This window comes from Peromyscus maniculatus, chromosome 5 (genome assembly GCF_049852395.1).
Source record: "Peromyscus maniculatus bairdii isolate BWxNUB_F1_BW_parent chromosome 5, HU_Pman_BW_mat_3.1, whole genome shotgun sequence".
Classification (NCBI taxonomy): domain Eukaryota; kingdom Metazoa; phylum Chordata; class Mammalia; order Rodentia; family Cricetidae; genus Peromyscus; species Peromyscus maniculatus.
In genome coordinates, this window is record NC_134856.1 from 6,854,964 (window position 1) to 6,999,142 (window position 144,179).

Genomic DNA, 144,179 nt, shown 5'->3' on the forward strand with positions numbered 1-144,179 from the left:
AGATGCCCCAGACATCTGATGAGCATTTTTGTCCTGTAGTTACCCAAGAAACAACTTTGGAGACATGTACTTGTAATTGAGTAAGTAAAAGAGATGAATCTATTTATCTAAATACTTGAAAGAATCATAAAAATCCACAATGCCCAATGGAGACCTTTAGAAATAATGAGATATTTTAACTTGGGAATTGCTAATAAGTCAATATAAAGTACATGAAACTTTCCTAGGTCATACTCTAGCAGGCAGGATAAAATTTGTCATTTATGACAAACCTAAAAAAAATTAAAAAGTATATCCCAGAATAAACCCAATGAGGGATGCACAAGTTCTTTCTGGAAAAAAGTGTAAAACTTTAATGAGGGATGTAAAAGAAGACAAGTAAATGGGTATCTATTTCTAGTTCGTGAATAAGAAAATGCCAGGTAGTTAAAAATGACAATTCTACAAGTCACACCATTTTTAATCTCTAAAAAAATCCTTGGAGGTTGTCATTGCTATTGTTTAGTGTGTGTTCATGTATACAAATTTATAAAGTTAAAAAGACAGAGAAAACTGAATAAAATAACATAAAATCTAAATGCTGGATTGCCAGTTATCAAAGTATGTAGCAAAAAAAAAAATTACAGATGAAATAGCATCCAGAATCTGAAAATAATATAGAGATGGTAATTGATTTTTTTAAAAATCATGAATATTTATCTTTAGCATATTGCAAAATAGCATTGAAAATCAGTGATGAAAATATGGATTATTAAAATAATTGTCATTATTTTAAACTAAAAATAATATCTTGCTTATTGTTATATATTAAAATACATTTCAAATAGTCTAAATATTTTAAATGGTAAAAGTAAAATTAAAGAAAATCTTTTCATAGTAAGCAAATACTTAACTGATACTCAGTTTAACCATAATTTTCGTGGAAAAGTCAGTAATTTATTCTGCCTTATACATTTCAATGTATCAAGAACTAAATAAGAAGAAGCAGAACTCAATTAAACTGAAATTTAAAATTTAGTAAATAGTAACCAAGCAAATGATACACATATGATGCATTATTATGAAGGTATAATTCTATTTAACAAAGCAGCTATAATTCTGTAGTTTAAAATGTAGAAAACTACACATGAAGATTGTAAGGTTTGCGTGTTCCTTTCTCAAATGTTTTAAAATTTGCAGCCAAGATAGGTTCTCGGGCTTTAAGAATCTACAGATTAGAGTAATATAAAACAATTGTAACCATACATTTGGTGGCAGAGGCCAACACAGATTTCTAAAATCTTTCAGTCTGGAAATTTGAAATGGGTTTCATGGGATAGTATTCAGGTGTCAGTGTAGTGGGTAGCCATTCCAGATTTGATCTGGAAGTTCCAACCCCCACTGAGGCTCAGTAACTGTTACGCCTACATGGCGGGGCCAAGAGAGGACCCTGAAGATCCGAGATCCAGATGGGCCAGGTCTCTTGGTTCCTGGACCCAGGACGCTGGAGGTAGACCAAGCAGAGTTCTCCAGAGAACACCACCGGACTGCGTTACACCTTTCCCAGACCCTGCAACCTATCCCTTCTCTTGTAAGTTACCCCACAAAATAAACCTTCCTTTTAACTACGTTGAATGGCCTTAATAATTTTCCCAATATCTGGCACCCAATGTAGGGCATGAACCCACGACCCTGAGATTACAGAGTCCCATGCTCTACTGACTGAGCTAGCCAGGCATCTATATCTCTATCAATCTGGAAAAGTTGTGGTTCTAATTCAATTATAAACCAAGCTGGCTTTGTAGATGGAATTGGCTCACTCCTTTTCTAAACCCAAGCATAGTGCTAAAAGAAAAGGTTGAGAGATTCTTCAGTCCCATATCAGAAGAGCCCTCAGTGTGGGTCAGAAGGAAACCAATAAAAAGGGACCATTGTCTTCAATATTCTAATTCTCTCTATGCTTACCCTTGATTTCTCAGAATCCTTTTTTAGATGTCATGTCATCTTTAAATCCAAACTTTCCATTTTGATAAAAAATAAGTTTTTCCAATAGCAATCTCTGAAGTCTCCAGAAGGATGATGGGGCCCCAACAATAACTCGACCCAATCCAGAATGATGCCATGGTAATCATCATCATACTTCACTTCTTGCCAGAATTTCAGACAATCTTACCCATTACTCTGAGACTTGCGGCAGAATCTACAATTAGTCTAACTGAGATTTAGCTATCTGAGCTTTCTTACAGTATCCAACAGAGATACTATCACCCCCTAGACAGCAGGAAGCAATTCTAAGAAAACAACACCCCTTCTCCCTAAGGTTTCATATTTCTCAGGGTTATGGATAATGGTTACAGGGTTGGGGGTTGAAGAAAATATTAGATTCAGTACTCTCCTTAAGAAAAGAAAAAGTATCTCAAAAAAAAAAGGGAAAAGAAGAAATGGAATGGATAGGTGTGGTAGTATTGTGTTCACCAAAATATTGTGTACTCTAATAAATTTATCTGGGGTCAGAGAACAGACAGCCACTAGATACAAAGGCTAGAAAATGGTGGCACTCACACCTTTAATCCTAGCATTCCAGAGATAGAAATCCCTCTGGATCTCTGTGAGTTCAAGGCCACATTGGAAATAGCCAAGCATGGTGACACACGCCTTTAATCCCAGAAAGCCAGCCTTTAATCCCAGGGAGTGGTGGTAGAAAGCAAAAAGATATATAAGGCGTGAGGACTAGAAACTAGAAGCATTCGGCTGGTTAAGCTTTCAGGCTTTGGAGCAAAACAGTTCAGCTGAGATTCATTCTGGATGAGGACACAGAGGCTTCCAGTCTGAGGAAACAGGACCAGCTGAGGAAATGGCAAGGTGAGATAGCTGTGGCTTGTTCTGTCTCTCTGATCTACCGGCATGGACCCCAATAACTCGCCTCGGGTTTGATTTTATTAATAAGAACTTTTAAGAATCCTGCTACAGATAGGTATAAGATATTATGGTAGATTATTGTATATACTAGTAAACAAATTTAGTAAAATAGCAGCCTTAGATAATTTGCACTGTTATGGATTCTTATATGTTGATAAAATGTAAACTACTTTTATATTCTTGTTTAAGATAATTTGTATATTGATACAAATACAGAACTATATTTGTTATAATGTATATATATTTCTACTCTTATTTGAAATATTTGTATATTGATACAAATGTAAATTTATATCTGTCATACTGTATGTATGTTCTACTTCTGTTTGGGATATTCTGTATATTGATATATATTTAAGATTATTGTCATATTGCATATTGCACTATACATTCCTACCTCCATTATAAATATCCTGTGTATTGTCACAATTTTGAAGACATCGTCTTTTATCATACATTTGCTTATAGACTGTTTACCTTGTTTACAGGAAGCTTTAGTCCTTAGGTTATTAAGGTAGATAAGACTTATAGATTTATAGTCACCTATGTTTGTCATCTATATAGTTAGGTTAGTTAGCTTATCCAGATTCACAGTTAACATAGGTCGGATGGACAAGTAATCTTCAAACACTTCATGGACCTAGAGAATATGGCATTTAAATTACTTAGAATTCTGTTGATGTGAGACACAATTGCTCCTGGCAGCACCAATTTGATCCTGAGAGAATGTTGGGCTTCTAAGACATTTCCATTTGGAAGTTTGTCTTCTTGGCACAAAATGGCCTATTGGGCAAAGAACTGCCCTTGCCTCAACTGCTGACATTATGGATGGTATCCTTCTGGACAAGCAGGACACAAGGAAAAGTGACTTCTGAACTCTGCCAAGACAGGGTAAGATGGCCTTTCAGAATTCCTGCTTCTGAAAATGGTCTGTCACATACTCTAGGCCTGTAGCCAATTTGAATGCAACAACAATGCTGAGAAACATTAGGTGACTGACCAGGCTGTCAGCTGTCTCTGTCTACTCTTGCAAGATTCCCTAAAGTTGCTTGCATCCATCTTCCATTTCTCAGGTACCATTATATTCCTTCTCAGGTCTTTGATGGGATTGAAGACTAGCAGTTATAATTACAACTTAGTATATATATAATATCTTAGAACATATGAAGTATTAGATTCAGGTTCTTTAGGATAGGACACCTTTGGAATTATCTTTGTAACATGTATTTACCTATGCTCTAGACTTCTCTGGATTTTAGTATGTGTTTCTTGTTTGATATTGTTCGCATTGGTTGTAGTTCCATCTTATCTAGGTCATTATCCCTTATTATTCCTGGATAATATTTGATAACCATTCCTTTGCATGTAGTCTTTTATTAGGTTAGAACCTTCTTATTTAGACAAAAGGGGGAGATGTAGTGGGTAGCCATTCCAGCTTTGATCTGGAAGTTCCAACCCCCATTGAGGCTTTGGTAACTGTCACACCTACAAGGCAGGGCCAAGACAGGACCCTGAAGACCCAACATCCAGATGGGCCAGGTCTCTTGGTTCCTGGACCCAGGACGCTGGAGGTAGACCAAGCAGAGTTCTCCAGAGAACACCACCAGACTGTGCTACACCTTTCCCAGACCCTGCAAACTATCCCTTCACTTGTAAGTTACCCTACAAAATAAACTTCCCTTTTAACTATGTGGAGTGGCCTTAATAATTTCATCAATATGTCAGAGAAATGATTCTTTATGTAAATTCTAAAAAATAGTTCATCTCTTGCCCCTTTTCAGGGAGCAGAGGTCACCTTCTTTCTTTGGTCATGTGAACACAAAGGAAGTGGTCAAGGACTGTAACAACCAATCTGTATATCTCTCATTCTAACTTCTCTTCTTGAAGCTTTTTCCATTTTAAATGACCTTGTAATTACACTGAAATCTTTCTGGTAGTCTAGGGAAATCGTGCCATATCCAGACTTTTACTCTGATACATCTGTAAGACTGTTCTTGTTACATAAGATAATACCAATAAGAAGTCCAAGGATTAGGTTATGAACATCTTTGGAGGGGTTAAGTTTTTCTCTTACCATTTCCTGTATGTCTAGGATATCTTTATCCCCCCCCCATCTCATCTGTGTGTGCACGCATGTGTGGTGTGTGTTTCAATCTTTTACTGTCCCCAAAGAACACAGAGCTTTTTAGTTCTATAACCCATAAAAACAAATTCAAATGATTGTGTTTTTTAAAAAAAAAACACATACATTGAACTTGCAGAGTTTATCATTCTTATTATTGCCCATTCTGGTAACATATTTTATTCCTGTTAACAGGCAACTTCAACAATCCACTGTTTAACTTGTTCATGTGAAATAAAGGAATCTAAACTATAAAGACTCTTAGATTTCAGCTAAGGGCCGGAAACTTGAACCAGGACTCTCTGGCTTTATCAGCTTGTTCTGACTGGAATGGCAGTGTAGGCAGAAAAGAGAGGTAATGTTCTCTACCCAGACACTAAAGGCACATTTAAAGTTGTATTCAATCCTGCTGGGTGTTATGTGGAATGCTTTCTCTGCGATTTCTATGTTCACTTGCATTGTGGATAATTAAAACCCACATATAATATGAAATTCATTTACTCAGATGGTACTTACATAACATCTACTTTATATTAGATATAGTGTGAGGAGATAGCTTCTACAACAGAAGCAACATGAATGGGAAAATGTATAGTGATAAAAGATCAATTCTGAGATCAAATAGGAATATTTTGTTTCTCCAAGGAGCTTGAACTGGGTAGAGAAAATCATAGTCAGACTTCCGTTGGACCACAAGTTACCAAATAATGACTGTGAGACTTAATTATTAAAGCTTGGCCTTGTCTTAGCGTTGTTCCAACTAACTCTTATAGCTTAAATTAACCTGTTTGTATTAGTCTAGGTTCTACCATGTGGCTCATTACCTCTCTTGAGTTAAGTACATCCAACTTCCTCTGTGTCTGGCTGGCAAATCCCCTGCACCCCAGATTTCTCTTAGAGTTCCTGTCTCTCTCTCTCTTTCTGGAAGTCCCACTTATCCTCTCCTGCCTAGATATTGGTCATTCAGCTCTTTATTAAACCAATCAGAGGATTTTTTAGGCAGGGGAGGTAAAAGAGAGATACATCTTCATGCAATGCTATCAAATATCCTGCAACAGGAAATAAAATGAAGAGAAAATTTTTTATTTGGCTCCATAAACACAATCATTATGGTATGAAGCTTCTATCACTTTCCTAGGCCCCATTCAACATGATTAATATTTTTTAGGTTCCTTAATAGCATTGGTCTTAGCAGTCTATTTAGCATATTCACATATATTGTAAGATATACCCGTAATAGGAAGTATAAACTCCATTATTCATCATCATTTTTCCCTCCAACACTGTTTTTTTTCTTGGACTTGTAATTTTACTGAATTATACTATTGTCATTCTTCCTACATAGATGAAGTTAATCTTCATTCTTAACCCCCCTATCTATCCTCTCAACCAGCCAAGGTATGGCTGAGAAAAATGGGTCAGACTCATATTTAAATAATTCTAAAATGTATTAATGATGGGATCTCTTTTACTTTCTCTTGTTTCTCTTTCTCTCCCTCTCTCTCTCATCTATCTCTATCTCTATCACTCTGTGTGTGCTTCTCTCTCTCTCTCTCTCTCTCTCTCTCTCTCTCTCTCTCTCTCTCTGTGTGTGTGTGTGTGTGTGTGTGTGTGTGTAGCATAGGCAACGTAGAGATATCACAAAAAATAATACAATGTCTATCTCAGGGCTCTTTACCACCACAAGCATAAAAATTGTGCCCTAATAGAGTTCCATAAGTGGTAGCTTTGATTGAGTATATAAACATTTTAGGTGCTCTGACAGGTAGGTATCCATGATGTTAAATAGCCTGACTTCACTGTCCCATTGAAGAGCATTAGGTACATTCAATCAGAAGCCGAGTCATTTGTCTGATCTGTATAGATCCATCTCCCATGTAAATGTGCAGGTAGAGAAGGGAGAAGAGTGGTTATTAGAATGTCAAGTGAGAACACAGAGTCAAGCACATTTACTTTGCCACCAACTCTTGTCAATGTCTGTCTTCCAAATTCCTGTTGTCTCCCAGTGTTTCCACCTTGACACTTTCATGACTATTGTAATGTAACTTTTATTTTTTCTAAAGTTGTCACTAAATGGTTACCTCTTACATTAGAATGAACTTTTCAAAATGCATGCATAATCCCACCCCTTCTGCTATATAAAAGACATCAGTGTTTTCCTGTTTTCAGTGGTATAAATATCAGAATCCTTAACATGCCCCATCCTTGGTAGAATCTTTTGTTTTCTCATCCTACCTAAAACTACTCATTGCCCTTCAGTTTATCAGTCAGTCCTCTTAGAACTTTAGAAATTCACCACGAGCCCTCATTTTGTTCATAAGAAAGTTTCTTTCTTCTTTATTTTAACACTTGTATCTGGGAAGAAAAATAAGTCAGTGATAATATCTCCCATGACCTCTATTCTAATAACCCTCTCAACAGGTCTCACTGCTCCCAAAGGTGAAAACCTTCACAGAGATGTCTTAACTACATCCTGTTTTACAAACAGGAATGAGCATGTCTAAAGTGAAAACAAACCACGAGGAAAAGGAAGTTTGCCTGAGTTATTGACAAATGGTCAGGAAGACCATGAGGAGGTTTTAGTGTTAGATGAGTATAGAAAAGTAGTCAGAAGTCCACAAAAGCCTGATTGGGATACAAACCTGGTCAAGTGTATGGTTACTGGAGAGATGGAATACTTTGTAGAGCTTTTGTGTCAAAGAAATAAATACCTACGTGGTATTAATTTTTTAAGGTTTTGTTTCCTTGTGACTTGTTCTAGATGTTTATTGTCTTATAAGTGAATGATGATGAGGAGAAGGATGGAGATATGATTTGAAGACTGCGATTAGGACTTGAATAACCTGCTGTCAAACTTTCTTCAAAGTTCAACTGAAAAGCTAATGTCAATTCTTTTTCCAAATGTCCCATTTTAATTGCTTTCTTGAATCCTTCAGATAAAAAGGATTTCCATTTCTACTTTAGGCAACAGATTTATGGATATAATGAATAATTTTACCTTTCCAAATTTTACACAGCTGAATATAAGCAGAAATTGAGTATTATAAAAAAAAAATCAACTATCTAAATCTAGTATAAAGTTCTTCAGTAATTAAAAAATCAGTGACAGTTTTCTTATAGTACAGATATGTTTTTCAATATGGTAGATGTGATTAAGAACCTGGAACTTATGCAGGGACACTCGGCTCAGTCTGGGAGGAAGGGACTGGACCTCCCTGGACTGAGTCTACCAGGTTGATCGCAGTCCTTGGGGGAGGACTTGTCCTGGAGGAGGTGGGAATGGAGGGTGGGCTGGGGGTAAGGGGAGGGGGTGGGAGGGGAGAGAATAGGGGAACCCATGACTGATATGTAGAACTGAATGATATTGTAAAATAAAAATATATATATATATAAGAAAAAAATAAAATAAAATAAAATAAATAAAAAATTTAAAAAAAAAGAACTAGAAGTCAGTGTAAGCCTTCCACAGATAAAAGAAAAATGGTCTAAACTATGAAAACAGGCAAAGTACTGTGATACTGACAGACATTTCCATGTGTCTTTTGTTTTACCATTCTTCTGAAAAATAACTTGAAATTATTTTAGTAATGATAAAAATACACATGGTGAGGGAAAATCCTTATCATCAATGTTCTGGTTCTAACAAGCAAAATAGGAAAATATTAAATATTTGATAGCAATCGATTGATTAGCTGAAATACATGCAATCACCTGATAAAATTGTAAGAGACTTATGAAAGTATTTAAAAGTCTGTTTTTATAATTTTATACTTTTAAGATACTTAAATGAGGTTAACATTTGTTATATAGTGACAAAAACTATATATTAATAGTAAATATAGCAAGACTTCACATGCATCCCCACAAGTGGTACAGAATATGTCTAAGTAAATAATATATGCATAGGCATGTCTAGCTTCATTTGAGCATGTAGCTATAAATATACTTTGTCAATGACCTTATCAACAACTTAGAAAGATGATTATTTACATTTCATCTTTATAAAATGAATGATGTGTAATAAATATGACCTTATAAGCAACTTAGAATGGAAGATATAGAAACTGCTGTAGATATTGCTCTATATAAATAAAACACTGATGGCCAGTGACCAGACGGGAAGTATAGGTGGGACAAGGAGAGAGGAGAATTGGGGAAACAGAAAAAAGGAGGGAGAGACACTGCAGCCACCGCCAGGACAAGCAGCATGTAAAGACGCCGGTAAGCCACAAGCAATGTGGCAAGGTATAGATTTATAAAATTTGGTTAATTTAAGATATAAGAACAGTTAGCAAGAAGCCTGCCATGGCCATACAGTTTATAATATAAGCGTCTGAATGATTATTTTATAAATGGATTGTGAGACTGCAGGCCTTGGTGGAACCTAGAGAGAAGCCCTCCAGCAACAAGAAACTGTTTTTAAAAGTTATGCATTTTATTTCATTAGAAATATCATTGATTCCCCACTGATAAATGTTTTGAAATATCCTTATTATCTGCATGGGATGCTAAATATATTTTCATATTATAATATATCCTGGTTATTTGTTTTGAGTTTAATTTGAAATTACACTTATATACTTTCTGCATATGTGTGTTGTTTAGAGAATAACTTGTAATGACTACTTCTCTACTATCAACCATGTGGGATCTCGGGATCAAAGTTAGGTCATTAGGTTTGGGGCCAAGTACATTTATCTCCAGAGTCATCTTGTTTTTGATAAAGTCATAATGGTTAATATATTAGTGATTTTAAAGGTGAGAACTGATAGGACATTTTGTAATTTTTAAAATAATAAATATATTATTTTCATTTAAAAAATTATTATTTAAATAATATTTTCAGTTCTTTCAAAGTGTATAGCATAATTCCTTTTTTTTAATGTTTCAGAGTTGGCACAAATACTTTTGAGAGTACAAGAATTTTTGAAAAGTTGAATTGTATGAAATGTTTCTAATGAATGACAGTATTTTTATTCCATTGGAGAATTCTTGAAGATAAAAGGCACCATTTTGCCATCAGAACTGTTATTGTCTACAAAGACTGTATTGTGGAAATGGATTAAAAAATTCTTTGATATATCTTTTCATATGTATACTTAAGAGAAAAAGACTGCACGTATTGGAAGTCTATTGCAGCTACAGTACTGACATCTCATAAAAAAGGGTAATCAGAAAGATCTAAGTTAGAGTATTCAACTTCATGTTCACTATGACAACAGAGGACAATGTCCCTTTCTACTTTTTAAATATTTTTCAGTTATACCATACTTTAAAAAAAAAAATTCATGCCTAGTCATGTGCTGTATTTTATGGTGGTGGAATAAAGGGTTAAATATGAACTGTGTTCATGGAGGTCTAAGAAAGGGGGTGGGAGAAGTTGAATAAATGCTTACTGTGCTTGCTTTTTTAACTTTCACTAGTACAGAGCTGCCACAAGATTCCTCTAACAATCTTACCACTCTCACCATGAGAGGAACTGCTCTATAAGTCAAGGGACTTGAAAGAGTTAGCTCTCTCTGTTTCTCTATCTGTCTGTCTGTGTGTTATCTCTGTCTCTCACACGTATCTGTATTTGATATGACTCTGTTTAACTAATATGCATGTATGAATTTTCGGTGTACTTTATTGACAGAAGGACAAAGATTTCAAATAATTGAAGTTGTTTTGGAAAGTACTAACCAGGTTCTAGCTGTTTACAACTTGATTATAATATCTGAGGATGAGCTCTTCTTTCATCCCATTACTCCTCATGAACTGCAAATGGTGCAAATCTTTCTGTTTCCTCATTGCAAAACTCAATTATCCTGTTTAAAATTTAGGAAATGTCATGTTTATGTTAATGTCAAGGGTATGTCTTTTCCAGATGCAAAATAATAATAGTTCTTAACTCTTTGACATATTAAAAACACATCACAGTGCCATTTTCTTTGTTGAAAAGTGAATTATCTATGTATCAAATGCCAAGGGATTCTTTAATATTATTATACTATTATTTTGGCTCTTCCTGGTAAAACAGCTGTGGATGGGAGTAGCAATAAAGGATATAAATATTTGCAAATCTGAAATGATTATATGGAGCCAGAAATGTATGTACACTGACTTTATAAATAAACATAAATCAAAAATTTGTAAGGCAAGAATAATGTTACTGTAATTGTTTCACTGTATCTTGGGATTCTATTTTTAGTTACAGTCCTGGAAGCCACAAAAGGTTGTACATAAAGTAGTAAGACAGTTAACACTAATTGGTTCTACCACAAATAAACAATTTCTGGCAGTAGGGCCTGTTGGCTATGGGTTATGCTTCAGTCATTTTTTATTCTTTCAGTACAATGCTAGGAACTCAATCTTGATACTTTCACATCATAGGTGATCCCTCTGTTCCTGAGCTATATCCATAGTTCTTAAATGGTTTTTAGGGTATACCAATAGATTATTTCTCCTGCATTCATCTGTTTATGGTTGTGTATGATAGTTATTTAGGAAACAGCCACACTGAACTGGATGTTTGAGTAAAGACAAGGCCAACACTCAGCACAGGTTATAGCCAAGAAACATTCTGAGAATCCAAACAAGAGCCTAATATATATATATATATATATATATATATATATATATATATATATATATATATATTTACATTCCAGATGTATTCCTGAATTAAAAACAATAAATGTGTATTCTAACTTAGAAAATTAGAACTCTAACTTTACAAGTGAAGAAATAAAATCATTTAAAAATTGTTCCTCAAAGCCACATAATAACTGTGCAAAAGAATATTCCAAGGGAGATAGTTAATGTTTGAAACAAAAGCTATTTGCTTCTGTATAGTATGTTGTCTTGTTATGGCAATCATTCTAGAGTTATAGTTTCCACTACATGGCTCTAAGACTTACACAGTTGTTATTTGTGGCTAATAGCTAGGTTCTAGTCCCTCCTATTACTACATATAACATAATAGGAAATGTGTTTGAAAATAATGTTTTTAGAAATTGGCTATACCATTACTAAACAAAAAGGTTTATGATAGGTATATAATATTTTCTCTAAGGACCCTTTTCAAAATGATCAAATATTCTGTTGTAATTTCAGAAAGAGGTAGAAATCCAGAACAATTCTCCTTTATCCAGACTCTGAATATTGACTCCATTTTTATTCTTTGCCTTATATTGGAATATAATACATCTGAAGTCTTAATGATATATCTTGCCAAGATGACAAAAGAAAACTTAATAGTCTATGTCTTTATAGAATAATTTCATTCATTTTCTTAATTTAAAATTTTGGTATGATATATTAAATCATGTTTTCTCCCTCCAAACTTTTCTCAGGTCCTCAGCACTTTCTTACCCATCCATATTCCTATTCTCTCTATTTCTCAAAAACAATAACAACAAAAATAAAACACCAGCAAGGCAAATAGAGTTGAAGCAAAACAAAAATCTCACAAAACAAACAAAAAAATCATGGAATTTCTTGTGTATTAGCCTACTACTCTAGGCTGTGTGGTTGCCGTGGTATGTGATTGATATACCCAGTAACACTCCATTGTGAGGAGAATTAATTTCCGTTCCAAGTAGGTATCAATTGCAAATTTTAGTGTCTTGGTTAGTGGATGAATTTTGCATTCAATTCCCCTCCTCAGTTCTGGGTTTTGTCTGATCTGAACCTGTGCAGGCTTTTGTCTATCAGTCATGTTGCTCATGCTTTTTTGTTTCCTGTTTCTGTACAATATATTTTGATATGTATTTCATTTTCTCCAATTCCTCCCAGAAAGGATTCTGTTTATAATTTAAAATTCCATTATTTCATTCACAGATACAAACTCATTTAACATATCATCAGATTGCTATATTCTTAGTTTATAAATAGCATTATCAAGCCGGGCAGTGGTGGCGCACGCCTTTAATCCCAGCACTCAGGAGGCAGAGCCAGGCGGATCTCTGTGAGTTCGAGGCCAGCCTGGGCTACCAAGTGAGTTCCAGGAAAGGCGCAAAGCTACACAGAGAAACCCTGTCTCGAAAAACCAAAAAATAAATAAATAAATAAATAAATAAATAAATAGCATTATCATATTGTTGAATACAGTTCTCATACATTAAAAACTCAAAATATGCAAGGAACTAGACTAAATGACATGTATCCTTTTATATAATTGCCTCAATACAGCAAGTGAGAAAAATTTATTTCAGGGACAAAAAGCCAATAGAAACCAATATACACTACACAGAATGTTACAGATAATATGAAAACTTTCTAAAAAAATGTGTTGACTTTTTTTACATTAATAAATGCAGCCAAGATATTCAATAACATGTCACTGTCAAGTAGTTTTAATAGCAGCAACTAATAAGAGTGACGTTATTCTGAGTAAGTTTGAAATAGGCAAATTCTTGTGGCAAACCTAGTTTAGGCCTGTGTAAACATTCTCATTCACAAATGGCTATCTCTAAGACTTCAAATGAAATGATAATTAAATATTAAGTAATTCTCCCAATTGCTTTGTGTGGATCTTGGATAATGTTATCTCATATGGGCTAGGGACTTTAAATGCTACTTCTCCAGATTTGGTTTGCAAGTCTTTGACACTAATTCTTTCTTCTGATTCACCATGTGTTGTTCAAATCTTAGGTGGTCTATTAACAAAAAACCCAGAGCCAGATATCAGGGTAAAAGCTGAAAGATCAGAGAAGCAGAGAAGCAGCCACTAGTTCTTACCTCCATGAAATCTTCAGCCTAAAGAGAATGAGTTCATGTTTCCCCATCCCTTATATACCTTCCTCTGCCCAGACATCACTTCCTGGGATTAAAGGCATGTATGCTTCCCAGTACTGGGATTAAAGGTGTGTGCCACCACTTCCTGACTCTGTTTCTAGTGTGGCCTTGAACTCACAGAGGTCCAGACATATCTCTGCCTCCAAAGTGATAGGATTAAGGGTATGTGCCACCAATGCCTGACTGCTATGTCTATTCTAGTGGCTGGCTCTGTCCTCTGATCCTCAGGGAAGTTTATTAGGGTACACAATATATCACCACAACCATAATCTTTTGTTGAAGTCTTGCTTATGTCTTTCATTAATTTCCTCCTCTGTCCTAGCCATAACTTGCCCAACCTGATCCCTCATGTTTTCATTCTCCCACTCCATCCGCCACCCCCAGGTTACTCAGGAGATCAGGAGATCTGTTTCCCCTTCCCAGGTGGTTTCAGAGAAACCTGGTGCTAGGGAAACTCCCAGGAATCCACAAGGATGACCCCAGCTCAGACTCATAGCAATAGTGGAGAAGGTACCTGAACTGAAGGTACTTTTTCCTATAATCAGATCAGCAACTACCCTAATGGTCATCAGAGAGCCTTCATCCAGTAACTGATAGAATCAGATACAGAGATCTACAGCAAACAACTGGGTCAAGCTCCTGGAGTCCAGTTCAAGAGAGGGAGGAGGGAGTCTATGAGGGGGGGGGCGTGTCCAGTACATGAAAGCAGAACCCATAAAGACAGCTGACCTGAGCTAGAGGAGCTCAGAGACTCTAGACTGACAGCTAAGAAGCCTACATGGGACAGACCTAGGCTCTCTGCTTGTGTGTGAAAGTCCTATATCTTGGTCTGTTTGTGAGGCTCCTAGCAGTGGAATCAAGACCTGTCCCTGGTGCTTGAGCTGGCTTTTGGGAACCTACTCCCCATGCTTGTTTCAGCCTTGATGCACAGGAGCTTAGTCTTGCCTCAACTTGCTATGCCATGTGATGTTGACTCCCATGGCACCCCGTTGCTTCTGAATGGAGAGAGATTGAATACAAAGGGGGTGTAGGGTAAGTGGGAGGTGAGAGGTAACTCCAGGAGTGGAAGGAGGGGAAAATGTGGTAAGTAGGTAAAGTAAATGAAAGAAATTACTTTCAAAACACCTAAAAATGCAAAAGAAGAAAAAGAAAATGAAGTCTTGCTTATGTTTTCCTTACAGTACCTTGAACTTTTTCCCCTTTTGATTTTAACTTTAAATTTCTTATAATACTCATTTTGCCCTTACTTTATTTTCAGCTGCTTTGACCCTACCACAATCTCTATTATCTTTTATACATCAAAAAGGAAAAGTATAAATTCATATGTTGTATTCATCTCTCTCTCTCTCTCTCTCTCTCTCTCTCTCTCTCTCTATCTATCTATCTATCTATCTATCTCTCTAAGTGTGTGTGTGTGTGTGTGTGTGTGTGTGTGTGTGTGTGTGTGTGTGTGTGTGCATATATTCTGTAGGAAGAAGAAAAACAATGCTGAAGTCTTTCTGGTCCATTCAGCTGTCTATATGCATTTCTTCTGTAATGATAATCTTCACCTAATATCAAACACTTATGAAGTACAACCTTAAATTACAACAGTTCAAGTCATCAAGAGATCATCTCTATCAACAGTAGAATTTACTGAATTAAATATGAACCAATAGCCTTGACTCTTTTAATATATGGCATATCTCCATTCCTTTTTTTCCTTAATAATTTATATTTTTCAAGATCTGCTTTTAATTCACAAAATCCTGCTCAATTATTTGTATAGTCAACTATATTACTACAGTAATACAGGCTATATTATTATAGCTCTACTAACAATAGGAACCTACTTTAATGCAGTCTAATTCTTGCTAACTGAAGATTAATTTGGAAAGTTTCGCCACTATTTTACCAACACACACATGCAGAGAGAGATAGAGAGAAAGAGAGAGAGAGAGAGAGAGAGAGAGAGAGAGAGAGAGAGAGAGAGAGAGGAGAGACTACATATGCATGCAAAAAATGTCATATCTGGCACAAGTTCTCAATGGACATCAATTAAACTAGTGTGTTTATTATTAAATATCAAAAGAGAAATCTTTTACAAATAAGGTAAATATAAAAATTTAGAAATAAGTCCTCAAGGTAATTTTTTATTGACTTACTACTCTAAGTATTAACAAAAATTAAATTCTAGAACATTAAGAGAAGGGAAAAAACTAAATTGAACTGCAGGTAATAAACTGACCACAATGAATCCCATATACATATATGGGTTCTCAATAATGTTAGCTAACATGACTATAGTCAATATGATCTAAAAATATATTTAGTGTAATATATTATACTAATAATATAATAATAAAATAATAATAATATATAATTACAATATATAGTGTAAAAATATATAAGTGTAAGTTCAATTAAAAATATTTGTTGCTGGAATCTAATTGTAGCATGAATCTCTAATTGGTCTTACAAACAAAATTAAACCCAAAGCCAGTTATTGGGGTGAATGCTGGAAGATCAGAGAAACAGAACAAGCCACAGCCAACTTTACCTCACCAGTTCCTCAGCTGATTTTGTTTCCTCAGACTGGAAGCCTCTGTGTCCTCATCCGAATGGGTCTCAGTTGAACTGCTGCTCAAAAGCCTAAAAGCTTAACCAGGCTAAAAGCTTCCAGTTCCTGGTCCTCATGCCTTATATACCTTTCTGCTATCTACCATCACTTCCTGGGATTAAAGGCTCACTTCCTGAGATTAAAGGCATGAATCACCATGCCTTCAGTTTCCAGTGTGGCTTTAAACTCACAGAAATCCGGATGGATCTCTGCCTCCCAAGTGATAGGATTAAAGGCATGTGTGCCACCATTTTCTGGCCTCTATATCTAGTGGCTGTTCTGTTCTCTGACACCAGATGAGTTTATTAGGGTGCACAATATTTTGGGGAACATAATACTACCACATTTCCCTTTTTTGTCTAAAATTTTAAAAAAGTTTATAACTAATACAAGAAAAACTATATCCAATAAGTATATACAATATATACAGTCAAGAATTACATTAACAATGTCTAGTCCATTAACATTTGACATATTCAAACAAAAACTCCATTATATATATATAAACAATGTCCAGTCCAGTAATATTTGATATATTCAGACAAAAATTTCATTACTTATCCTATTCAAAACAAGTAGTTCCTTTTTAAAAGTAGGTTCAATAATTGACCTTTTTATCTTATCATATCCATATTCTCTTTTTTTTCATAATAGATTCAATAGTATTTTGTCATTTTTATATCTTCCCCCTTTTCTTTTTAGAGCAGATTCAATGATCTACCCATTTATCCTATTATTTATTTATCTTTTTTCTCAGAGTAGATTCAATGATCTATCTCATATCTATATTCTCTTTTTTCTTTTTCTTTTTTTTAAACAAAACTCTGAATCTAATCTCCTTGTTCAGCTTTTTCCTGATCATTAACAATTAACAACTTGTAACCAACCATCATAAACAATGACAATATCTATAACTTATTAAACAACAAAAACCTCCCATCCCACATCTTGGGAATGTGGGCATTGTTTTCTTAAAATAACTTCCTGATTTCTGGGGGTGAAGACATCTTTAGGGAATCCTAAAAAGAAAATTTTGGGGTTAATTGTCAAGTCTTGTATCATTTGTCCAATCTCTGCATAATGAGAAAGTGAAGGGCTTATCACAAGTCCTTGCTTGAGTTGTATGTGAATCTGAATCATCTCAGCTAGCCATCTTGAAATTGTCCTGAGCAGTTTGTAGCCCAAAGTCGATCTTTTGGTGGTGTTAATCAGCTTAATGGCTTTACCATAGTCCATGTAGAATCATTGTTGTGGGGTCCCATCATTCTTTTGAAGATTTCAAAGTTGCTGTTAGGTATAGTCATGGTTCTCTGCAGATTTTTTTTGAGGGGGCGCCTCCTCTGTGGTTTGGAGCAATCACAGTCTGATAAATGTCTGTCTCTTGGAACTATGAATTTTCTTCCCTAGAAGAGAAAAATCTTCATAGCAATTTCTCCCCACCATTTGTCTTGCCAATCTTTTCCAAACTGACCTTTGCCAATGCTTTCTTGTAACATGATGGTCCAGGCAATTCTTCTCTGAACAATCAGCAGTAAACTCTTCTTCCCAGGTAACAGCATTACCGCAGTCACCAACACAATGAGAAGGATGCAGTAACTGGGAGCAGCAGCCACTGTCTCCATGGTCCCACCACTGTTTGTGGCTCAGTCCCAGCTGAAGCTTCTCCTTAACAAGCCTCCTAGGCTGGCCTCAAACTCGGGATCCTCCTGCTTCTGCCTCCTTCAGTAAATCCAACCATGTACCACCAAAACCAGTAATGTGTAGCTGGGGTCTGAGCTGGGGCCTGCAAGGCCACAGGCAAGTAGCTTTTTCTTGAATTCATACCACAAACGTTGGGCACCAAATGTAGATGTAACAGTCTTATTAAATAAGAAACACAGAGCCAAATGCAGAGTTTTTTAAAAGCCCAAGTGGTCAGAGTAGAACTAAGTGCTGATACTAAAAACTCTTTCTTATCCTTTGCTGCCGCTGTTGTCCCTCCCCTCAGAAAGAGACCTACTTCCTGTGTATCTGTCTTTTTATTGACTTTCTGTTCTGCCTTCTCATTGGTTGTATACCCGACCTCATGACCTCCTCATCACTGCCTGTCTATACAGACTTCCAGGTCTTCTATGTTTGGTATTGAGATTAAAGGCATGTGTCTCCATGCTGGCTATATCCTTGAACACACAGAGATCTGCCTGTCATGTGAATGGGATTAAAGTTGTGTGCCACCACCACCTAGCTTCTGTTATGGCTTGCTATTAGCTCTGACCCCCAGGCAACTTTATTAATTAATATAGAAATAAAATCACATTTCAGTACAAGTAAAATGCCACCATACCTAATGGTTTCCTCAGGGGCACAGGTGAGAAGGTGCAGCTTCAATAGCACAGACACCAGGAATCAGTTGAAGGCAAACAACCTTGTTTATTTAATAATAGGGAAGGTCTTGTATACCCTTCTCCCAGAACAAAGTCTGCTTTGCAATCTGGGGGCATTGCATGGTTGTCCCTCATTGGCTGATCACAATCAGGAACTCTGACAGTGACCAGGAACTCTGACAACAGAGTCCAGGTTGGCTCAGAAGGAAGTACTAAGTTATGTGCATGCCTTGGCAACTGGTCTGAGCCAATTTCCTCAACCTTATGGGCCTTTCCTACTACATATCCACTCTTTTATTTTATTATGTGGGCACTCAGCAAGATTTGGAGTTTTTGCTCTAGCCTTGTTGACCCTACCTCAGGGGGGCTCAGCAAGTGGACTGTGCCTGTCTTAGGTTGGCTTCTCAAACAAGCTTTTACCTGTCATTGACTATCAGCCCTCAAAGAGTGTCCACCCCTGGGGAGTCACCCTTGGTGGGGAGGGTCAAACAGTAGCCTTTTTAATTTCAGAAAGCCAGGCATGCATACCCTCCTGTGGAGGGTAATAAGTTGGATATCTAAGAGCCATTAACACCGGTAGAGTCACCTTAGTGGCTACCCGTATTTGCCAGATGTGCTTTGAGAGACACTTAAAAAGGAGAAAGATTAAAGGCACCACCCTGCCAATAAGTGAAAATCCAGGAGGAATTTTTATCTTTTTATATCATTCCAAACTTTTCAAAAAATAAAGAGTTAAAGGCCATAACCTCTGCTCTTGTCTGATTTAATTGGAAAATTTTGTGTGTTAGCTGTAATGGATAATATAGAAACTTAGCTGACTATGGGCTCTTAATATATTTAGGTAGCTCCCAGCCTGCTAAACTAATATTCCTCATGTTAAAAGACATCATACAAAATGAGGAAAAGTGAGGATCCACAAGTCTTCAGCCTTTAGAGGGGCAATGAGAACAATAAAGACTTATATATATATAACCCATCCTGGGTAATTTCTTCCTTGGTGGAAGCAGGATGATCTGTGGCCAAGTACACATCTCTTTCTGGAACCCATATTGACATAGTGGCACTCTGAGGAAAAACACAAGCATTCTCTCTCCTATGGGTTAGCAGGGGGGCTAGTGGCTGCCCTTGGAGGGAGATAAGATATCTCCATCTCACCAGAGGCAATGGTGTGTTTTTGGCAGAGACTCCCAGTGCTTGTAGGCCAGGCTGAGATCCTTGGAGGGCCTTGAGGGCCAGGTCCAAGAGCTATTAAAAATAGGCATTCAAGTCAATCTGTGCTTGGTGCACAGAATGGACATATTCCCCTTACGCTGTGAGCATATCAGAAGTCACTGGGACATTAAGTAAGATGTTGGTTTGGGCCTGGGATTCTGCCTGATCATCATAGGCCAATCTCCAACTGAGAAAGACTGCAGGCTCCAACACAGCTTTAAGAATGTGGTACCAACTGAAATAAGTTTGTAACTGCATGGACCATTGAGCAAGGACCTGCTGAAATTAACGGGGAAATCTAGGCCTGACTCATTGGCTGACTTCCATTTGAGGGAGGGATCAGCTATGGGGGTGGGAATCCAGGGCTGGGCATCAACATTTGGGCCAAAATTGGCTGAGAAGGCTTCTATAGCCCTACAGACTGGTAATGGCACAGGCTATGAAGGTTATAAGATGCCTGGCACTGTGGAAGAGTAGCCACCTCCTGAGGCAGTCAGCTACTGGAGTAGATGATCCCAAATATTGCAGCAGAAGTATAGCTGCCCATGATGGTGATGGAGCAGAGGGAACAATGCATGGTTTAATGAAAGCTACACTGTCCTTTACAGATATCACAGGGCCCAAACTGACAGCTATGTTCTCCTTGACAGATTTTGCAGGGTCCAAACTGATAGTTACATTCTCCTTGGCAGACTTTGCGGGGCTCAAACTGACAGGTGCCTTCTCCTCGACAGATTTCACAGGGCCCAAACTGTCTGTCTCCTCCTCATCAGATATCATAGAGATATCCAATATGGGAGTGGTGGGGGTGGTGAAAAGGTTAGCTATCTTTTAGAGGGAAACAACAAGCAAACAACAGTCAGAAGGAAGATGACAGTCAACAGTGGTGGAAAGTTTTATTGGACCCTTATGCCTTGTGCTTAATGGGAGGCTTCTGTGTTTTTTTTAGGCCATGGTTGTATGCTCACATGCTGTCTCCAGATGAGGGACAGCGTTCAGGAGCCAAGCCTTGGTTACACCTTCTAGGGAGTCAACCCTTTTGTGGAGGGACCGGGAGAACTGAAACAGAAAAAAAAAAAGTGCCTTCCTAATGGGATGGGCAGACAACACAAAAGAAGGTAAGAAATGGGGGTCCTAATACTTACCTGCTAAAGGGATCAAAAGGACACAACACTGAGGGGTCTTCTCACTAAAACACACCATTTTGGGGGTGCTGTCAAATTCCAGGGGTGAAGGGAGGGATAAAATCAGAACCTATGCTAGGAAAGAGAAAGTAACAGAAGCCCCATGTTCAGGTACCAGATGTTGCTGGTTCCTAAAGGTTCTCTTGGGGTAGGGGGTGAGAAGCTGCTGTGTCAATTTCACAGACACAGGGAGTCAGTTGAAGGCAAACAACAAACTCATTTATTTAATAATGGGGAAGGTTTTATATAACCTCCTCCGAGCACCTGTAGAAAGACAGGCCCATAGGGTTGAGGAAATTGGCTCAAACCAGTTGCCAAGGCATGCACATAATGTACTTCCTTATGAGCCAACCTGGAGTCTGACTATGGGCCTAGCAACAGGTGCTATCAGAATTCTTGGTCACTGTCAGAATTCCTGATCATGCCCAGCCAATGAGGGGCAACCACACAATGCCATCAGAATGCAACACAGACTGGGTGCTGGGTGGAGGGTATATAAGGACTTCTCCATTATTAAATTAAATAAACAAGTTTGTTGTTTGCCTTCAACTGACTCCTGGTGTCTGTGTTGATGCTGTCCCTTCTCACTCCCTCCTCCGAGGGAGCCATTAGGATCCAGCAATGAATGATTAATGATTTGGCAAATGTACTGCAATAAAAAACAAATTTGACAAAACAAACAAAGGAACCAAGTAATATAATGGTTAAACATATGCACATATGTTCACATTTACCCATACATTGTATACATGTCATAAATTTATATGCCTGTATTCATATGAAATAAATTAAAAATGTTCTCAGTAGAAAATTATATTTGTGTTTATCTACAGGTTGAACAAACTTTACAATGTTGATATGTTATTATTTTTTTTCTTAGAAATAAGCAAGTTCTTTGCAAAATGAAAATACAGAATTATTGTGATAGAATTTTAAGATGATTCTGAAAAATTCACCTCTTCACAGTACTGCTTTGTTTAATTTCAACCCCTTAAATATGTCTGGACCATGAAGATTATGGACTTTTTATACTGTGTCTATGATATTATGTGTCAAAAAAGAGATTTTTACAGAGGTAGTCAAGACCTATCACTGAACAGCAAGATAATTGAAAGATACTTTATACTGGGTTTGCCTGACCTTGTTTGTGGTATCTTATCTGTGGGCCCCGATAAATTTTATCTGAGTATCAGAGGGAAAAGCCAGCCACTATAGTAAACACAGATGTCAGATGATGGTAGCACACTCCTTTAATCCTATCACTAGGAAGGCAGAGATTTGTCTGGATCTCTGTGAGTTCAAGGCCACACTGGGAACAGAGCCAGGCATGGTGGTAGATACCTTTAATCCCAGCATTAACCATAAAGGTCTGGAGGTTTGTACAGACAGACAGGAAGTGACAGAGCTGTGCAGGAAGAAGAAGTGATGCCGATGGGTAGAGAGAGGAAATGAGATAGCAGAAAAGAAAGGCATATAGGTGTGGATATACAGGAAATAGCTTTCTTTGGCAGAGGACCTCCAAGTGGTAAGAACTTGTCTAGCTTCTTTCTGCTTTTCTGATCTCTCAGGTTTTACTGATCTCCAATCCCTTCCATTTAACCCCCTAACTAGATCTTATCCCAATTTAGTTTCCTTTTAATTGTTGCTTTGTGTGTGTGTGTGTGTGTGTGTGTGTGTGTGTGTGTGTGTGTGAAAGAGAGAGAGAGAGAGAGAGAGAGAGAGAGAGAAAGAGAGAGAGAGAGAGAATTCCTAAATATAAAAATTAGAATGTGTTCAGTCCTTGTAGTGTTATTTGAAAGTATTTCAATGTATGCATTATGGTGCTCACTGTTTACTACTGAATAACCAATTGCTGTGTTCTTCCCCATAGAGCACTTTTTCTGTTGCTTTTAGCATTCCCTAGTCACTGGTCATTTTTTGTCTTGATTTGAACTCTCATGATCTTTCCCCCTCCATGCTATCATGTCTATTGATATCATCCTTTTTGGGTTTTGTTCTGCACATATGTTGGTAAGACTCCACATAATTTCTAGGAGACCCAATCTAATAATAAGCGACTCAGTTTCTTGACTCTTATGGTCATTCTGTCCCCTCTTTTGCAATGATCCTTAACCAGAGGTACAATAGTTGTTTGTAGATATTATTTGGAACTGAGCCTCACAACTCTGCATTCTGATGGTTGGTGATTTTCTGTAATGGCCTCCATATGTTGCAAAAAGTTTCCTTGATGAAGGATGAGAACAATATCAATAGGTATAAGAAGAGATAATTACAGTGTAGTTAAGGATTATGCTGGCTTAATAGTGGCAGTTTTTGTTTCTCCTCAAAGATCTGTGACTTCATTAGCATCAGGTAGCTGATTAGATTCTAGCACTAGCTATAATTTTCCTCTTCTTTATCCAGTCCAAAATACAATTAGTGAACTACTTGTTACTTCCAAAGTATGCAGTATACTTTTGTATCTTTAATGTTATCATGCTATGCTAGTTGTTTAGGAACCATTTCATTCTTTGAAAGATATTAATAAGAATATAAAAATGGAAATTACAGGATAGAATGGATATCTTTGAAATGAAAATATTAGCAGATTTGTAACAGGTATGGTACTTTATATAAAATGCATCACTGTTGTTGAGTGCCAGAGAACATAAACTTTATGTGTATGTTGCTACTTATCCCTTTGCCCCTTCGATCCCAGTGGAAAAGGATTAGAGTGAGCTGGCTGCACTAGAAATAATCAGCATAATCCATAACTACATTACACACACATTCACATTCACACACACACACACACACACACACACACACACACATGCATGCATGTATATATTTACATACACGCACACACATATATATATATATATATTTATTTATACATATGGAATGTATAGCTTAGTAGAGTAGCATTTGTAGTTTCTCTTCCAAGATCCATGACTCCAACTTCATTATTCTCTGCTATCTGGCTAGATCTCTATTACTAGGCATGATTTTCCTCTTGTTGAGTTAATATATATATATATATATATATATATATATATATATGCGTGTGTGTGTGTGTGTGTGTGTGTATCACAAATTATTGAAAAAAGAGGCCATGAATTTTTAAAAAAGCAAACAGGGGTATGTGGGAAGGCTTAAAGAGAGGAAAGGAAAGTAGAAAATGATGTAATTTTAGTATAATCTCAAAAATAAGAAATAATATAAATGAGTATGTCAAATACATTTAAATAATGTATGTAAGTTTTCAAATTCCGGGCATAATAAGTGTCTTCATTTGCTCCCAAAAGTATTCACTAATTTCCACGAGAATTCAATAAGATAGACTAGACAACACAGACATTTGGATTAGAAAGACATCTGATTTAGTTTAGTTGTGAAGCAAATTAATAAGCCTTCTTAAAAGACTGGATAGTGAATATTATCAGCTTTATTTCTGGAAAACATGGCATGTATTATAACTATTCAATCTGCCACTATAGCAAAAGCAACTATAGATAATACATAACTTAATGAGCAAGACTGTGTTACAATAAAGCCTTATTTATGGACATGAAAAAAGGTCTAGAAATTTGAAAGAACTTAGCTAAAGTGACACATGTAAAAGCATATGTGGCCAGCTCCGTGCTTACAGACTTCTTTCCCTTTTTCTCCATTTAAATTGCTTTTTCTTTTTTTTTACATACATTTTTAGGATTCTGAGATGCTTTCATATTCAAAAGGTTTCCTTATAAAATATCTGCACTAATAGAATCTGTAATGAATACTTTATAATTGAATGTTTAATACATTATTTACATGATGACATACCTTTAATCTAAAAAGTCATATATTGCCATACATGTCATTGTCTATATAATCTAATTCTATAGATTATCTTCAATTAAACTGTCTCCTTTCATTATACCTGTTCTTCAGCTGAGATAAGTAAGCTGGCATGCCAATATCCTGCACTTTGTTTGTAGTTTTAAAGCTACCACATATGTTTTGGTAAGTTTGTTCAATCTTTGTGCTTTTCAAATTCAATTAAATTGAATGCTTTGTCTACTTTGATAAAGACAAGTGCAGAAAGCTAATGCTTTATGGAAAAAAGTTACAAGGACAAAATATCTTTTAACAGAGACAGAAAAACATACCCTTATTTAACAATCAATTGAGTTTTAAGAATACTCTATCAATTACATAGAAACTATTACTTTAAATTATGTCTTGCTTCAAATGTTCCCATTTTAGTATGAGAGAAACATATTTGACTTAAATATTTAAGAACACATTTTCTGTAAAAGCATGTTAATGCTCAGTAATTCTAGAAGTGCCTTTAGCTGTGTAACTATATAATAGATTTCATTTGCATTCATAAGAGTGATAAACTAAAGTATGACTTTCACTGATTTGTATTCAGTATCCTTGGTGCAAACATCTTCTTGGAAGATATATTTTCAAATTCCCTGTTTTTCTCCAACCAACAGAGGAAGGTCTGCTTGACACTTGTTTGACTAATATTTCAAGGCAATAAATATGTATTAAATCTGTATTACAGGTCAAACATTCTGAAACACATCACAGACTAGCTTATGACTGCTCATAATGCCGAGGGAATTCATAGCTGGGGAGGGACAACAGTTTCTTGAATTGCTAGAGTACAAGGGAGACTAAAATATATATTATTATAAAATAGAGAAATCAGTGGATTGCTATTACAGGCAATAGTAAAGGTTGTAACTGGTATGTGCAGTAAAAATTAAGTTGGAAGGTGATAGCATGGCCTTTCAAGTCAGAGAGAGGGCTTGGGTGAATGAAGCATAGTGACAAAGTTCATGGAACTGAATAATACTGTGATTTGAATAGAGCATAGATATAGGTGTGGTAGATGATGAAAGTGGACAGAGAAGGCAGGGCTTAGTGCATTTCAGCCATCAGCCCATAAATGGCTTTTGTATTTTTCAAACTTTCTGTCATCCTACTATGCTACATTTAGTATTAGAAGTTGATGACTGTTCTATATCATTTCTGAATCATTATTAATTGGAATAAAAAGTACCATTGTATATATAGAGAGAAAACGAGCAGTGCTAAATGAATAGAACAGAAATGGGCTTGCTAACAAGCAAACATTCAATTCAAATAGAATCAACAGGATATATTTTACTTTTTTGTTATTCACTTCATGGTGTGTGGAGGATTTCTATATGCACAGTGACCCCCCTTTGAAACTCAGAGGAAAATTTTGAATTAGATTCTGTCCTCCCATCATGTGTGTTCTGGGGGTCAATTCAACTATTCAGTATTTGTCACAGATGCCTTTACCACTTAGCCATCTTGCCAATAACCAGGAACTACAAATTTCATTGATTTTTACTCATCATATATTCTGATCTTGTCCATGGATGATACAAAGAACTAAGAATTTTGTAGTTATTATATATTTTGAATATTTAAATCACATAGTTTAATCTGTTCAGTGTTTTCAACTGTGTCTTATAACTCTTCATTTCACATGATAAACTCTCAACTTTCAAGTGATTTTGTGATTGTGTTACTTTATTTTTCACTCTTGTTTTTCTTGCATGAGCATTGTTTTCTCTGAACCAGATTTTTTACGTCAAATTGCCAGCTATCTTGAAAGCAGTAACTATTTTGAATGCACAAAATAATAGAATAGAGAAATGTGTCCATCTGATGCAGCTTTGTGCACATTTGTAAGCATGTGAGTATGCACACACATACATTTATATACACATTAGACAATACTTTAAGACTAATGATGATTTATTTTGGGAGAAAGTAAACAATAATAACAAATTACTGAAATTCATATTGTGGTATTGTATTCCCCCAAAATTGTGCATGCTAATAAACTTATCTGGGGTCAAAGACAGAGCAGCCACAATATTAAACATAAAGGATAGGCAGTGGTAGCACACGCCTTAAATCCTAGCATTCCAGAGGCAGAAATCCATGTGTTCATGGATATAGCCATGCATGGTGACTCATCATGCCTTTAATCCCAGAAAGCAAGCCTTTAATCTCAGGGAGTGATGGTAGAAAGCAAAAAGGTATGTATATAAGGCGTGAGGATCAGAAACTAGAAGCATTTGGCTGGTTAAGCTTTTAGATGGTTATGCTTCAGGCTTTCGAGCAGCAGTTCAGCTGAGAGCCATTGGGATGAGGACACAGAAGAATCCAGTCTGAGGAAACAAGACCAGCTGAGAAGTTGGCCAAGTGAGGTTAGCTGTGGCTTGTTCTGTCTCTCTGACCATGCAGCATTTCACCCCAATAACTGGCCCCAGGTTTGATTTTATTAATAAGAACATTTAAGATGCCTGCTACATTCATATGGATGACTACTAGAAACAATTATCTTTTTATGCTGTCAGTCACCAATTTAGTCAGTACCTAAATAGGCAGCAGATTTAACTGAGGATTTTTTTTTTCTGATGACTGATTTTTATCATTTTTGGTTCTCTCTGTTAATTTAGGTAGTAAAACTCAGAAAAAAATACTGATGTGACTTAAGGTATGTCATTTCGCCAGTCTGTGAATCACTTGCCTTGTCTATGAAATAAAGAAAATAGAAATGACTATATCCAAATCCCCCAATATCTCTTTTAAACTCCACTTCCTCTATAATTACCAGTATGATTTTATTTTATATTTTTTTTCCAAAATAGAACATTGTAAAATCTTTCTTCCTAGTGTTGCATTTGGATTTGATCCTTTAATCAGGAGCCATATTTATTCCCTAAATTAGTTCTCAAAGGTCAACAATCCATCAATTATCTACTGCTTTCCTGTGTTAATTGGTAGTATATGTTTGAAAAGGCTTTAAACATCAATGTTTGCATTCTGACTCTGAAATCTAAAAGTCTCCAGGAGGAAAAGGATGTAATTTTGGAAGATATAATGGGTTCAATTTCTAATGCTGAATGCATATATTTAATTGCCTTGATAACTCTGGCTTTTCCATGAAGCAATGTACATTATATATCACTATCTGCTTATTTGAAAAGAAAAATCAGATGTCTGAATACTTCAATAGACACTTTAAGACATGACTGAGAGCTCTCAGAAATACTAAGGATGATACCACTCAGCAAAGATTTATAGAAAAGAAGACATAGTTTGAAAATTTTACAAAACTCCTAAATATAATGCTATATTTGGTTCCTGTTTTAAATATATTGAGTCAGCAAATATGAATGTCAATAAGGGAAAGACTGTACATTGTGATATCTATTTTAAAAATCTGGTTTAATTATCATAAAAAAATCTGTGCGATGACCTTCCCAGCCCCAATTCATGAGTGAAAATTTGAGAGTGAAAATATTTGAGTTATTTGCTCTTAACTTTAAAGATAATTAGTGCAAGAGGCAGGTGTTGAATTTGATGCTTTACCATATCAAACTCATACTTCTATTTTTCAGCGAATGAAGCTGGACGGTGGCAAGCTAAGGCTGGAGGTGACAAAACTTAGCCCATCACCTCACTCACCATTTCCATCTCTGATTATGCTCTGATCTACAACAGCCACACTTGTGATGTCTAGAATGCTAAATTTTATATTACCTCTGATGTTCCCAACTTAATAATTTAGGGCAACCAACTTACACCAGTTTGCTTGGGATTTTTCTGACTTTGGATGGGAGATTCCAAGTGTATCCCTTGTGTACAATTCCTGCCTTCCAAGTGTACCCTAGTCAGAAGCAGGAAAATGTTTCTTCCTGAGGACAATGTAGATTCTAAAACTAAAGCATACTATTGGTTGTATGATTAGAAAACATGTTTTATCAATCTAAGTAACCCAATTTGGGGCAATATTAGAGAATTAAGCGTGGGAAAGTTGTTTGTCTTTGTAATCTCTTACATTGAATGGCATTGGCTGCTGAAAATACTGCCACATGAAATGACTTAGCCAGCTGGACGGGCTGGGTTCTATACTTAAGGATGCTGAATACTAGTTCCCTCAATAGATGTTAAGTAGTATTATTTTAGTGAATTGGAGTCTGCTATCTAGTTATTCCATTTGTTTTCCCTAACTCACAATAAGTATTTGAAGACTTAAGGAGAAATCCAGGATTTCCTTTTTCCATGTGTAAAAATGGGGGGAAATTGTGTTTCCAAGACATCCAAAGAGACAAATATATTCTTACTGTTTATTTTCAGTTCCTTTTTCCAATTCAGTATTTGCTTTTTAAAAAAAAAATCTGTAATAAGATGAACAGGAGAATAATGAGAACACAACTGCTTTTACCTTGAGAAATGCTTAAGGGAAAACAATTCTAACACTGAAATTGGAAATTGTAGTTCATTAAATAATTTTGTCCTGGTTGAAATCATCAGTAGTGGAACACTCCAAAACCAGATAACTGTCATTGAACAAGCATAATGTGCCATGCCTAACTCTGAAAGATAAATTTGTTGAGAGCAAACCTTCTGAATTTCTATAATGAAATTATTTGAATTAAGTTCTACAGAAGTACACTCCTCAAAATATGTTATTAAAGTAACACATAGCCTTTGAATAATATCTAAGTTAAGATTAGGATCAAAATGCTCAGTCTATAAATTACTTCATGCTCGTCAAGTGAGGTTTGCTTACTTACAGAGACATCTGAGTTTCTTCCTGCAAGAGTAATTATTTAGACATTTGATATTTTTCTTCAAGATGGGACACTGACTGGGATTGGAAAGATGAAAAGTACATGAACTAGGAAGTAAACCCATGTAATGGATGACAATATTTGAAAAATACCATTCATTGTTGTATTAAACAGCCTTAATAATTAGATGTTATAACCTTAAATTTGTATTTCATACTGACTTTCTTATTGAATTTTAAACAATTTCCTTTACTGTCCTGAGTTTTAAAGATAAGAATTAGACAACATTCAACTTTGTCACTTCTTCAATATGTGATTTCATAAAGCTGAGAGATGAAGAGCCTGCATTCATTAACGGCAAAAATCCTGAATTAATTGTCTTGTATTATTTTGTAAGCAATGCATAATGGGCTAATTGTTAATATGCATTTTGAAAATTTTGAACTATTCATAGTAAATATTTTTTACAAATGATATTTTTGTTTAATTTGAAGTTTTTCTTTTTTAAAACTCATTTGCCTTTATCACATTTATTCAGGAAGCCAATGTTCTAATTACCTGACTATGAAGAAGCCTCTTAATGTATGCAGTCTTTGGTCTGAAATGAAAATAATTTTGAGAATGGGAGGATTAGAGAGGTAATGGTATGACAAAGACTCTTACTTTGTGGATGGACTGATCCATGATAGAGTCGTAATGTGAAAACATTTTTGGGAGGTAGAAGAGATATTCAGATGTACGGTCAAATTAGAGGAAGCAGGCCACTGGGGAAATGTTCTCAGTGGCTGTCTCACATGCAAAAACCCTCCAAGCTCTTCTTGCAGAGATGTTCTACTCTGAACAGCACAGAAACATTAGGGATATCTGGCCCTGGGCCGAAAACTGTGAATTAAATTCTTTCTTTTAAATGATTCACAGGCAAACACCTGACCAGCTCTTCAGTTGAAAATCATGAGGATTTCACAGTGAAACCCATTACTTGGCACAATTAATACATACTTTAAAACAAACAAACAAAAACAGAGATGATATATTTAGACATAGAGTTGGGATTTCTGACAGTAGTAGAAAAGTAAACCAGGTTTCTCTGGTATTCACTTTACTGATCTGTATTAACATGAGTTCTGGAAAAAATACACGACTAAGCATAGAATGGGCTCTTTCCTAACAAACTGTTGAAGCATTATATTGTCATTGGGAATAAAACAACAGCTGTTTCACTACAAACAGCACCATTTGGTAGACTTCTATGAACATTAAACAAAGAATAACCCATTTGATTTCTTCATATTTCCAGACAAGTTTTGAATTTCTAACTTTAAGCTGCATTTTCATCCAATAAAATAAACTAAAGGGTGTCTGTTAAAAAATGTACACCAGAATTTTATTTCATTCTAAATGCTTCTTTTAACTAGGGAAAAATAATAAATTGTTCTAGTTAATTAATTGTGTACAACATAGTTCGTTCATTCAAGAAATGCTATTCACACACCTTGCATAAGCCACTAAGAATGAGGCTGCAAATGTGACATGCTTTGTGAATTCAGAGCTAAAAGTTAAATCAAGCTGAAGCAAATCAAGGTCAATAAATGTTGGAAAGATTACCCAATTATTCAAGGATATCCAGCTAATGTGTGGTGAATTCCATCTTTGGTTCTAGTCTCCTGATTCCCAAATTAATATCTTTTCACTATCCCAGGTGGGTTTATCTAACACTTCTCAAAATCTGCATCCAGGGGTCAATTATCCTGATAGTCTTTATTTAGGTAACTTGGAAAACTGAGAAAAATACAGTGTGTCTGTATTTTTAACCAGGAAATATATTTCCAACATAAGTACCAGAAATATCAAATAACCCATTGTGCACAAGTTCCTTCAGTATTATTGGGACTTACTCGTGTGCATCCAATGAAGACCACACTGGAATAGAAGCCAAGTGACAGCTGGCAGGCAATTTTTAGAGTCATTGTCAAATCTAAATTTCCAATAAATAAGAATGTAAAATTAAATTACAATTAGAACTGCATATTCCCTTGTAGCAACTCAGTCATATTAACTCTTGGAAGAAGTTAAGGGGTTGAGAATGAAGCGTGTCCTATGCACATAACTTGGTTGGGTGATTATACTTTTCGTTATAATTTATATTTTCCTATTTGGTGGTCAGGACTTGGTCTCCTTAGAAGTATTCATTTGCTTGTAATCTTCTTGCACAATGGTTGCTTTCTTCCATTTGGAGGTCTAAATAAAGATAAAACACCTTATTCTCATGTAGAAAAACTGCTTTCAATCTTCTATATGTGCTGTAGCATAACTGTTCAATATTAAGCTTGGCATTTAAAGTCTTTAGGATTGACTGAAAGTGTTCAGAAAGGATAAAAGCTTAAATCATATTTATCAGAGCCAATTTCTTTAGCTTGACATTTTATGATTTACTTCTAAGCTGCTGAAATAGCTTAAGAAACCTTCCCTCCTGGTCTGGCTGACTTTTTTTTGTATTCTGCCTAATCCTGCCCGAAATTTCTGCAATTAATATCAAGGCAGGCATCAAATACACTGACAACGATCACCAGGAATTATTCCTGATTAGGAAGAGTCTTATGCTTAACAAGTCTTTTAGGTTTGTGATAATTGCTCTGGAGAGTTCTGGAAGCCAGAGATACTAGTAAATTTCTAGCACACAATTAAATTTATACAGGAAATGGTTCTTCCTCCACAGGACACTTTCCAAATCAGATTCTTATTTCAAAGGTGCTTACCTAAATGGGTCTAACAGAAATTTTCAAGAAATGTTTACTTTTCAGATTAGAGTTAGAAAAAAATGGAATTAATAGCTTTGACCTGAAAATACTTACTGAGTCCTTGTAGAACTCACAAAACAGATTAGAAGAGGGATTCCAGCAGGGAAACTGAACCAGTTGGAAGGGTTAATACACAACTCCCCCAGAATCACCTGATACTCCGGGACCTCTAATAATGTTTTTGAGGAATAGTAGGCATCTAATCTTATGAATTCTGCAGTTTCTAATAATCCTTAACAAAGTGTACTAAAAATCTAAATGTTTGTTTTATGTGCTTATTCCAAAATGTATACTTTAATAATGAATGGAGATAAAAGTCATATTTCTAGGAAGTGTATTTGTACCTAAACTTAATTTCTCAGCTATTTTTTTTTGTTCATCTTGAATTCTTTGGCATATATATAGATAGACTCCCATATTTTATGGTTTCCTATTCCTAAATATACACAATAAATTAGATAACACAAACATGATTTATTTATTAGCGCTTATTCTTCTCAGAGGATGGCAACTGCCATTTTTAAGTCTATATTTTCTTCCAATTATTTAGCAAAAATCATAGTTAATTGTGCTTAAAGCCATTAAATTCTTGAAAGCTATGTGTAGGTATTTTCTATTGTTTTGATGTGTGTGTGTGTGTGTGTGTGTGTGTGTGTGTGTGTGTGTGTGTTGCCTATCTGTATGCAAGTTCTGACAAGGACACATATTGTGTGCAAGTGTACATGTACATGTGTGTCCCTGTGTGGGAGGACCAAGGTTAATTTTGCATATTTTCTTTGTTACTTTTCTATTGCTATGATAATACATCATGACCAGGACAACTGTTACAAGAAAGATGCTTTGTTGTGGCTTTCTGTTTCACAGGTAGAGACCATGACCATCATGATTGGGGTACACAGGAGCAGCAGATAGTTGAGACAGAGGCAGTAGCTGAGAGCTTACATCTTGATCCATAAGCACAATGCAGAAAGAGCTAATTAGAAATGGCAAGGGCTTTTGAAACTTCAAAACAAAGCACCAGTGACACACTTCTTCCAACACAGGCACACTGTAACTTACCAACCAGGAACCAAGTATTCAAAGACCCTAAGGGGACATTCTCATTCAAACTACCACTTTCCACTCCCTGAGTCCCATAGGTTCATGGCCATATCACAATGCATTTACTGTTACTTCAAAAGTCCCCTTAGTATTCATATTCTCATTATAGTTTTAAAGTCCAAAATCTTTTCTAACACTCAAAGCAATCTCTTTATTGTGACCTGTAAAGTAAAAATCGATAAATTGTTAGGTACATAGATACACAGATAGACAGACAGACTGACAGATGGACAGACAGACAGAGAGAGATAAATAGATGATAGTAGATAGACAGTAGAGGCAGGCATACATAAATATTTATATCACAAATTAAAGAAATTCTATGTTAAGAACTATAATATACAAAAATTACTTAATGTGGCGTAGAAAGGATCTTTTAAATAGGATAATAGTATTATGAATGTCACTAAAACAGATTGATTTAGACACAATACAAAATTAAAAGACAGAGAAGAAAAAAGAAACTCAGAACAGGTGCATGCATTCCTGATCAATGTTTAGCATGTAAGCCTCAGGAGAACACTGTGCATGACACTGTGAATGAAGTAGGACCTGGATCAGAGAGCTTTATCTCCAAAGCTACCATGTCTATCTGTGTGGCTTGAGGGAAGTCATTTAACATTTCAGTTCCTCAGTTTCCTCTTATTTAAAATGGAAACAAAGTGATTTAGAGCTCATAGAGTGTCTAAGATATTCTCTCTTTGTCTCTCTGTCTTTCTCTGTGTGAGAGAGGTGTGGAATGGGGGTGTATGTGTGTGTGCAACTTAGCTTATGCACATTAGAAAAGCCTTTTTTGTCATTAATGATAATAGAATGCTATACAAAACCAAGAGCTGTAACATTGTATATATTGAAACTATAGCCAAATATATGTGATATATATATATATATGTATATGTATTCAATGTATTTACATACTTTGAATACAAAATGACACAGATTTATAATACATTACCATTCCAAAGGATGGCATGGGAGCATAATGTGGAAATATTTAGCTAAAACAAGAGTTACATGCTGAAGGGAAAACTTCAAATCTTGCATGTCTATGCCTGATGTTCAAGAGCTTAGATAGCTCAGCCCTTACAGCTTTGGTGACTGCAAGACACTTCTGTCTCTTGTGCTGGATCTACTCCCTGTGTGCAGTTCAGTCCTAGCAGACATCCCAGGGCTCTGTCACCTCTAACCTGTGTTCTCCAAAACAATCAAGGCTTCACTTTCACAGCTTCATGTAATGGCCTCTCTGAAAAGTCATTTGGTAAAGTCACTACCCCTACCAAGTGTCTGCTCTCAGGGGCTCTCCATAAACAGGGAGGAAGATTTCACAACCCCTTTATTTTTGTGTCTATCATAAGTTTAAATCCAGAACCACATAGGAGATGTTGCCAAATTCAGTTGCTCTCTTGGGATGCATCCATGCCCCCTCCTTGAACTACATTCTTATAAGCTTTGATTTACTGTTGCTTTTTAGGAACATGAGATTCTTTATGTCTTTTTTTTTAACATGTTACAGGAGTACCTGCGTGGGTCTTGGCATGTGGATGTCACTCCCTTTATACAATTTTGTATCAAGACTTTCATCTTTATGGTTGGTTTCTCCTCTCTCTAGATATATATGTAGAGTATATATCTACATATATATATATATATATATATATATATATATATATATGTAATCACTTTCATTGTAGACCTACATAAGAGTGGTTACTGATAATGACATGACATTTTCAGTATGAGGCTATCTTGAAATTTATTTGGTCAAGCAAATTAATGCAAAATTTTCAATTCAACCCCAGTCAGATTCTTAGGACCACATTCTATGCAAAAATATCACAAGAATGGACTCTATCGTAGTTGTTAATATTGTTTTCCTCTGAAAGGTCTTGAGGTGGGCCTCCATAGTCCACATTGCTCTCAGCACTGTACTCCAGCCTCCTACTAGGGTGCCCCATTTATCCCTACCTACACCATTCAATTGCTTTCCTAGTCCAAAATCCCAGAATCTTCTACATTCCTCAAAAAAGAGAAAAACAAAAACAACAACAAACAAACAACAACAAAAAGAGCATATTTGGGCCTCCTTTCAAAGCAATAGGCTACTTCCTGATAACAATTTCTGTCTTAATTCCTTTTGTAGTGTGTTATATGACACCATGACCAAGGTGAGTACTAGAAGAAAGAGTTTACTAGGTGCTTACAATTGTAGAATGAGAGTCAATGACCAACATGTTGAGGATCATGGCAGAAAGCAGGCAGATGGACACGATGATAAGGCAGTAGCTGAGAAACTACATGTTTTTTTTTTCATGAGCTATCATGCATTTTATTTTTATTTTATAATTTAATTAATTTTACATATCAGCCATGGATTCCCCTGTCCTCCTTCTTCCTGCTCCTCCCCCAGCCCTCTCCACAACCCACCCCCCCATTCCCATCTCCTCCAGGGCAAGGACTCCCCTGGATGATCAGCTCAGCCTGGTAGATTCAGTTGAGGCAGAGAAACTATGTCTTGATCTATAAGCATAAGGCAAAGAAAGCTAACGGAGAATGCCATGGGTAGATTTTGAAAACTCAAAGCCCATCCCCACTGTCACAACCTCTTTAACACGGTATATCTCCTAATCGTTCTCAAAATATTACACCAACTAGGGTCCAAGTACACAAATATACAAGCCTACAGGGACCGTTCTTTTTACAATCACTACAGGTTTTCCACCTTATATAGAGAGGCTTGTCTCCCTAAGTCAGGAGCTTGTGCTTATTAATTTGGGTAGATTGATGGTGCTAGGAATTCCCTATAGCTTCTTCTTGCACAGTGGGAAATAAGTCACTCCCACTGGGTTGTATTTGAACGTGAGTTCCAAGGATAAGAACTGTCATCTTCATGCTGGTGTGGCAAGTGCCTGGTCTACCTAATTGTCTCTTCAGATGTATTTTCTGTTTTGACTGGGGGAAAAAACAATTTATAAAGATATTGAACAGTGTTATATGAATCCTGTATTATATTAGCCTCACTGTGGCATGATTCCAGACAGAAACAAGTTAAGGAAGAAATGATTTATTTTGACTCCATGATTCAGTGATTTCAGCCAACTGTGGCAGGGAAAATAGGCTGATAGAGTGTGAATTCCATCCTAATATTAGAGTGGGATGAACATGCCATGTCAGACCAGAAAGAACAGAGTACCAGAGCACTGGATATATGACCTGAGCTAGAAAGTTCAGTACTACCTCTAGTGACCCACTTTTTCCTACTAGGCCCTACATTCTCCCCAAATAGTACCCTGATCCTTGTAACAAGCTCCCAAATAAATATGAGGCACAGGGAATATTTTAGAGCTAAGTCTTCACAAATACAGAAGGACATCCAGTAGACTTCAAATCTAGTCTATTATGTCCTCTGACCTTTTCTTCACATTGAGTCAAATCCCAGTAGGTGAGAGAAAGCATGTTTGTGTGATATCACCCTGCATTTAGATTTTTAAGATAGACTGTGAAAGCTTTACTCATTCCACAGTCAGAATAGTTTCATATATAAAAAGTGAATATCCCATACTTTGTAAGTAGTACATGTATGCAAGTAATACATGGGCTCAGTACAGTGACTGCTACGATGAAAACTTCATTACATGTTAAATGATGGTATTTTTATTGGTGATAGAAGGAGCATCATGAATTTAGTGCCAAAATTGCTTCTATGAATTAATTTTACCTGTATTTTTTTTAAAAAAGTTTTTTTTCATAAACACAATATGTCACAAAAGTAACAGCAAATTGAATGTCACAAAGAAGAATACCACATCTGTCACAAACATTTCTTTTGAGCACGTTTACTGGTGCTTCTCTGTGTTTTCCTCTCTCTCCCCGAGTTCCTCTTTCTCTTACTCTCATTGATACCGTGACAAAGGACATATAAATTAGTATAACTTACCGTCTAAGGAATAATACCAATAATCAAAGCAAAAGTGTCTATTCTGTAAGGCACTTTTTATTTTCAGAAATTCTCTTAAATGTTTATGTAAAATCATTTTATCTCCATAATAATATGAAAAATATGAGCATTATGAATAGCTCCACTTTAAGAAACAAATGGGATTTTTACCCCAAATTACACACATCTGCCTAGTAAATGGTGGAGCTGTGTTTGAATGAGATCATCCGACCTGGGATCCATGTTTGTAACTGCAGTCTAGTGGCTGAGAAGACCTGGTGCCCAGGTTCCTGCTGTCTTTCTATGACTAATTGTCAGCTGCCGGTACAAAGCAGTATTGACCTGCTACTAATTGTCCTTGAAATTGATTTTCACTAATGCAACTCTAAACTGTTTAAAGTTGTGTTCTTTCTGAATAGATCATAGAGCTAAGGGGTTATGAACACTACAGACAGGAGAAATTGATATTAATAAAAATATGATATGCCTTATAATTTTTGTGGATCATATGAGAACTGTTCTAAAGAAAGTAAAATCCCCCTCAAATCTTCCAATCTCATAGAACTCATGTGGTCTTATGCTGTGGGATGTTCTGTATGTCCTGTGGGAGCCCGTTCTTGGGTTCCTCATGGCTTTACCCAGCAGGTCCGCATAGAGGATGGTTAGGACCACAAGCCTGAGTGCAGGTGTCTGAGATGGTCTGCACTTGGCTGTGCTGGGGGATGGTCTGTATGTCAAGTTGTTCTGGTTGGTAAATAAATAAAACCTCATTGGCCATGGCTAGGCAGGAAGTATAGGTGGGACTAACAGAGAGGAGAAATAAAAAAATAGGAAGGCATGAGTCACTGCCTGCAGCAGCCACCAGGACAAGGAAGATGTAAAGTACCAGTAAACCACGAGCCACGTGGCAAGGTATAGATTTGTAAAAATGGATTAATTTAAGCTATAAGAACAGTTAGCAAGAAGCCTACCACAGCCATACAGTTTGTAAGAAATATAAGTCTCTGTGTTTACTTGGTTGGGTCTGAGTGGTTGTGGGACTGGCGGGAGACAAAGATTTGTCCTGACTATGGGCAAGGCAGGAAAACTCTAGCTACATTCTTAGCCCTCTGGCTACAAGGGATTCTCCAACTTGTCTATGTGGTATGTAGACCCAGGCAGGCTAACTGCAGTCTTCTCTCAGCTTCCCTTCATTTGGATTAAGCAAGCCTTGTGGCTGATGGATAGGGACTGCCACATCCTCTTGCCCTGTGTTTTTTTTTTTTTTCTTTAAACATTGTAGATCCCAGACTAGCTCCTACAAGGGACTATTCAGATACTACAGGTGATCTGGAATCCCAGAGCACTTCCAGCTGCCTAAGTGGAATTCTTCAGTTGCTCTATCTGGCCGCTATATCCAGGAGAAGCTCACACAGTCAGGAGAAACTTGTTGCAAGTTCATGGACCAAGACACCAAAGCCACTTCAACGATAGCTGACAAGTAAAAGATATGAGATGGAAGCTGTAGACCCAAATACCAGACAAACAGAGGAAGGAACATTCCAGCACTGATGTGAATTTGGCCCTAGAACATCATAAACACATCTCTACTTCAAAAAGAAAGGTAATTTGACCTAAAGATATTAAAAAATCACTCTAAGAAACTATCTCCTGATATATAAATCCCAATGCAGAAAAATCAACAGCAATAGCACACAAACAAATAACTCAGACAAACAAAATCCAGTAAAAACACTTCACCCAAATAAAAAATCCCTCATCCCTCCTCAATTATTGTTCTGCCCATTTTCCCATTTACCCCTTCACATCACTTGTATCTTACTATTTTCTTATCTAAGAGCCCCCTATGATCCATAGGCCTTTTTACTTTAGTGTTGTCTGAAATTAATCCAGATTTTTATCTTCACATCTGAAGATTTGAAATACAATGACAAATAAGAGAGAACATGCTAAATTTTTCATTCCAGGTCAAGGTGACACCACTCAGCATAATACTTTCTAGTTATTTCCACTACATGCAAATCTCATTTTTTCTAAGTGCTGAATAGTATTCCATAGTGTATTTGTACTTTTGCATTATACATTCACCCATTTAAGGACATTTAGATTGTGTTCATTTCTTAGCAAGTGTAAATTCAACAAGGAATATAGCTAAGCTAGTACCTGTGCAGTAGGATATCAAGTTCTTTGGGCATATGCCCACCTGATTTTTGATAAAAAGCCAATAATACATGTCAAAGACATTGACAGCATATTCAACAAATAGTTGTGGAAACTGGGTAGGTACATGCAGAATGAAAGATCCTGATTTCTCACCCTGCTATATTATACTCATCACCAAATGAATCAATGACCTCAACATAAAGTTTGATACCCTGAATCAAACAGAAACAAATGTAAGGAATATGTTTGATCTCATTGGCACAAGACAGGAATTTCTGAACAGGACCCCAGTAAGAGCAAGAATCAATCTGACTTCATGAAACTTAAGAGCTTCTGTACTGCAAAGGCACCATCTTTCAGCTGAAGAGGAAGCCTAAGGAATAGGAAAATATCTTTACTAAATAATTATTTAACATAGGATTAATATCTAAAATATACAAAGAAGTCAAGAAATTAAACATAAAAAAATGAACAATTCCATTAAAAATGGGGCAAAAGATACTAACAGCCTAAAAGGATTTTTAAAATGTTTTCTATCCTCAGCCGTCAGGGAAAAGGAAATTAAATTTAAATTTAACTTACTCCAGTCAGAATGACTAAGATAAAAAACAAACAGACAAACAAAAAAACAACAAAAAAGGAAAGACAGAAAATGCTGGTGTGGGTAAGAGGAAATGGAAACACTTATTCACGACAACTGGTGGAGGTGCAAACTTGTACAGCCACTCTGTAAATAAGTATGGTGATTGTCTAAAAAACTAGAAATATATCCACCACGGGATCTTGCCATACCACTTGAGCATATACTCAGAAGATTCTACATCCTATAATAAAGATACATGTTCATCCATGTTCATTGTTGCTCTATTCACAGTATCCAGGAAATGGAAACAATCTAGATGTACATCGGGTAAGGAATGAGTCATCGAAGTATTGTATGGCCATACATTACAATATTATTCAACTATTAAGAAAAATTAAATCATGAAACATTCAGTTAAATGCATGGAACTGGAAACAATCATTCTGAATAAGTTCATCCAGACCAAGAAATAAAAACATTACATAGTTTTCCTCATTTGTGGATAATAATTTTTAATAATTAAATATGTGTGTTTGGTGTTGATTATAGTCAGAGATCAAGAAATTAGTAAGAAACATAATGGGTTGGAAGCTTTCAATGGAGTGGAGGCATGAAGGGCAAAAGGGAAATAATTGAATAAGAAAAGTTAAATTTGTGCTAGAAGATGGGTGGGCAGGGTAGAATTTGGAATATAGGGAGGGATAACTAACAGAAAAGAAGTTTGAAATGGTCACATGGAAACCTAGTGCTGTAAAAGTGTCCTAAAATATATATGTATTCACCTACAAAAATAGTTCAAATGGAGGTACCCAATAACTGGTCAGTAAAACCCCTACTAGATTCCTACTAGACAGCAAATAAATTTTAATATGAACAATCTGTTACTTCTTGTAGAGTTTTTGGATCCCAAGATGCCACTGGCCCTCAAACATGATAAGCTATTTCCAATGTCATTGATTACTCTCTAGAAGTCTAGAACTTGATGGTAAGACTCTATTGCTGATGACAATACCTATTCGAGTCATAGAACATGGGGAGATAAGGTTATTATTTACATGAAAGCTTCATCCTTACTGCCTACATTTCATTATACTGGAATTTGTTATGCACACCCCAAGAAGAGAAAAAAATTATCATTAATATTACCTAGTTGTGAACTCTTAGAGCTATGATGATAACTGACTTGGCCAGACATGCTTACTGGAGTTACCATTCATGGGAGTAAACAACCACCACTTGATTAGATTTAAGACCTGCTATATAAGATGAAATCTTGACCTGCAATGTTATTCAGGTCAAAAAACTTATTACTGGACAGTTCGTAGGCCATATATGAGAGACCACTAGTATTTTGCTGCTAAATGGCTGACCTAATTATGAGTTATTGTTAGACCTGAAGATCAGTGCATCGTTCACTTGATCTTAGCCAAAAGGCCAAGAAGCAATGATTGGTACATCTTTTAATCCTCAGAAAAGAAGGGCTTTTTTAAAAAAGGTTATAGTAATTTATATAGAACCTCAATATTGATGAAGGTGCAGAGAGGAGTTATCAGTACTCTGATAATCCTCATCTCTGAAAGCAATCTGCATCACAACTCTCTTCCAAAGGCCTAGGGATCATTGTGGAAGATGGAGTGATATGATTGTAAAGAGTCAGAGAAGGCAGATGACTACAAGAAAACATTTTCAGAAACAAATGTACAATTGCAAATATAAAACCACAATAATCATGACAGCATTCACAAGGTCTACAGAAGCTCAAACTAGACAAAAGTAGAGTAGAGAATGAAGGTGGACAAAAAGTCTTACCAGTAACTGAGGAGATATTGGTAATTGATACCTGTTGGGATTCAGTTTACTTCAGGGTATGGCTCCTGATATATCTACGAAGCTCAAAATCCAAACATATAGGAATGCATGGACAATAGAAATTATCTTAAAATAGAGGGTCTAAAAGTTGGGTGGTTACAGAAGAAGGTGAATCTGGGAGGAGTTGGGTGAGTACAGGTAAATAGAAAAGCATATCGTACAAAATTCTCAAAGAATAATGAAAAACTAGCAGACACACAAAATATCCATTCTAGGACAAATATGAACTGATAGCATTAACAGAGAAGGAAGACTTTTTAAAGCAATTCTGTTTGGAGAAAAATGGCCAGGTTCCTTATGACAGATTTTTTGTTATTTGGTAGATTGAGAGACACAAGGGAGGAAAATAACCCTATGTACTATATGCTATGTCAACAGATGACACAACTGCATTCTTTCTAGTTATGCCTCATGATACCAGCCTTATAACACAAGCCTCTCACAATTGGCTCAAGAAGAACATATCAATAAAACAAATCAAAAAAAAAAAAAGAAAAGAAAAGAAAAATTAACTCCTTCCCTCCAGACCTAATCCAAAATTCTCAATTTACTGCCAAGTTCATTGGTCAAAAGCAAGAAACCTTATTTACTTAATGCCAGTAGCTTGACAAGAATGTCCTGGTGGAGTATTTTTCTTTAAACCAAGTTATTAACTAGTCTTAATATTTGAATTTTTGTTCTTAAGAGACAAGTGTTCTTAAGTGGGAGTAGGTGAATTTGTTCCTCACCACATGGTCCAGTTTTCTTTTAATTAAGCAGACAGCAGTATTCCTGTTGAAGATGGGCTATTAACCACACTTCCAGATTGAATTTACAACTGGTCATGAGAAGTTTCATTTACTCTGAATTCTTTTAAGTCACAGATGTATACCCAGAGACATGATGGCTCAAAAATACCTTGAAGCCATTTTCTTTTATGATTTCAACCATCATTTTCATGTGGGATACTCTTGCAAATTTTTCTTAATTTGTTTTTATTCTTACAGCACCTAGGATTAGAATACTGTTACAATTCTGCCATTGATTTGAGGGGGAAACATTAGTTCATCTTGGACTTCATTTCTGAAGTTGTGATCTAATGGTCCAGTCTCTTTCATGGTCTGAAATGTGTTGCTCCAATCCCTCCTGTTGATCTTGTCCTAATTCCACACTGCCATTCACTCACAGTAATTAGAGGACATTTAATTAATCAAGAATAATTTAATATTTATTTTTCAATAGAAGTTCCCAAATATTCTAAGTTGAGTTCTTAAACTGAGATATGTATTTGCTTTTCTTCTCATAATAGTACAATGAGAATATCTGGAGTTTTGACATTAAATCCAATCACTATTACCTAAGATGCAATTCTCTAGTTTAGATTTTTGGTATTACTCTTTCTGTCGTGGACTATGTAGTAGCTGATTTTTAATATATCATAGAAAACTGATACCCAAATGTATTTAGCTAAATGAAATATGTGGCCTACAGTTGGCTCAACTTTACAATTACTTTCAGACTCAAATCCAGAAATGACCCTGTGAATTTGTGAACACTGACCTAATCTTTGCCTGATATTTTATTTACAAAATGTTCAATGACTCCTCTGGAGCTGCTGAGGTCGATTTGATCAATAATATGAATTTTAAGTAATCTCTTAATATGCATTTATATGTGAATCACTACTCACTGAGATACTTTAGTGTCTTTTACATCAATAATCTCCCTTCTTAAAAGCTTAAAATATGTTAAAGCAATTCATATATTTAAGCGTCCACAGTTATTTCTTTCCAAAATCAATCATAATACTATCATAGGCTTTGTTTTCTCTTAACTTTGGGGCTCTTTTCTATTTTATCTCTAAAACACATTTCTAATATGATTTTCCCAGCATCTGTTGATAATGGATGTTTCTTGAGATTGGCAAAAACCTAACTGGATTCCCATTAGCCAAAGTGGCCCAGGTTTATTCCTGAAAGAAGTCTATTCTTTTTGTTACAGTAAGCTGGAAAAGAGTGCCAAGAATTTATTCACCAGCCACATGATTATAGAGGTCTTCAGTGTGCTAGGCGGACCCTTAAAACCTTAATGCATTCAATTATGCAGTCTTTTGGATGACTTAAATAGAAACATTGGAAAGTATTCTTTGGTTTCCTAGTCTCCAAATGTCATTGGTTTGCTATTGAAAATTAATTTAAATTGAAAATGAATGAAAGCTAATTCCATAATGATGCCAGACCTCAAGCCAAGGGATTTGAGTGAATTAAGTTATGACTAACTAAAAAGAGTATCACTGTTTAAACATGAGATATTCCATCTGGACACCAAAATTGAATTGGTTGAGCATCTATAATGAGAATGTGATACTGCTAGGCACAGTGACAGTGAATGCAGGGATCATTAAAATTCATTCTTTGTCCATAGACATCTTAGAATCTTTTTGCTTCTGTCTTTAAATATGGGTTCCTGCATTCTAGAGGTTATGTACAGCAACACATTTTAGTGAAAAAATGATAGAACTAGTCAAAACAGTATTGGAGAAATTTTCACACTCCATTCATCATACTTCTGACATCCTGGAGGCCAAGCACACCTTGGTGGACAATTCCCAGATGCACTAATTACTTCTTACCTCAGCTGTTTGCATGCTTCTACCTGTCTCATTTTCTGAGATTTTTCTGACTGCAGAAGCATGGTTTGCCTGTAAATAGAATCATCTTCTAGTATCAGTTGGTTAATGCTTCCAAGCCCAAACTAGACCAAAAACAAGTCAGGATTGTCATATGAATAGTCAAATTTTCTTGAAGTTATTGATGTGCATTTGCAGTTTATCAGATAGTAATTGGAGGGACTAAACCCAGATATCTATCCTTTATCTTGCTCAGTTTAGTTACTTTTGTTGACTTTCTGCTTTTTCTTGTCTCAACTTCTAATTTCTTCACCATATTTTAGGGCCACAAAAAACAAAGTACTTCTAACTAAGTTTGGAGGTATTTTACGAATATGTGCACGTAAATGATACCATGTTTAGTATGTCTATTCATTATAATGCTATATCATATAATGGTATTATAATAAGGTTCCAGGGATTAGAACCAAGAAATATATTAGTTACAGTACCATTCAACTTACTATAGGACTCTAACACATATAATAAGAAATATACAAATAGAAATAAAATACGCTAGTAAACTTACTGTTGCATTATTCCCAGGAGTAGGAAGAAAGGGAAGAAAGTTTTATTAAGTTGCCTTACAAATTGTGGTTCATCACAGAAGAAAGCCAAGCATGATCTTAAGACAGAAACCAGAAGGCAGGTATTTCAGAATGTTCCATGAAGAAAAACTGTTTATTGGCTCAGTCCACTGGCTTCCTTATAAAGCCCAGACCCACTTGTCCAAGTATGGCATTACCCACAGTGTTCTGACCCTTCCTACAAAAATTACTAATCAAGACAATGCCCCCAGAGATATGTACACAGGCCAATGTGATGAAGATAATTTCTCATGATAGATCATGAAAATGCTTCCAATTCAGTGCACTATATCTCAAGATAAGATGTGTATGCAGACATGTTACTGCATGCATATGTATACAATATTTGTGTTGAATACACAAAATGTCCATTTGTCTTCATTGAACAGGATTTAACTTCAGCATTGTACAGAGTGCTCAGAATACTTTGGGAGAAAAAATTGGTATTTTATGAACTATTAAGAAGTATCTGTATAAAAAATACATTTCCACTGAATTTTCATTCTATTTCCACTTATATTTAAAATACAGAAAATAAATCTCATTCTTAGAATATGCTGAACAAAATAAACAAACCACATTGACCTTGTGCTCTTCATTATAAATGAATAAAATCTATTGTTATGTTCACACGCTAAGGAAAATATATTTCTGTGTTTGCTCAAGAAGTTTGTAGTTTTCAAAGACTTCTGTCTTCTAAGTAAGTGCATGGAAGGTGCACATTATTTTAGTAGCACAAAAAAATATTTAGTCTTAAGTTATTATATATTCGGAATGAATGTCCACTGAAATACCTATATATGCAAGTGAAATACTGTGGCAACCATACAACTGATACTCTGAAGATATATGTCCAGTTGACAGGATCTGCACTCACCTAGGAGAAAAGCATTTAGCCACAACTCCAAGGCATTATTAGACACTGGCCATCACTGAGGGATCATGCTGAGGTAGGTAGATCCAAACTATAAATGGGTAGTAACTTTTCCTGGGCTTGTTCCTCAATGATGGAAAACAGAGCAAACACGTTAAGCATGGACAGTAGTCACCTTTTGCTTCGTGATTGTGAATGTGATTTTATGAGCTACTTCGAACTCCTGCTGCTTTGATGTCCCTGTCTTCAATTATGAGCTAAAATAAAACTTTTTCCCCTTGAGTTACTCTGGTCAGTGCATTGTATTAATGCAACAGGAAAAGAGACTAAGACAAATAATAAACACTGAAAAAGATTAAAACTATTAAAATATCAGTTACATCTGAAGGTATGAGTGTAATAAAGACATTTTACTTGTTGATTTTTTTAATAGGATGTGCTTTCAGGATAAAAATTACTTGATATAAACCTTGAAAATTTCTTTAATATTAGAATATAAATGTGAATTTCTTTGCTATTTAATTTTATTTTAAGAATACACCAATTCCCACAGTGAAGAAGTTAAATGCATTCATGACAACACAGTGTATTAACTAATTTTTATTTGACATATCAAAAACATGAATCTATTTTTTAAGTCAGCATATTGCCTATGGGGCAGTTCATTTTGTTACATCTTTGATCTTAAAGTACATTTATGTTTCATTTGAGATATTGTTACTACTATTTTTAAATAGCTCAATGTGTCAGAATAGGTTGTTGGTTCTATAAACCAGATAATGTTCAAATATTTTTCATGAAAAGTTTTTGTTATTTAAAACTCTTATTTATTAAATGATACTATTTTAATTTAAATACATCATAGAGTGTAAAATAATCTTACAAAAATTATGGAGAATCTTAAAAATACATTGAGAAAAATTAACCAGGTAACTAAAATGAAAGAAGAAAAATGGCAACCTACTTTGTTTTATTGAATAATTTTTTATAGATCCCAATTGGGATTGATTACAACAATAGGATATTAATAGTGTGCATAGAAAAAGGAAAGGGGGAGTTTTTCAATTCAGCGTTGAAAGGGTAAAAGAAAACTAAGGTAAATCTCCACGTACCAGACAACATTCTCTTCCTCAGGAGAGCTGATGGGGACTGAAGTGGGTATGCTGTGTTCTATGCTGAGCTTAGCTCCCTAAACAGACACTCCTAATACTATTATTTTTTCCAGGGACTCTCATCATTCACAGTAAGATCTGGATAAAGGACGTCATATCCTAGGCAAAAGCTTACCTATCAAAACCAGTGCATTTTTACCTTGAAGGGATAAAATTAAAGATCGAATGTCTGGGTTGGTCAATCATTTTTCTCTATAAAACACCATTCCATCTTCACATTTTGTTTTTATTTTCATCCTACAGTGCATTGAAGTCTCAACAGAGAATATGATGGTGAATTTCAAGTCTTCAAAGAGAAAATAGATAGGGGTCTCCACCGCTGTTAGCAAACCTGCTGGTTCTTCTTGAACAAATAAGACTCCATTTGAGTAATTTCAAATTGTGTTGATAATGGTGTGAGAAATGCTGTTTGACATACAGGATATTAAAAAATCACACTGTTCCTTCTCTTTTCTCTTTGCAATTGATTTACTCATATTTCTCCCATTAATGTATCATTGAATACATTATTTGGTCCTCCTGAATCTGCAGTTTATCTCCTGTGAGCAAGATAGGTACTAAAAGGGAGCTGGATACCTATTAGTAATTCTTTTGACTTGATGGGTCATCTTATTAAAATCCCAGCAGTCACTGGACATGTAAATTTGTTTATTTCATAAACTGAATATTTCTGAACTTGGAGAAGAAAGAGATGTTTAATCGCCAGAGGTTCAGAAAAATACATGTGCAGCATGTGTCTGCATTCCAGGAGTTTTTCTCCTTTTCACTATCATATAATATATAGTTCTTTATTGATAAACTAAGAGATATTTTTCCTAAAGTCACATGGAATAGCATTTGATTTCTTTTTAGAATTTCAGACAGACTACGTTTTGGATTCTCTAGCAAGCAGAGGATGAAGGATGCTAAAGAGAGTGGAAGAGCATATTTATTTCTTCTCTGCTCTTAGTTTCCTTAAAGCTATAATGATGGACTTGCTACACAGAAGAGGATATTTCAGGAGGAAAAAATATTTCAGTGTTAAGATGAAAGCATAGATAACTAGTAGAAAATGGAATGTACTGTGGAGAAAATTTTCTGACATGTGGATACAGTTTTAAATTTAGAAATAAAGAAGCCATCACAAAGCAACACATCAACAAAAAGCTATAAAAAGTTGACTTCAAAAAGGGCTGCCAAAAGTATTTCCAGCAAATGTGACAAACTGACAAAGTCTTTATTAATATAGAAAAGTTACATAAATCAATAAGAAAATACCCAGAATTCAAGAAGTAAAATAGAGAAGAGAGGCCTGGGTAGATACTTGGCAAAGGACAAAAGCTAAAAACATCTCATATATTCAGAAAAAGTTTCTATCTTGATTATAAAACATGTAAGACACAGTAAATAATTTTTTCTATCCCTAAATAAAAGAAAATATTTCATGCATATTAATGGGTTATAGATGTTCTAGTAAATGTTTCATTTCCTACATATATGTAAAAACCCACTTGCATAACTATCAAGTAATATTGACAAATATAAGAGAAACCTAAGTTGTGTTTCCTTAGGCAGTGTTTCACAACTTAAAGGTAAACACACAGCTCTCTCTATGCATTAGTATAGTTTAATAGTATTAAACATGCTGTGAAACAATAAGCAAGTCTTTGTTTAATTGCAGATAAATGAAAACAAAGGCTGATAAACGTTGTTTACAAAATCATACATTTTGAATACTGTGTGATAAGAAGGAAATGAATGTTTTAAAATGTATTTAAGAGGCTGGAGATGTGGTTTGAAAGTTTAAGAGTACTTGCTGCTCTTACAGAAGATGGGAGTGTAGTTCCCAACACCCACATTAGATGGCTCATATAACTGTAACTCCAGCTTTCAGGCATATGACTCTCCTGACCTCCGAGAATATTATATGCATATGTAGCATAGACATACGCAGACACTCACATACATAAAATAAAATAAATATTTAAAAAAGCATTTAAATGTTAGAAATTTTAAAATCATTGCCATTTTGCTAATAAGAACTTTTAAATTCTGTTATATTTAGCAGAAGTTCTCTCTTATGCATGCTTCCCTTCTTTGTGTATGTGTGTGGGTTTGTATGTTTGCTACAAAATATTGAAAAATTCTGATTTGGGGCTGTTTTCCACCCCATAAGTCATGCACAATCATAAGGAATTTTTTAATTATCCCTTCAGTCTATTCCCAGAATCTGAAATCTTCTAATACCCACTGTCAATTCACTTGATCTTCGTTCTTCATTAGTGCTCCATTTACTGTGACTTCTAAATGACATAGGTCCATCTATTTTTGTAGTCTTCATAGCACTGATCATTCAGTTCTAGATTAACAGACAAACGGCATTCACCAAGGTCTCTGCTTGTATTTATCCTTGTGGTAGGTTAATAGCCTTCAGTAGATACACAATTCAAAACTCTGCACTGGGAGAGTTTTGCTGCATTCAAATAGATAAAGGTGGTCCTGAAAAGACTCTAGCATGGCAGTTTGTTCAGGAGGCAGCTGAACTATGGAGCCAGCTATTGAGCCAGCATACATGTCCACCTCTTCCATCAGCTGCCCATTAGTTTTTCCGCAGTGGTTTATGTGGAAGCTGAAAGAGAGAAGGCTCATGGATCAATGTGCTCATGTATTCGAATGGGATTCTTTCTCAGCGCCCAGTGAAGTTTCCTTGTAACTCCTGTCCTGCCCTATGTATATATTTTAGATACATTAGGATCAATCATGGAAGGATTTCTACTGATGCCTGCAAACATATGAAACACTGGAAATTCTATGATCTATGGAATGCTTGTTCATTTATTTGAGGATGTTATTATCAAGATCCATTGGTGGTGATTCTGTCTGGACAGGGAAAAGAATCATACAGAGACTATTTTACAGAATGTTAGAGCTTCCTGCCTTTAGATTGTACAGACTGGTTTTAGAAACACAAGCTTTTAAATAGAAATTCCCCTAAGTGGACATGCAAAAATTTCCATATGGTCTCATTGTCTAGGAGAAGTAAGAAATTTCTGTGGACACAACACAAGTTTAAGGAACTATGAGAATTTGAATCATCTTGTGAATAAACATTTATGTTTCTCACCCATATCTCATAGACCCAGTTACTTTCTTTCAGTATTCTGATTTTCCCATAGTAGACTAGTTTTAGTTATGAAGCTAGAAATTCTAGGTTGGAATTACAGTTAAAATTAAATTTACAGTAAACTTTTTCTAACCTCAGCTTGTAGAGAATGGGGTTCTCTTTGATAAGATACTATCAAGGATTCTCACTTTTCTTTCTTTCAGTCTCTCTGTCTCTATCTGGCTCCCCCCCCTCTCTCTGTCCGTCTCTTTCTCTGAATGGTGCATGCAGGCAAGGGTATGAATGTATATGCCTCTGTGCACTCGTATGAGGAGACCAGAGCAGGATATCAGGTTCCTTACACTATTTTTCACCACTGTTGGCTCAAGATTTTTTCTCACAATGAAGCAAGAGCACACCATTTTACCATTTTGCCCATTGAGCTATCTGGAGATCTACCTGACTCTTTCTCCTAGGGCTGGGGTTTCAGATATGTATGGTCTTGCCAAGATTTTTTATGTAGGTACTGGGTATTTGAACTCAGGTCCTAATGTTTGCAGAAAAAGTACTCAAAACATTTGAGCTATCTCTCCAGGGACTTAGGTTTTCTTTTCTCTTTTTTCTTTTTTTCTGTCACTATTCTTTTTTTTTATTATGGAATTTTTTTTTACTCATTTTACATACCAATCACAGATTCCCCATCTCCTCCCTCCTCCCACCTCTCTCCTCCCTCCTCCCACCCCTCCCACTTCTTCCCAAACCACCCCCTATTCCCACCTCCAACAAGGTAAGGTCTCCTATGAGAAGTCTGCAGAGCATGGAACATTCAAAACAGGCAGATTCAGACCCTCCCCTGCATCAAGGTTGGGAAAGTTTTTCAATTAGCTTTTAATTTTTATTTATTCTTATTTTATGTGTATGGGTGTTTGCTTCATTTTTTTTTTATCTCTGTACTATGTGCATACAGTGTCCATAGAGGCCAGAAGAGGGCATCGGAACTGGAACTAGATTTATAGAAGCCCATGAGTGGTCATGTGAATTCTAGTAATGGAACTTTAGCATTTTATTGGTGATTTGCGCTTGTACTTTCTTATCTATTTGAGTGCAATGTATTGATAGCTTACAGGAAAGGATATGCCATTTTATGCTTATTATTAGGAGAGTCCTAGAATTCTTGAAATGACTAAGATACTGCACCTAAATATCTTCTTCTTCCAATATTTCATTTCACTTCACAAATGCGATAATTTCATGTTTGTACCCCTATTATATGCTCAATGTTGTCAAACACTATTTAAATTTCTTTCTGTTGCCAGCTAGGTAGCATATAATAAGGTTCAGATGTGTGAAAACAAAAAACAAAAAGCAAAACAAACAACAGAAAACCCTCTTAAAAACATAGCCACAGGACCAAAGAATCCCACATTCTTCATGGACAAAGATCCAGAAATGTTATATAAATACAATTAAAGCTGTTAAATATCTGTAGCCATTAGGTCAATGGAAATCCAACCCACTATGAGATACTATGTCACCATCAGGAGGATAATCATTAAAATGCAGACAGTAGTGGTAGGAGTAACTGCTATACACTGTGCATGGCAACTGAAGATGATATTGCTATTGTAGAGAGCATTTGGGCAATTTCTCAATAAAAAAGTTAGAATTAAAGGTAGTATCACTACGTGACCCAGAAACACCATGTATGGACACATATTCAAAAGAACAGGAAACGGTCTGATAAAACTTTGCATTAGAATGTTTATCATAGAACTATTCTTAAGAGCCAAAGGTAGAAATACATGAATGAATAAACAATTTGTCCTAGATCCATATAACAGAATGTTATTTAGTCAGAAAAAAGGTAGAATATATAACAGTATAAGCTGCTTAAAACTGATGATAATGTTTATGATACACTGATTTAAGAATGGTAAAAATGAAATGTCATTCAATGAGTTATTTCCTAGTGTTCCTCTCGCTGCGACAACACGTGACAAAAGCAATGTAAGGAAGGAGGGAGAGTTTATTTTGGCTCAAGTCAGTCACCGTTGGGAAGTCTCAGCATCAGGATCCTGTGGCATCTGTTCATGTGATATTCTCAGTTAGGAAGCAAGGAACAATGAATCCTACTTGTCAGCTCCCTTTCCCAGTCCAGAGACTCCTGCCTATAGAATAATGCTGCCCACATTTTGGATTCTCACCTCAATAAACCTAATTTATAAAATGTATCAGGTTTCTTTTTTGGTTGTTTCAATGATGACTCTAAATAAATGGCATTATGTTGACAATTGAGATTGTGTCTCATACCTGAATCCTTGTGCCACAGATATTCTTTCAGTTTTCTTAGAAAAGAGTCCACAAAGCTCAGCTGTGCCACCAAGAAATTTGTTGGCAAGCTACAGGTAATACCACCAAAAAGCAAGAGAGGCTGAACTAGGAGCAGAGAGTAGTTATAATGTGCTCAGTTCCAAATTGCTCTGGAGATAGGATAATTCTTCAGTATTTCCAAATGAAGCAACAGGTCAAGTCATACTAAATTTCTGCTACATGAAGGCTGTTTCCAGAGAGAGGACTTGTTTTGAAGAAGGCTGCAAACAGTGGCCAAAGACCACTTCCTGGTAGTAGGACTCAGCTGTGAAATACAAATCTCAACATTGTCAGAAGTGGAAATGTGTAATCCTGCATTGAGGAGGAGTCTTATTTGAGCACCACTCTGTCCTTTGTATTCCTTAAGGCAGAACCTGTTTAGTGTCTTTGTGTCTCAACCCACTGTTTTGAAGCAAATTTGAGACTAGGATCCCATTATGAGAGTTATCTCAAAGATCTTTTCATGAGAATCCATCACTCTGGAAATCTGTAATGAAAATAACCACTACTCCAATCCTTTTAAACATATCTGTAAATCAAGCTCTTTGAAATTGGTGATGTTCATATCACAGTTACCAAGCCTATATGACATAAATTTTAAGGACAGCCCTGATATCATTCCATCTATCCATACCTTTTAATCAACCTGAATTTATGATCCCATTATCCAACTAAATAATAGACAAAGACTAAATGATTTCTCTGCTTGAGCTAGAGAGTTTTTGATAACCTTATTCTTTATTCATGTATTAGCTGTTTTCATACTGTTCTTACTATGAGTTCATTTCTTACAAAGTTGATATTTTCAGACGTATTCTTGAGGTCATTTCAGGCTAATGGTTTTAGAACAAAAGGACTGAAAGTATTGTGGAATATAACTCCTTTAGGATGCTGAATCAGTGATTGACAGATTATGTAGTAGGACGCTTTCCATCAAGCCATGACATACTGTCAGCCTAAGTCATATTATGGACCTCCTCTATAGGTGGGACTGAAGTCTATTTTCTTAGGATTACTAAGAGAATGGGGAAGCGATCAAGACAAGACATAGGCAAGAATTTCCAAAACGCATACATCTCAGGTGCTCACACCAATTCCTTTTTCATTCTTTGTTACCCAGAGATCTCTTTTTAGACTCTGAAACTAGAAATATACCCTAAGACAGAGAATGTCCTTGTGGCAACTGGAATGAGAAATTCCTCCACAGGCATTTCAAGATGTAGTCCCGAGCTGGTGACACTTCAGTCTTGCAAAAGGAAGTACGTCATAGATGGAGGGCTTAGCCTTACTCTACTTCCGTTTCCTCTATTTTCAACATATGATTGAAGACATGAACTTTCATATTCCTGATTCAGGTGCCTTAATTAATGTCCCCCACAATTATGAACTCTTAGTCTGAAAACATAAGCAAAAATAAATATTTTCCATGAGTTGTTTCCGATTATGATATTTTATCACAGCTATAGAATATTAACTAATACATGGGGGAACTTTATACCCCTGTTCCTCAAGTTTTGAGCCTATTTTAATGTGAATTTACTCCTGAGCATCTTCAACCCAGTAAAAAGCCCCTGTAGTTTGGTTAACTGTGGTTCAATGACTAAATAGCAGGAAGGCTTCCTTGACTTTTTCACAAATGTAAAGAGTTTGGTATGGTTTAATTATGAGTAAAGAATACACAGACTGCAACACTGTGTGTGTGTGTGTGTGTGTGTGTGTGTGTGTGTGTGTGTGTGTGTGTGTGTGTGTAGGAAGATTTCTTCTGGCACTTAATTCATTCACTTTTGTGCCCTAAACAGCAACATGGTCCAGCTTTTCAAGTGCTTGACTCAGAACTTTCATTCTGTGTCCCCGCTGTTGTCCTCCAGAGCACTTCTGACCCAGTGCTGTAACACCAAGGTCTCCTGAGACATGGGCCAAGAAAAACATGCTGAATCTGAGAATCTTTCTGATCGGTGGCTATTGCTTTATTCAATGTTCAGGAATAAAGCCTGAAGGTGATTGGCGATCTCTGTGTGCTGTGGAATGCAACTCGTTTGTTTTGCTGAAGCTCAAGCATTGGAAATTCAACTTCTGGCTGTGTAAGGAAAATAAACAGAGACAATGGCTTTTTCACTCTCCTAAGCAGTTTATCCAGATCAATATGGGAAAGATTGCTGCTTCAGTCTGGCTGATCTGAGCCTTAATTAAGGATTTTGCTCTCTAAGGTTGACACACAAGCCACCTTGGTGAGTACTAGAGTATTGAGTTTCTCTTTTGAAAATAGAGTTAAGACAATGTCAGCACTGCAAAATACAACTAAGTTTTTTTTTTAATTCATAAAATAGTTTTTTTAATTCTATTTAAGAATTGTCAACCCTGAAAACATATATACAAGTAACATTATGAAGACTGTGAGGCTATATACGTATATTTAAACACATCACACACACACACACACACACACACACATGCACATGCACACACACTCACATATATATATATATAGTTTATATATTAATATATATAAACAAATACTTTTAAGCAAGATTTCATTATTTGAAAGAGACAAAGTAGAGGTATATGGGAAGGTTTGGAGCAAAGAAAGGGAAGAGGGAAATTATGTAATTATATTATAATCTCAAAAAATAGTTAAAAGTATGAGTAAAGGTATACCCATGACTTTTATGTTTTATCAATAAACAACTAAAGCCGTAGCATAGCAAAGAAGGCTCGTTTTAATTTTACTATTAATCTCTCTCTCTCTTTTTCTTAATAACTGTTATGATTTGGACATGAAATGCCTTCCCTAGGCTCAAATCTTGAGAATTTGTTCACTCGTTGATGATGCTTATCTGGGTGGTGATAGAGAGTTTGGGAAAAGGGGCCATGGTGAAGGATGTTCACTGAAGTGTGTTTTGAAAGTCATCTTTGAGTGTTGTTAATGTCTCACCTCCTCTGAAACAACCTTCCTTTTCTGCCCCATCCTCTGCCACCACCATTCTCTGCCTTACTTCAACCTAGACCCATGGATTGACAACTGTAAAACTGTGAGAAAAATGAATACTCCTTCCTTTAAGGTGTTTGTTTCAGATGCCAGTGACTAAGAGAGCCACGTTTGGGTATACTAATAGCCTATAATCCAGCTGTGTCCAGCAGTTACCTTTCTAAAATCAGCATGTCCTCGTTTGCCTGCTGGAATTGCTCCTCTTTCTTCCCATGATGTCTTTCTATGCTTCTCTAATGCAGCCTCTATGGCCATTTCAAGCACCACATCCTTATTGAAGATTTCCTTCGCTTTAGAAAATGTTTATAAACACTATATTCCTAAATTTGTCTCATTGAAATTTGAAATGCATTACAATTTAAAATACTTGGTAGAACTAGACTAGGCATTTAAAAAAACACAACTTTTGAAACAATTTTGAGATAGTACAGGCACTACACAAATGTTTTACAAATGTTCTCCATCATAAAATAAATATGATTGTCTAAAATTTTAAACTTGAAAGGCCTAGAGATATAAGCACTGGTTAAGAGCATTTGCTGTTCTGGTGGAGGACCTGAGTTTGTTTTTCATCATAAACATGTTGGCTCACAATCTTCTGTTGTAGGGTATCTGAAACCTTTTTCCTGCCTCTAAAAATACCTAGTGTTTGATTGGTGCATATATATGCCTGCAGGCAAAACACTCATACAAACATAAAGTAAACATAAATGAATCCTGTCATGTCTAGAAGGCACTGTCTTGCAGCAGGCATCTTAGTTTCTCACAGTCTTTCTAGCCTATTTTCCAAAATGCTACTTGAGCCTTAGGAGCTTGTTGTGTTGTGAATATACACATCAAGTTGAGGCATGCAATCGTCAGCTGTACTTCTCTGCTTTCTCTGAGCTTGACAAAATATGTATTTCTCTAATAATCTCCATATGCTATAAAAAGTAGCTTCTTTGATGAAGAGTGAAAGCTTAGTTTATCTGTGAGAATAAGGATGAATATAATAGAAATAGAAATTATACTGGTTTTGGAAAGTGTCAGTAGTGGGTTTTTCTCTGAATCCATGACTTTGCCAAGCATTAATAGTTGGCTAATTTTGCAACATCATGCATGAATTCTATCCTACTGAGAAGAATTTAAGTGCAATAAGAGAGATATTGGTTAATTTCAAGATGAAAGTGCCACCAGTGGTACCCAAACCAGACCTCCATAATGTTGCCAATTGGCATGTCAACATGATGTCGGAAATCCCACATGCCCTAACCCTTAGATGAAGAGTTATTGGCAAGAAATCAACTGCTATTACAGAAAACCAGTATTTTTTTAGGAATGACCACCATGATATGTTATGCAGTCCCAAGTGATAAGTGCTAAACACATATACATGTGAGCAAAGATTTCTGTAGTCATTTCTGTCTGTTGCAAAGAGAAGATTCCTTGATGTGAGGTAAAGACTACACTTATCTGTGAACATAACAACAAATGCTTCCAAACATGAGCTGAACAAAGACAACAGAAATGGACTTAAGAAAGTGGATGGGGACAAGCACATGAGGTCTCAACCCTATGCAAAGAACTATAGGCAACTGAAAAAGACTGGGAGTAGAAGAGGTGGTCTTCCCAAGGGAAGAGCACAATCAGTGTCCAGTGACAAATAGAAGGTCATGAAAATGTACCTATTACTAGCATTATAAAGACTGAAATAGTTATATTTAAAATATATATGTGACTGGGCAGTAGTGGTGTACGCTTTTAATCCCAACACTAGTGAAGCAGAGTCAGGCTCTGTGAGTTCCAGGCTAGCCTGGTCTACAGAGTGAGATCCAGGACAAGCACCAAAACTACACAGAGAAACCCTGTCTTGAAAAAACATTATATATATATATATATATATATATATATATATATATATATATAGTAAAGTAAATCTATAGATCTATACTCATGCAATAGATCTATTGTAAATTCAAAAATAAAATAAAATAAAATAAACAAAGAAGAGATTATGAATTTGAGAAGTTGAGAGATTTGGGAAGAGAGAAAGTGGGAAAGGGAGGGAGGGATTAAGGAAGTACAATACTATATGAAATTCTCAAAAGAATTTTAATTAAATGAAAGTAATACACAACTCATAAATTAAAACTTTAAGCCTCAATATCAGTCACTCATAACACCGGAAAGTAAGTTACAGATACATTCTTCAAAATATAGTTCTTCATTGAATGAATTCAATGGCCTGCTTGAGAAAGGTATTTCCTGGAAAAAAATAATGCTTGAATGAATCTTCTGGAAATCAACATGTAAAACTATTTCTCTTAGAGCACAACATCCACATGATTAAGAGAAACCAACATTTCCAGAATCCTCTTATCTGGTTTTCATAATTATCGGTACTTGGAATTTTATTTCAGCCTTTACAAAGATTGCATTAGCATAAAATGGTGTGTTCTCTGATTTAATATATTCTTTGAAGAGGGAGAGATTCTCTATCATTGAGAACTAGGGTAGGAAATTATTACCTGCCAGGTGACAGACACTACTTTACCCTGATGAGAAACATATTTAAAAAAATGCAAATTACTGAATTTGAGTTGACACTCAACACTTTTAGGAAAAAATTGCAAAATTCAAGCTGAATATTCACTATTAAACTAATAGAGGTATTTGAATTTTAGTAAATAGGAAATCTAAAATGAATGTGTTCTTTTTTGTGACTGCTACCTGCAACATTACATTTTGTCAAATCATGTCTCTACATGCACAATTCAGGACAATTTGAGTCTCTTTATGTGAGAGCAAGATGATGTTTGTAAGTTAACAGTGATACTGTTTTGGAGTACTGAATTGAAACCTAGGAAAAGAAAACCATTTTCCTAACTATAGCAAGTCACTTACCAACTGTGGCTCAGCAGATCTTCATCCTGAAGGTGCTTCATCCCTTAGACACATGGCATTCCTCAGAATGACTCTGTTGCATTCCCTTCACATCATTCCATATAGAAACTTAGGCAAAGATGCTTAGCTTTGACCACAGCAAATTCTCCTGAAGTACTAATAACCAATTCCTCTACGAGAACTCTTGTTTCACATAAACTTTGCATAAATTATTAGCCTCAGAGTTCTCCCCTCAACAAATGTGTTGTATAAAGATTGCCATTTTCAGGTCACAATAATAAGGCGCCATCCCCTGAGTTATGATTAGAAACACTCAACCCCTTCAGAAATAGTTTGTTCTTTAAAAAATGAGGAATATGTGGAATATCATTGATTGAATTTGTCCACAATGTTACTACTGCTATTCAAATAAAATGACCTAACTTACTGGTGCGGACTATGTCATCTGGTGAACCCCACCACATGCTTCCCCCTTACTTTCATTGTGCACATACATCATCACTGCCTCTGCTATTTCCTACACTCTTCCCCTGCTAGGGTGTGTGTGTGTGTGTGTGTGTGTGTGTGTGGGTGTGGGTGTGGGTGTGTGTGTGTAAGGGCATTTAACACAGGCCAATCCTCATTTCTGACAAATGTGACTAATTCAGTCTTCAGCTGTCTCATCCTAATGTGAACAGCAGCTCCTCAGAATGAATTCAAGGAGCACTTTCTTTTATCATTTTTTCTTTTCTGAAAACTTTCCTCCTAATTTGTCATCAATTTTCTCTCATTTACAATTTTCTTCATTTAAGTAATTCAGTATTCTTTTTTAGGGAATGCCTCCATTACTTGTTTACTTATTTGTTAATCTTTCATATGCAGTATTAAATATGGGGTTCATCCTTATTGGAATATAAATTTCCTGGCCAGATGATAAGGGTGCCTACCATAAAGCCCTGACAACCTGAATTCAATCCTTCAGGCCATATGGTGGGCAGAAAGTTTCAAATGCTACAGTACAAGTCATCCTCTAACCTCTACATGAATGCCATGGCACAAAACATTCGTACTCGTATACAAGCACACATAAACACATCTACAGTTATGAGTTATAATTATATTGCTGTTAAAAGACACTATGTCCAAGGGAGCTCAGAAGGAATAGTTTACTTGGGCTTGTAGTTTTAGAGGAATCAGAATTCATGGAAGTCCATCATGGAGGAGAAGCATGAAAACAAGTACGGGCATGGCAGCAGAAACAGGCAGCTCGGGATTTATACTTTAAACCACAAGTACAAAGCAGAGAGAAATACAATACTTATATTTTGAAATGGGAGTCATGACTGGTGATTAGCACTGCATCTGTGGTCTGCCATGTGGACCTGGCTGGGTGGTTCTTCTTGGGAGCTCTCACAACCCTCAAGTCACATGTTGGTGAAGCCCCTCCTGAGACTGGAGATTCTGAGGAGGTTAAATACTGAAGGAGTTTAAAGTGCAAAGAGGTCTGTACTAGCACCATGCAGGGCTTCAGCTCCTCTCTACATGGAGCTATTTTTTTTCTATCAGCACAGCATGGTGGATTTCTTACAAAGGGTAATGCAAGAGGCCAGGGCAGAAGGTCTAGTTCTTTATGACCCAGCCTCAGCAGTTATGCACCAACCATTCTGCAGTGTGTGATCAGTCACCAGGATAACATTGACTCACGGGGGAAGTCACCCCCTATGATAACTATCACTATATCAACTTGAAAAACCTAGAGTCACCTAAGAAAGGAATCTTAAAGGGAGATTTTGGTTGGCCTGTTGGCATGTCTGTGGAGATTGTCATGATTAAATTAATTGATATGGGAAGACTCATCACACAATGTGTACCAGCATTCTCTAAACTCAGATACCTGGAATATAAATGTGCAAGAGTGGGGGAATTAATCAGAACATAAGCAAGCATTCAAAGAAGCAAGTGAGCATTTATGCATTTATTTCTCTCTTCCCTTGACTATGGATGTGATATGATTCACCGCTTGAAGTTCCTGCCTTGACTTCCCAATGGTGGACTGTTACTTGGAATTGTGAGCTGAAGTAAAAGCATCTCTCCCAGAATTTGCTTTTTGTCAGGCTGCTTCTTCTTCTTCTTCTTCTTCTTCTTCTTCTTCTTCTTCTTCTTCTTCTTCTTCTTCTTCTTCTTCTTCTTCTTCTTCTTCTTTCTTAATCACAACTGAATGAAGCAAGGATATAGCCCAAATGCCTGAATACAGGAACAAGAATCAATGAGGACATCTTGGAGGCTGGCTGCCACACAAAAAAAAGGCTTATTTCTAGTTCTCAAAGTTCTGAAAATCTTTTGTTGTCTCCCACTGTCTACCTTCTCTTCATGAGCTCCTAACATTTACTTTTTACCCTTGCAATGGACAGTCATGAATCATTCTTGTATCTTATTATTTCCCAGCTTTTAGAACACCATCACTCTAAAATCCAACTGTTTTCTCCAACTTTGAATATGACAAAAGAATTCTGTCTCTAGATCTCACACTCACTGTCTCTCTCTCCCCCCCCTCTCTCTCTCTAAGTATTTATTGCCTCACTTTTTTTCAGCCAAGCATCTTCTCAAGTAAGTTTTAATTACAATAAACTACTAAGAATAATCATGGTCTAAGATTTTAAAATCCCTCAGTGTCACTAAACAAAATTATTCAGGTATGCATGGCCCAGTTATTAGCATATAGAATTTATTTTCTCTAATAAATCATTTTTGTTCTATCAACATTTCCCTGAACTCTAGCTATTATTAAATACTCACTCATAAGCTAAACATTCTATTCTCCATCAATTTTCTCAAAGGGTGAGACAGCTTATTTTAGGCAAGTCTAAAATTCATTTAAAATTCATGTATGCTGAGTTCTAGACAAAACACTAACCTTTTGGTGTTTGGCCTTAACTTTGTCAAACATAACTTCCTGCCTTAAAAAAGTTTTAAATGTTAATTAAAAACACTCAAAGAGTCTTAGTCAAAAAATAGTCCTGAACTTAGACCTGTTCTCGCCTACAAAATGATGAGTTACAGTAAGTAGCATATGGATTAAATGTCTCTGCAAACTTAATGTGAATTTAAAAAATAGTTAGTGTTTTGAAAACATATCTGCATTTTGATGAATTAACTAGGGAAAGTTTGAGCATAGTACAATGTAAATGAAAGTTAGTTCTAATAGCTTTGCTTATATCGCAGTACCAAGTTTCTATAGTTTACATTTTTTCTTTTTGTTTGTAGACAAGGTCTCCCTAATAGGACACTGCCTTGTATGAAACCCACTGTGTCACTAAAGCAGTCCTGGCCTCATGTGTCTCTTACTTCAACCTTGGAAATACTGGCTTTACTGGTGTGTGCTGTCACAGCCAGGTTATTTTCCATTTTTTCCCTAAGTGCACAAGTTTAATTGGAGTCAAATATAACATATCATCAGTTGGCATAGTTTTTATTAGTAACAATTACTTAATTGGAACTTTACTCACACCACTTTATAAGTGAATGCTGAGCGTGAGTCAAAATCCCAGATTATTAGTCATAGAGATTTGGGAGATGATTGAAATACACCACCTTTGGTTTCCCATGGTAACATGGTTCCATAACGCATGATGACTTTCCTTATTTTATATTTTATATTCTGTATCATTCCAGAAAGATTTTGAAATAGTTCACAGGAAAGAGGTTAAATACTATCGGACTCAATCAATCCAATATAATTAATACAGTAGTATTTGTCTTCTTAATACAAGAATAGAACTTTTCAGTCATTTATTAAACACACACAGATGTTTATCACACCTTGTGCTCAGAATCATATTATGACATACGCTAGGAGAGAAGGGGGGCATACATAATGAAACATTTGTAGAATTCCTTGGGAAAACCAGACGGTAGATAAAGATTGTTTTTACTACATGTAACTACTTTATATAATAAGATGCCATAGGTTTTATCTGAATATGAGAAGTAATAAAGTTTTAAATAAAAATTTTCAGCAGTTCTGGGAAAGAACAGAAGATAAAGCAAACAAATTGCTCCAGAGCTCAATATAATTTGACTTCACACTCATTTTTCATCTGAAACAAACCATTTGAGCACCACACTGATGGGTAAGTCCTCTGTGAATAAATATCAATTTTCCTAAGCATGCTCAAGAGATGTTAGAGATCAATATGGATCCATTTTTTGTGTCATAGTGGGAAATACTGGGTAAATGCAGCGATTGCATGGCAGCATCACATAAAGAGGTCACCTCTCACTCTCTCTTTCACTCTCTGCTTCTCACACACACACACATAAATTTCAAATCCTCTTCGTTCTTTTGACAGATGCACTAAAGAAACCCGATTTATTTACACTGGACCTAATGCAAATGGTTTGCATTTAGCAAGTGAGCCCAAATCCCTTTACTAAGAAACTTAGCTTTAACAGGCCAGAGCAGTACAGGATTAGTGAATCTCAGCAGAGGTGTAAAAATTAATCTCACTCAAGGTATTATTACGAGCATATGTACGGGAGGGATAAGAAATGAATTCATGATACTTAATTCTTCCATGACTATGTTAAATTCCTTCTTTGCATACACATCTCACATTTTGGCTTCCTTCTCCTTCCTTTTAACCCCCTGACATGTTCCTTGTTTGCTAATGGCTGCAGTTAGTGTGGGAAAGGGTGGTCTCCATAAGACTGAACTGATATATTAGCCTCTATTGAGCACCTTGTAATTGAGTCTTATACTGGAGACTATTCACTCAATACTCTAACCTGAGATCACCTCTCCTGGAAATGATTGTCTCCCTTTTCATAAATTATTTTCAAATTCTCCAGCATTGTCTTAAAATTCAAGCAAAAGATACTTTGCATAATTTTGGAACTCAAATTTATTTCTTTTGAAAATGTCACAGTGCCACTTATACTCATCAGTAACTGGCTAAGTTGATCAACCTTAAAGCCCTCATAAGCTAACCCTCTAGTCATATTATGATGGACAAGATCATGTACTATTGTAAGAAAAATGTCACTGTCATAGAGATATAAGTGGTGGAAAATTGTAGGAGGAATCATTTGTTCATAATATTTTAAATGAAACTGCTTTGAATGAGTTATGCATGAGAATCAAACAGCTTCTAGTTCCGATTTACATAATAAGTACCTCCCCAGACCCTGACAGGTGATGGGGATCTAAACTCAGGCTTACATGCTTGTACAACATGTGCTCCTACTCACTGAATCATCTCACATGCCTCCATAAAGGGAATTTTAAATAAATTCCACACTTAATGCGTTTTGTTTACACCTCAGAGCAGTTATTGAGAGCCATTGGTTTACCTTTATCAGCTAACAGTGTGTAAGGAAAGGAAGAGCTATCCTGCAAGTTCATTAAAGGCAGGGACCAGATCATCCATCCTTCACTGTGCATCATTAAAATGAAAAACAAAAACAAAAATGTGTTATTGTTAGTCCATACAACTTACTCTAGCAACCCACAAATATTCATTAAATTCTTACATAAGAGTCAGGCTTAGTTTACACATCAATTTAAAGGTTATAAAGAAAATGGGTTGTCCTGAATATTTGTGATCAAATGGATTCTCATCTTAAGTTATTGGTATATCATAACATTTGATTCTACCTAAAAATAAATGAGAGAAAACAAAAGAAATGACCAAGGATGGGTGAATGCATACTTAGGATTCTTTCTTGAATCCTGGTTTGTTATGATTTGATACCTATTTCCATTCAATGTCCTGTGATTAACTCCATAATCACTTACCATTCTATGCTTAGACTTAGATATTTCAGTTTTCTTTCTTGGATTTAACTCCATTTTTTCAAATGACATTTTAAAAAATAGTCTTATGAAGTATTTGATATCACTGATCTATACAAACTTTGTAGAATATTTTATTTCATCTTTCCCTTTGGGGTTTCATGTATTGTCTTGTCTATAGTTTACAATTACATTTTCAGCATTTGTAAAGGGAGACATATACTGTAGTAAATAATTTCATCTGTATCTACAGAAAAGACACAACTTTCAACCATTTGTGTAGATCTTGTCTGCTGGAACTGGGATCTGAGGACCTAAAAGAATGGGGCAGACTGCGGTCTAATGCTGTAGACAACCTTATTTCAGTTTTAGTGTACTTTTATTCGCAAATATGATACAAGTAAGATTGTTTGAGTACAGAATAACTTATAAATAAACATTAGTAAGCACATACTAAATATTAACAGAGCAGCCCTTTTTCAAATCTTTCTCAGGACAGACCAACACAAACACAATTGCCTGGCACATACTACAGATTGTATCTTGAAAAGCATGAAAGCAATGAGAAAGGCCATATTCAGATTTAGGATACACTGATCAGATGAGTTCTATAACTGTGTTCTGGTATTCAACAAGAAGAAACATGTCTCATAAAATGAATGTAAATGTTCAACACAGGAGGAATGAAATCAAGTCCAAAATAATTCAGGGAACAAAAAATGCACCTGAGGTAAAAGGACCTCTGCTTTTTTCCTGGATCCTCTCTCACAGACCCACAAGGCAATGTTCACCATGGGTCATTCTTTTGATCATATCGCAACAGGCTTGTTTATTGATAATACAGCTAAATATACGTTTATATTTATATTTTATATTAGGTAAACTTCAGTATATTTTAAATGTGTGAACTGGGTTTTACAAATAATATACTGGAAGGTAAATTAGTTAGCAAAACATCTAGCCTTCCTCGCCTTAATAATGGAGAACATTCTATGAGACTTATCTTTGCTCTAAACCCAGTTCTGTACTGCTGTCAGATATGTATCCAATTAGGAGTGGTCACAAATAACAGTAATGTCTAACCCAATTCAGAAAGGCACCATGGAAACAATGAAAAGAGTTAGGATTCTACTACTATGGATATGAGTCAAATCTGTGCATCTCTGAACAGCTTTGAAGACTGATACATCAACAGACCAAGGAAAATAGCAACTCTTTCGTAAGGTTCCCCTGTGTGGTATGTGATATAATGATACAGACTGCAGAGAGAGATTCTGCCATGTGGTTTGTGCTCAAACATTGTGAATTGTGTGCAACTGTAGTTTTGTAGTTGCAGTAACCAAGAGAGGCAGTAAGAGCGGAAACTCAGAGCCTTCTGAGAGTCACATGCTTTCCTAAGACTCACAAGTCCAGTTAACAGTCCTGTGAGGAGAAGAGTATTGGCCAAACAGGAGAACATGAATCACTACAGGCTTGGCCTTTTATCACAACAAGGTAATATATAAACGTGACAAAGCAGTCCAGTCATCCTTTATTTTACATCTTGTATCCACCTATGAGTGAGTACATATCATGTTTGTTTTTCTGAGTCTGGGTTGCCTCCGATTTTTTTCTAGATCCATCCATTTGCCTGCAAACATCATGATGTCATTGTTTTTCTCTGCTGAGTAGTACTCCATTGTGTATATGTACCACATTTTATTTATCCATTCTCCAGTTGAAGGGCATCTAGGTTGTTTCCAGGTTCTGGCTATTACAAACAATGCTGATATGAACATAGCTGAGCATGTTTCCTTGTGGTATGATTGAGCATCCCTTGGGAATATGCCCAAGAATGGTATAGCTGGATCTTGGGGGAGATTGATTCCCAATTTTCTAAGAAAGCACCATATTGATTTCCAAAGTGGCTGTACAAGCTTGCATTCCTACCAACAGTTGAGAAGAGTTCCCCTAGCTCCACATCCTCTCCAGCATAAGGTGTCTTCAGTGTTTTTGATCTTAGCCATTCTGACAGGTATAAGGTGGTATCTCAGAGTCATTTTGATTTGCATTTCCCTGATGATTAAGAATGTTGAGCAATTCCTTAAATGTCTTTCAGCCATTTGAGTTTCCTCTGTTGAGAATTCTCTGTTTAGCTCTAGAGCCCATTTCTTAATTGGACTATTGGGCATTTTGATGTCTAATTTCTTGAGTTCTTTATATATTCTGGATATCAGCCCTCTGTCAGATGTGGGGTTGGTGAAGATCTCCTATTCTGTAGGCTGTCACTTGGTCTTTTTGACTGTATCCTTTACTCTACAAAAGCTTCTCAGTTTCAAGAGGTCCCATTGATTGATTGTTTCTCTCAGTGTCTGTGCTACTGTGGATAAATGAGACAGTTGGTTAGCTTGAACTGTTAGGGAGGCCCCCAGGCAGTGGGACCATGACCTGTCCTTAGTGCACAAGCTGGCTATTTGGAACCTGGGGCCTATGCAGGGACACATTGCTCAGCCTGGATGAAGGGAGGAGGTGAAGAAAGTTGTTATTAGATGGTAACTATGGAACCCCACTCTTTTAACTACTTAACCACCTGTTTCTACTTCAAATTTGCCAACAACGTATAGATTCCTCATTTTAAAACATAATTTTACCACCAGTCTTCCCTCTCTTAGTACACATATATTCCAATCTGCAACTGTCCTGACTGAAGTTTATAACTTCATCTTCAATTTATTTTACGATCCCAGTGAGCATCGGGGGGGAGGGGCATAAAATTGTTGACTCTACCTGTGAGTATATTTGCAAACTGACTAGTTCTCCTCTGCTTTCCACCATTGCTTTGTCACGAGCCTCCGTCTTCTGCTATTCACTACCCTTTTGCTATGTCTTCTTTCTCTCAAACATCTTGGGATCTATCTTCTCTAATACAGCAAGAATAACAGTGACTCATCCAAACCCCAAATCACAGCACAGCCTCTTTCCCTTGGCCCTGTCACCTCATTCTTCTTCTTACCATCTTTAGACTTAAGCATTTTGACCCTTCATTCACTTAAAAGGCTTTGCATGATCTTTTACTTTGACCTCTGACTCTGTCTTCCTCACTTTCTTTTACAAGATTTTATTCCATATCTCTTTAAATATGTTGAGTTGATTCCAATTTCAGGGACTTTGCATGGTCTTCCTTTACCTGCAAAGCTCTAACTTCATCAGTTCTAAGTTTGTTGCTTACCTTTATTCACTTCTGTGTTCAAATACTTCCCAGGGACAGGAAATTTTATATAAATAAAAGCCAAATAACAACAAATTCTTGGAACAGCAATCCAGTGTAGCAAAACCTATCCACCCTACATCCAGATAGCCAATTTTCAATAACTCACATAACACTCTCATATTTTGTGTTGTTAGCTTTTAATATATATTTTTAAAACCTGTCTTTCACATGAATGTAAGCTGCAGAGACATGAAATTTTTAAGTTTATATCACTTCTAGTTGGTATATCTTAAAACAAACTCCACCACATCATAGTATGGGGATTGTGTACACACATATTCAATCACAAGTCATAGCCCTGTGATATATGTACTGTTATCCAAATGTGGATATGATGATACAAACTAAATTTGAATCTTGATTCATTCACCAATGACACTAACGCAGGTTTAACAAATATAGAGATGACTTAACATCTTTAATTTTTCATATATGTAGTAGTCAGTGCCCCCTTTACATAGAACATATATTTTTGTTTCATTGTGCCACATTTTATCACCTGTATAATGCATTTGTTTGTGTTATGCACTTAGTACCTTTGCTTTTCAGAATTTAATACCAAGCAAAGAAAGAAAAAAGTTTCCAAGAGAACATGAAGGATTTAATGTAAAACAGGTTTTGCCTTGGAGTGGTGTGTAAATGATTTCAGTGAGAAATCAACCCCAGACCCTTCTGGTAATTTACTTGTATTTATGACAACACTAATATTAGTGCTACAATTTGGAAAAGATACTATACCTCCAAATCCATTAGTTCAAAGACATAGGTGTGAAACAATTTCTTTCTCAGGGACACCCAATTCACTGCCACAGATTCTCACTGGGTTTCCAGTGGGCAGGAGTTCTGTGTTCCTCAGTCAGGTCATAAATCCTTTCTAAGCTGATGCATGAAATCCTAAGCACTGCTTCAACTTATTTTAAATTTTATGAACTCATTTGATCCTGTCTCATGGGACATTTTAGCTTCTACTTTCCTCTGCTTACAAGATGGATGTTGTCTCACCCACCACAGCTTGCAGAAATAACTGATATTACAGAAGGTTTTACCAGGGAAATAACTGACTAGAAAGATATTATGTAATAAAATAATTTTCAAACACACTATTAGAAAAATTCTTAAAGATATTTTGCTGTAAATGAATATATACTAAAATGCAGAAATCATTTCATTATGTCACATGTATGTGAATATATTATGTATTGTAATTTTATGCTACTTCTGTAAAATTAGGTAAAATATAAACGGAGTAAAAATACTTCTGTCTTTTTTGTTTCTTCTTGAATTCATCTCAACAGGTCTGCTCTGTAATGTTTGGTACCCTTGGTCCTTGTATATTAGGTACTTTTTATTTCTACTTATCTTGCATTAAAGTACCTGGAGAGAATATTTTGAGGGACGATACACACAATCATTTTTGTCAAGTATTGCAATTCTAAGATACCTTGTCTTAGAGAAGAAGGAAAAAAATGAATAGATCTGTAAAGAGTATGTATAGGCATATTTGTAATAGATGAATTTCTAGATACAGCTGAACAATGAAAGCTAAACCAGGAAGAGATCAAGAACTTAAACCGACTTATAACAAATGAGACTGAAATGGTAATGAAAAACTTTCCCACTAAAGAAGCCGAAGTTCAGATGGATTCACAACAGAATCCTGCTTTACTCTCAAAGACAAACTACAACTAATCATGCTCAAATTATTCCAAAAATAGAAACTGAAGGAAAACTTTCAAATTCATTCTATGAAATCAGTAATATTCTAACAACACACCACGTAAGAACATAACCAAAAAAGAGAACTATAGGTCAACATCCTTGATAATAGATGCAATTTTTTTTTCAATAAATTACTTGAAAACTAAGTGTAGGCATATCAAACAGATAATGCACTATGAACAATTTACCTTTTTCCAATAGATACAGGGATGATTCAACATGCCTAAGACAATCAATGTAATAAGTAATATAATTGGCATAATGATGAAAATCACATGACACCTTTGAAAAATACAATAGGCCTTAATGAAAAGGGTCCTATAGTGAACAGGATTGGAAGAACAATCTACAAACTGGTAAATGCTAATAAAATATACCAATAGTCTTTTAAATGGAGAAAACTTCACCAGCATTCTTTTAAAAGAGAAAAACTTGAAGCTAGCTCTTTAAAATTAGTATGTGTCATGACTGTCTCATTTCAATGTACTGCTCTTCAATGTATTATCTGAGACACTAGCAAGAACAACAAGACAGGAGAAAGAAATTAATAAAGGTGCAGTCAAATTATTCATGTTTGAGATCATGTTTTTATACATAGAAGATCCTAAAAATTCTACCATAAAACTTCTAGGAATAATCATCATGTTCAAAAAGTGGGAAGATACAAAATTAACTCTCAAAAATCAGTACCCCTTCTATTTACAAGTAAGAAAAAAATGCTTAAAAGAGATTACGAAAAGACTATCCTTCATGATATCCTAAAAACATATATGTTATAACCTAAAAATGAAACCTAACTAAGGAGCTGAAAATTTTGGCACTGAAAAGCATGGCACTTTACATGAAAACTTTTATTCTCAGAAGAAGGATTTAAAATGACACTAAAAGAGATCAGGCTTGTTCAGGGTGGTATGAACTCACATGGGCATTACAATACAGCCAACCCCATTGTCAGAAGTATGGGTGACCCAACTCTGATATTGTGAGCATAAAAGAGCTATCCGCATTACTCACCTGTAATACATGGGCAGGGAAAGATGTCCTGTCAGTCCCCACTTATCAATGCCTGAGGGAAGTGGGAAAACTGGTCCTGTGAGAGCTGCCGCTGCACTTCATCAGCTGTATCATTCATGAGACTGGCTCCTATGCCATACCTGGGCAACAGCAGAGCTGGACCTGAAGGTGCAGGTCTTGGAGAACCAACCATGGGGACATGAAAGAAGAAGAACTGGCCCTGGCCCTTGCTCACCACTTTGGAGTGAACTTGACAGGGCAATGCAGGAGAATTCACCCTGATGGTGAAGACAAGGCAGAGCTGGAGGGCTGACCAACCCAGCAACTACCCAGGCCCAGAACCAGATTTATTGGTTGGCCCACCCCATTACCAATCCCATCTGTGATCTGCTGGAGAACATGAAAGGATCCTTCCTGTAGACCCAAAGCTGCAGGATTACCACAACACAGGGCAACAGCAGAATAATCAGGAGGAATTCTATGAAGGCCCAGCATGGTTAGTTTAGCAGAAACCAGAGGCCTCAAACCAGACCCATGTCTCTTTGTAATAAACATTTGCAAGTAAAGATATGTGGATAAAAGGGTTTACTGCGTGACTCACTCTGTCACACTACAGCTTCCATGATAAGATTTATTTTTCCTATTCTTCTTTTTTCTCTTAAATTTTGTTGGGGGAGGGTGTTGCAGTGATAAGGACAGATGCTAAGGGAAGGGAAATGAATTGCATCAAGACTCATGATGTGAAAGACAAACAGAATAAATAAAAAGAAAGTTAAAAAAGAAGAGGGCACCAGAAATGCAAAGTGCTCCATGTTCATTGATGGGCAGATAAAGACCATGCCACTCCAAACAATTTACAACTGTCTCCTACTTAATAAAGTTGCCAAAATACACATCCTAGAAAAGATAGAATCTTCACCAAATGGTACTAGGAAAACAGATGTCCATGTTTTGGAGAATGAGATTAGACACATATCTATCACCCCACACAAAAGTAAACTCCAAAATTGTAAAAAAAAAAAAAAAAATCAAACTAAACAACACTCAGTGTGTAACCTCAAATGTGGAAACTGCTAGAAGAAAACACAGGCAGTGCCTACTCAATATAGATACAGAAAAAAACCTTGAAGAACTTGCTGAACAGGCCTCTACCTACCCAGGAATTAAGGCCAAAAATTGACCAAAAGAAAAAACAAACAAACAGCAAACAAATAAATAACAAACCTAAACATTCTCAAAGGAAAAATGTTAGTTGAATGTAAAGGATGCCCATTGAGTGAAGGAAAATCTTCCCTTGTATACATCTGGAACAGGAGTACTACATAGAATATACAAATAATGCAGCAAATAAATAATCATAAAAACAAATGACCCTTGGCCGGGCGGTGGTGGCGCACGCCTTTAATCCCAGCACTCGGGAGGCAGAGCTAGGCGGATCTCTGTGAGTTCGAGGCCAGCCTGGGCTACCAAGTGAGCTCCAGGAAAGGCGCAAAGCTACGCAGAGAAACCCTGTCTCGAAAAACCAAAAAAAAAAAACAAAAAAACAAAAAAACAAAAAAAACAAAACAAAACAAATGACCCAATAAATAATGGTATATATAGATCTGAAAAAGGAGTTCTCAAAAGAAGAAAAATTATCTAAGAAATGTCTAAATTATGTTGAATATCCTCAGCAATAAGTTAAATGAAAATTAAAACTATGGTGAGATTTCATTCAGCATGGCTAAGGTCAAGAAAATAAATAATTTTAGCTAGTAAAATCTCCCTCTTCATACACTATGCAATTAATGTGAATCATATAGATTCTTATTTTCTTCATTCAACTTTTCTTTGCACTGTTAGGAGTTAAATGTTTACTTTAGAGTCACACATTTATTCTTTCAAAATGCTCAGATTGCTGCTGTCTTGAAAGAATGTATTGTCATTCAAATTTGGACAGTTCCTATAATTTGCTGTCTTTGGAATCAACTTCATGGATTGATGGATGCAACCTTAAGGAGGGGATAAACTCGCTGTCTTGATTTATATCTGTCCTCTCATTTGTATCCTTCAGAGCTTTCCACATTGCTCTGAATATATCTGGAGCTCAGTAATAAGTACAAAACAAATGAATGAGTCATATTACATACTGGGATGAATTTCCTTCTGGATTTCTTTCCTTGGGGAACTGGATCTAACCTCAAGCCATAAGTGCCTAAGAAGAACCAGACTGTAAGACTAGCTTTGCTTAGATTTGGAATAAAGTTTGGGTGAAACCATTAAAAAAAATCCAATAATCCTATTAGTACCCAAATATTGAATTCTTTCTGATATTAACATACAGCTTGTAAAAATATGTTAATATTTCAAGTCTTTCACAACATACTTCCCATAATCTTGTCCCCTAAAATCTTCATAACCACCTCTATTGGATACGTTCTTTCTTTTTTATAGTTTCACAATTTGAAAGAAAAATGTAATAAATACTACTCAAGAACTTGCCTACACTATATATTTCAAAGTTATAAATCAAGAAAGGTGCTAATAAAATATAATCTATGTGCTAATTTGTTAAATTTTGATCACTAAACTGAGTTTAAAATGTGTATTCCTTACCATTTAACTAAAATCATTATTGTGATTAAAAAAAAATCAGAGCTTACATTTTCTTTTTCTTTTGTGATAAGATTTCATTCTGTAACTTTCAGGCTGGCCTTAAACTCACAGTGACCCTCTTGTCTCAAATGTTGGGGTTACAAGTTTGCACTAGCTCACCTGGATGAGCTCATTTTTTTAATCATCATTTTGCACTGTATTTCTGGTATGTTCTTCTTATTTAATAACTCCATAACAACCACAAAGAGTAAGTTGCCACATATTTTTCAAGAAAAATGTTGATGATGATTAAAAGTTCAAACTCCCAATTTCTCACACGTAATCACTATGCCCCTGCTCTCCTCTCCTCTTTGCTTCTTCTACTGATAAAACACTATATGGGATATTTTTTACTTGACCTGTCCTGGACATCTTCTCATTGTCCAGTGTCACCAGAGACTCAGCAACTCTCTCCACCTGGGGAGTAACAGGGTTTGGTATGATTTGTGCTTCCTTATTCGAACTTGTGTAGCCAAGATGGCGAACCACATATGCTAAGCTCCCAGCATTTTCAGCCCCTTTTTCATTTTCACAAACGTCATGTCTGGAAGAAGGGTTAAGAAGATTACACTCTCCAGAAAAACAGTGGTAAGCATTCTTGAAAAGAAAGAATTTATTGAAAGGGTGTGTGAAGATCATACACTCTCTTAAAGTAGGTGATACAGGAGACACAGACATATAAACGTTTTGCAATAATTCCTAAAATAATACGAATAATTGTATAGAATTTAGGCAACGCTGCTTCCAAGGGACTGACATTTCCCCTTTTCAAAAGGCTCAAAAAAAGTGTCAAGAGGGCTGGAGATGTACTTCAGATGGCATACTTCTTGTCTATTGTATACAAGGCTCTTGTTTTGATCCGGAGCACCAGATATACTTAGCATGGTGCACATAGCTCTATAATCTCATCTCTGTACAGACAGGAAAATAAGAAGTTCAACCACGTCTTTGGCCACATAGCAAGTTTAAGGCCACCCTGAGTTACCTTAGTCCCTATCTCAGAAAAAAGAATAAATGAAGTAAGCAGTGAAGATTAAAAGAATCTTGTCATCTATTTGCTGCCACAGTTCAGACTCTTAGTGGATTACAAAGGTAGTATTGTTAAAGAATTGGGGATCTCTTTTAGGTGACATGGGTTTAACATGGGAAACACATTGTTAAGGTAAAATAGTTCATCGTAAACTGTTTCATGCTATTACATTAAATGTGTTAAAAGTTCGCTGGACAAGAAATCAAAACAAGCAAATAAATAAATAACAATAAATAATCTACATTGGAAAGAGATAGTGTCTGCTAATCCTTATGTTAAGTACTTCAGCAATTCTTCACTGAATGCAATTTAATGATGTATTCTACATTCTACATTTGCTTTTTTTTCATGCTTAACGTTCCTTCCTAATACAATTAATCTATTATATTCATGCTATTATAGTCAACATCATATCCCTCCTTTTAAATATGCATTAATTTGTCAAACTAATCATGTACTGTTGGGCATTTAAGATGTCCTCGATTTTTCATTAATACAAAAATGTAACAAATAGCCTTGTAAAATACACAGATTTACACTGCTATGATTAGCTTTTCAGAAGGGTAGGTCTTTTTCTCAGTGTTTGTGACAGTAATTTTAAAATTTTAATTATAAAAGCATTATACCAAGATAATGATATTTTAAAAAACAGAATTTATTATAGCAGAGTGACTATTAATTTTGCACATCATCTTCTAGATTCTGTGCCTTTTCACATGACTATCATTAAGTTAGGCCATTTATGGACTGATTTTTAAAATTAAATATTTCTTCAATGCAGTTCTGGTCTTTCTGGAAGAACGTAAATATGACTATTTCATTTTTCTAGAGACCAAATCCTGGGCTTTGCAATGTTGGACAAGTGTTCTTGGTCATTGATATATCACACTTTGATTATCACTATTCTTTTTTATGTATATCTATCTATCTATCTATCTATCTATCTATCTATCTATCTATCTATCTATTATCTATTATCTATCTATCTACCATTTATGTATGTGTGTGCTCATAGAGGTCAGAAGACAAGTTTCAGGAGGCAGTTTGATCCTTTCACCAGTGATTCTGTATATCAAAGTCAGGCATGGAGGCACTTGTCTTTACCCACTGAGCCATCTTGTCAAACCTGATTATCACTTTCTTAACATATGGATCACACTCATTCATGTTTATGTTCCATTATTGAGACTAGATATTTTGGTCTCTTCTGTATTCATATATATATATATATATATATATATATATATATATATATATATATAATTTACAATACCATTCAGTTCTACATATCAGCCATGGGTTCCCCTATTCTCCCCCCTCCCACCCCCTCCCCTTACCCCCCAGCCTACCCCCCATTCCCACCTCCTCCAGGACAAGTCCTCCCCCGAGGACTGCGATCAACCTGGTAGACTCAGTCCAGGCAGGTCCAGTCCCTTCCTCCCAGACTGAGCCAAGTGTCCCTGCATAAGCTCCAGGTTTCAAACAGCCAACTCATGCAATGAGCACAGGACTTGGTCCCACTGCCTAGTTGCCTCCCAACCTGATCAAGCCAATCAACTGTCTCACCTATTCAGAGGGTCTGATCCAGCTGGGGGCCCCTCAGCCTTTGGTTCATAGTTCATGTGTTTCCATTCATTTGGCTATTTTTTTCAATAATTGAGTAAAACTGAAATTTATTATAAGCCACAGTCGTCCTAGGGACCTCCATGCTATATATATATATATAACCTCTATGGTTCTATGGGTTGTGGTCTGATTGTTCTTTATTTTATATCTAGAATCCACCTATGAGTGAGTACATACCATAACTGTCTTTCTGGGTTTGGGTTACCTCACTCAGGATGATTTTTTCTAGTTCCATCCATTTGTCTGCAAATTTCATGCTTTCATCGTTTTTCTCTGCTGAGTAGTACTCCATTGTGTATATGTACCACATATTTTTCATCCATTCTTCCGTTGATGGGCATCTAGGTTGTTTCCAGGTTCTGGCTATTACAAATAGTGCTGCTATGAACATAGCTGAGCATGTATCTTTATGGTATGAATCAGCATTCCTTGGGTATATGCCCAAGAGTGGGATGGCTGGGTCTTGAGGTAGTTCGATTCCTAATTTTCTGAGAAACCACCATACTGATTTCCACAGTGGTTGTACAAGTTTACATTCCTGCCAACAGTGGAGGAGTGTTCCCTTTGCTCCACATCCTCTCCAACATTGGTTGTCATTGGTGTTTTTGATTGTAGCCATTCTAACAGGTGTAAGGTGGTATCTCAGAGTCGTTTTGATTTGCATTTCTCTGATGATTAAGGATGTTGAGCATTTCTTTAAATGTCTTTCAGCCATTTGTAGTTCCTGTTTTGTGAATTCTCTGTTTAGCTCTTTAGCCCATTTTTTAATTGGACTGTTCAGTACTTTGATGTCTAGTTTCTTGAGTTCTTTATATATTGTGGAGATCAATCCTCTGTCAGATGTGGGGTTGGTGAAGATCTTTTCCCATTCTGTTGGCTGTCTTTTTGTCTTATTGACTGTGTCTTTTGCCCTGAAAAAGCTTCTCAGTTTTGAGAGGTCCCATTTATTAATTGTGCTCTGGGTCTGTGCTGTTGGTGTTTTATTTAGGAAATGGTCTCCGGTGCCAATGCGTTCAAGAGTGCTTCCTATTTTCTTTTCTATTAAGTTTAGTGTAACTGGATTTATGTTTAGGTCTTTGATCCACTTGGACTTGAGTTTTGTGCATGGTGACAGATATGGATCTATTTGTAATCTTTTACATATTGACATCCAGTTATGCCAGCACCATTTGTTGAAGATACTTTCTTTTTTCCATTGTATAGTTTTGGCTTTGTCAAAAACCAGGTGTTCATATGTACATGGATTAATGTCAGGGTCTTCAATTCGATTCCATTGGTCCGTATGTCGGTTTTTATACCAGTGCCAAGCTGTTTTTATTACTATAGCTCTATAGTAGAGTTTGAGGTCCGGGATGGTGATGCCTCCAAGGGTTGCTTTATCGTATAGGATTCTTTTAGCTATCCTGGGTCTTTTGTTTTTCCATATAAAGTTGAGTATTTTTCTTTCCAAGTCTGTGAAGAATTGTGTTGGGATTTTGATGGGGATTGCATTGAATCTGTAGATTGCTTTTGGTAAGATTGCCATTTTTACTATGTTGATCCTACCTATCCATGAGCATGGGAGATCCTTCCATTTTCTGATATCTTCTTCAATTTCTTTCTTTAGAGATTTAAAGTTCTTATCAAAAAGGTCCTTCACTTGTTTAGTTAGTGTTATCCCAAGGTATTTTATATTATTTGTGGCTATTGTAAAGGGTGATGTTTCTCTGACTTCTTTCTCAGCCTTTTTATCATTTGTGTATAGGAGGGCTACTGATTTTTTTGAGTTGATCTTGTATCCTGCCACATTACTGAAGGAGTTTATCAGCTGTAGGAGTTCCCTGGTAGAGTTTTTGAGGTCATTTATGTATACTATCATATCATCTGCAAATAGTGAAACTTTGACTTCTTCCTTGCCAATTTGTATCCCTTTGATCTCCTTTTGTTGTCTTATTGCTCTAGCTAGAACTTCTAGTACTATATTGAATAAATATGGGGAGAGTGGACAGCCTTGTCTTGTTCCTGAATTTAGTGGTATCGCTTTGAGTTTCTCTCCATTTAATTTGATGTTTGCTGTTGGCTTGCTATAAATTGCTTTTATTATGTTTATAAATGTTCCATGTATTCCTGATCTTTCTAAGACCTTTATCATGAAGGGGTGTTGGATTTTGTCAAAGGCTTTTTCAGCATCTAAGGAGATGATCATGTGGTTTTTTTCTTTCAGTTTGTTTATATGGTGTATTACATTGACTGATTTTCGTATGTTGAACCATCCTTGCATCCCTGGGATGAATCCTACTTGGTCGTGATGGATGATTGTTTTGATGTATTCTTGGATTCGGTTTGCCAATATTTTGTTGAGTATTTTTGCATCAATGTTCATGAGGGAGATTGGTCTGTAGTTCTCTTTCTTTGTTACATCTTTGTGTGGTTTGGGTATCAGGGTAATTGTAGCCTCATAAAAAGAGTTTGGTAGTGTTCCTTCTGTTTCTATTGTGTGGAACACTTTGAAGAGTATTGGTATTAATTCTTCTTTGAAAGTCTGGTAGAATTCTGCACTGAAACCATCTGGTCCTGGGCTTTTTTTGGTTGGGAGACTTTTGATGACTGTTTCTATTTCTTTAGGGGTTATTGGTCTATTTAAATGGTTTATCTGGTCTTGATTTATTTTGGGTATGTGGTATTTATCCAGAAATTTGTCCATTTCTTCCTGGTTTTCCATTTTTATGGAGTACAGGTTTTTGAAGTATGATCTGATGATTCTCTGGATTTCCTCGTTGTCTGTTGTTATGTCTCCCTTTTCATTTCTGATTTTGTGAATTTGGGTGCTCTCTCTTTGCCTTTTGGTTAATTTGGCTAGGGGTTTGTCTATCTTGTTGATTTTTTCAAAGAACCAACTCTTTGTTTCATTGATTTTTTTATATTGTTCTCTTGTTTTCTATTTCATTGATTTCAGCCCTCAATGTGATTATTTCCTGGCATCTATTTCTCCTGGGTGAGTTTGTTTCTTTTTGTTCTAGAGCTTTCAGTTGTGCTGTTAATTCATTGGTATGGGATTGCTCCATCTTCTTCATGTGTGCATTTAGAGCTATGAATTTTCCTCTTAACACTGCTTTCATAAGTTTGGGTATGTTGTACTTTCATTTTCATTGAATTCTAGGAAATCTTTAATTTCTTTCTTTATTACTTCCTTGAACCAATGATGTTTCAGGTGAGCATTATTCAGTTTCCATGAGTTTGTGGGTTCTCTATAATTTTTGTTGTTGTTGAGGTCTAACTTTAAGGCATGGTGGTCTGATAAGATACAGGAGGTTATTCCAATTTTTTTGTATCTGTTGAGATTTGTTTTGTGGCCAAGCATGTGGTCAATTTTTGAGAAGGTTCCATGGGGTGCTGAGAAGAAGGTATATTCTTTTGTGTTAGGATGGAATATTTTGTAGATATCTATTAGGTCCATTTGAGTCATAACATCTGTTAGGTCCTTTATTTCTTTGTTAAGTTTCAGTCTGGTAGATCTATCTTTTGGTGAGTGTGGTGTGTTAAAATCTCCCGCTACTAATGTGTGGTGTTTGATGTGCGTTTTAAACTTTAGTAGTGTTTCTTTTATGAATGTGGGTGCTTTTGTATTTGGAGCATAAATGTTTAGACTCGAGACTTAATCTTGGTGGATTTTTCCCATGATAAATATGTAATGTCCATCCTGATCTCTTTTGATTGATTTTAGTTTGAAGTCTATTTTATTAGATATTAGGATAGCTACACCAGCTTGTTTCTTAGGTCCATTTGCTTGGAAAGCCTTTTCCCAGCCCTTTGCTTGGAGGTAGTGTCTGTCTTTGAAGTTAAGGTGTGTTTCTTGTATGCAGCAGATGGATGGGTCCTGTTTTCCTATCCATTCTGTTAGCCTGTGTCTTTTTATAGGTGAGTTGAGACCATTGATATTAACGGCCAGTGATCGTTAATTCCTGTTATTTTTTGTGGTTGTGTTGTGTTGTGTTGTCCTTCTGTGGTGTATGTTGGTGTAGGATTATTTATTGCTTGGTTTTTCATGGATGTGTTTAGCTTCTTTGGGTTGGATTTTCCCTTCTAGTGCTTTCTGTAGGGCTGGGTTTGTGGACAGGTATTGATTAAATCTGGTTTTATCCTGGAATATTTTGTTTACTCTGCCTATGGTGATTGAGAGTTTTGCTGGCATCCCTGGCCTCTTAGTGTCTGCATGAGATTTGTCCATGATCTTCTAGCTTTCATAGTCTCTATTGAGTAGTCTGGTGTTATTCTGATGGGTTTGCCTTTATATGTTACTTGGTCTTTTTCCTTTGTGGCTCTTAATATTTTTTCTTTGTTCTGTGTGTTTAGTGTATTGATTATTATGTGGCGAGGGGACTTTTTTTTGGATCCAGCCTATTCGGTGTTCTGTAAGCTTCTTGTATCTTCAAAGGTATTTCTTTCTTTAGGTTAGGAAAGTTTTCTTCTATGATTTTGTTGAATATATTTTCTGTGCCTTTGAGTTGGTATTCTTCTCCTTCTTCTATCCCTATTATTCTTAGGTTTGGTCTTTTCATGGTGTTCCAAATTTCCTGGATGTTTTGTGTTACGACTTTTTTGTCTTTGATGTTTTCTTTGATGCATCTATTTTCTCTATTGTGTCTTCAGTGTCAGAGATTCTCTGTTCCATCTCTTGCAATCGGTTGGTTATGCTTGTTTCTGTAGTTCCTGTTCGTTTTGTCAGGATTTCTATTTCCAGCATTCCCTCAGCATGTGTTTTCTTTATTGTCTCACATTCATTTTTCAGATCTTGGAATGTTTCTTTCATCTGTTTAATTGCTTTTTCTTGGCTTGATTTGATTTCTTCCCATTTTTTGTTCATTTTTTCTTCCATTTCTTTAAGGGAGTTTTTTATTTCCTCTTTAATGGAGTTTTTCATTTCCTCTTTAAGGAAAGTTTTTATTTCCTCTTTGAGGGAATGTTTTATTTCTTCTTTAAGGGCCTCTATCATCTTCTTAAAGTCATTTTTAGGGTTGATTTCTTCTGTTTCTTCTGTCTTGCTATGTTCATGTCTTGCAGGTGTAGAATCACTAAGTTCTGATGTTGCCATATAGGTCTTTATGTTGTTGCCTGTATTTTTGCACTGGCGTCTACTCATCTCTTCCTCTGTGCGGTGCAGGTGGTGTCTGTGTCTGAGAGTGCCTCTCTTGTTCTAATTTTTAGTCTTGGTTTAGTAGTGGTTCTTGGTTAAATTGGTGCTATTGGGCTATTTCTTCAGGGGCAGCTGATTTCAGTTGGTGAAGTATATACTTATGATTCTGGTGATCTGGTTTGGTGGCTGGGTAGCGCCTTCTTCTGTGTTCCCAGGTCATGTTTTGTTCATTTGTCAACTTCTCAGCTGATCTTGTTTCTTCAGACTTCAAACTGTAGGCATCTGAATCCTCTCCCAGATGGGTTTCAGCTGAGCGGGGTAGTCTCACCAACACCTCCAAGTTGTTGGGTTTCACAGGATCAGCAGCTGGGTCCTGGGTTGTCCTCAGACGGAGTGTTCAGATTCGTTCTGGTTCCGTCCCACAGAGATAGCTTCTTCCCCATGTGTTGGGGTTAGAGGTGTCCCTGTTCCAAGCTGCATCTGCTTGTCTCCATCCCTGGGCCTGTCTACCTCTGCGGTCCACCGCTGGGCCTGTATGTCCCTGTCAGCTGTCCCTGGGTCTGTCTGCCTCTGCGGGCCGCTGCCGGGCCTGTATGTCTCTGCTGGCTGCCGCAGCGGGCCTACCTACCTCTGCTTGTCACTGCTGCTGGGCCCGTCTACCTCTGCGGGCTGCCACCAGGCCTGTATGTCTTTGCTGGCTGCCTCCGGGCCTGTATGTCCCTGTCAGCCGCCGCTGCCGGGCCGTCTACCTCTGCAGGCCGCCTCTGTGGACCTACCTGCGCCTGCTTGTCTCCGCAACGTGGCCTGTCTACCTCTGTGGGCTGCTGCCGGGCCTGAATGTCTCTGTCAGCTGCCACCGGGCCTGTATGTCTCTGCCGGCCGCCGCCCGGCCCTTCTACCTCTGCAGGCCGCCACTGGGCCTGTCTACCTCTGCGGGCCGCCTCCGCAGGCCTACCTGCATCTGTTTGTCTCCGCAGGCCTGTCTACCCTGAATTCTTACTATATATCACTATAAACATTTATAAAATTTATTGTATACTATATAAAGGCATACATTCTTTGAGAATTTCACACATGCATTCAAGGTGCGTTTATCACATCAACTACCCACTCCCACTCCACCTCTTCATATCCTCCCCTTTGATAGCCATAGCTCTCTCTCAATTTCATGTTCTAGTTTCATAGTCTATTTAGCCCAGTTAGAGCTGCCTTAATGTATAAGCATGTAGACTCATATTATCTTTCTTTTCTGTTGCTATGATAAAATATACTCACCAAAAATCAATTGAGAAGGAAAGGAGTATGCCTATAAGTCACAGTTCAATATTCAAAGAACTTGGGGCAGTATCTTGAAGGCGAGGACCATGGAGGCATGCTGCTTACTGGATTACTCACAGCCATCCTCACTTACAGGCTTGTTTACCTTCCATATATATCTCAGGACTACCTCATAGGGGTGGTACCAATCACAGTGGCTTGGGAATTTCTGCATCAATTCATAATACAGGCAATTCCCCAGAGAGAGAATAACTCACAGGGCAGTATGAGCTACACAATTCCTCAGCTAAACTTGTCCTCTCAGATGACCCTACATTGTATAAAGTTGACAATTAAAGCAAATTAAGATAAACATCCATTGGAACATGGCCTACCTAACAAAAGACACTTTCTGAATATAAAAGGAATATGCTATTTCTAAGTTAGCCCTGACATGTCACTTTTACAAGCATTTTGGTTCTGTAAAGCCAAACCTTTTTAAAATTATGTATGATATAAGAGATAATTTAGAAAAATTTACTAATCACTTGAATTCTTTCATATTGTTGTTCAATCAATATAAAATAATTGTAACACCAACTTTTATCTCATAACTTAGCCTTTACAAAACTTATCTTTATATTTTAGACCTCAGACACGAAGCTAGTAATCCAAGATTAAAATTAGAATCATCTGTTCTACAAATGATAGCATATGTAATGATTGACTGATTACTCAGTTAATTGACAAAGGCAATTTGAGTTCATTTCACCTTCCTGAATTCAGTGTAACTATGTGGGAGTGAATAGTCACAGAATCTTAACTGGATCTGAGACTTCCTGGACAAAGTGCTTACAGATAAGCTGCTTTCATCCCAATTGTTTTAAAGGCTCACCTTGAAGGGAGGTCCCACTGTTTAGCAAGAGTCAGTATTTTGTTTTAATACAAGTATTTTGTGATGTAAGAAAATTTCACTAAACTAGAATGTTTAAGCTTCCATCATTTTGTATTTGATCTATATTGAGTAGTGAAGTCAAAACTTTTTTTTGTTTGGTTGGTTTTGGGGGGGGTTGTTTGTTTATTTTTGTTGTTTGTTTTGGTTTTTTGGTTTTATACTGAACCAAACAAAAATGTGTCTTCATTTAGGTCACATGGACTAAGGGAAGCCTTTCTAATGCAAGTGGATGACAGAAAAAAATATAAATGTCAAGACAAGAACTTCCCAAAGAGTTTATGTGCTTTCGGTTTCTATGTTTATGTTCGAACAAAAAGGGATATCCATGAATCATCTTTTGAACTTGTTTTTTAATCTCTAGAAAGAAAAACCTATATTGTGAAGAAGGCTTCTGGGACAATAGAAGAGACGATTATGGGAATCATTACTCCTCACCTAGGCAAAAATGTTATTAGGAGAATCCATTTCATATAATTATTTTGAAACTCTTGAATTAGTGAAGACTTAAGTCTAGTAAATTGTTTAAAACTTCAGAAGAAGGACTGGGAGGGGGAATTCCGTTGAATTTAAATCATCTTGACTTCCCAACATAGTACTAGCTTGGCACCCATTGTCCCAGAAACTTTGTAGAGAGTCATAAAGTTATACCATGCATACAGCTCAGGCGATCAGAGTAGACCGAAAGACATTGTTCTTCAATAAAAAAGGCCTCTTCTGTAACTTCTTCTTCTGACCACAGAGACATATATAACAGGCTACTTTCACGGATGTTCACATCTGCTATGGGGCAAGGCTCCCTACCCCTCATCCAAGTGGAAGTGACTTTCAAATAAATGAAAAGGTTAATATCTGTTTCTCATATTAAATATTTCCTCCATTTTCATTTTGTAACATTCATGTTAAATGTTGAGATGTTTAAGGGACACAAAATAAGTAAGAATAGTGCAAACCAAATATCTATGCCTAGTTAAAAATAAGTCAGCACCAGAAACATATAAAGATGTGTTTGCTGACACTTCAGCTGATTCTTTACAAAGAGATATTCCACGGTTTCAGCAGAGCAAAGAACAATCTGTAGCAAAAAACAAAACAAAACAAAAACAAATAAAGGATTTAAAGACAAATGAGGAAAAAATCCTAAATTATTCTACACAAATGAACTAAGGACAAAATAAAACAGTATTAAAGAAACGGAAGCCAGTAACCTGTATAGAAGTTATAAAATAGTTATAAAATAATCGAAGTCAGATCCCCTTAGTATTAAGAATTTTAAGAATCAATGCATTAACCACATAAGCAAACATCAGGGGTAGGTATAACAGATTAAAAACACACAAAACTTCTGTGTGCCAATCAATAAAAATCATGTTTATTAGAGCTAAAGATAAAAGCAGTTTAAAAGTAAAAAACATATAATTCATGTAAATAAACAACATAAAATATATAGTCGATGAAGAAAGTCATTATATGCTAATTAAAGCTTCAATATAGCAGAAAATATGATTTTTATGACATTTACAGTCCTAGTAATAAACAAAAAATACTTTGAAAAAAAACTTTTAGAATGCAGAAATAGGCATTTCAATGCTAATAAATGGGTTTTAATACACTGCTTTTAAAAATGTGTAGAGAAAAACTAGACAAAAGGAAAATAAAAGGGGGCCTTAAGCAAAACGGTTAGCCAGCTAGTTTAGGAGAGGACTCATGGCTATCTACCAGACACTAAATCCCCTCCTTCTTGCCTTGTCCTAGCCCCCGGCTCAGGTGGAGACCCCCTGCTAGACAAGAGGCTAAGCTGCCACCAGAAGTTCCTGTAGGCCACCTGCCAGTAAAAGAAGAAAATTCTGACATATGGTTGACCCTTGAGGTTGCTCTTGCACATGAACCAAGCTGGTCCTAGTAGGACAATTAATTTCTGAAGTCATTTACAACCAGGGAGTTGGAGTGGTCAAACTCATAAGAACAGACTACTTGACAGAATCCAGGGGCAAGAAGTAGGGTGCTGTGGGATGTTCTGTATGGCAAATGTGTTGCTCTGATTGGTCAATAAATCAAACACTGATTGGCCCGTGGCTAGGCAGGAAGTATAGGCGGGACTAACAGAGAGGGGAAAAGAAAGAACAGGAAGGCAGAGGAGTCACTGCCAGCTGCCACCAGGACAAGCAGAATGTGAAGGTGCTGGTAAGCCACGAGCCACGTGGCAAGGTATAGATTTATGGAAATGAATTAATTTAAGCTATAAGAACAGTTAGCAAGAAGCCTGCCACAGCCATACAGTTTGTGTTGCCTCTGTGTTTACTTGGTTGGGTCTCAGCAGCTGTGGGACTGGCGGGTGACAAAAATTTGTCCTGACTGTGGGCCAGGCAGAAAAACTCTAGCTACAGTAGGGAGTTGTTTAATTGCTAAAACTTATTTAGATGATGAAAAAAGATAGAGAGGTTGGTAATTGTAGGACAATATTTTGATTATATAATACAGTTGTGCTTTCTGGTTAAAAATAACTAAATAAGTCAAATTTTGTTAAATATTATTTATCATAAATTTGATGGACATAATCAGAAATGAAGCAATCAGTTTCCTGTGAAAGCAGAAGGACATTCACCATGGGATAATCTAGGAAGTCTTCTTCTCTAAGTGTGATAAAGGCATCCCTGGAATTCCAGAAGCTCACTCATTTAGAAGAGAGGCCAATGGTTATAGCAATAAGGTATAGTGAGAAATTTACATTTTTGGATTGTAGGAGCAAAAGAGTACTCTGATTCTGAATCCAAGGAATACAAAACCTGAAATGGTCCTGGACCAACCTTCAAGATTGCACTGAATCTAGGGAATTATTTTGTTTTTAATTTAAGATTTTTTTTCCACTCATTCTACATATCAACCATAGATCCCTTTTCCATCCCTCCTCCTGCTCCCCCTACCTCTCTCTTAACCCACCCTCCATCCTCTCCTACAAAAGGGTAAGGTCTCCCATAGGGAATCAGCAAATCCTGGTACATTCAGTTGAGGCAGGCCCAAGCCCCTCCCCTCTGCATCAAGACTGAGTAAGGTGTCCAACCATAGGTCCCACCAGAAAGCCAGCTCATGCACCAGGGATAGATCTCGAACCCACTTCCAGGGGTCCCTCAAACAGACCAAGCTACACAACTGTCTCCCATAGGAATTATTCAACATTCTTAGTCATCTGGGAAATGAAAATCAAAATGACTCTGAGAAACTATCTTATACCTGTATGAATGGCTAAGATCAAAAACACTGATGACAGCTTATGTTGGAGAGGATGTGGAACAAGGGGAACACTCCTACACTGTTGGTGGGAGTGTAAACTTATACAGCCACTTTGGAAATGAGTAGGGTGACTTGTCAGAAAATTGGGATACAATCTACCTCAAGACCTAATGATACCACTCTTGGGCATATACCCAAGAGGTACTCAACCATACCACAAGGACACTTGCTCAACTGTGTTCATTGCTTGGCAAAATTTTGCAAAATTTAAATGTTCTTTGAAAACAAAAATAAATAAATAAAAATAAAAGAAAGAAATATGAGCTCTGAAGTATGGATATGAGGTTCTTCTGAAGGAAAAACCAGAGGAGACTCATCAAATGACTAGATGAAGGAGAGGCATAACAGTGAACTGAACCTGTGTAGTTGTAGATCCAGCTAAATAATGTCCAATAGAAAAGAGCATTACCTCTAGAACTAACGACACATGTCTGCATTGTGACATTTGCAATGTCACTCTCTTCTAAAAGTAGGGTATAGAGCAAAGGCACTGTTACCATTTATGACTCCACTACTATTGGAAAAAGCACTTTCTTTCATATGACTCTTAATCTGTTCTAGATTTTTTCTGGAACTTCCCTCTGGCCAAAGTTTCATTGCTTTTTACTATGAAATTGTGGAACACAGCTTGATTATCTATCAATTCTATTTAAAAAAAGCACCACATGGTTAGTTTTATTTCCAAAAGTTATTTCTTCCTTAGGGAACTAAAACTGTTTTACCAAAAACATTGAGGATGACGCACTCTGGTACCTGGGATGGATGGGGGTTCTTTCTTTCCTACATGCATAGAGCAATTAAATGTCAGTGTGAAATCTAGTAAAAGAAGATAGAGGTCACATTTTATTATTATTAGAATATGGTTTTCAAAACTTGATCTTTGAGGTAAACATCTTAAACATAGACCTGAAAGAAAAATTTTGAGTATTTGTTTTATGTCATGAATGTTCACAGAAGTTAACTTTATTTGACCTTGTTTTTTTCTGTTCCTTTATCCTTGTGGTGTGTGAAATGACATTATGTCAAAGTTAAAGGATCATTCAATCAAGACTACATAACGATAAGTTAACATAAGATTGAAGGTTCTGTTTCATGTAAACCTCATTTTTGCATTTAATATACTCATTAATATGTATACAATTAACACTCATTCCTGGAAAATTATTACTATTTGTTTAATAACTACTCTTTGCTTAACATTAAACTAAAGAATTAGACATATTTTAACTTAACACATCTATATTCAATGGTATAAATACAGCCTTTTAGACTCAAGTTGTAATAAAATCCTTTAAAACTTCAAAACCATCTCTAAGTTACCAATATAGTACATAATGTGCTTATTGTTTTTCCATGATATTTAAAAATCTACAGAATTTGGCAAAGGATGACAATCTAAAATTTTCTTCCCTGTACTGAGATTAAGCATTAAAAGCATTTGAATTAGTACTTCTCTAGTAGAAACTGTTTTTTTCTGAAATCATGCCATGGCTTACAAGTGAGCAGACACACCATGTATAAAGTTTACTAGAGTGTAAAACTTTGGGGTAAACATGTAATATTGGTGCATGTGTGTCTGTGTTACACATGGACACAGATGCATGCTTTTAAAATAAAATTCTGCTAAAGATGAAGAATCCTCTACCCACAAACTTTCAAATCCTCAGCAGGCAGAAGTGTAAAATCCCTTGGCCAACTGCATCTGTCTTATCTGAATTTCACTGGCTGAAATGTAAAATAGAAAGGATAATGTCGGAATTGGAGAGCCAAGCCTGTCCTCAAGAGAATGAAACAGAACATGAATGAAGAAAAACAGCATATACAGAGCAGTATCAGAATTGGTGGGCTGTCTTCCTCTTCTCTGTTTTCTACATTCTCATACTCTGTCACTTCAAAATCATTCACCCTAAAAATCTACACTGATTTCCAGATTCAATCAAGTTTATATGCAGTACTTTGTTACTTTGAGCTGTTAGAATGTTTCAGCAGCTGTAAACACCAATCTTAACTTTGCAAACATTTGAATAAGTGCCTACAGACCAGTACATAAAATGTGTTGTTCCCTGGATCTTTTCCTGTTGTTTTTTGTGGGGTAAGAATGATGCAACATGGTGATTTCTCTGGGTCCACATAATATTTTCATAATCTGTGACCCAGGCTCCCATTTGACACTAAAATTTACTTTGTTTCCAACAGTAACAGATTTCATTAATTTTATATTGAAAATTATCACTATAATCATCATGCTTTGCCAATGGTACAGACAAAATTGAGTGAAATCATAAGAAAATTGAGTGTTTTAGTCACATCAGAGAAAGACAGGCTAGCTAATTTTCACGTTTAGACTGATTAAATTAGTTTCCAAATGGCATCCTAGATGAACAAAGCCAGATTGTCCTGTGTTTAAATGCATTAATGATCTGATTTAATGTTTCCTTGAGATGTCAAAAGTAAACAGATGGATATTTAAAAGGGGTACTCAAATATGAGCATCAGATGAATGAATTTTAAGCCAGTATCTGTTTCTTTGTTTGTTCTAATCCTTATTCATATGCTGAAAAGGATTTCAAGACAGCAGAGAAATTCGAAAATATGTAGCAATGCTTACAGAGCATTCTATGAAACCAGCCATGACTCTCTGAAGAAACATCTTACAGAAAAACAATTTACAGAAGTGCCTGTTAGCAGAAAGTCAAACTTGTGAGAGTGACTTTCTTATTCTTCTTGATATAGTGATCCTTTGTTCAAGAGTAATGTCACACAATTTCTGAACTCAAATTTGAATAAAATACTCCACATCTTTCTCAGATATTCTGTGCTAAAAAGAGAAATTAGAGCCTGGTAGATTACATGTGAAATAATATCATTTAAAATTGTTGCATTTGTCCACTATCCATTCATTTAAGTTACCGATGAATGCAAAGTTTTTCTAAATACAAAATATTGCAGGAGCCTATAAGGAGGCAGGGACATACAAACACATATTGCAACAAATTGTGAATTCTGCAAAGACAGGCATCTGTGACCTTAATGTTTACAATGTATTTGTAGTGGGATTTAGGATAGATTCACCCACATTGTTTGTGTTCAGTGAAGATTTCATGAATAGATAAGATTTTTGACATAGTTAATCATTTCTGCTATTAAATTTACATATGGTTGACACTAAGAAGATATTTTGTACACTTGATTAAAATCCAGCATGCAGGAATATAGAATAATTGAAAATGGTGAAGTGATCAAACCCAGTCATCTCAATATGTAAAATGTTGCTTTAATTTTTAAGTTCTTCTAACTTGGCTGCTAAATAAGGAGATCAATCCTAAAGTTTCATTATTAAACTGACAATTTTTCAATAGAAGTTTTATATTTTAGCTTCCCAAGACTACGCAGATGATTCAATATTGCAAAAAAGGACAATAGAGAAAATTCATATTACAAGAGAATTGAACTCATTACAGTCCTTACAGGCTTGAAAATCATTGAGTAAGATGATGGCAATATTAATATTGGGAACACTTTTTCTGGCTACAGATGTCTCATCTGTTATCCTTAGTAATACCAACACAATAATAAGTTCATTAAAAGAATAACAATTTGTGCTTCCCTCTAGTAATGGAATGGTTTTTGTAGAAGTTGCATTAATAATTAAGGAGTAAAATAATATTATTATTTTCTACATGATTAGAAAACAGAACAATTTGTAGCATATAAAGAAAAATGTATGTATTCAAATTGATTGTTTTTACATAACAACAGATAATTTGAATGCTTTGGGAAGGATTTCTTTTAATCAAAGTCTGCCTTAGTTGGAAATAAGAATAAATTGGACTTGCAAATATTTCATCACATCATATAATTTCATTCATAAAGATAAAATGCACAGGTTGAAGACAACAGAAATCAAGTCCTAAGAATTTCAAATTTGTAATCGAAAGGTTCATAGTTAATCTGTGTAGTCATAGCAACACAGTATGCAACCATAGGTAGAGAAAATAATGTTTCAGTTTTATGTTGTGAAAGGAGTATGTAATAATTCAAAGTATCAATGTCCATTTAGCTATTTGAACATTCATATATGTTACCATGTCAGCATATATTTGTCAGTGTTACCTATGTAAATATTTGTTCTCTGAAACTTTTTTTTTTCTGGAAAACTGAATTAAATCATCCAGCTTTTTCTTCATACTAAGCCCTTAGGGCTCTGAAGTAAGCAACATACTGTAGTGTCTTACTAATTGTATATATATATATATATATATATATATATATATATATATATATATGTAGTATATGTATGAATATATGTGTGTATGTATATGTGTATATGTGTGTATGTACAAACATACATATGTATATTATATATGTGTGGTTGTTATTGTTTTGTGACTATTTATTTTTGTCTAAGTGCATGCTCTTGACTTTAGACATCAATTGTGTAAGGAAGAGCTCCACTATATTACTGATAATAGAAACAGTAAATGCCATCACAACAAGTGTGGTACAGGTATTTATTGATTGCTTTGCTGACATTGAATAGATGATTATAAATTTTGTGAATTTTTTTTTATCATAGAAAATGGAACGTGATACATCAATATATATCATTAATGTTAAAGAAGAAGTGGAAGGTTTTATTTCATTTTTTCATTCACATAGTTGCTAAAGAACTTCCATGTCTCATTTTTCATCCAGGAGAAAATCATGACTAAAATGAGGCTGACTGCCAATTTCTGAAAGCATGATCTGGTGAGAAAGATTGATAATAAAATGCCCATGACTGTGTGTTAATTATGTGAAGAAAAGGACACTGCTATATTAGTTTGTGTTTATAAATCGCAGCTGTCACCAACAGGTCCCAGGAAGTAGACAGGTAATTTTAAAATGAGAGAGGAGTCAGAAAAAAATGTTTACAAATGCAATGAAGGAAGTGGGATGATAAACAGTCCCTGCACATAACCTGTGTCAGGAGGACAAAGGCATAGCTTTGGTGTTTGAATGGGGAAGACATTACCCAGACTCAGGAAAGCTATTGTCTTTCCCAAACACTAGTCTCTTTACATTCCTCTTAGAGACTCAGAAATAAATATGCAACTGCAAATGTTCTTCCTTTCGGTTACCAGAAACACATGATTTTATTATTTTTCATCACTGTGGAAAACATTCTTTATGACCCACTAGAACAAAAGCCTGATGGTCTGCTTGCTCCTTTTCTCTGTCGGTCTGTGAGCTCAATGATAGGTACAGGTAAAGGTTTAAAATACACTAGAAGGCCAGAGTGGAGGCGCAGGGAGTGTAACAGACAGGGAAGTCTGTCCACTGAAAGTAAGTGTCTGTGTCCTGAAGGCTGCAGGACCGCTGAAGTCAGTTTAGTGGAAGAGTGCTGGTGCTTCAGATGTGTTATGTGCCTACCTGGGTACACGAAACGTACTATTTTTTTTGGAGGGTGGGGGAGGACAGGGTCTCACTAGGTACCTCAGACTGTCTAGAAACTTGAGATATAGCCCAGGTTGGGCTCAAAACTACCTCCACATTGCATATCGACTTTTCGGGACATACTGACCACTCTGGATCATAGTAAGAACAAGAGACAGAGATCTCAGGAAATAGGACATGAGGACTGCCTAAGAATGATGACAGATTTTGCTTCCAATTGCAACAGAGAAAAGGTAAAATAAACCTAAAAATGACAGATATTAAGCTTCTTGCTGATTTTGCGAAGTTGCTGGTTGTAAGTAAATTTCATTCTATTCAGAAGAATAAGGACACATCTCATGAAAGGTTTTCAAATAATTCTTACTACTTGACCCTATTCTGGATAAATTGATACTCACAAACAAATGGGATAATTATAATATGGCCCTAATATTATACATGTAAACATTAACTTTAAAGATTAGTTTAACCAGAAACATAACACCAGTGTGAATTTGATTAATAGAACAGACATCCAAGACAGCAGCAAAATTTGTTCTAAAATCATGAAATTAGATTGTTTGGATAATGGGATGACAGGCCCTTCAGAATGAAATATTTTTTTATGTTTACATACAGATCAACTTATTTTTTGTCCTTGGGTAATTCAGAGTAGATTTTCATGTGTAAGTCATTATAATATGATATTAAAGTTTCAAGAATGTTTAAAGTGCAAAGTATATCATTGGTAATACTGATAAAATTTTCAAACTAGTAAGTGAAATAAAAATTTTAATTAGTGCTGGGTGGTGGTGGCACATGCCTTTAATCCCAGCATTCAGGAATCAGAGACAGATGAATCTCTAAGAGTTTGAGGCTAGCCTGGTCTACATAGTGAGTTCCAGTATAGACAGTGCTACACAAAGAAACCTGGTCTCAAAAAACAAAACAAAACAAAAAATTAAATTTATCAGAAAGATATTTAAAACATGGATACGTCTCAAATGTCCCTAATAAAGTCCACAGGATGCAGTGAGTGCCATTAGTGTTAACACTGAATGTGGGAGAAAAGAAAGCTTCACTTGTTTAAGCGTTCTGTGCTAAATTCCCAGTGATGTACATCTAATGAGAAGATGAGCTGTAATTTAAATGGTAATCAACTTAAATGTTAAGTCATACAGGTGAAGTAACAGCTTCATAGACCCTTGCTTCTTGTAAATTTGCTTTCTAATTCTCCTCTGCTTAATTTACATTGATATGATAAAGATTACATTCACAGGAACTTTTACTAATGCTAAGAAAAAATAGAAGTTTTTCTTTTTTTATAGTTACCATACTTTGCATTTGAGTGGCATATAAAACTGTGATAGAATTTGATTCTAAGATGAACAGGTCATGGCAAGGTGAATCTTTGATCTGGTAGTTGGTACTCCCTTTTAATTAAATCCAATTCACCATTGCCAGTCACTCACTCTTATTTTTCTTCACCCATCCTGGTTCTCAGCTTTTTACTATCATTCAGAGTTGCAAGAAAGCCTTACTAGGAAATTAGAGTTTCCTGTGTACTGGTTCACTGTATAACTATAAGCATATGAGGTAGTTATTCCCATTATGTAATAGAAATGCAAATTGAAAGGAAATACTAAAAGAAATGTCTCAAAATCACCTGTCATATGAATAATGATGTTAGTTAAAACTTTCCCACTGATTGAGGAAACTTCCAGAATATCTGTTCTGTATTTATTCATCCATGTGTGTGCTGTTTAGTTTCCCAAAATTTAAAATCCTTGCTAAAATTTGTGTGCTCTCAGTCTCTGTAGGTTTATAACATGGAAAAGCATGTTATTTCATTCATTTTATTTCATTTATTCATTATAATAGATATGCCTTAGGAAAGGGCCCATGAGTACACACAGTCACTACTGAGGCAACTGAAAACGAAAACCACACATTCAAATTGTAAATACTTACTGAGATGTCCTAGAAATTCAATCCATGCTTGACATAATTCTAGCAGCCCAATATGAAGCAAGACATATCTTATTTATACCATACGAGCTTCTCCAGCAGCTTCTTCTTAAAATTCACACATAAAATTTGAAGACTTCCTGTCGGATGAGTTTTCCAAATAAATGTCTTATTTTTATGTCTCCTACCTAAAAGTTATAGCACTGTAAGGAACCTGGAAGATGTCTGAATATGAAAGTTAATAGCATAATAAATGCTATGTGAAATGGTTATAATTCTGCAAGCGCAAAGAAGAAAATTTCTTCCAAAATTGTTTTCCCTGCCAAAGATGGTGTGGAAAAAAATAATGATTAGGGGGGTAGGAAAAACAAACCAAACGAAAAAACAAAACTGGACCCCACTCTAATCCCTGTTGCTTAGGGTTAGCGTGACTTAGCAATTGACTCAGGTCCTCTGTGTTTTGGATACATACTCTCTTCTTATTTATTATTGCCTCAATAAAATCGTGTGCATATATTCAAATGCAAAAGAATGTAATTAAAAATAACTGCATTCACTTGATGATGCTCAGTGGCTCAATGTGCCAGCAAGATCTTCACCAAATTTAAAGCTGTGACCATTTCTATCACTTGTGTTATTAATATGTGGTTTTTTCAATATTCTCCTCCTTTCCCAGTGCCACAGACTACTGTTTACCTACAGCAATTCATCACAAATTAATGTGTATTTACTATGAATAAAGTCTTTTGTTTGCTTTTTCACTCATAATAAACATCTTAAAATAGATAGTGCTAACCATTGAATTCAATTCATCTTCTGTGGCAATTGGAAACACAGCAATTCATGTGTATTTACTATGAATAAAGTCTTTTGTTTGCTTTTTCACTCATAATAAACATCTTAAAATAGATAGTGGATTTCCAATGGTTCTGGTTTGTCCAGTGTCTTCATTTTGATTACAGAGTAATATTCTGATATCTTCATGGCAAATAGATATTTTGAATTTTGTTTGCTAGTTTGTCTTTTGATGGACACCTGGGTTTCTTCATTCACACTGAGCTTTGTAAATGAACTTGCTCTAGGAATGTATGGATAATTTTTTGCGTGAACATGCTTTCATTTCACCTGGATTAGTCATTAAGGTTGAATGGAGCATCTGATAGTCTATAATTAATACTTTAACTTTCAGATTTTTTCATTAGAAATAATGTGTGAAAATGGTTTAAAATAATGAATCAAAATGGTCTAACACAGTATACAATGTTTATGAAAATTTGATCAACAAATTGGTCACAATTTCCTAGTCAAATATGTCACCATTGAGCTTCTTAACACAATGCTCATATTCAAGGATGAACCTGCTTTTCTTACAAGAGCTTAGTGATTCAGCACATCTTTGTATGTCTTCTACATTTTCTAGGTAAAGAGCTTTTATTTTTATTTTCAATAATAGTGTGAGCATTTTCTAGTGAATAATCATGTTCTGATTTTCCTGCAACATCGAACTGTTCTCATTATGAATTTAAAATCACTTTGGCATGTGCAGCTGTGACCAGTTCTGAATCCTCTGCTGAACTCAAGTCTGTGACTCTTTAGAAGGAAAATCTCAGGGTGGTAAAATATAGTGTTATTCATCCTCACGTGAAAAGGTATTTTATTAGGTAAAGTTGTTACTGCCACAGGCAGTGACTCCAGCCTCTAATTTTCTTTTGTAAGATGATTGGGATAAGATTCATCTGATGGTTTTGTTAAAATCAAAAGAGAGGGGAAAAGTCATTTACAGTTCTCTGCTATCTTAGTTCATTTCATTGGAAGGGAACAGAAGTGGTAATCAGGAAGAATAGCATATCAGTGCAGCCATGCCACTCTCATAAGTTTTCAGTTTGATGATTAGTGATAGCTTTTTTTAATTTTTCCAAGTCAAATAAATGTGTTGAAACACTTTACTTAAATTATATATGCTCATCGTTATTTCCTCATCTTAGTAAATGAAAAATTGTGTTTATTCTTCTATCAATCTGAGATAAGAAATAGGAACTAGGCCTGGCCTTTAATCTCAGCACTGGGAGGCAGAGACAGTCAGATCTCTGAATTTGAGGCCAACCTGGTCTACAGAGTGAGTTCTAGGACAGCCAGGGTTACACAGAGAAACTGTGTCTCAAGAAATAAAAACAAACAAACAAAATAAGAAACAGGAACTAGAGCATGTCTATATAAATGGAATTAATACCGCAGAGCACCTATGAACAAAATTCATAAATAAACTTATAAATAAAACAGATCAGGCCATATTAAAATGCTCCTGTCTCCACAGGATTGCTGCAGCTCAGTATCTCTAAATTTCTGTCCTTTCTTACTTCACTACCTCATGACAACTGCTCTTACTCTCAACCTACACTTCCCTACTTCCTCTCACATCAAGTTCATTTTTCTTAGCATTTTCTAACATCATTAGCTCATCTATTCATGATAGTTACCCTCATAGACAACATACCCAAAATTGGTTACCCTAACAATCCCAAGCTCTTATATTTTCTCCCATTATGTGTTTTTTGTCTTTTTTCTTCCTTTTTTATTATTAAGAAATTTTTTATTCATTTTACATACTAACCACAGATCCCCTCTCCTCCATCCCCCCCCCAGCTTCCCCTTTCAACCCATTCACTATTCCCACCTCCTCCAAGACAAGGCCTCCCATGGAGATTCAGCAGAGCCTGATACATTGAGTTGAGGCAGGTCCAAGTCCCTCCTCATGCACCAAGGCTTTGTAAGGTGTCCCACCATAAGCACTCAGCTCCAAAAACCATGCTCATGAACCAGGGACCAATCCTGATCCCACTGCCAGGGGGCCCCTTAAGCAGGTCAAGCTACACAACTGTCTTACCTATGTAGAGGGCCTAGTCATGTCTCATGGAGGCTTTAGAGCTATTGGTCCACAGTTCACGAGTTCCTAATAGTTCGGTTTAGTTGTCTCTGTACTTTTCCCCATTATGGTCTTGATGTGCCTTGCTCATAGAATCCCTCTTCTCTCTCCTGGAGCTCAGCCTGGTGCTTGGCTGTGCATCTCTACATCTGCGTCCATCAGTTACTAGATGAAGGATCTATGATGACAATCAGGGTATTCACCAGAATAGGCCAGTTCAGGTACCCTCTCCTCTCTCTAAGGTGGGGTCATTCTTGTGAATTCCTGGGAACTTCCCTAGCACCCTGTTTTTCTCTATCTCCGTGAAATGTCCCTATCATGGTATCTCTTTTCTTGTTCTCCCACTCCATCCCTGTTCCAGCTTGACCATCCGGTTCCCTTATGTTGTCATCTCCCATCCTCTACTCTCCATTGCCACCTTTCACCCCAGGTTTACTCATGGAGATTTCATCTGTTTTTAACTATGATGTGATATGGACAGCAGATTCAAGAACACAGCTATTGGAAATCCAGGTTGGAATCCACAGTTCCCAAGAGGAGGAGATATACAGGACATCCAAGGAAGATTCAGGGAAGGAATAAGAGAAATTTAATTAGTCTAGGAGCAGATTTGGAACTGGGTGATTTAAATGCTCTGGTCAGGCTCCAGGCAAGAGGGGTGCTCTTTAGATACCTTAATTCTGGTCCTGGTATATCACCACAAGGAAACATCAGCCCAGGACTGCAGAAGCCTACCAAAAGAAAGTGCATCAGGGTAGCAACATACTATTTGTTAGTTTGCAAATACATATCTAATTCACAGACAAGGTTTTTATTATTATTTCTGGAAATTAGCTATCTATATCAAAGCAATGTCCCTGCCTTGTTCAGTAAGGTATCAACCAATCATAACATATAATTACAAAAATCATGATTAAAGACACCTCTCTCCCCATTGTTTATAACATTGTATTGAAAACATCAGTGACTATGTGTTATGTGATTTATTGAAAACATTGCCATTTAATAGACATTTATTTAATAGAAATATGTTATTTTAGCAATATTTTCTAAATTTAACATAAGTCTCCATCATTTGTCAATATCCAAACAAAAGGTAAGTGGAGATTAATTCCTTTCATAGCTGATTGAGTCCTGTCGAATCCAAATTAGAATGAGGAGGGGATGAACCAAAGAAGAGATGCCAATCATGTAAAGGTGCAGGGTCAAACTGACCCTTCACAGGAGCCTCAGCCATGAATTGTATCTTACTTAATTTTTGCTGTTGTTTTGTTTTATTTTGTTTGGGAATGGGAGGCTCAGGTTGGGGAGGATTTCTAGGCCAGGCTAGCCTTGAATCATTGTCTTGCAGAGAACCTTGAACTTCTGCCTATACCTGCTAAGGCTCAGAGTGGTAGAATTACAGACAATAGCTATTCCACTTGATTTGTGCAGTGCTTGGTTTTGAACCCATGGCTCTAAGCAGAGTATAACAATTGAGCTTTATTTTACATCCCTAATTAGATAATCTTCTTTAAGTTAATGTATCAATATTTTCTAAATGATAGAATGGCTTATGAAGCAATATAGCTGTAAGTTAAACACAAATACAGACAGATTTAAAATCAAACTTACTACCACTTTTGTACTTGAAGAGAGTATATCTAATAATATATAACATTTTGCAATTTATATTGCATGTAAATACATTTGAAATCTCATGTTTTGTTCCTCTAGCTCCTAATACACTCAAACATTCAACAAACATTTATGGAATGCCAAATGAACACAGCTTACAATTACTATGACAGAAGCCTTTCAGAAAAAGAAAAAGAAAAAAATGTGCTCCATCTGCATAAGCCATTTTCTACAACAGTTAGATGATGGACTCAACTGAATTCTTTATTTCTAAGTAAAAAATATCTGCTGAGGAGATCTGGGGCCTGTTTAGATAGAGAGGCACAGCCACCTCCTTTGAACTCTGTCACTTGAAATTGCTTCACTCCTCTCAATGTACGCTTCTCCAATCTCATTTTAAATTCAGCGGCTGAGAAATGAAATAGGGTTTAACATTCTTGCAGAGCTAAGCTTTTGTGCCGACTGTAAGACTCTGCTTTCTTTCTTCATTTCTTCCTTTCTTTCCTTTTTAAGTTTTATTGGGTTTGTTTGTTTTGTTTTCAGCCAGACCCAGCTTCTTTCCACTGCGTGCAAGCACAAGCTCTTGCTGCCTTTCAATCAAGCACATAAATGAGCCCCAAGCCTTTGAATGAAGAAAAGAATAATGTCACCACAGCATAATCTCCACACAAAAGATGCAGTGGCCAATTGTGCTCACATGTGGATAATCCTCATCGCCCCACACAAGTGCATAAGTGGTATTAAAGAAAGAACTGTGACTTTCATTTTTCTGGACACCCAGTGTCCTCATTCATTCTTCCACCTTCCAGTTTACTGTGTTTAATATGATTGGCGCATACTCATGGCTACTTCTCTACTATCCTTTGAGATCTTCTATAAATCTTATTAAACAAACAAATATTTAGAGCCAATTAATGCCACTTTAAGATAAAGGTTTGCACACTGTTATGTGTTATAAAAGTCTTGAATATGCATGGTTTAAAACTGCTGGTGAGAAAAGTTCAGATGAAACAGATACCAGATTTGATGCTTGCATATGCCACATTTTCTGTTTTGCATTTTTATTGTTGTTTGTTTGTTTGTTTGCTAGACTTCCATAATAAGACGTTCACTCTGAAGATTACCCAGTTTATATCAGACTGGAAACTTGGGCAATAAACAAAGTATTGGAAGACATATATGCTCTATGAAAACAATTATTTTCTTCTATGGTTGACTGTTTTGGTTTTTTGTGTTAGTTAAAGATCAATTGTGGTTAATATTTAAAAACCCATTTCTTCAAGACATGCCCTTACATATTAGGCCATGAATCAAATACTTGGAGAATTTTCAACAACTTTAATGAAGTTAGTGGAAGAAACGGAGAATGAGAGTGGAGAGAAAGAAGGGAGGAAAGAGAGATTGAAATTAAAATTTGCACTGGGATCCAAAACTTTCAACAATACTAAGAAGAAATAAGATTTTGGGATTTGCAAAGCCAAGGGCACTTTAGCAGATTATAGGACTCTCTCTTTCCTAGAGGAACAATGAATTCTTTTGAAACTTTCTTTTCCATCTCTTCATGAAGCACAACCAGGTTAATTGTTCTTCTCTTTTTAAATAATGAAGTATAATAATTTAAATAGAAAATAAACTAGTATGTCTTAGGAAGGTAAAGAAAACAGTAGGCATAAAAAAAATTTTTGCCACTAACTTGAAAACTGAAAACCTTTTTGCATGCATCTCATAATGTATGTACATTGGTTGTGGCAAAACTGTAATTATATATAATATATATATTTATATATATATATATTATGTATAATTTTCTTTTTACATAAATATATTTTGATACATATATATGTAGACACATATACATATACATTCTACCAAAAGAAGTACTATATTTCAGTAAAGGATCTTTTATGAGTCATTTATTTGTTTATGTATATAGTTATTGTATATGTATATATATATATATATTTATATATGTATGTGTGTTTGTGGTTTTCAACATTAATATAATATAATTATAATTAATATAATATTTTGCTGAAAATGGATGAGAAAATATATATCTTTTTTTAGAAATTTGTTTTTAGAAAAATGTAGAGAAGAAAAAACAAATATGTAAGAACCAAGTTTAGGAAAATCTCTCTGCAAATATGTCAACATAATTATATGCACACACTATATCATATTTGTACATGTAAAATGAAATATCTAAGGTAATAGAGTTATCAACCAAAACTTTATTTAGCTCATAGAAATTAAAATTTAAGATCATAATTACTTTCAGAAGTATTCCAACTAATCACAGAAATTCACTCTTATTGTTCTTGATTTTATTCACTTGTGACTGTGATTTTGATTTGCTATCTTGCTATGTTGCTAACCATTGAATTCAATTCATCTTCTGTGGCAATTGGAAACACAGGCACTCATCACACTTGGTTTGGTGACTGGCTGTCTCCTAAAATGTTTGATCAAACTACCAAAGTTACTCCTCACAATGATATATTCAGAAACATGATATAAATAATTCACTGCTAGTGAGAAAGAAGATATGGTAGACTAGAGAATCCTGGAAGAATTCTGGCTCAGTGTGAAGATCAAGATCAGAGAAACCACCTCCTTTCCACAGTCATAGCTTTAGAAAGATCACTGTCAACTCATCATCTACCAAGCACCCTGTTTTCTCAGGCAGAATCATCATACATTACATTTCAGGAAGTATTTTAGACTTCAAAGAGGATAAACTGTGGTTTCTACCACAAATGTGAACTGCTAACTGAACCTTCTTAACCTTGTTGTGTCTAAGGACTTCAAGTGGTATGAGCAACTTTGGGGAAGGGATCCCATATTGACACAGCCAATTAGAAATGACCTTCCTTGCTGATTGTCGCCGCTGAAATCAATCTTATTGAAGATTCACACACACACACAAAAAAAAAAAAATGGCAATGCCAAACAATTAAAATCTAAGATAAACAAACCAAAGTCTTAAATATGTATCAATGGATAGATACACAAAGTAAAGATCAACTTTTGGAGAGTTGAAATAAAAAATGCAATTTTATTTACCTTCTTTTTAAAAGTGGTCAAAATTGTCACTTGTACCTATAATATGTTCATCTTAAAGCACACCTTTCAGGATGTGTTTTTGGAGAATTATTTTTTTTTTTCCACTTATAAGAGTTTATTAGAAATACAGGGATAGAGAGTGTGCAGGCCTGTGGGAGAGACATGTGCGTGGAGAAGAGGGAGGAGAGAAGAGAACTGGGAATATGGCGCTCCGCTTTAAAACAGGCTGGGGGCGTGGCCAGGTCACATCACTACTCTACGCGTGTGCGTAGACCACATGGTCACATTGCGCGCCTACGTAGCCATGTAGCGTCACGGATTCTGGTCATGCGAGATGCCTTGGCTGGAACTTGCTAGGCGGAGGTGTCCGGCCTGACTGGAAATGGCTAGGCGGAAGTGCCTTCATTCCCGACTCTTATTTTTTTAAAAAAAGGAAAAATTGTGGTTGACTGGGTACGGGGGCGACGTTTCTCTCAAAGACTGCTTCCAGCTGAATAGTGGGCGTTGGTTGGCTCTTGGGGCGGTGAGGGGTATCTTGTGAAGTCCAGGAATGATGGTGGAGGTCCTGGAATGACGTTCTGCCCTCTCCTGGTTCTGCGGCTGTCCATCTGTGCTGCTGCTGGGGACCTCCTGTGCCGTGGCTGGGGACCTTCTGTTTAACAAGATACTGTTGACATAGAGAGAGCTTAGAGAGAAAGAATCATTATTATTTTATTTTGGGGTTGGCATTTGTCTGAGGTAGATTTGGCCTGCCCAGATAGAGACATGTGACATTTACCTGAGGTAGATCTGGTCTTAGTACTCTGCTTAATTTCTATCTGAGACAAGCCTCATTAGAGGTAGTTTATTTAAGGCACCTGTTTCCCTTATTAGGTCAGCACTTGGGAAACACAGGTGATCAGTTGCTGAGTATTGAACAATGATAAATTATTGTATTACATTATTCCTTACCGCCTGGATATTTTTGATGGTCCTTTTGCCTCCGGCTTTGTGTGGCCCAGGTTGGAAAAGGAAGGGGTGGTACCTTATTCCTCTGGAATTGGTGGCAAAGCAGGGGATCCTGATGTCCTCTGGAGCTTGAGAGTGAGAAGCCCTGTTTGTTTCACTGTATATGAAGAGAGATTTTTCTGGGATGGAGGTGAGATAAAAGGTTTTAGGTGAGACAGGTGGACCCAGTGAGGAAAGCCCTCGAGTTTAGCAGCTGTAGGGGTTACAAGAATTACTTTGAAGGGTCCCTGCCACTTAGGGGAAAGAGGTGAAAGACGCTGACCTGGAGGAGAGAGAAGAACCTGATCTTCAGTGTGTATTGGAGATGGGCAAGGATTGTCACATGGCTGAGGCAGTGAGCAGTCCACATAGCTCCATAGAATAGACCTTAGATGACATAAAAGAGGGGTTAACAGGCTATCTGGAACAGCTGGAGGCTTGGAAAAAAGACCTGGTGTTAGAACTGGTCTGAGGAGATATTTAACTTTTCCTGACGGTGGGCATATGGGTAAAATCGAGCTGTAGCCCTGGGGAGGTGGGAAGCCTCCAGCATGGCCATTATATGGCCTGAGTTAGACACGGATCCTCCTTTTGCTGTGAGAAGTCCACGCTCCCTCCAAATAGCAGCGTGGGACAGGAGGATATGAAAAGCATATTTGGAGTCTGTAGAGTTAGTGGCTAGGAGAAGAAGTAAAAGAGCTGCTGGTGTGTCTGGGAGGAAGCAAATGTGTGGAGTGAAAAGAAATGGACGCTCCTACCTTAGCTAGGAGACCCCTCCCCATTAAAGGTACAGGGCAACTTGGCACCACTAAGAATGTATGTGTGAGAGGGATGCCTCTGAAAGTACAATTAAATGACGGTGTCTGCTGAGGTAGATAATGCTGTCCCCCAACCCTGACAATAAAGGAGGTGGCATCCCAAAACTCCCAGGACTGAGTCAATGGCTCTGGTGTCCAGAAGGAAAGAAACAGATCGCTTCCCTGCTGCGTTCTGGGTTCCCTGTCATGTCTGTAGTCAAGCCTAGGTCTGTTGGAGGTCTTAGCTTGATGTACCCATGCATCTTGGTGCCTGGGGGCAGTCAGCTGACTCTGTCTTTCTAGGTGGCACTTTTAACAAGGCTGTTGATGGCCTGTCAGGGCATTTGGTAGCCCGTGGCCTTTTTCTCACTTAAAACAGGGACCCAACAGCTTTTGGAAGTCAGCGAGTGCCAGCACTTGGCAATTTTGTTTTCGGGCTTTTATCTTTTCCCTGGCACACCTTAAGTGCCACAGATGACTCTTTTGCCTGTGGGGTCAGGAGCCTTGCTCTCCAGATACTTAAGTTTTAGTCGGGAAGGTCTGGGGAATAAGAGACGGATTCGTATTTATCCTGAACTATTTACTGGTTTTAGGGCAGCCTTACGGAGGCCTGTCAGGAGACAGGTAATAAACCTATCTCTGGCTAGACAGCCACTCTGGGTGTTGTAGTCCCAGTGTGGCTCTCGGTCAGGAACAGCCTCAGCTCCTGGGGGGTGTGAAAGGTTAGTTTGATGAATTTTGTCTGCATGAGTCCTAGCCTGCTCCCATACACACCTGAGCTCCTCAGGAAGTCATGAAAGGTAAGACTATAAGTTTGAGTCATATATTGAAACCGTTTAATAAAGGAAGCAGAATTAGACGTATAAGAACCCAGCTTACTTTTTATCTGAGAGAGTGGATGGAACATGAATTTTAATTATTGGTTCCTTAGCAAGATCTAGAGTCAGAGATTCTGGAGTCAGAGAATCCTCTGGTTTACGTATAGCTAGGAGCATATGAGCAGGAGAGAAGGAAACGAGAAGAGACAGTTTAGCATTGAGAAAGAAGAAAGCAACTCTTTCCATTTGCCTGAACGCTGACAGTGATTGGATAGCTCCCATGAAATATCAGGATCTAAGGAGCCGCTTGGCGGCCCTTTGTTATTTTTTAAAGCATACTTTGGCCACTTTTTTGAACATAAACAAGTTAGCTTAAAGCTTCAACAAGACAGCCTAACGGAGAGGAAGGACTAACAGGGTTGGAAGCCTTGTTTCCCATGTCTGCAGCGGAGAGGCAGAAAAATAAAAAATAAACGTGATCCGGAGCCAAGGCCCCAGGCGTCCCCAAGGCCAAGGGCGGATACCGGGCACAGGCTGCTCCTTGACTCGTCAGCCACAGAAGCAGGGGCCCCCTCCATGGTGAGGGAGTGGAATCTCCGAGAATCCGGACAGCGTTTGTCTCCCCGTCGGGAGAATGAACCTGTCGACCTCACGTGGCTCTCCAGGGCACACCCCGATGGTGGCCCCAACACGAAAAATATCTCAGGCTGCAGACATGGGAGACGGCTAGAAAAGTTAGGCCTGCGATAGGGGCCGACCGTAGCCAATGAAGACCATGGTCGGGGGTTCCCCCGGTCTCAAGAACACGTGTGAGGCGCAGGACAATCAACGGTCGCGGTCTCACAGGTTCAGGAAACCGTTTACGCTGGCCGAAAATGGGGGAACTCACCAATCCAAGAAAGCGGTGTTGGATGCAATTTGGATGCGATTCAGGCGAATGGAGAGCGGTCTGCCGCGTACGGAGCAGATTCCCCGGTTCGCGGGCTGCCAGGCGCAAAGCGCCTGGGAGCGCCCACTCGGTTTCGGCACCAAAATGTTAGTTATTTAGCTGCGTTGTGTTCTTACCCTGCAAGGAAACGTCACGAAACACGACAGAATCCGCTTATAAGAGTTTATTAGAAATACAGGGATAGAGAGTGCGCAGGCCTGTGGGAGAGACACGTGCGTGGAGAAGAGGGAGGGGAGAAGAGAGAGAATTATTTTTTAATTGTGAATGGATACAAGGTTTTTAGCTTAGTTTATGGTATAAAACTTTGTATTTATGATTTACATTGGTTTCTTTAAATAAAAAACTATGATTATTTCATAGTGCAGTACACTGAATATGTAAGTGTACACCAGATTGCAAAGATTTATTACTAGCACAGTAAAAATTATAAAGCTTTTCCATTGTTTTAGGATGGTGATATGTTTTGTTAATTAGCTTTTATCACCCACTTGACACAACATAGAGTCACATGAGAAGAGGGAACCGTGGCTGAGGAATTTTCCATATAGGATTGGCCTGCTTTCAGGTCTTCAGGACATTATCTTTATTGCTAGTTGACATGGGAAGACCCACTCTGGACAGCACTATCACTATACAGCTAAGGCTAGACTCGATGACAAAGCTAGCTAGGCAGGAGTCTGTGAGCAAGCCAGTACTCAGTTTCTCCTACAGTTTCTTTGCCAGTTTCTACCATGAATTCATGCCCTGACTTTCTTCAATGGTGAACTATTGCCTGGGAGGGTAAGTTTGAATAAAACCTTTCCCCCTCTAAGCAGCTTTTGGCTATAGTGTCTATCATAGTTAGAGAAAAGCAATCTAGAACAGAAACAGGGATAAGGAAAAGTGAAGTGGCACCATGATGAACCTGACGAAGTTATTTTGGGTAAGGATTGTGTAAGCATTTGGAAATTTGAGTTGGGAAGTCTGATGAGTGCTCAGAGAAAAATAAGTTATTCCAGGGGAGGTTGGATAATTAAAATCTAGAGAGAAATGTAGACAAATAAGCCTTGCATAATGTGGCAGTGTTGGAGTACATGAAGAGGGGCTAGGAAAGGTCATGGGTGAAGAGGAAGCCTCAGGTACAGTGAAGACATAAAGACATTGGAGACTGTGAAACTACACAATGTCCATCAAGGGCAGTGAGAGGTGTGGAGTGGAGCTGGCTTGATTGTATCAGAAGATGTGGTGGGTGCTGTGGAAGACAGAGAAGTGGACTGTATAGCAGAGGAATAGATGAGAGCTCAGGTCTTGGTCTCTTATCATGAGCATAGAGAAGGTAGCATATTGGGAAAGGTAGAAGACTTTTGAAGCCTCCCCCTACAGTTCTCCTGCTACCTCACTTTGACACACCTCTTCCAATGAAGTCATACCTCCTACTCCTTCTCAAATAGTTCCAACAACTTGGGACCAAATATTCAAACATATGAGCCAAAAGTGGCTATTTTTCATTCAATCAATCAAACTAAAGCTCTGGATCCCAGAAGAGCATGAGTGAGTCCCAAACGTTGGATATTGAGTTACAGAATTCAAAATTTTCTTCTGTATTTTGGGTTTGCTTGGATTTCATTCTAAATTTGACCTGCTCCTTACCTTCTAGAATAAGAAATATTTAATTTGTTTTTGATTATACAGAAGTCCACAGACAAAATATGTTGTATTACTAAAGAGATAAATGGATTTTTAAAGACTTGGGGTTTTAAAGACTCTGAAATTTTAAAGTTTCCCTGTATTTATATTATGATATAATATAATGCCTGAGATCTTGGAAACAAATAATAAAGGAAGTATTACAATTTAACAGTGATATGTTTATGTATCACATTGGCAAGGGGTCAACTGTGCTGGTTCATTTTTATTGTCAATTTGACACAATTAGAATCTTCTGGGGAGAAGGAACCTCAATTGGAGAATTACTTTAATCAGACTGATCTTAGCAAGATCTATCTCTAGAAGATAATCTAGACTTATGATTGGTAGTTCTTGCCTCCATGTTTCCACCTAGATTCCCTCAAAGATGTACTGTGGCATGGAATAAAGATGAAATCAACATTTTTTCCCTGACATGGTTTGGTTAAGGTATTTGACATAGAACCAGAAAACAAATAAGACAAAATACCATATTTATGACATTTATAAAATCTTGTATTTGGCATAAACTTAGTGTTATATGGAAACTATTGGACATATGTGCTCTTACTGTTTAAGGTTTGTTTGTTAGAATAGTACAAGTTACATTTGCAGTTTGCACTCTCTACCTCTCACATTGGTTAACAGATTCTTGCTTCATCTGAAAAACACTGTAACAAAATCATTTATGAAATAAATTTATCATGTAATAGCAATCCTCTTCTTGTTGAAAATAATTTTAAAGTATAGGTTAAGAAAGAAAAACATGATCAATTTGTGCAAAATTATTGAATCTTTTCTGTCTTTTGTTTTCCCAGGGAGCTTAGTAACTGTGTTTTAGAGACTTGAGGTGATATGTAAGAAATTCTTTAGTCATTTCTGCTTCACAGTGATAAAATGAATCAGAAATAGAGGCTTTAAGATATGGTCATTTTCCATGTTTTTGTATTAAAAGCTGCTCATTAACTGGATTTTTAATTAATTTCATTAAAAGAACTTCTTGACTTTCCTTGACCTTCTTGATGCTCATTACCAACTATGTTCAAGTCTGATGTCTAAGAGCACTAACTTCAGGATTCTAGCATCTGTTGAAAAGTTTATAGTCCTAGAAAATTAAAATGATTGTGATAAAGTGAGAAAAGATACACCTCTATGATCATGCTTACAAATTGTGATCATATTAATTTTATGATTATCAAAATAACTTTCCTCATTGTGTCCTCTAGCTTTGAAATCATAATGGGAATATTTAATTTGACTTGTATTTAATTAAAAATACATTCTTTCTCAATCATAAACATTCAATGTTGACAATGTAAAGAATATTAAAAAGAAAGAATGTCTTTAATGAACCATCAAACAATACAGTATTTCTTGTCATTATTTATATATATATATATACCTTTAAAATATATATATATACCCATATTGTTTTTAATACACTATTACAACAAAGGATTTTATAAACAAAAGTATAATTTATGCATAATCTATTACATCTGGTTGGAAGATATGAAGATACAATATAAATACGGGTATTATACATATAAACATATAAGTTATATATATATATATATATATATAAGATGTATATATGCATATATATATAGTCTAAGAGATAACAAAAAAATTAATAAGATAAAGCAAAGAACATCACATCAAGGCCTGGCAAGGCAGCCCAAGGAAGAGAAGATTTCTAAACCAGTTACAGAATCAGAGACCCACTCATTCACACACTCAAAGTCCTAAAAAATACATACATATGGATATATATATATATATATATATATATATATATATAATACCTATATATTATATTGTATCACATGTATATCATGATTAATATATCATCATTAACTTTAATTATTCCTTACTTAAACTCTTATTTTAATGGCTAAAATCAGATTGAAAAAATAAAGTGATTCTTATAAGGTCACATAAATGTATGCCAAAAATTTTGTTTTATTCAAATAATTTAAAGAGAAGTCTAATGTTCCAATCTAACTGCTATGAAACGTTGTAATTAAATTTGACCCTATTTCTTGTTAAGCAAGTAGTAATTTAAGCTAACTTGAAATTTAATCCAATATGTAAGAAAAATATGGAGTAGTTACACATGTCTACATTGAAAGAACACAGAGACAATTAATGTAATTATTAATATGTATCTCATGTCATTAAAAGACTCTAATAATCATAATTTACCAATAATTTAATTACATTACAAATGTGTAAAGTATAATTGCAAGGTACTATAAAGAAAACATTTTTCTAATGTGCACAAGCATAATTTATTAAAATTTGTTTTATGTCACAGCATTGTTTTTCCCTCTTATTGAAATAGATTCATTTATCAAAGAATATGTCCTGGTTACAGTTTCCTTTCCCCTCCCTCTACTCCTCTCCTCCACTCCCCTTGGGACCCATTCCCTTTTTGTCTCTCATTAGAAAAGAACAGGCTTCTAAGAGATAACTACCAAACATGACAAAATAAAATATAATAGTATAAAGCAAAAACCATCATGGCTTGATAAGACAACACAGCTATGAGAAGATTCCCCAAGACCAGGTACAAGATCAGAGACCCATTCGTTCTCATACTCAAAATCTCATAAAAAATACTAAGTTAAAACCGATAATACATATGCACAGGACATGGTGTAGTCTCATGTAGGACCTGTGCTTGGTGCTTCAGTCTCTGTGACTTCATCAGAGCCTTACTTAGATGATTAAGAGGGCCTTGATCAGCTGGTGTTCTTTATCTCACTGTTTTTGCCTCCTCTTCTTCAGGGTTCCCTGAGGTCTGAGGGAAGGGATCTGATGGAGACATCCCATTTAGAACTGTATGTTCCAATCTCTCTCTCTCTCTCTCTCTCTCTCTCTCTCTCTCTCTCTCTCTCTCTCTCTCTCTCTCTCTCTCTCTCTCCTTTTGGTTGTAGGTCTTTGCATCTCTTTCTGGCTGCTGCAGGAGGAAGCTTCTCTGATGATGGCAAAATAAAGCCCAATCATAATTCTAGATTATCTTCATGAGATAGATCTTGCTAAGATCAGTCTAATTAAAGTAATTCTCCAATTGAGGTTCCTTCTCCCCAGAAGATTCTAATTGTGTCAAATTGACAATAAAAATGAACCAGCACAGTTGACCCCTTGCCAACATGATACATAAGAAGAATACCATTAAGAGTCATTTTATTGATAATATTTTTGTTTAAAGAACAAGAGTGTTTGGTTTTACCCATTGTATCTGGGCTGTCTAGTCTCTGGGTTTGGGTCACCCAGGCAATGTAGTGTAGGGTATGGTTTTGATATCTTCCATATCATGGAGTGGTCCTTAAGTGACACTTCATATATTGATTAGCTACTCCCACAAGTCTGTGCCACCATTGCTCTACCATATCTTAAAAGGATGATAGACTGTAGGTCGGCAGCTTTGTGTCTGGGTTGATGTTTATGTTTCTTCTGTGGTAGCCTCTAGAATATCTTCCCACATCAAAGATACTACAACACATGTGGGTGAAGGCTCCATATTGGCTTTTCCATGTCCAATGAGTTATATCAGTGCTGTCCTTCGTAATAGGGTCACACTTAAAATTTGTTGAGAACAATCCACTGTCATAGCAACAGCCTGGGTTGTTGGAGATTTCCAAAGACCTCCTTTGTCAACCACTCAATTGAATGCAGTCTAGTCCTGCTACTGGAAACTTCATTTAGAAACTAAGGGACCATTTGCTTTTAAAGGATATTTCTGAGAGTAATCATTGTACTGCTGTTGAAATTCTTTGTGAACTGGAAATGTGGTTCACCATGTAGAATGCACTGTGAAGCAGGAAGGAGATAAAATGTCCTTTCATGTCAGCCTAGTAAGATGAATCAGTTGGTAAAGAGCTTGCAGGAAAAGCTTGAAAACCTGAGTTTGCTGCCCGGCACCATGAAAAACAGCTAACTACAGCAGTGCATATTATTCCAGTGCTGTGCCACAGAGGCCGGAGGATTCCTAGGAGCTACTGGTTAGACATTCCAAGAAAACTGATGAGGTCCAGGTTAAAAGAAAGACCCTGTCTCTGAAAATAAGGTGGGAAGCAATTGAAAAAGACTCCATTTGGACTTCTTGTCCCTCCCCACACATATCTAAACACACACACACACACACACACACACACACACACACACACACACACACACACACACATTTTTGTCTGTATCATAATGGACAAGACGTCTGATCAGATTTTTACTGCCCTCTTCAGAGTTCCTTTGTTCAGTTATCTAGGTAGAAGGCAGCATTAGGATGTATTTGAAGATGTGCTCAGCTAAAGCCCTGGTTTTACAATCGAATAGTGGCTAGCATAGGATTGTACTTTAATGCAATAGAGAATGTAGAAATATAAGCTAATTCCTGCTCAAGAAAATTCTCATAAAGCATTTAAGTTTCAGAATATGTGTTACGGTTTCAATTAATAGTGATGCCTAGAAAATGCAGAATACATTTAGCTTAGAAATAATTTGACTTTATCATCTTGAATGATCTGATTTAAAGTTATCATATCTCTGTAACAGAGGCTAAGAAAACAATCTAAATTGATCACACACATACATGCACACACAGACATACATGAACACACATATGCACACAGTGGTGTAGAATATTATTTTAAGGAAGTAAAGATGTGTTACATTTGTTTATGTTGCAAAATGTTACTTTAACTATGTAAAGGTTTGTTGCATTTGTTCATGCTGCCTTTGTTTAAATATGTTAAGATGTGTTGCAATCATTTCACCTTGGCTGCCTAAGGCAACTGATAGGTCTAATAAAAAGCTGAATAGCCAATAGCTAGACAGGAGAGGGATAGGCAGATCTGGCATGTGGAGAGAGAAAATAAGAGAAGAAATCTAAGCTTGGGAGACAGCGAGGGAGAAAGAGTAGTAGACATCAGAGACCAGTCAGCCAGGCAATGAGACAGCAGGAAAGCAGGACATACAGAATGAAAGAACGGTAAAAGGCTCTGGAGCAAAATGTAGACAAAGGGAAACAGGTTAGATTAAGTTATAAGAGCTAGTTAGAAATGAAAATAAGCTAAGACAGAGCTTTCATAATTAATAATATGTCTCCTTGTCTTAATTTGGGAGCTTGTTGGTGATCAAAAAACAACAACAACAACAACAAAAATCAGCTACAACTCACACACAAAATCATGCTTGGAATAGACTTATTGGTAGTAGATTGTCCACAAATATCATTAATGTATAATTTTGTGACTCAAATTCTTTAAAAACAGGTAACTACTATTATACACAGATACTTTGAAACTATGAATACTTCATTCTGTTCACATTAACTAAAAAATTATGGAATATTTTTGTTATTTGCTATCTATTTCAATAAAGTTACTGATATGGTAACACTGTCATACAACCAAACTTTCCAAATATTTCAAATTACAGTGCTTCATAGAGGATGAAAAAAATTCAGTGGACCGAAAGTCTTTTGAAGCTCCATTTGTTTTATATAAAAGCATTTCAGGCTTAAATATTTTTGAAATATTTATACCAATATTTATACCACATATAATGTGTTATCAAGCCCAAGAAGATATCTTCTTTCATATTGATTTTTTCAATCCATCCTGAAATGTAATTTTTATTACTGTATGTATATACTCACATTTATGTCAAACATAAGTTTAAAAAAGATGAGCATTTTGCTTCATTTGCAAGAAATTATTAGGTAATGCAATCTTTATATGATTAAAAACAAGCAACCTTTCAATGTTTGTAAAATGTAATCTCTACAGAATTGGAAACTGCTACTTATTTTTTATTTTATTGGATTATTTATTATGTGAGTCTCAAAATATTAGGTATATGAAGGTATTCTTGAAATTTTGAAAGAAAGTGTTTTTATTGACTAATTCAAGAGAATATGTCAACAAAAATCTTCAAGAAATATGTAAAAATTAACATAAAAACTTGCAAAAATAACTACAATATGGCATTTATCATTTATCTATGACAATTGGTAGTCAATAGTATCATTTATCAGGGGTTTAATATATGTGTTACAATCAATTTTCTCCAACACAGACAATAAACAACACATTATATTTAGCAATGAAAGTTCTTAAATAATTTCTTAGCAATAATAATATTGCTAAAACAGTAATTTCTATGAATTAGAAAAAATATAAAAGAAATCTAAGAACCTGTCCTTAGTGCATGAGCTGGCTTTTTGGAACCTAGGGCCTATGCTGGGACACTTTGCTCAGCTTAGGTGAAGGGAGGAGGGGACTGGACCTGCCTCAACTCAATTTACCAGGCTGAGCTGAATCCCCCAGGGAGTCCTTGTCCTGGAGGAGGTGGGAATGGGGGGGTAGATTGGGGGGGGGGAGGAAGGGCAAGAGGAGGGAGGACGGGTAATCCGTGGCTGATATGTAAATTAAATTAATTATAAATTCAAAAAAGAAATCCAAGAAAATTATTTTTCAATTTTATTTGGTATGCATACACTCTCTGGATGTTTCACACACAATGTTTTATGTATGCCTATGCACTTACAGACTGTCCCTAGGTACTTGCATATGCCCATAACATACCACCACTTATTTTTTTTTTAAGACATGCAGAGTTGCCAAGGTTATTGTCTGAGGAAAGGCACTTACTAAATGCCTAAAGACTCAAATACATGGTTGGCTATCTTGCAAAATACTGTGAAGAAATACAAATCTCTACTGACAAAGCACAGGTGAAGTATACTTCGAAGCAGCAGGGTAGAGTGATCCTAGACCAGAAAGGTAGTCTTCATAGAGATGGACGGTCATCAACATGCAAACTGGTGCATTGCATGTCATTACAGATACATGTATGTATACAATTTCAAGAAATGCATAGACTCAACAGGTGAGAATTCTTAAGACTTCTTAAAAATCAAGTTGGCTTTAATAGGATTATTAATAATATCAAACATCACATTTTAAGTTTCAACCTCTTCTTGTGTTCTCCATTTCATTGGGAAGTGAAGGTATCAAAATGTGGAAGAAGAGTATCCACAGGACAGAGAGTATTTTCCCATTCAAAAAGAGTCAAGAATCTATTTTTCAATTTTCTTGTTAATAGCTGATTTCTCCCTGTAGGATTCTCTAAATGGGGTTGTTCAGGTTTTTTGTTGTTGTTCTTGTCTAGTATTTCTCCTTTATTGTGCCTCTCTGATCAGATGTATAATTTTTGCCATTTGCTGATGGCATTTTTCCAATGAAAAATTACTACAGAAACAAAATAAAAGTTTCCCAATTATTTTTAATGAAAGTAAAAGAAACTTAGCAATATTTATATATTTATATGTTCATTTGTTTGTTTTGCTGTAATGATGTCCTTAAATATTAAACATTCTAAAAGCTCCAGTGAAATATAAATAAAAAAAGAATGGGCTTTTGAGAGAAGAATGATTAGGTCCAGTGCCTGGTTATTTAACAGGAAATTACTATTTAAAGTCCCTTAGGGTTGGAATATAAAATGTCTACTGCTGTCTTGTGCTTTGAAAACTTCATTTACAGTTGGTGGTGCTATTCTGGGAGAAGTTGTAGAAACTTTGGGAGATGATCTACCTAAAGAAAAGTAGGCTACTTTCTCTGTGTCTGTCTTACTGTGTCTCTATCTTTCTGTGTCTCTTTCTCTTTGTCTGTCTGTCTCTGTTCTCTCCTCACTTAAGTCAGTTCTCCTTTGTTATCTCTTCTTCTGTCTCTCTCCTCATGTTTATCACTTTTATGAACAATTTCATATGGAGAGGCTTTATGTACCTAATCAGCATGGCGTATTTTGCTTAGTTCTCAGTTGATAGGCAGTGTGCATTACTACACAATTTGGTTAACAATAATTCAGATAATTCCAAATTGTAGATTAAATGTGGACTTAGTCACTACACATTGAAGCTTCTTCTGATGTATTTTTAGAGAACTAGAGTAGAATTCTCTATCTTGTACCTTCTTGGTACACAGAATTTATTTTACTTATTTTATATTATGTATATGAGTAGTTTGCATACATGCATGTGCACCATGTATGTGCAGAATTTACAGAGGTCAGGGGAGGGTCTATGGTATCCTAGAACTGGGGTTACAGATGGGATTGCCAGCTGCCATGTGTCCCCTGTATGAGCAACAAATGCCTTTAATCACTGGTGCATATTTCTAGTCAATGAAAACAGAATCTTAACAAACAAGTTTCATGAGTGGATGGTTTGTTACTAAATTTGGGGACAATTCACTTTGCAATAACAGAAAACTAAAAAAGACAAAAAGAGATAATAAACTCTCTTCCTCAAAGTGCAGAAAAGATTATAAAACCTTATGAGATCAGGTCAGTATAGCTAAATAAATTTCAACATGTTGTAAAGTTATTTTGAGCACCACTGATGTGTATGACAACTGTGGACCAGGATGTTAATTGGAATGTTAATACACATGTAGATATTCCAGTTAGTATTTTTGAGATCTGGAGTGCAAATTAACCAGAGATTTCCACTGGAATCCATTTCCATGAATTCATTACAATATGAAGAAAGATGAAACATCATTTATGCAAATGAATTTCAGTTTATTCGGCTAGTGTAAGTCAGATAGCACCGTTTGGTTTTGAATAACTGTGGAATTTTGTGAGTTCTGGAATGTAATGAAGTAATATAACCACAAAAGAAACATGGTCCGTATGCTTCAAGTTTTATTTAGTTATTTGTTAGGCAGACCTCAATAAAATAAAAGCAGAGTTAAAAGCAACTCAATAGATATGTTACTTTGAAATTACACAGGAATTTACTTCATTAGAAGGAATGTCCGCTCAAACACAGACCCTGTATGGGTCTGAGCTAAGTCCTCTGCATATACTTTATGGCTGTATATCTTGGTGTTCTTGTCTGACTGACAACAGTGGGAGCAAGGTGTGTCTCTGACTCTTTTGCCTGCACTTGGGACACTTTTCCTGCTGGTGAGCGCCTTCATTCAGCTCTCTTATGAGGGGTTGTGCCTAGTCTTATTGTAACTTGATCTTGATAGGTCATGTAGGTGGATATTGCTGGAAGACTTGCTCTTTTTTTTTTCTTTTTTTGAAAAGGAGTGGATATGAGGGAGAGAGCAAGGAAGGAGGGGATACTGGGAGGAGGAGTGGAGGAAGGAAAAACTGTGGGAGGAATGTAATATGTAATATATGAGAGAAAAATAGAAAAAAGAAAAGAAAGAGAGAAAGAAAGAAACGGTATCACTAAGACAACGCAATCTCAATGAAGTTCAGAAATTATGTGTAATAGAATGTTAGAAATAGAAATGAAAGTTATCACAGGCTGTTAATAGTTTGTGAAGTGATGTGGCATGAGGCACCATGGAAATAAATATGAAGTAATGAAGCAGAAATACAGAAACTGAAAGGGGGTCATGGGACAAGAAACATCTAGATTGCTAACCACTCAGACTCAGGTAGGACCCCTGTGACATGAAAAGACTGTGCCCTGTGAAATAAACAGTTCACCAACAGTGCAAGTACAAACACCTCATCTCAGATTTAAGATCTGATGTATTGCAAAATCTGAGCATTTTCTAACACTCCATTATATTTCTACTGATAGTATAATCAGAATAGATAAATCATGTGAGGAAGTATAAGTCAAATATCAATGTAAAAATGGGAAAAAGAAGACAAGAGTTTTGAATGTGAGAGTAAAAAAATAAACTCACTTCCTCTAGAAACATGGAAAAAAATCAGGCTAGGCTCTCCATTTGCCCTTCTGTTAAATCAGAGTCCCTCTTTGGTGTTTAAAGGCTGCCACACAGTATTTGCATGAGTTCAGACATTTTCAAGCAGAGCTCAGCAGATGCAAACTGGGTTCGTATGATTGTCAAGACTTCTTGAGTAGAGGGTTTGGTTGAACTGGGCTGCTGAGAATAACCTGAGCAGAAGGAAGAAGAGCAAAGAGTGGAACAAGGTCAAGTCTCTGTCTCTGATGCAAAGCTTTCAAACGAAAATATGGAAAGCAGTTTAGCATATTGATTTTCTCACTTTTCAGAACAGTAGTTTGTATTACTAATTATGGGATGTGTCCTGGTCTCAAGGGATACATAACAGATACTGAAGATTCACTCAGAAAATCTTCCCTATTCCATCCAGCACACATGAATTTACACAACAGACACACAGATACAAATACATATACATGCAGACCTGCACACTGACCCACAAACACACATATGCACACATGTGCACATGTGTATACACAGACATGCAAACATACTTACACTCAGAATGAAGTGCTTGATCTTGGAATAAATTGCACTACTGTAACTATTTTTGCTTTATCACTTTACTTTTATTTATTCATTTCTGAGATTCTGTAGTAAACTTGTTATCATGGGTCCTATATCCAGGGTAACACTACTAGATTTGAGTTGACAATTGTCAGCTGTGTATATGTATACTACAAGTATTTGGGGTATTTTTTAACTTGATATATAATACTACAGCAAACACTTTGCTCCTTTCTTGACATATGACAATGTGTTATGTGGTTGAATTTTATTTCTTCTGATGAAGTGACAGTACTTACAGCATATAAGTCCAAACATTCAATTCTTCCTTTACTATTATTAGTAAACATGGAAATTTCATATATACTTTTTCTGTTAAGTTCCTTTCTGTAAATTTTAGCTCTTATGCTTTAATATTGCCTCTGTAGTTTACTAAGGTTTTAAACAAATAGGCTTGTTTGTACCTCATTGTTTTAACCCTCCTGTATAATTTTCAAAATGCCTTCTCATAGAAGTACATTGTATCTGGATTTTAAAAACTCCAATCAGACAATTTTTGGCTTTCATTAGTGATTCTAGTCTAGTATTTTGTTCTAACTGTAGTGGTATTATTCTGCTGCATAGTTGCTTGTATATTTGAACTTAAAACACAATGGGATTGTCAGGTAGTCCTCTTTCACCATAACTCTTCTTAGTTTGTCTTATATTGGTTTCAAAGTTTTAATGATTTGAGTTTACATCTGTACTTCTTTGTGAAATTTTATTTTTTTATTCGCTGAGACACTGCCATACTTTGCAGCACCTACTGTCCTCCAGTTGACTGGGATACTCTTGTCTCAACCTCCCAAAGGCTGAGATTATGATTGTACACTACTACATCTGGCTTAAATTGTTATCCTTCAGTGAATATCACATTTTAGGATAATACACTAAATATTAAGACGTTTCCATGAACTTAGTCATTTGTAATTTCTGATTCTGACTGATACAAGCCAGACATTTTAGTCTATTTTTCTTTATTGGGAAGTTACTATGGTTTTCTCCCCCTGAAGCTTTACCTTTTTTAACTATAAAAAAGTAGTTTGATGTGAAATGTTCCCCATAGTCTGTTGTGTATAAACATTTTTGTCCCCATCAGGCAGACCCATTTAAGAATGTTGCAGAAGGTCTAGAAGATCAAGTCTTAATGAAAGAAGTATGTCACTAGGAGTCAGGGATTAGGCTTTTGGATTTATAGCTGTTACCCACTTTCTGTATACTTTGTTTTCCTGATTGCTGTGTATGTGAACAGCCAGGCCTCTGCAGCCAAACTTTTTCTGCCAAGATGGACTGTTTCTCCTTGAACAGTAAGCCAACATAAATCCTTCCTTGGTTAAGGAGTATCTTGCCAGTTTTGTGGGTCCAATAATGAAAAAAGTAATCTCATACAGAAGCTGTTACTCCATTCAGCTACGTTTATTTTTATTTTTCTCTTATCTCCTCCTAATTTCTACTGAATTTCTATTAATTCAGTATTCAATTGTGTATTTTTAAATGTGTCTTATTCAGAGTTTCTAAATGGATCTCTTCTAGATACTTCCAAAAAATGAAATTTAATTGTCCCAATGAAAGACAAAAGAAACTATTTAGTTAATGTGTCTCCTTTTCCAGCTTTCTAAAGGATTACCGTTGTCTTTTGGAATTCTCTATGGATGAGAAGTCTGTTACCAGTGAATTTAATTTCACTCTGAAGAGACTATACATTTTGGGGGTAAATTTTAATATTTTTTCTTCTAATTTGTATTTTCAAGAACAATTATGTAAGCTTGAGTCATCTATTCCCTTTGGTTCTTACAATATTTCAACCTGTTCTCCTACATAGTTTTCTGAACCCTGAGGGGAGGCATTTGATGAAGACATTGCATTTGGGAGTAAGTGTTCAAAAGTCTCATTTTCTGCACATTGTCCAAATGTGTGTCTTTGTGTTGTTCTCATCTACAGAAAGAGGAAGTTTCTCTGATGGCAGCTGAGCAAATCACTGATCTTTGGTAATAGCAGAATGCCATTACAAGCCAATTTGTTATCTTTCTTTAGTAGCAGAACAATGCTACCTGATTTTCCTGTAGGGCCATGACCTATCTAGTCTCAGGTTTTTGGCCATTTGAAGGTAATCCCCATGCCTACAAGTGGATAACCAACACAAAATAAACCCAATTGTAATTCTATAGACTTTTGCTCCATATTGTTCTGTTTGGACATTTTTGGCCTTACTGTTCTTTTACTTGTATATTATATTTTGGGGTTTTTTTTTGTATGTGTGTGTTTTTTATTCTGGTTTGTTTAGTATTTTGCCTGTTTTATTTCTTTTTTTTTTTAAAGTCATTTATTATATTATGTATACAGTGTTCTGCCTGCATGTATGTCTGCAGGCCAGAAGAGGGCACCAGATCTCATTACAGATGGTTGTGAGCTGCCATGTGGTTGCTGGGAATTGAACTCAGGACCTCTGGAAGAGCAGTCGGTGCACTTAACCTCTGAGCCATTTCTCCAGCCCGCCTGTTTTATTTCTAAAGAGAGAGAAAATAAGAGCATAAAGTTGAGTATGTGGGTAATTGTAGAACTTGGGAATCAGAGAAAATGTGGAGGAGGGAATCCATGATCAGAATTTAGTGTATGATAAAATGTTTTCAAATGTATATTTAAAATATATGTATAGAAATTTCAAATGTGTGTGTGTGTGTGTGTGTGTGTGTGTGTGTGTGTGTGTGTGTGTGTGTGTGTATGTGTGCGTGTATCAAGCTTTCTTTTGGGCCACCAATCAGCTCACAAATCATGAAACAGAAACATTGTTTGTTAGCAACTATTGGCCTTAGCTTGTGCTCATTTCTGGCTAGCTTTTTTTCTTTAACTTTAATTAATCTGTTTCCCTGTTTCTCTTTATCTACATTTGCCCTGGGGCTTTTTATCTTTTTTTCTGTCTGTCTTGCTCTGTGTCTGCTTGCTGGCTGTCAGCTGCCTGGCTGGCCCTGGGTGTCTGCCGCTTTTTCTCCTTGATTCTCTCCTTTCTTCTTCTCTTCTCCGCATTCTGTCTTCTCTTCTTCTTGTTCTCTCTAATGGCCAGTCCCACCTATCTCTCTCTGGCCATTCAGCTTTTTATTAGACAAATTAAATGCCTTAGAGAGGCAAGGTGAAGCAACAATGTATCTTTTCATAATTAAACAAACGCATCTTAAATAAATGTAACATCCTTACATCATTAAACAAATGCAGCAGAAACAAATGTAAAACACTTTAAGTAAAATAACATTACATATCATAAAGGAATGTAGCATATCTTTGCCCAGTTAAATAATATACTGTAACATATGTGTATGTGTGTGTGTGTGTGTGCTAGAAGAACTGCAAGCTAGAATTAGTTGGTGTTTATTATTCATGGTAATCAATAAAACTCTGAGCTTAAAACCAATACATTTCCTCATTCATGAAATTACAAATTTAAATCTTGGTTCTACATCTTTCCTTCCATTTTCAATTTTTAAATTATCTGAGAGATCAATCTGAAATTTTCCCCTAGTCTTCTATTGCTCCCAAGTTTATATTCTAAATATATAATTCTTTATCTCTTTGAGCTGAGTTCCATATATATTCTTTATTATGTACCCTATGATCATTGATTTTCCTAATAATTATTCAATTCAGAATTATTTGCCATTCACAATTAATTACATGTATAATTGTGTATAATTTACACAGCATATCATGACATTGTGTAAGATATTTGATTTATTTCCCTCTTCTTTCATCTAAAACTTCCTGTTTTATTTCTGCCTCTTTTTCCCTTTTTTATTTATTTGTTTCTCTCTCCCTCATACCCACTCCCCTTTCCCTCATTAAAGAAGTTATAATAAGACATACCTTCATATCAAAGAGGCTGAGGAAACCCAGAGGGAGGAAAAGGGTCACAAAAGCAGGCAAAAGAACCAGAGACAGCCCACACTTCCACTGTTGAAGTCCCTCAAGAATGCCAAGCTACACAACTATAATGTATATGAATAGTACTTAGTTAGACTTATACAGGCTCCCTGATTGCTGGCTTAGTCTCTGTAAGCCCTGGCTAGGTGATTCTATGGGCCATATTCTCATGGTATCCTTGAGCTCTCTGGCTCCTCAATTCTTCTTCCTCTTGTTGTCCAGGACTCCTTAAACTCCATCTGTTATTTGACTGTGGGCCTTTCTTCTGCTCCTATCACTTGCTGGATGAAGGCTTTCTAATGATTATGCTAGGCTTCACTATACAAGTAAAAGCAGGGTATCCTTAGAAATCATTTTATTGACCTTTTTGCCAGTCATGTTTGGTTCTAGCTTAGGTCTCTGATATCCTTTCTCACGTTCCTAAACCCACCAGGCAGTGTCAGGAGTGGGCTCTCTCCTATGGCATAGCTTTCAAGTTGGACCAGTCATCGGTTGGCTACTTCCTTATGTTCTGCACGATGATTACCCCAGCACATCTTGCAGGCACCACAAATTGTAGGTCTAAGAGTTTGTGGCTGGGGTGAAGCCCCAATCCCTCCACTGGAAGCCTTGCCTGGTTACAGAAGATGGCTTGTTCAGGCTCCGTATCCCCCATTACTCAGGGTCTTTCCTAGGGTCACCCTCCTAGTTTCCAGGGAGTTTCCTTTGCACTAAGTTTCTACCTCTTCCCTGCTGTTTATTTTATTTTAAAAGTCTGGTTGTTTTTTAGATTGGTCTTTTCCATTCACTTAATTAAATACATCTTTGATTAAATACATATTATTAATCTTCATATTTGTTCTTCTTAACAGAATACTAGTCTCTGGTGATGTTTATGAATACTGTTGCCCATTTTTAAATAATTATCTCTAGTTATGGAGTACTTCCAAAGAAGGTTGCAAAATTGTTAAATTGAACAAAATATTTTATTTCATCTACTTATTTTTATAGACATCCATGTTTATTAGGTAACATGTTTACTAATACTATTTAAAGTATAGGTAAGAGAAAGAGATCTTTAGTACCTATGCTCTTTCTATTTAATCCACTATTTTCATAACTACCTAATCATGAGCAACCACTTAATATCTCTCAGCTTATTTTTTCTTCTCAGTACAATGGAAATATAACCATCTTTCTTACAAGATTCTTTAACAAACTACAGATTAGTGTTAAACTTGATAAAAAACAAATACCTGTAATGTGACTCTTTTCCATTCAAACTCTCACATTCATATTTTGCTTAGAAAATAAAACTAAAATGCAGAAGAAAAATTAGAGAAATCATTTTACTGTCCCAAGTCATCAGAAATTCAACCTATTTGACAAAATATGTGAGACTGCTTCTGAATCCCATTATTTCTATGATTCTCCAGTTATTATGCCAGAAGTATGGAGACAGAAATCTTTGTATGTATTTCACATAACCATCTGTGCTTCTAGAAACATGAAAATAAAAAGGGCTGAGGTAAGGCCTTCAGTAAATCCCTTTCTTAAAGCAGCACTTAGTGGGGGTAAAACGAAATATCCTTTTGTTGTAGTGTCTGAATATCCTATAGAATTTGCAAACATGAGAGATAGACACAGCATTCATTCAATGATTAGAAAAGCAAATGGTTTTGTGCAACTTTTATTGGCTGGATATTTCTCAAGACGCTGGAAATACAGATGCAAACAAAACCATTTGTTTTCATAAATATAAAAGACACTTTTTCACCTCCTAATTGTCATCCAGCATGCTCTTAGAGAAGCAAATCTCTAGGGCTTTTGTTGAAACAAGTGCAATGTTAAATAGTAGTTTGTTCTTGCTAAATTGGATAATATGCTACATTCAGGCAACATCAGTAAGAGCATATGGTCTGTCTGAAGGCAAACTTTATCTCCTTGCAATTTTTACTGGCCATAGCACATGCAAAATAAAAAACCATGATACATTTTTGGCATCACATTTAGCCGTATTTTAAGTAAACAGAGACAATCTCAATATAGTTAGTGGTCTGGTGCTATTGAACATAAGAATGTGTAGTTATATACTGTGTACCCTAATAAACTTGCCTGAGGATCAGAGGACAGAGCCAGTCACTAGATTAGTAATAGAGCCAGGCAGTGGTGACACATACCTTTAATCTTAGTGCTTGAGACCCCATGCCTTTTCTGGGGAAGCACACATGCCTTTAATCCTATGAAGTAATATGGCAAGGCAGAGAAAGGTATATAAGGTGTGAGGAAACAGAACTCACTCTTGTTAGACTAAGGATTTCATAGAGGTAAGAACTAGTGGCTTGCTATTCTGCCTTGCTGACCTTTCAGCTTTCACCCTGATAACTGGCTCTGGGTTTTTTATTAAAAGACCATCTAAGATTCAAACAGCATTTGACATTCAACTTGTGGGGCAAAAATTCATGTAAAAACATCTTGCCTGTGAGCTTGCAGGCTCCAGCTCACGTCTGAGCTACATGGCCAGAATCTCCACCACACGTGGGAAGAGTCCCTAACCTGCTGGCTGTTTTTTTTTTTTTCCACCCTCTCCACAGCAAACTTTGTAGGTTTTGGGGGCTCCAACGTTCCTAAGAGTTAGCCACTTTCTCATGTTCTCTCATGCAGATGACTGGTTCTTTGGCTTCTTCTCTCCTGGTGGGATGTGGTATCTCCCTGGGTCCTCATCTTGGGCAACTACCACACTAGGCAGCTGCCTTGAAACCCACTTAGGCTTCTACTGTTCTATACAGAAGCAATCAGCCTCACATCTTAATTGTCCTTGTCAGCAGATTTGATGAGACATTTGGGATTTTTTAAAGGGAAAAATTAGTTAAAAGAGAATGTGTTTCCCACATTTAAAAAATGGGAAACATTTTTACAATGGTGGGAATTTGGTCTCTGTTTCAGAGTTCAGTTGACAGTCTGAAAATGGAGCACTTAAATGAGAGAATAATTGATGTAGATGGGATTTATGTAATGTCAATTATAAATATTATTTGTTTGATCATTTCTATTTTATTATTTAAAAAGTTGGTTAATGTGAGTGCCAAAATAAAAGTTTTAGAAAAATTTGTTAAAACAGATCATAGAGAAAATCAGACCCAGACAGAAGAATTTAAAGGTGAACCAATTTCAGCATTGCATTATACAGTTACAGAGAAACAGCCTAAGACTCTCAAACAGCCAACCTTAATCTATCTAGTAATCATACAGGTTGTGTAAGAGTTGGCTGGACTCTTGAGAAAATGTTAGATTTGAGGAGATTCAATGAAACAATAATGTCATATGGTATGCATTCCATATTTGTGAAGTAGATGTTAATTTAAACTAATGATCAACTTGTAATAGAATTATCCCTCAAACCTGGAGATATTTGGTTACAGCTGTCTTAGAAACTGGTGCCCAGTTGCAATGGAGAACCTGGTGGAAGGATGAGGCTAAGACCATTGAACAACAAAGTAGGGCTAGAGGTATGGAAATCTCCCGAGATCAATTTCTTGGAGAAGATTATGCTAATGTAGAAAGGCAATATTTATATGATGACCACAACTTAACTTTATGCTGAATGGCAACTGTGAATGTTTGGGACAGAATTGAAGAAGTAGGAAAGAAAATTAAATCATTTACAAAAGTTACACAGGGCCTAAAAAATACTTCACTGATTTCTTACAAAGGCTGTCTTCAGTAGTAAATAGAATGATACCAAATTCAGAAGCTAAACAGATAATAACTGAATGCAAAAGAATAATTAGGCTGATAAAGGCAAGATCAGCACACTTGGAGGAATGGATCTGAGATACAATTAATATTGAATCTCATGACAATGATGATACTTGGATAGAAGAGGTGATTTCCAGAGGTCTGAAGAAAAATAATAATGTCAGCTGCTTTAATTATGGTAAACACGGTAAAAAGGGACTATAAACAAAGCATTTCTAGAAACAATGGTTTTTAACAAGAATGGCAACAGAACGCCCCTCCCTTCTGAATTATGCAGAAGGTGTGGCAAAGGCAAATACTGGACTAAGGAATGTAGATCAACAAGGGACAGACAAGGTAATCCTTTGCCTTTGCCATCAGGAAACTCCCTGAGGGGCCTCTCAAAGGCACCCATGACAAACTCGGTTCATTCCTTTCTTGCCATCACAGAAGAACCCCCCCTCCCCTGAGAGAAATTAAAGAACTTAATGGCTATAGTGAAAAACCATACTGCTCTGAATGATAGAACAGCTGTAGAAAAGAAAACAAAAAATTAAGGAGAATCCACAAATCAAATTTGATAAAGATTAGATTTGAAAACTCCCCAAAGTTGGAGTTGTGGAAGGGTTTTGCATTTTTCTTTCAGGAGAATAAAAGCTAAGGAATCTTAAGAACACTGGACAAATGAGACATCTGATGAAAAAGGACAAATCATCCAGAAGAAAAGCCCCACGAAAAAGATTTTCTGCAGTGAACCATGACCATGCCTAACAGCAACTTTGAAGTCTAGAAAAAGATAATGGGACCCCACAACAATGATTCCAGATAGACAACGATAATGCCATTAAGCTAACAAACACCATCCAAAGGTCAGCTTTGGACTACAAACTGTTCAGGACAATTTCAAGATGGATAGCTGAGGTGATCCAGCCTCACAGACTGTGTGAGCAAAGACTTGAGATAAGCTGTGCACCTTCCCATTATGCAGAGACTGGACAATAAATGATACAGCTACCTCTCCTAGGATTTGACAGTTAATCCAAAATTTTTCTTCTCAGGATCCCCTAAAGATGCCTTCTCACCCAGACAGCAGGAAGTAATTTTAAGAACATGATACCCACATTCCCAAGAGGTGGGGTGGGTAGTTTTGATCTTTCTTTGGGTTATTCATAATTGTCATTATTTAGGATGGTTCGTTAAAAATTGTTAATTGTTAATGGTCAGGAAAAAAAGCCAAACAAAGAAAATTAGATTTGGCGATCTTGTTTTAAAAGAAAAGAAAGGGAAAAAAAGATGATATAGATATTATAAGATAGAAGGAAGATTATTGAATCTACTCTGAAAAAAAAAAAAACATATAGAAATGATGAACAAAAGGTTGATTAGTTAATTAACTCTGAAAAGAAAAAAAAGAGAATATGGATATGATAAGACAAGAAGGTAGATTGGAGCCGGTGGTGGTGATGCATGCCTTTAATCCCAGCACTTGGGAGGCAGAGGCAGGTGGATCTCTGTGAGTTCAAGGCCAGCCTGGGCTACAGAGTGAGTTCCAGGAAAGGTGCAAAGCTATACAGAGAAACCTTGTCTCTAAAAAAACCAAAAAAATTGAAGGTAGATTGTTGAATCTACTTTTAGAAACCAACTATTACTTTTAAATATTTTACATTGGATTGGATTTTTGTATAATGTATACAAATTTTGTATATAGATACAAATTTGAGATTGATTTTATTAGAAAATACTGTAGATATATTTCTAATCTTATTGAAGGTATTGTACCTATACAGCTAATTTAACAATGTAATACAAATTTCTAGTCCTGGAAAATTGTTATGAACTAATTAAGATACAAAGAAATGAAAGTTAGTATTTAGTCACCAACTATAATTAAACTTGCAGTCATATTAGGTATGTTTTCAATATAAATACAGGTCGGTCATCGTCAAACACTTCAGAGATCTACAGAATATGACATTTAAGATGTTTTAATAACATAGATTCTTTCCTTATGACAATAAGACATGTCTGCTCCTGGCAGCACCAACCTACTTCAGAGAAGATGATGGGCATTGATGAGTCTGTCAGATATGCTAGACCTGTAGGCCAAAGATGGATGCCCCAACATTGCCAAGAATCTTGGGTGACTGTCCAGGCAGCCAGCTGTTTCTCTCATTTCTCACAATTTTTGGAAGTTGCCTGTTTGCACTTCCTGCTTAGGTAATATCATTTCTTCTCAGGTCTCTGAAGTAGTTGAAGATTAGATAGTTATAATTATAGTTTTCCTTGTTAACAAATTCAGCAAAGAAACCCACTAATGAGGTATAAAGTATATGGATTAGAAAGACATCAAAAGATAATTTTCAGTTGATAATATAAGTTGGGATAGAAAGTGAATTAGGTACAACATTTTGGACTCACTCAAATAAGATACAGAATGGAGTATTTTCTGTGATTTTGTCAAATGTTTATGGACTGGACATTGTTAATGTAATTCTTGACTGTATGTATTGTATATACTTACTGTACTTATTGTATAATTTTCTTATATTAGCTATAACCTTTTATTATTTTAGACAAAAAAAGGGGAAATGCGGTGATATGTTGTGTTCCCTAATAAACTTGCCTGAGGATCAGAGGACAGAGCCAGCCACTAGATTAGAAACAGAGCCAGGCAGTGGTGGCATACATCTTTAATCCTAGCACTTGAGATCTAATGCCTTTGCTTGGGAAGCACACATACCTTTAATCCCAGGAAGTGATGTCTGGGCAGAGAAAGGTATATAAGGCACGAAGAAACAGGAACTTAATATACGTTTTAAATGTGTATTAAGACAAGGAACCAAACTGAAAAGAGTCTACATGCTGTGTGGTTTCAGCTATGACATTCTCAAAAAAAGGAAACTACACTAACAGTATAAAACAATGTGTGGTTACAAAGTATTTGGTCATTGGAAGAAACCAATGTATAAAAACATTCCATATGTAATAACTGTCTATATAATATGTTAATGCTAGAAGCTTATTCATACAAGGTTTTCCAAGTTCATAGACTGCATAGCACCTATGTGTCTATGCTAATATAAACAACAGACAATGCTGGCAGCAGAGAGGTAATGATATTATGTCAGTGTGGGTACATCTAACAATAGCCACAGGACAGATCTTCATCATCTCTTCAAATTTGCTCTGAAAAGAAAATGAGTCAGCTGGGCGGTGGGGTGGCGCACGCCTTTAATCCCAGCACTTGGGAGGCAGAGGCAGGCAGATCTTGGTGAGCTGGAGGACAGCCTTGTCCACAGAGCAAGATCTAGGAAAGGCGTAAAGCTACACAGAGAAACCCTGTCTCAAACAACAAAACAATAAAAAACAAGAAAGAAAATGATTCTTCTCTAAAAAAAAAATGCAAATGAAATTGTAGAGTCTTAGAAAGAGTATCTAACAAAAATTTCAGAAAGTCATGACAATCAAAATAGATTCATTGGGAAAAGATTTATTTATCTGAGATTAGATATATGAATAGGCACTCATTTAAGAAAGAAAATTCTAGGCTGATAGAAATAAATGCAAATGCAACCATACCATGCCACACTGGATTATTAGGCAGTCTGGTGGACATGAAAAAATTCAATATTCTTGTCAGGAGGAGAAAAGGATAATGTCATAAGTAGTTGTGAAGCTGTGCACAAGTCAGACCAAACTCAGTTCGCGGGGAACATCTTTAAACTATTTTGCTTTGATTCTGATACTAATGCCAAAGGAAACTAATGCCAAAGGGTGCAAGTATTTTAAGGAAACAGAGAGTGACATAATTAGAACACCGTTATGGGATAAAACAAGCAAGTCTTAAAATGATTGGTAATCAAGGATGGGTATAGATGAACTCAATAGGAGACTGTTGAAATACTACACTACACTGGCTGGATTCAGAAAGCATAGCGAATAATGCATGGTGAGCCACATCTCAGGAGCACTGCCCATGTTTGCTTCTGTGTGTCCACTGTGGCTAGTGTCAAAAATAATAAAATGCATGATTTCTTGTGAAAATTTGGTAGAATATATATGTATATATGTGTATATATACATATATATGATTTAATCACTTTGATATAAATTTTTGAGATGTATCAAAAACAGAAAAAATAAGAAATTAGTTGCTGTGCTCAGATTATCATTTTGACTTATCATTTTCTTCATTTATTGAACTTTCTCTTCTGATTTCTTCCAATATTGTTATCAAACTTTTTTCAGTTTATGCTAGGTGGTGTTCACAGTTCACACTAGGTTGTAAATTACTTTCTTCCTTAAAACAATGTTGGAAATTGGCCTGGCATTAAAATTTATGACATTATTTTATTCTTAATACTTTATTTGTAATAAGTATTTCCTCAGTTGAAATCTGTGATTGATATTAGTTTTTAAGGAAGAATCTGACTGTGTAGATAAAGTTGGCCTTGAATGTACATCAGTTCTTCTGTCTGTGCTGTCTGAGTTCTGGATTTATAGAACTGATCAGCCACTTTGGTCTTGAGTTTTATCCTCAAATTTCTTTTAGTCCAGTGCAGACATAGTCTAATGTACTGAAGTTATTTCAGATGGAGAACAAGTACACCTGGGGAAAAGGGGGAATTAAAGAGACACCTGGAAATGTTCCAAATGTACATTTTCTTAATAATTAGCACATCACACATCTACTTAGCATCTCATAAATAATCATAGAGTGTATACTGAATGAATAATTTTACTTTGCACTGTCAGAGGTTAACAAGAAAGCAAAATGGTTTGCTTATTTTAAAAATGAGACACATTTGTTCTTAGGGTACGGTATGACTAAAATATAATGAAATGCAACCAATAGGCAGATACCATGCCAATGTTTAAAACATTGATAGGAATAGATATATATGTATATATAAGTGTCACATCTGTCAAAACACCCTATATTTATATAGTTAGAACATAACTATCTATATACATTTATGGTATGGCAAGAAAATGAATATGCATGTTCCATGTAATTGTACATTTACTTTTTAATGAAAGTCTTTCTGTCAAAATCCTGTCCCAACTTTCATTCAGCAGTGTGCACCTTATTTCTTCTCTAACTGCTAAGGAAGAGACTCATAACATCAGGAAGCAAAAACGTTTTCATCTTCAACTTGCCTTTCATACCTCCTATCAACCTTGTCCAAGTTTTAAGATATTTTGTTTATTAATTATACTAATTTTGAAGATCATTTTTACTCCCCCTTAGTGTGTTAAGCCCATATTGTAGCACAAATCTTATTATTTTATTTTATTAATAAAAACAAACCCAGAGCCAGGTATTTGGGGTGAATTCTGAAAGATCAGAGAAACAGAACCAGCCACAGCCTCACCTCGCCAACTCCTCAGCTGATCCTGTTTCCTCAAACTGGAAGCTTCTGAGTCCTCATCTCAATGCATCTCAGATGAACTGCTACTCAAAAGTCTAAAAGCTTAACAGGTTCTAATTCCTGATCCTCACACCTCATATACCTTTCTGCTTCCTGCCATCACTTCCTGGGATTAAAGGCGTGTGTCACCATGCCTGGCCGTTTCCAGTATGGCTTTGAACTCACAGAGATCCAGATGGATCTCTGCCTTCGGAATGTTAGGATTAAAGATGTGTGTGCCACCATTTTCTGGCCTCTATATCTAGTGGCTGTTCTGTTCTCTGACCCCAGAAAAGTTTATTAGGATGCACAATATATTGGGGAACACAATATCACTATATCATATCAATATTAAATGTGTCAAAACTACCAGAAACTCTACATCCTGATAAATTGAAGAGAGTTTGGAAAGTTCTTTTTGTGGTCTCATAGTTGTTTACGCAATTTTTTGGCTGGAGCAGGGCATTCTAAGATGGCTTGTCTCAGGAGGTTGAGATGTCAACTGGGATAGTCAGAATGGTAGAGATTACAGAGTCCTTGTTTCTACATGATCTTTGTCTTTATCATATTCATAAAACAATGGTCATGATGAGAAAACATAGTAACTGTGAGATTTATCATTGAAAGTCAAGCAATATCACATCTACCGCATTCAAAGTAAACCATAATGCCAACTCATAGGCAAGACAAGAATAGATAAATCTGTTATCTTGGTACATAGGCTAAAAATATAGAATGCTATTCTCTTTTCCATGCTATTATGTTCAAATAAAAATCAATAATCTAACTTACATTTATACTAAACAGAATTTATGATTGCTAATGCCCATTTGACTTGGCCCTGGAATGGAGGCAGTTAATGACTTACTTTTAAGAGATGAAATGATATGAGAATACTCACCTTCATCCAAGATATTAGAAACTCAACTCTTTAAATTTTAGAGCTATGAAGTCACAAATATCTCTAGTGTTACTTTATTGTGTGCAAGCAGAACAAAATGGATCCTGACAAAACTTCCTCCTTTGCCTAGACATTTTGCTGTATTTCTAAAGTGAAAATTTTTGTTTGGAATTGTTTTGTTTGTTCTCATAAAAATAGCATGGCAACACTTCTGGTGTGTCATCTTCCTGTTTAACCTTACTATTTTCTCAACCATCTTTACAAGTTTCCAAAATTAACAAAAGCATTGTGGAGTGCTCTGACAGGCACATTAACAGTAAATGACACCACTACTTCTCTATGTTGCTCTTATAGTCAATCATCAAAATAAATTCTTAAAAAAAATATGTATGCTTTTTTCCAATATGACTTTGAAACTCAAAGAGTAATTTCTGGAGTCTTACTTCAGTTGCTAATCTCATGACATCCTTATTCCAAAGCTTTCAGTAAATTGTGGAAGAAAGTGAATTCACCATTCCAATTTTTGAATAAATATAACAGCCTTGAAATTTTGAATTTTTCTTTGTAATATGTGCCTCATGGTTATGAAGAATAGGTGTGGAGGGAGGAGGGGAAGGACAGAGACAGAGAGACAATGACAAGTTCTAGTAGAGGTTTAAGAAAGAAGAGAATAAATTGAAGAGTTGATATCAGGAGATAAACAAATGACAATACTGAGACATGGAAGGCCATCATGTCTGCTAGTGTCAAGAATGGGTTACCAGATGCTGATGAAAATATTTTGTTCCACCTTTCCTAACATTCTAAAAGATTGTTTCTTGTACTACAGATGGCATCTTGTAATAATTACTCTAATAGGAAGTACATTTAAACACAAAAATTAATTTCATTGATTAATTATTTAACATAAATAATTAAAGAGATATCTTATAATAATAGCAAGTTCATTTAACATAGGAATCATGTTTAAATGGATTTTTTTTCTTTTCAATTGTTAAATATCTCCAAAGCCTGGAAGAAAATCAAATCAGCATTCACAAAGGACAAGTTTCATCTGATACTAAATGTCACCCACATAGGACAGGGAAACTCTTCCTTTGATCCAGTCACTGCCATGTGCATGTCATGACTATGCCCTACTTTGAGGAAATAAGTTTTTCTCAAGGGCCTTAGAACCTTGACAGGTGTGTATCCCCATGTCCACTTGGAATGCACACTGTACACCTTGGAAGCACATAATGTCACCACTGCTGAAGCATTCACAGGTGCTATATGGAGAACTTGGGATGGATGCTGTGGTGTTGCTAATGATCTTCACTTCAGGTGTCAGGCTGGCTTTGTTCCTGGCCTTGGGGAACATGCTGGCTGACTGAAATGGGGACTGAAAGAACAACTGCTTCTTTAGGCAGAGGAAGTGCTAATGACTCCGCTGAATACATGATGTGACCATCTCTTTGGTCTTTCTCTTGTTTGTTCAAAATAATCACCAATTTAAAGACAATTTACCCTATGGGTTTTTAATCAGTGCAGTCCACTTGTTTCTCCCACAGTGTTTATTTAATGTAGAAAGTTCTGTGTCATAACAGCACTTTGGTCTTTCCAGTTTGCTATGGAAACATAATTTGGAAGCCAGCTATTTTTGTTTGTTTGTTTATGTTTTTTTTTCATCTGATAGGTTTTTGGAAATTGGCTGGTTCCTCAGGACTCAGACCTTCATAGTGGATGAATTCCAGGAATGGAGTAATAATATGATGGGATTATTTGGACGTGGAGGATTGTTCATACTGTGGCTGAATAAGAGAAAGGAGATCACTTATTATGTAACATGAAATACTTATTATGTCCTCTCTCCCTTTTCTATATTTGTCCCCTTGCATTCATTGGGTGAGCAGTTCACTTTATTATGCCCTTGTACCAGGATGCTTTGCCCCACCATGGCTGAGAAACAATAGATCATGTTCACCATGGATTTATACTGCTTAAGACATGATAAATCCAGATAGTTTCATCTTTCTTTGAGTTGCTTTTTCAAGATTTCTATTACAACCATGAAAAATTCAACATGTACACTAAGTACTCTTCCCTACTTACCAAATGAAAATGACAAATTTAAGTAGCGTACAAAGTGGCCATCTAGGGCTCATGTGCCTTCCTCATTTCTCATCTTCATGAATTTGAAAGATTTGTTATTTGTGACCTAGTAGTTCTTTTAAAGAAGAAAATATGTGTTTGTCAGTATATTTCCTCCTACAAGACAATATGTATTTCATTTCATAAAATAAGCACTTGAATATTACTAATGTTGGGGTTGTATATTTGGTGAAAATAAAGAGCATTTATCATTCTTATTTATAAAATGGAATTCAACAAAACACTTTCTGAAAACAGGGGTTGCAACTTAATCACATTACATTACTAAGAGATCATAGAAGATAATTCCCTGCATTTGTCAGTGTTGTACACCACCCAGGCATATTTTGTTAGATGTTGTCAAAGGCATAGAAAACCACCAATCATAATAACAGTTAACTTCTTTTAAAAGCTATCCAATTGACATTAATAATGACTAAGTATGTTTGAATGGAAAGAGCATTAAATACTTAGTGCCTTTTGGCAGACTTTTTAGTGTCTAAGCTGAAACAGTATCTACTCAACAAGAAGAAACAATTTAATGTATTCCCCCCAATAGAATATAATGAATCAATGTCCAAATTTATTTGCATTCAGAGAAGAGTTTTTTTTTTTATTTTTGTGGGAGAAAAATAACAAAGAGAATATACTTTCTTAAAACTCAAGCAAGCAGAGTAATAGCACTATTGTTGCCCCAAGCTAGGACTTACAAAAAATAACTATTTGTAACTGCCCGCCACTGCCGAAACTTAGGCTAAAGTAAACTAAAATTCACAAATCACAAGAGCATTTTTCACAATGCATTTTTTTTTTTACTCCTGGGGCTACTGAATTTTTGTTAGCACATGACACACCCCTGGTTCTGTTCTTCTGTTTTGTTTCATAAGATAATTCTTAACACATTTTTTTTCTCTGAAGGACTAGTGGTAAATTCTTCCCTGAAGAAGCTTGGTAAATTTGTGGATATAGTTATGGGACGGTCAGCATTTTTGTACAGTGATAGTGTTTGGATGGGATGTAGCTGATGGACCTCTAGAAGGGAAAGGAAACAACCTCCAAACAAAAGTCACCACTATTTTATCTTCTTATAGAGCAGTTTTTCCAGGATTTTTTCCAAGAAGTGGTACTTCAAACTCTTTTTTTTTTTGCTGTGATCAGTACCTAGTCAATACCTTCTCTCTCTTTTCTGTAGTGTTATTTCTATCAGCAACACACGTTTCCTAGTACTCCTCATCCTGTCCATTAGGAAATTAAATTTTCAACTAGCTTATAAATCTAAGAAGCAAAGCTCATGTTTCTCAATATGTACCATTTAACCTAAAATTTGCATTATCTATGAATAGTAAGTCTCCTCATATTCTATTTATAAGCATGCCCTTACACAGCATCTAGATCTACTCTTGAAACAAGTTTATAACAAATGTATTCTACTATTCTCAATATAAGGCCCCTTACCCATATATATGTATTTATATATCAATATCTATCTATCATATATATATATATATATATATATATATATTCTCTCTAAGTTTCCTTATGTAATTGAAAATACAAATTTTCTGAGTCTATTGTTCATCATTGATTGGCCTTTCCTAAAGTGAAATACCATGCAAGAATATTACTCATTTACTAGCTTAAATGTTTGGGTGGTTTGGCTCTGTGACTGCTGAATTTAATAAGATGTCAATGTTGCTTGTGCTTTAGAATAAATATTATTTAAGACTTTCTCCCCATATCTTTTAAATACCAACCTTTAAATTTTTTTAATCAGGAATAAAACCCTGAGAAGCAGGGGAAAAGGCCTTCCCAGGGCATTCAATCCGTATTGTATTATATCCTCCCAAGTACAGGTGTAAATCATAGCACTGGTTTTGAATGTAAGCTTGGGGGATATCTGGTGGACACTTGCTGCTTATGAACTGACAATTGTGACAGTGACCCTGAGAATTATCTTGATAATTGAATGTGGAAAGGCAGTTAAAATAGAAACATACAGTAATCAGAGGAAGACTGATATACTAGAACTGGTGTGTGTGTGTGTGTGTGTGTGTGTGTGTGTGTGTGTGTGTGTGTGTCTGGGGGGGGAGACAAACCTCCAATTTCTACTCTGTCAATCATCCTGGATACACTGATCTATAATGGGTGTTTTTAGTCAACTTTATGGTGTAGACAGTAGAGTTCTTTTACATTCTTCTGAGATATTTATCTCTGCCTTCTTTCTTCATTTTGAGGTCAACTCATCTATATCTGAGTTATAGGAGTACTTCCAATAGTTTATGCCATAAGAAAGGCCTGGAATTAGCGAAATCATTATTTTCCTTACAAAAAGTAGTATAGGAGGAAACTGTAAATACTTCAACTCCATTAAGGAGCAAACTGGATTACCACACAACTTACTGGAAAATAAGAACTCATACAAGAAGTAAAAGAAATAGATAGTATAAGGATTAGGGGAAGACTGAGCAGATCCAACAGAGGTGACTCTGGTATAAAGAACTCTGTACTGTTTCTTTGAGATGGCATCTCTGTGACACACGTGGAATTCTGAGAAGGAGATAAGGAACTTTCCCAGGTTGCACTTTCATCTATGTGTCTTCATTGCATTCATTTCCAGTAACTGTATTTTCTTCTTAGCAAAAGAAAGACAATGCTTTCTTTACCTTTATAACTAAATTGTATTAGAGAGCATGACAAAGAAAATATAATTACACTAAATCAAAAACCTATGGATAATTTTAGAGAATATTTTCAGAGTCTTTGCTAAATGATTATCTACATCAATACACAGTTTAATTTCTAAGGAAGTTAAAACATATCCCCACACTATTTATTTGTCAAAGTGATTATACACCAGTTTTAGTTGGCATTAACTATTAAGAACAACAGACTGAATAATAATTGTTCCTTGGTTTTACTTAGTACATATACATTTTCTTATATACTTGTGTTTTTTAATGAAATACCCATCTCCTCTTTTAGGAAAAAAAGATTATAACTCCCTACTCTGTGAAAGGCGTAGCCTCCAGGAGATTTTATACCTCGTCAGTGGTGAATGTAATAATTTTTTCTTACCTAAAAAGCACCAGTGGGAATAAGACAAATCATTGGTTCACTGATTAGAGCAAGTAATGTATCTGCATTACACCTCAAATCTGTTCTCTGCAGAGCATTTACTGGGGGTCATTAATTTTGTCACTATTTTGTATTGTTAGCCACCATAAAATAGGATGAACATGAATGAACAAAGATACTTCAGAGTAGAAATGAGAAAAGATACTAGTTATCAGGGCTGAGGGCACATATCATAGGCCTTATACACAAGCGTTTTATGTACTCACTATAAAATATACAAATTCAAAGATGCCATTTCAATGGATGATTGAGCAGAATATTTACATATATTAATTTTATTAGAGGATCCTTCAATTCTATGATGTTCTAGAAACACTGAAGTTTCATATGGCTCAAAAAAAAAAAAAAGAAAAAGAAAAAGTTTACAGTTCTACCACTTTCCACTTTCCAGGTGGTGGACTCTATTATTAAGACACAGATGCTGTGTTATTTTACTTCTGTCTTGCTTTGATAACACATGGACTAAAAGTAATCTGGGAAGTAAAGGGTTTATTCTATATTATACTTATAGATCATCATCAAGAGAAGTCAATACAGGAACTCTGTATCCAAAGTGCATGGCATCTTCAACAATAGGTTGTTACCATCTAGTCATGATGAGAAATGGGAAGTCACAATAGATTATTTTGTTGTGAAAGCCGCTAATAAATTTGTAGCATGAATCTTAAAAGGTTTTATTAATAAAATCAAACCTGAAGCCAGGTATTAGGATGAATGCGGGAAGATCAGAGAAGCAGAACAAGCCACAGCTACCTCACCTTGCCAGTTCCTCAGCTGATCCTGTTTCCTCAGACTGCTTGCTTCTCAGTTGAACTATGCTGCTCAAAAGCCTAAAAGTCTAACCAGCTCTAGTTCTTGGTCCTCGGGCCTTATATACCTTTTTGCTCCCTGCTATCACTTCCTGGGATTAAAGGTGTGAGTCACCATACCTGGTTGTTTCCAGTGTGGCTTTAAACTCACAGAGATCTGAATGGATCTCTGCCTCCCAAGTGATAGGATTAAAGGTGTGTGTCCCACCATTTTCTGGTCTTTATGTCTATCTAGTGGCTGTTCTGTCCTCTGACCCCAGATAAGTTTATTAGGATGCACAATATATTGGGGGACACAATATATCACCACATAGATTTCTGGTCATTTTTTTTTTTGGTGTTCATCATTTTTAGGAGCTGGCAATAGCCATAGCTCCCACTGGTTTTTAATTTATGATGGATTGAGAGTCTTGTCTTGAATGCTGTATTGATGCAATAGAAATCTGCTGGATAGTTTAGTGATGCCTGTCACTGGAAAAATAAAGGGGCTAGCAAAACAATGTTGGCTCAACGTGATCTAAGATCCGATGTGTAGACAAACAGACCATTTATTTAGAGATAATACAACAATTTCTATGGTAAAAAACATGCATATATTGGACAAATGTTGCAGAACATTTGTTTATATTGTAATGATGTGTCATTGCCAAGGAGCTTTCTGATTGGTTTAATAACAAGCTGAACAGCCAATAGCTAGGTAGGATGAATAGATAGGATTTCTGGGAAGAGAAAGGAAGAGGAGAAGAATCTAGGAGCACAGGAGAGTGTAGGAGACACCAAGTGGAAACAAGAGTTGTAAGATGGAAGAGAGGTAACACTGTGTGGTAGAATGTATAATTAATTTAAGTTATAAGAGTTAGTGGGACAAGCCTAAACTAAGGGCGAGCTTTCATAATTAATAAGTCTCTGTCATTATTTGTAAGCTGGAAGCCCAAATCAAAGTCTGACTACAGAAAAAAATATCCTATTTTATTCATATTTATTGTAACAAACACTATTTATGCTATAAAGTAAGTTAATACGTTTGAGAAAATAGAAAAGATGTTTTTATATGTGCCCGGAGGAGTATAAGAAAAATATCAGAACATAGGGAATTTTGAATGTCTCTGGATGGCATTGAATGTGAGCAGGGATAATGAAGGCAGTATATGAAAACCATAAAGTTCAGAAGAGTAACATATATATGTTCATGTATAAACACATACATGCATACACACACACACACACACACACACACACACACACGAAATTGGCAGACCAATGAGGTTGCATAAAAGAAGGTAACATTGACACTGGACAAAGATACAATGTCTGGGTCATAAAATACAGTGCCAGTGATGTTCACAGGTTTAAATAGGATCTTTTAGCAGTTTTCTACCAAGAAACTGTAATACTGTCAGATTTCGTGGACTTGTCAGTGATCCCTCGCTGATGACTGCTTCCTTCCAGGCTTACATTCTTCACAGGAACTCTCTTCCAGCTTCCAGTGTTTCTTTATGCTACTGCTTATCAGGCCTCTCTGAATCTTTGTTACCTCCACAAATCACCCTATGTGAGGTCAAAGAAAAAGGCCTGTCTTCACCCTAATGTCACCCAACCAGTTCCCTCACCAGGCTTACTATCTTTGTCACTCTCTTTCAGACCTCTACAGTTTTCTCCTGATCTGTTTGATATTCAGACACATTGTTATAAATAGGGTATGTCTCTATTGAAATAACATCGTTGCCATAGAGGATTCTAAAAAGCTTTCTAGGCAGGGCAAATCATGAAAAATAAGAGTAGACAGAACCATTAAAGGAGGGAACCTAGAGACTACACTCCACAAATCAATTTTGTGCCTCCATTTCTCTTCAAATGTGTCTTCATTCATATTTCAATATTCTGTCCCAGCTTAACTTTAGAGAACATATTTTCACATCAAAATCCTTTGAGATGGACTGAAATAAATGCAAATGTAGATTGCTGTTGCCATGCAGTTTTACATATAGATTTTTAAACTTCATGGGAATTTAAAGACCCTTATTTGTCACTTATATTGGGTGCAAGAACCATCAGCAATCAAAATTTCAGTTTTGGGATGTAGTTACATGTTCTTAGCTATAGTTTTCCTTTTATGTTTTTTAACCTTGTGTTATTAATGATGGAATTGGAGGTGCTGTAGTCAAGAGCATCTCCTTCTCTCATCATATGTGAATTTCTGCATGTTGTTTGAATATTTTAAGCCTAATTTTCCCTTATCTTTAAATCTATACTACAATGTATCATATCTAAGTATCATTATTGTATGGTTTCAACCAGAATATAGATAATTAAGATGTTTGACATTTGGGTATTGAATTGTTTATATTTATACATTACAAAGTCCAGGTTGCCAACATAGGAATCTGATAATATTTTTCCCAATCTTAGGCAAATTATAAGCTTCTCTTTAAGATATCTATGAAGAGGGAGAATCTATGTAATGAGAATTGACATCTTTTTCTGTCAAGTTTTTGTCACCTTGGTACAAACCACAGTCATTTGGGAAGAAAGAGCCCCAGATGAAGAAAAGTCTCCATTAGATTGGCCCATGGGTGTGGGTGGGAGGAGTTTTCTTGATTAATAATTGGTGTTGGAGCATTCAGCCCACTGTGGGTAGTGCCATCGCTGGCCAGGAAGCTCTGATATTTATAATTAAACAAGCAGACAAACTGAAAAGCAAGTCAGTTAGTAGCATTTCTTCAAGGTCACTACTTTAGTTTCCTCTTCCGTGTTCCTACCTTGAACTCTGTCCCTGGGTTGCCTTCATGATGGGCTATTACCTGAAAGTATAAGCTGAAATAAAACTTGCCCCACCACCAAGTCCATATTGGGCATGATGTTTATCGTAGTAACCGATGACAAACTAGGACCTGACTGTACCAGTGACACCTAGAGACAGAATCATGCTGGATCACCATAGCAAAGCCAACTTAGTTCATTTTACATAAATATCTATTACAACTATCAGATGCCCAATTAGCTGCTGAAAATTTGGATGGACAATTTGAGCAAAATAGAGAGTCAAAAAGTTAGTAAGACAAAATTGGTTAATATTAGAATGTTTCTTTGCTAGTCATTTGCTGGGCTATACTTTACAAAATGTGTCTTAGAGTTTTCTGCATCATAAGTTGAAGTCTGCGTATCTAATGTTGCCCTTATCACAATGCACAGTACATACCCCACAACACCAAAGGACTGGATTCTGTATTTTACAATGAGGCATTTTGGAAATATATTCTCAAATACCTTCAGGAAAGAATTCATATGTTTTCTCTCATTTTAGAAATGAATAGAAACCTTTCCAGGTCAGGTGAGTTCCCTGGGGACAGATAGTGGAAATGGAAACACTTGTGTGAATCTGTCTTTGTAAATATTTGTTTTTGTAGTTTATGATGTGTTTAGGCTTTCTAGGCTATATGAAATAAAATTATAATTTAAAATGCATCTTCATAAAAATTCTGTCCCTAAGTTATAATAAATTATCAGAAAGTTGTTTATATGAAAATGCAACATTCTCTATTTTTATGTATGATTAGACATTGATTTATATTTCCCCATTTCATGGGAGCAAAGGTGATATAGAGATAATGGTGTTGAGTCACCACTATGGGACTAATATTTCACTATAGACTCTTCACTAGTTTATTATTTTGTTGAATATTCATAAATATATTCCGTATCAAATATTATTTCCATTTTATAGAAAGAAGACAAAATCAGAGAAGTTAAGAAACAAAATTCTAGGTAACATTCAAATATCAAAATAGTCCAAAATGAATACCATTTAAAATAGTACTTCATTTAGAGTATTATACAATATATATTGATCATATTCACTATGATCCCAACTCTTCCCAGATCTATCCCCTCTCTACCTTCCCAACTTTGTGTCAAACAAAGCAAAACATTTCTTAATACCGTTTTTTTTTCTCTCCAAATATTCTTGAATGTCTAGTCTTTCACTGTTGTGTGGTATACCTAACCAGACACTACATGCTTAGAGAAAACTGGCTTTTCCTCTCTTAGGAGCTAAAAATTGTTAATAGCTACACAGATACCAGTGAGATTGTGTGCACAACTTCTTTGTATTTGGTACCTAGTGCTTGTTTAGGTTTTTTTGTGATATTGTATTTGTTGTGTATGTATATGTGTTGCCCTTCTGCTATGTCCAGAAGATGTTTCCTTCACTGTTTATATCCCTTCTTCTGCAATTATCTCTGAGCTTTTAGTGAGGTGTGTGGCATACATTCCAGACATGAACATTCAATAGTATTACTCTCTGACTTTTGGCCTGTTGTGGATCTCTGTGCCAGTCATCATCTATGGTATGGAGAAGCTTCTCAGATGAGAGATGCCTTGTGCATGAATATAATGAGGTCATCCATAGACATCTTAATTTTATGTTCATCTAAAAGTTTAGTAAAGGTAATCTCTGCCCCAGTACCTATATCATATTTCCATAGGTTGTTGGCCCAATAATGGTGACAGGTTTCATTGGGTGAATCTGACGTAAATATAACCAGAAAGTATCTGGTTTCTCTCATGAGGTTCCTGCCATTATTTTACAAGTACATGCCTTGCCAGTTCAACCACTGTTGTAGCTTGCATGGTTCACCAGTAGGTGTGATTTGAAATGACTTTTTTCTTCTGCTGGTTTGCATTGCACCTTCCAGCAATATGAAAGCTAGCTATTATGGACGACACTTCCATACTGTGCCAGATTTGTATCATCATGTTCTATGATTCAAACAATTGGCGCCCTCAGCAATATGATCTTACTGGCCATTTCTGGAGGGAAATAATAAGCAATGGCAATAGCCTAGGATTTTTTGGAGGAGGGTTATCTGGGATACTTCATTGGTTAACATGTCAAAAAGGAAGAATTATTTTTAGTTATTACTTATTTTGAGACAATGTTGTAGATGTAGTCAACCATCTTATTAAATAAGAAACACAGAACCAATGTAAAAGAGAAAGCCAAGAGGTCAGAGCTCAGAGCTAAAATCTTACCCTTCCTCCTGCGGTGGTCCTAGCTCTCTGAAAGAGAGCTACTTCCTGTGTGTATGTCTTTAAATAGTCTTTCAGTTCTACCTTCTCATTGGTTATAAACCCAAACACATGACTGCCTCATCACTGCCTGTAAGTACAGCCCTCCAGGTCTTAAAGGCATATGTCTCCAATGCTGGCTGTATTCCTGAACACACAGAGATCTATGGGATTAAAGGCGTGCGCCACCACCGCCACACTTTTTCTATGGCTCTAATAGCTCTGACCCCCAGGCAACTTTATTTATTAACATACAACTAAAAGCACATTTCAGTACAAACAGAATACCACCATACAAAGTCTCACTGTGCAGTGCTCTTATTCAGGAAGTTTTATGTATATGTGTGTGAAAACCAGGCTGGCCTCAAACTCATATATATCTGTTGTCTGAATAATGTGATCAGAGGGGTGTAATGTTTATGAAACCATATGAATGTTTATGTCACACTTATTTGATTCAGTCAATATTACCAAACCGTTAAAAGCATGGAGTTCATGGGAGCAACAAAATATGAATTATAATAATAACTATATCCAGTAAGGTGACCTATTCTTTAGAATTTCAGCATTTAGAAGACTGATGCTGGAAAATCACAACTACAAAGAAGACTAGCCAACATAGCAAGTTTCAGACCATTCTGTACTATACAGAATGATCCCATCCTAAAGCCAAAAAAACCAAGTATGCAAGCAAAATCCAGATAAGAGTCAGTGCATGCATATGTGTCGGGGGTGGGGAGAGGAAGGGCTGGGAAGGATGGAAAAGACTTGACTTTAAAAGACTTTTAGAAACTAGTTTCTTTGTAGTTCCTTGTTGTGACTTCTAATCTATATAATATTACTTTAATAAGTATCTTTATTAGTTAATTAGTGATTTACTAGTAAATAATTATGAAGCTTCCTTTGACATATGTTCCAGACATCAACTCTCATGCATCATATGAGATACTGTACTTGAATATAAATATGCATGTGCTCATATAAAATTTTAGGCTTATAGCAAATCAACAAATTGAACCTTCCTTGTATATAATTTAAGCCATTCTTCTGGCAGTCAATAAAGGGACCAAGAATAAAGAAAGGCATTATACTCTCACTGCCATGTCAGCAGCCCTATCTCCTCAGTTCCAAAGGGGAGGGCAAAGATCTAGGACCAACAAATATGTGTTCTCTGGTGCATACATTGGTTTGTCCACTCAATTTGTTTATTACTGTCTTCCCGAGGTCAGCTCCTCCCTTCCTTCAAGAGTCTTCTCTAGTTTTATCTCCTCTATTTCTCAAATCACTTAGGCACAGAAAAACATCTTATGTGTTATAAAGAACAGGAAATCTACATGGTGGAAGCCTCTATCACATCATGCCTTCTGCTCGCTCCTACCTTTATTGCCACAGGTTCTTGATATTTTAGGTGACATTCAATCATATGAACATCAAAACATATAACTGATGGTAGAACAAAATTGCCTAATAAAACATTTTAAGTGAGAAGAACTTCTAAAGACATCTTTCAGTGAATATAAATATGAGGGAAAAAGTTAAGGCTTATTTATAAATTTTAGAAAGTATTAATACTAGAATCAATAAAAATATTATTGACTTCCCAAATGTACCTTGGTGCATTGCTTGTACCCCCTTCTCCAGATCACATGCCATCTCACTTGCAGTACCTTCCTATCTGCGTCATATTTTCCAGCCCCATCCATCACAGAAAGTGAGTGCTTTTTCTTATTAATATTCTTAACTTACTCAGAAAAAAAGGAATTGCTGTGTTATTATTATAATTGTGTGGTTGTAGATTTGTTTCGTTTTGATCACTAAAATAATTCAATGATGAAGGAAAGAGCAAGACAGAGTGGTTCACCTAAGTCTCATGTTGTAGCAGTTGCATATTAAGAATGCATTGTGGCACTCCTTGTTCCTGAGACAGAGAAGAGGGCTAGGCAGGGGGCATTATAAACTGAATTGTGTTCCAGATGTATATATTTGTATGTTAGTATTCTAATGCTGATTACCTCACATTTGTGACTAATTTTGGAGACAGGATCTTTATTTTTGGTGATTAATCTCACACAATGCCCCAATGATAGACAAACTAGTGTTCTATAACAAAAGATT